Raw genomic sequence first — 144179 nt, forward strand, 5'->3', positions numbered from 1 at the left:
TTTGGCACCTCAGGGCTTCAACCACCAAACAGAAGTGATCTACATGCCATTTGAAAGTGAACCACCAAGTTTTATCCAATTTGGATCATAAAATCCAATTCCCTTTCAAAATTTTGCCAAGAGCCGGAACTGGACTAAATGGCCAAAACTTGACCAAATGGGATCCAAACTCAAATCCAAGCATATGATACTCATGTATACACTATCAGCTACAAGCACAACCAATATGAAGTCATTTTGACACAAAAGACATCATACGCGTATGATGTCTCCAGCATGATTTTGAGCCCATTTTGCATATTTTTTCACCTACCTTGCATCCTTAGGCCCTGAATAGCTCATGTTTCAATTTTCAAGTCATTTGGATAGTTAAAAGCTTCATTTCGGCTTTCAGTACTAAAAAGACGCTAACTTCTGAAATTGGAGTTACAGGATCCATGGATTCCACCAAGTCATCGGCAACGAAGAGAAAAAGACCGACAATCAAAGATGCTATTGCAGAAGCGGAACCATTTGACATTCCAGCAGAAACCCTCAAGCCAACCAAAACTTGGGTGGAGGAAGCAGTATTGGAGAAAGAGGGAATAAAGATCTACCAGGGGACTTTCAGAGATCCTCACGGCCAAGCGGTGGATGTACCGATGATCCCACAGGAATTGGTAGATTATAGCAGGTCAGAAGACATCATCAGGTACCTGGAAAGGGCAGACTTGCACAGTTTCTTCACCTCGAGACCATCAGGTGTGGATACAAGAAGAGTGTACGAGTTGGCAACATCCATTCAGAAGGATGGAAAAGCCACATTGACAGCCATGGATGGAGAAAAGGTAGAAGTACAGATCACTCCATAGCTAATTGCAGACGCATCGAAGCTGCACAACAAAGGGAGCTCGGTCAGGGAAAGAAGGGAGGCCATAGAGGTCTATGGGCCCACGAAACAGAATGCGACCTATGGAGATATGAAGGACCCAAGAGCGGCAACCCTTTGCCGACTGTACAACCAATTTCTTCATGTTTGCAGTAAAAGACCGCAAAAGTATACGACACCACCCCATGCCATTGCGACCACCATCACATGGACATTAAAGAGCAATATGCCAAAAGAGGTGAATTACGCTCAACACATCCACGAGCAAGTAATTGCCATGCACAACGAGAAGCCAAAATACATAGGAGGAGCGGAAATTCTGACAAGAATAGCTTATGAAGCTATTGGAGCTAGAGATCAGTGGCCAAAGGTTCCCTCCCAGAATGAGTGGCTTAGAGAAGCCGACGAGGAGGAAGAACAGCCGAAGTATCCAAGAGGGCATCCACAAGAGCACGTCAGAAACTAGAAGTAGTTTTAGAACCTGAAGAGGATGTGGACGAGCCACTTAAGAAGAAAGTAAAGAAGAAGGTTGCTCCCAAGCAAACCAAAAGTCAGAAAGCGGCAAGAATGGAAAGATTAGTGGAGCAGTTTAGAGCGGAAAGAGCTCTAAAGGGTGACTTTGAAGAAAAGTGGGTGCCAGACCCCACTAAAGTCGGAACTAGCTCAGCCAGGCCACATATTGATCAATACGATCAATATATTAAAGCTTATGAGGAGTCAGAGGCTATTTTGGAGCAGCAACCTGTCGAGCCATACACTGAAGAGGAGGTACAGCATTAAAAGCTGAGCTGAAAAAGGACGACAAGGGGAAAAGGAAAGTAGATGGTCTACTAAGCCTCAAGAGAAAGATGGGCAAGCCGACAAAGGGAAAGCCAAGGAAGCTGAGGACAAACATCCCTCTATGACTGATGTACCAAGCCCGAAGAAGACGGAAAAAATTGTGGAAGAGACCACAGTAGAGGTGGACACAGATGTTTTGGAAAAGCCAGAGGCCGAGACCAAGAAAAGAAGATAGATCCAGTTCAGCAAAAGAGAAATGATTATGAGGATCTGGTAGCGATAGGATACACTGAAGAAGAGGCCCTTGAGGCAGTTTATGGGATCACCCTACAAAAACAAGATGAACGGAGAGGGACGAGGAAAAAACAAAGAGTACAAAAGAAAGTGAAGAGAAACTGGACGAACCGAAAACTAGAAGAGCCAAAGCCATGGAGGTGGTGGCAGAAAGAGCTTTAGAGTTGACAGATGATGATGAAAAAGACATGCACATGGTGCATGAACTGCTCAGCAAGATAAAAGAAAGGTCCAAGCAAAGGAAGTAGAGATTGAGACAGCCAAACAAAGGGAAGCGAGTTGCAGAGAAATTAGAGAATGCTATGACTGAATCTGAAAGTCATAAAGCATCACTCTATGACGCGGAAAACGAGAGAGACGGCTTGATACTCCAGCTAGCCGAGGCTTCAAGAGAAGTAACAAGTGCACAGGAAGCAAGGAGCGGATAGAGGATGAGTTGGAGGCGGCCAAGGATGAGCTCATTGAGCTAAGGGGAAGAGTCGAGCTCCAAGAAAGAACAATCACTAGACTCAGGACTACCCCTAGAGCTAGCAGAGCAGGAACGAACAAGAGGGAGCTATATCCATACCAGCTTTGAAGACCAGGTCCGAAGCTTACAAAGAGAGCTAAGATTAGAGCAAGTGCAAAGGTTGCACATTGCGGAGGGATCATTGGCCGCAGAGGAGAGGCTCACATTAGAAAATCAAACACTACGGACAGAGAATGAGGCCCTCCGCAAACAGCTCCAAGATCTACAAGAGCAACAAAGAAGAGAGACAGAGACACCACAAGAAGAATCAGGTGGAGCAGCCATAGAGCTACCAGAAACTGGAGAGGCAACCACAATTGAAGATCCAGCCCAGCTCAAGAGGTGGCCTCGACTTCAAGAATCTCTGAAGAAGAAGAACAAAGCTCCATGACCAAATAGAAAAAGTCAGCAGAGGAGAGTGCCAAGGCGGAAATGGAATGGGAGAGGAGACTCCTAATCTCCATTAGACTTCAGGGACTAGACACAAAATTGCTCCATGAATAGTGGATGCAACCCAGCCTGCCTTTCCCTTTGATGAAATTTGAAGTGCTAAAGACGAAAAAGAGACTAGAAGGAGAGCAGTATGTCACTCTTTACAAAGGCGACATCACAAAGGAGGAACAATCAAAGAAGATAGTAGATTCACAACCTAGATGGAGGAAAGGTTGGCTGAACAAATGCCCAGCCTACCTCATCTACTTGGTGGAGGCACCAAAGGAGATCCGGGAGGATGCAACCTTCTGCCTCGGGCCAAGAGTCAGAAACTGGAAAGAGCATGGCAGGATTGCAGAAAAGAAGCCAAATTGGCTTAATTATCCCAGGATGCCAGGACCAAAGGCAGGAGAGAGAATAGGTAAAGCCTACATGGTGAAAACCCTAACGGGCACCATCAAGCTCTTTACTGGCTCTCCTGACCTTTCCTGTCAGATGCTCAAGAAAATCTGCAGGACTCTCTTAGCTTGCATTGAAGTGTTCGCGCCAGATAAATCCACGACCTCGAGTCTACTATCGACGGCCGACACGGTGTTTGATATGATGTACGATCTTTCATTGCAGCCTTCTCCAAAAGTGTTACACATCCTATACCAAAGGATTATGTTTTTGCCTAGCTTCCACATGCAAACATTCGAAGAAGCTTTCTACATCGGTTTTTTCACCCACGAAAGCAAAATATTCGGCCCAACCTTGACCATCGGCAACCTACGATACAAATCACATTTGCAGATGCTCAAGACGACAGGCCTTTATTGACAAAGCATAAAAGTCATGTCAGGGACGACATGAACGCGGGGGGGGGGGGGGAGTGTTGAGCCAGCAGAGGATCACACCCACATTTTTGCTCACACTCATCATTTTGTAACCATTGATTGTAATAAATGTCTTTCCGACATTAATTTTGATTTGAGCCATTCATTAAGTAACGGGACTCAATTGAGTTTCCAGCTTGTAATCCCGAAGTAATTTCACTTGCTGATGTAATTAGTTAGAGATGTTCTCACCTCCAAGGCTGAGGTATATAAGCCAAAGTTTTTGTAACCTAAAGGAGGAGATTATTAATCAAAGTGAGTTTTTTGAGCGTCGTGACTGTGTCTGAGAGAGAGAGAGAGAGAGAGAGAGAGAGAGAGAGAGAGAGAGTCTTATCTACTTGCTACGCGAGCTACGGAGCCGCCATTGGAGAAGCGACACCGCCATTGTGTTAGCAACGACGAGAGCTACGCACAGATACCAAGAGTGCGCGCTATCGGCTTCTATGTGTGGTAAGTTCCTACGAGCTTCGGTGTGAGTTTTCTTCCAACTCGTGTGTCGGAATTGAGCGTGCAGCATATCTATAGAACCACAACGAGTAGAGCTACACATTAGTACCATCGGGGTCAAGTTTCGGTCACCTGTATTTTTGGCCTGTCTTCATACGCGTTTACCGCACGGAGTGGTTATAGGTTGAGTTTGCAGTTCAAGTCTTTAGGGTGTTGTTCTTACCTAGTGTATAGACTTCCCCTTGAGTTTGAGATCGATTCAATGATTCTAGATCTTGTTTCGTATAGCATTCGTTCGTAGTACGGATTTCAGTCACTTGCGTATTTTAGAACTTAGATTTGATTTCCTTAGTAGTGATTGTCATTAGAAGGTTGAGTAGGTGATTTGACACCCACCTAGTTGTTTCCATGCGCCTGCGGGTCAAGCTCCGTCCTCGTCTGACAAATTCTGTTGTTGGTTGAGTTCTCGCTATTTAGCTTCCGCTAGCGGCGTAACCTCCTTAACACACGCCATGGACCTCGTTTGTTAGTAAAGCACCGCTACATGGTAGCTCAATGCCTGCAATAGTACCTACAAGTGCGAACCAATCGTATGCACCTATGGGTCCACGTACTCATGTAGTCCCTACCCCTCCCATTGTTTCAACAACCTATGCTCCACAACCACAACACCCAAGTTCTTATTTCCATGGGACTATACTGTCTAGCATTAGCATGTCACATCCGACGTCTGCTATGCCTAGGGCCACCCATATGAACTATGGACCACCACATGGCACAACATCGTACCCAACGTGGAACCCAAGGGCTTCCTATGCGCCAAGCCCAATGCCAATACCTACTCCACATGTAGTCTCTGGAGCACCTTCCACTCACGATGCCTGCTCATTTAGGTGACTTGGCAACATTTGCTCAAGCTATTGGTCGATCTATTGCTGAGAATATGCATAACACGCCTGATAGAGAGCCTAGAAGTAAGGCAGTACAAATAGCCAAGCTCACACAAAAATTTAGTGGAGACGGGGATGTGAAAAAGCATATCGAAGTGTTTGAACAAATATGCGATTCTCTAGGAGAACACAATGACCTACATAAGAGCAATGCTTTAAGCCTAACCTTAAGTGGAAAGGCTGGGGATTGGTATAGAACCCTAAGGGTGGAAGAAAAAACGATTTACCCTACTCTTAGGAGATTGTTCTTAAAAGAATACATACGAGAGGGAGTGATTTGGGGTGTAGCCTCTCAGCTCCAGAAAGCCCAACGAGAGGAAGGAGAGTCGGTGAGAGACTTTAGAAGTCGCTTGAAGCATTTGAACTCTCGTTGTAATCCAAATGAGCGCTTCAACAATAACCAATTGCTTGATAGATTCATTAGGGGATTACGAAATGAGGATATCTACAATGGCCTAGTCATTAGAGGTATCACCACTTGGGAAGCAATCACCACCAATGCGATCCAATTGGAGGATAATCTAATGATTCAAGGAGAAAGAGTGTCTGTTGAGACTAAAGCTATTAGCTCACAAGCATTAGGGCATCAGCCAATGACCCTAAAGCCTATTGCTAAGGAGCCAAAGATATCTAAGATGACTTTAGCAGATCTCACCAAGGCTATTCAAGAGATTCTTAGAGACAATCATGCTCCGCAGAACAATCATATGTATCCAAGAAGGGAGCAGCAATGGTGCTCAGTATGCTATGGACCGCATAGTACCAGTGAATGCCCTACTTTTAGAGTAAACTTCAAGCTAAGGATTGCATAGTATTTAAGCGCGCGATGGCCAATAGACCAACCTTAGCATGGACAGACACACCTCGAGTGCATGCATTGATGCCGGCCCCACGTCTTGAACAAACAGCACAACACATGGTCCCTAGGGCCCAAAATGTTGTTCAAACAACACCCTTACCACCTCCAGTGCTAGGACCGCAACCACCACATCCGAGAATCACTTCTGTGAATCAAGTGGGTTGTGAGTCATCTATTTCTTGTTTGGAAGGCTATGAGGAAGATATAGATCCTAATATCGCCTATGGGATGGATGTGCTTGAAGAAAGTCCACAATACTACATGGAGGACTATTGGAGACAAGTCAAACCTGTATATCAAGTAGCTGCTCTTGCGGCAAGAGGCCAAAATATCAACTACACTGCTAAGAGACCACCTCTTCAATGCTATGAGTGTGGAGGCCCACATCGTGTAGCCGAGTGTCCTATTAGGCTACAAAAGAACGCCACACTAATGCAAACCAATCAAGCGAGTACGTCTACAATGCCGATACTCATGTGTAATCGATGTGGCATAGATCATTTGATTGCCAATGTCCAAATAATCCAAATGCACCGAAGATCACGCCATTAAACTTGATTGAAGTTACCAAGGAGCCATCACCAAGTACACCCGTGGTACCAGTAAACGTACTCACACGATCGACGCTCCAAAAACAAAATTATATTCTTGAGGAAAGAGACATGGCATCAATTGCCCAATCTCAGAAAAAGAAGAAATCACGAAGAAAGAGATCGCAAAAAGCATCGAACTTAGACCCCAGTTCAAAGACCAACATAGGGACTGGTGACGACCCCGTATATATGAACAACGCTGAAGAAGATTCTGATTCAGGTGAAACCATGGAGACCAAAACGACCACTAACATAGAAACCAACAAGGAAGATCTTCATGAGCCACAATGGCCAGGATCCAAAAAGAAGATAGGAACTTACCCAAACCCTACAGAGGAGATTGAGCGAGTCAAGCAATTAAGGAGTTTGGTAGAAGATACCCAAAGGGATCTAGAACCAGCACCTAGGAAGATCCAGATTACAGACACCGTATTCCCTACGCAACAACCACCTCACCAAGTCCATAGACCCTTGGACATACCTAGTGTCATCCAAGAAGAAAGTGACTTAAAGTCATGGGAAAGTGGGCATACTCACTTCTTGATGGAAAGAATGTTTACAGAGGGACTACTTGATCCTATCGAAGAAATGGAGATCCCATCTTCCCCACGTCAAGGGACTCAAGGCCAAAAGGTGCTGTTAAACATTTCCAAATTGATGGATTTCATGTCTTCAGAAGTTAGAACCACCATCATGTCCAAACTATATAAAGACCCTGAGCTAGTCTCAGCTCTTCGAGCCTTCTTCAATGGAGAACTGAAGTTTGGGCTACCACAATTTGCACAGATGGATGGAGCTGCGGAGATGCCAATAGAGGAGGAACACATAGATCCACAACCCAACCTAGATGAGAACCTTGTTATAGAAATACCTGTTAACAAGTTGGGACAATACTTTGAGGGTGATGAATCCAATGCGACCATACCAATCACTACTAAGGGATTAAATGTGAAGGGAATCCTTGATGGTGGCGCTGGGGTTAGCATTGTGACTAAAAATTGCTGGGAAACTATGGGAAGACCTCACCTTGCGACCACAACCACAGTAGTGAAGATGGCCAATGGATCTATTGTTAAACCTATTGGGATGTTAGAAGATCTCAAGATCAAGGTCTTTGGACATAAAATAAGGATTACCTTTATTGTTATGGATTTCTCCAAACACACTATGGCATCGGAGATGATCTTAGGACGTCCTTTCATGAGGGAAGCAAAAATGGTGCATGACTGGTCTAAAAACCATGTCTACTTGCATTTCCAAGATTCTGTCATTCGAGTGGATCTTGTGACGGGTCGATCACATCCTCTAGGAAATAGGTTTATAATTGATCATAGATCTGACACCACAGTTCACTCGGCCCCATTGCAGTATTGTTACACGTGTAACGCAGACACTGATGTTGGGGAAGATTCTCCTTATATGGATGTACTACCTGGGATGACTGAGTCGGACAATGTGGATTGGGTCCACCTAGCAGCAACCATAGACACTTGGGGAAATAGGGGGACGACTTGGGTAACACCTGAGGGGGATGAAATACCACCACTTGTACCCTTAAACATGCTAGAAGCAATGCATATAGCTTCTGATGATCTACAAGATGAAAGTTTGACTAGCATTGAAACCAGTAGCGCCTCACAAGACTATAGCCCACACGATTTGGGGTCAGAATCATCAATTGACTTTGACTCTGAGGAAGAAGAATCTGAGTTAAATCTTAGTGCAAATGTGGGGACAAACCATTTAGGGCCCAGTGGTAATCTAGATGATAATCTATCCAAGGGAGCAGAAGACACAAGTAGTGATTCATCTAGTGAGTCTTCACTAGAAATCGACCGTAATCGAGAATTAAACAAGAAGAGTAAGAGATGTAAGAGGCGACGATATCGAGCAAATGTGCGTGCTAGAATAAATGAAAAGAAATCTACCACAGAATGGCTTAATTATATAGGGGCATGTGATGCTCATCGAAAGTTGGTAGATAACTGGGGTGAATACCTTCAAAGCGTTATGTGGTGTAGTCCACAACCCAATTACATCGCACAACTAGAGGCTACAGATAAGCCAAAGTTGAGCCGTACCGTAAGGAGACGATAAAATCGAGAGTTAGCTCAACAACAAAAGGAATCAAAAGTTAAATCACATTCCACAGAACAACAGGACCCCACAGACTTACACCCTGCACCTAAACATTTCAAATCCTATACCACAGAGGAACGTAAGGTTGTGTATACAAAGGCTCAAAGAAAACCTATCGATGGGAGCAATGGAGTCTATGATGGTCCAACGATAGTTAAGAAAATAGATTTAGCAGACCCATGAGAAGAGTCTAAACCTGTTTTCATTGCCCAAGATCTGATCGAGACTGAGGAGTGTGTACTTAAAGAACTTCTCAAGGAATTCAGGGATATATTTGCCTGGACTTATCATGATATGAAAGATGTTCCAGCTTCAGTGGTTCAACACACAATCCCTCTGAATAGCATGGCTAAATCAGTCCAGCAACGACCCTACCCAATGAATCCTAAATATGCAAAAATCGTTCAAGAAGAGATTGAAAAGCTTGTGGAATGCGGATTCATATACCCTATTGAGCACTCAGAATGGGTGTCACCAATAGTGATTGTGCCAAAAAAGAATGGGAAACTCAGAGTGTGCGCGGATCTCAAGAAGGTCAATGCCGCCACTAGGAGGGACCATTACCCCTTGCCATATTCGGAACATGTGCTTGAAAGAGTTGCAGGGAAGGAAGCTTATAGCTTTTTAGATGGGTACTCTGGCTACAATCAAATCACAATTGTGTTGGAGGACCAAGTTAAAACAACCTTTATAACCGAATTTGGAGTGTTCGCATTTCGTGTTATGGCTTTTGGCTTAACCAATGCCCCGGCTACCTTTCAAAGATTAATAAACACTGCTTTTAGAGAATATTTGAGGGAGTTTTGTGAAGCTTTCTTAGATGAACTTTGTGTTTATTCCTCTTGGAAAGAACATCTATCATGCTTACGAAAAGTGTTTGAGAAGTGTAGATTGTATCGCATCTCCTTAAACCCTTTCAAATGCCAATTTTGGGTTAAACATGGAGTCATTTTAGGGCATATAGTGTCCAAAAATGGGATTTCCACAGATGAGAGAAAAATTAAAGCCATTGCAGAATTGCCATCACCTACAAACTATAAAGGAGTTCAAAGGTTCATGGGCCATGTTGGTTATTACAGACGGTTTATTTTAAACTTTGCCGAGATAGCTCATCCTTTGTACAAGTTTCTTATTGAGTTCCAATGGACTGCGAGTGTGACCATGCTTTTGAGTCATTGAAAAAGACCTTGACTAGCACTCATATTCTACGAGTGCCCAATTGGAATGTAATTTTTCATGTGCATATTGATGCATCGAACTTTGCTATTGGGTGTGTTTTAGATCAACCAGGAGAACATAAACTGGACTACCCCATTAGCTTTGCAAGTCGTCAGTTGAATGATGCCGAAAGAAACTACACCACTACAGAGCGAGAAGGTTTAGGTATGATTTATGCAGTGAAGAAATTTCGCTACTACCTTCTGGCCAACAAGTTTGTGTTCTATGTTGATCATCAAGCCTTGTTGTATCTAGTAAATAAACCTTGTTCCACGGGAAGAATTACACGATGGTTGTTAATTCTCCTTGAGTTTGATTTTACCATTGTGGTGAGACCTGGTAAAAGACATGTCATGGCTGATCATTTGTCTCGCATACCCAATGGTGAAGCCCCTATTGGAGTCGATGATGAATTGCTTGATACTTCTCTATTCCTAGTCAAAACCATACCTGAATGGAGTGAGAAGATTGTGAACTTTCTAGTTAATGGTTTTCCACCCAAAGATCTTCATAAAGGCATAGCTCGAAAACTGTTAAAAGAATGTGAACCTTACTCTCTCATTGCGGGAACTCTCTACAGGCTAGGGAAGGATGATATTCTTAGACGTTGTGCCCGTGAGGATGAGTATTTATACATACTACAAGAAGCCCTCATGGGTATAGCCGGAGGACATTTCTCAGGGGAACTAACAGCTAGAAAGGTGTTGCAATCAAGCTATTGGTGGCCAACCTTATTTAAGGATGCATCACTTTTTGCAAAAGGATGTGATGAATGCCAACTTTACAAGATCACACAACAAAAGGATAGGATGCCCTTACATCCTGTTAAAGTGACTCAACCATTTGAAAAATGGGGTTTAGACTTTGTAGGCCCAATTAGTCCGACAGCTCGTAGCACTCAATCTCGATATATTATCGTTGCCACTGACTATGTGACAAAGTGGACGGAAGCCAGGGCGACACGTAAGGCCGATGCAAGGTCAACTGCCAAGTTTCTCTTTGAGAACATTATTACAAGATATTGTTGTCCCTTTGAGATTGTGAGTGACAATGGTACTCATTTTATAAATGGAGTAATCAAAGAACTCACTACTAACTTCATGATAGCTCACCATAAGTCCACACCTTATTATCCGCAAGCAAATGGCCAAGTTGAGAGCACCAATAAAACCTTAATCTCTATCTTGACCAAAACGGTGGAAGCTCATCGCACAGATTGGGATTTAAAGTTAACTTCAGCTTTATGGGCTTATCATACTGCGTATAAAGTTGCCATTAATTGCACACCATTCAAGATGGTGTATGGCCAAGAAGCGGTTATGCCATGGGAGTTTGTTGTTCCTAGTCTTCGAGTAGCTTCTCAAGAAGGTTGGGATGGTAACCCCTTAGTTGAGCGATTATATATCCTTGAAAGGCTAGATGAAGAGAGGCAATTAGCTGTGCAAAATGCACTTGTGGAGAAATATAGGAGGAAGAAATGGTTTGACCGCCATCTAAAGAACAAAGATATCAATGTTGGTGATAAAGTCCTTATGTATGGAGTGCGTAACGAAAAGAAAAAGTTGAAATATGCGGGAAAAGGACCATATAGAGTATGTGAGATCACCCCACAAGGAACCATTCATGTGGAGACTCTTGATGGAGTTGAAACCATTGGATTCCTCAATGGGAGCAAATTTAAAAGATACTATGATCCTTTAATCCAAGAGGAGTTGCGTGCCATCCATACAAAAAAGGCAGCCGATGCACAAATAGAATTGAAGAAGATACAAGCTCAAGCTGAGGCTAAGGAGCGACAACAACGTATAAGACGAAAATGAGAGGCTAACCTTGGAGTCACACATGCATTCCACGTTGAAATCGACGAGGATTGGTTGGACTCTGACACACCTCTACGATACCCTATTGAGTTAAATAGTGCCTATGGAAAAGTGCTATATAATGCCTTATTGGACACGGGTGCTAAATATAATCTACTATCATATGGGGTGTGGTGTCAGTTAGGGAAGCCACCTCTATCTGAGAGTGTTATCCAAGTCAAGGGTGTCAACAAGAAAAAAACTACGGTTTTTGGAATCTGGCACACTTCTGTCAGTTATGAAAATGGGGTTGTAGCTCAAGACTTTTTGGTCATGCCTAGTGGAACTATGGAGGGTAATATAAACCTATGACGCACATGGATGATAGCCACCAAATGCACTATTGATTGGGGGATTGGGGGTGTCACAACGCAAAAACCAACTCTTATCCGTACCACTCAAGCCATAGTCCCTGAGATATTGCCTAAGGAAATAAAACCCAAGAAATTGCATGTCCAGGAGGTTGAACCATACGTCCCCATAGCCCAACTCTCTCGAGCTTCAACTGATGTAGTTGAAAGAAAGCTTGAGACACACAAGAACCATCCTAATATAACAAAGTAAACATACAAGTGGGTCCCTAAAGCTTCTTTGGTAACCATGGCTGATGCTAAAAAACGGAAGCCTCGTAAGAAACGCCCCCCTCACTCCAAGAAATGTAAAGAAACATTGCGTTGGATTCCTAAACGACTATTGGAAGCCCATGGATACTATGAAGGAAATGATCAAATCTGGGTGCCCAAACGTAAATTGTACTCTTACCTGTCACCTGGCTCATGTAAACCCAATCCTATGGCTCCAAAACAAATTGAAAATCGTGGAAAGGAAAAAATCACGGAATGTTACACACCCGCTCTAGAGCTGGTTTGGGTACCAAAGAAATGACGATTTGTTCCACCTAGCTCAGGAACAGGGAAATCAAATGAAGCTTCTTGCTCTTCATGTAGTTCCTATACGCAAATAGAAGCTTCGACACAACCTCCACCCACCATTGTACATATCCATACAAGCAAGAAAGAGTTTGCACCTCCCGTTGTACGTTCACCACCTACAACAATGTTGCAAATAAAATCATGGGAGAGTACCTTACCACCCTTGCAACTAGATGAAACACATAGGGCGATCGAAAACTATTGGTTAAAGCCTTCACCCATAACAACTTGGAACAATTGGTTTCAAAAGGTGACGACATCATTCCAAAAGGTATGATCTACCCAAGGAAGGGGGGAGTGTTTGCTGACATCCATCATTCACTTGCTTCCCTCTCAACCTTCCTCCCTGACCTCTCAATCTCCAATCCTAGGGAATGTATATATAAAGCCTTATACTAGTTCTAGCAAACAAACAAAAAAAGATTTTTATTTTATTTTTTTAAAGTAAAAGAGCAAGAGCGACTAGCAACGAGAGAGCACCCTATCAGATCCTACACATAAGTCTAAATTCACCATGTCACATCAAGCAACACACAAAAACAACTCATGTTTTTAAGACCTAACCAAATCTATCTGTATTCTCAGAGATAGCTAGTTCACCAGAGGCATGCGCTTCTATTTTTGATGAAAGGTACCCTTTTTCTTTTTCTCAAGTGTTTTACATTTGCTACCCTGTACTTTCTTGCGAATGGGATTTGGTAGAGAGACTTGCGCGTGAGCAAAATTTTGAGGAGTTAGAATGGTTGATACGTCTATGGATAACTAGTGATCCCTACCCAGTAGCGAATGTTTCTCCGGTGGCACATGCTTATTCTTTTGCACAGGATGAGTATCCACGCATCGCGAGGTTCTTGATTAACACACTTGCGCAAGAGGATGATGAGGAAGAAATAATAGAGACCGAGGAAGAATATGGCCTCACGGAAAATGATTTCATTTATCTAGATGATGAGGATAGAGGCCTAGCCTTAGGGTGGCCACCCGGTTTATATAATATCCTCTTTCCTTGATTCTAAAAGGGATGACAGATAGGTAGGTTAGGGGTCTAGATTGTGTTTTGAGTTTGTTTTCTAGGAGTTTTAATTTTTTCACACAGACATGTCTCCTAGAGATATAGTGCTTGTTTTTTGGATGTGTTACGTAGGACTTATATGGATCTCCATCCACATGGCTGAGGACATCTGCTTCGACGAAATGAGCAACTCCATACCTCCAGGTGTACTACTTTCCATGATTCATGTTGGTGGATATGTATAATTGCTAATAATGATTTTTCATGGTTTGTTTGAGTGCAATAGTTATGTTTGTTATCTGCCATTATTGATGTATAAATTTGTCTTTGCTTAAGTTGATGGAACTAGAGTTTAATCTTATGGATGAGCCTTGAGATTAGGAGACCGTGACTTTAGGTTAACTCATTTACTTGACCACTAGGCCTAGCTGATAAAATTATCTGAGTAGTTGAGACCTTAATAATGTTTAAGGCATAGAGAAGCTTGCTCACTTAAACAACAAAAACACTAGTGAGAATACAAAGGAAATGGAAGCAAAAAACATAAGTGCCACAAATGAAAAATCTAATGCTAGAAGAGAAATCCTGGCTTGATTTGGTACTTCACTCACATGTATTGTTTATGGTACTAGAGCCCTAGAGGTTCCCAGCGTGGGCGCTTTTCTTTGAGAAGCAAAAAGCCCCGAACATACAAAATAAGCACACACGTCAAATGATGGTGAACCAAAGTAAAAAAGAGAAAAAGAAAAAAATGAATGACATTTAAAAGACTTCCATCAAGCTTACAGGTTAACATTTCAAGCTTTTGTTTGCAATTGTGAGAGCTAGTTGGCTAATCAAAGCTGAAAAGCACAATTAGGGAATCTTGCATTTAGATAATCTTCTTAGCTTAGCTAGTACTAGAGTAGTTGTTTTAACCTTAGTCATAGCTAACTAATTGATAGACTCACCCATAAGCCCAAAACTCTTGATTAATTAATTTACTCAAAGTGCGATTTATTTGTCCTTAACGGCAGTCTAACATTTCATAAATCTTGCATTTACTCATTTCCACATGTAATTTACATTCCCCTCATGATTTATGGCCATATAATTCCGCTTGCTGAAACACTGACTTTGCCTTGCAGATTCAAATCCATATGCTCTACAACATGGACATAACAAGCTTCAACTCAATAGCTTCCGAGGACGGAATCTACATCAGGAAGGGGGGCATGTTAACACTAGAATGGTAACCTAACAGGACATAAAAGTGTCCTTTCAGGGTTTTGGAAAAAATTTCCAAAACCATAGTAGATCCACTCATTTTGAAAAATCCTTTCATGAGCTTATAGTTCAATAACTACTACATATGGAAAAAATGAGAAACTTGTAATTTTTATCATCCCTTGGTCACTACAAGCCTCCAAAGTTGATGGACCAGTGCATTTTGCCTAAAACAGCAATTTCTTACGGTTGATTGCATATAAATAAGAGTGGAGATTTTTGTAGGACATGAGATAAAATGCCCCGTTAACTTCAATGGGTTGGTGACCAAAACATATGGTTGCTTTTACCTCACTAGTTTTTTTTTGGGCAAAAAAAATAGGTACAAAAAAGTTGCATTTTTGCCATTCTGCAGACCTATCATCAAAGTTTCTATAGTCACGCTCAATACAGATACTATATACATGTTTTCTTAGTTCTCTTTGGGCCTCTAGATTCAAAATGAGCCATGGATCATGTCAAAAGGATACTGGATCTCTTACAATTGGAACCTTGGGGGCAATGATAAAGTGCTAAATACAGCAAACATGAAAAAACTGGGTTTAGCATTATGACCTCTAGAAACCCATAGAAACTACTCAATATCTAGCCAAGTTTGTAGTCTATGATTAGATATGGTCACTACCTACAAAATACACACAATTGGCCTAAGAAACTAGCAATATCGAGAAAGTTATACTTGCTACTCTAAAATGTATCGTATTCTTCAGCAATCAAAAAACTCAACCATCATCATATACTATGCTATATAGCAAATTAGGTCCCCCAAAACTCAAGGAAGATTAGCTTTATATTATACATTACACTTACACAATCAAAATTGAATTTGGATATCAGGAAAGCCACCAAAAAAATCATAAAAGTACTAATTTTGGCCAAAAAACAGGAGTATGCAATTCTTGTAAATTGGTCATAACTTTCAATTTTAACACTTAGCTCTCCCTACAAGCATCAAAACATGTTGAGAACTATGAAGGTCTAACCTCTAGCCATCTAAACCTCACAAACATGAAGTTTAGAGTGGTATAGTTGCCAAAAATTGAAAAAAAACCAAAAACAGGACACGTTTTTTCACACAGTTTAGGTTCAAAAATGTTGTGCAAGAGTAAGGTTAATGGTGAGATCCATACCCAAAAAAAAATGCTAAGTTTTTTTCAGCTCATAAGGCAACTTTGTGGATATATAGCACCTAGAAATTCATTTTCATACTCTTCAAATAATTCAAGCAAAATGGTCACTTAACAGGACACAAAAGTGTCCAAGGACATAAAAGTGTCATGTTACCATTCTAGTGTTAACCCTCACGGCTCACGGACACCCTATTACCTATGATGGACGTTGTAACCTACGGCGGACATTGTATTATTTATTTGGTAGAGTCAGGTACCGAGCTTGTCGGTCCAATAGGAAAAGGGTAAGAGTGATCGCCAATGAGAGGCGCACTCTAGCTGGAACATTCAAGGGATTAGTTGGCCAAGCATGGGCGCCCAAGTGTGAATGGGGTGAGTTCATATAAAAGTCAACTAAACCTAAAATTCACTCATTCTCTCATTTGTGCAATAGAAGAGTGCTCTTGCTCCATCTCCATCTCCATCTTCTTCTTCTTCACCTCCTTGTGTGTGTGTGTGTGTGTGTGTGTGTGTGTGTGTGTGTGTGTGTGTGTGTGTGTGTGTGTGAGAGAGAGAGAGAGAGAGAGTGTGTGTGTGGGCGATCGAGCATTACGAAGGCACGACGGCGGCAGCGAAGCGGTTGAGCGCGGCGAAGCGGCGGCTCCTTCTTCTTCGCGGCGAGGAATCCTCCACGAAGCAAGCGTAGAGCGGTGAGTGACACACCATCGCCTTCTTTGAGCTTACTAGTTTATGCTTGTTGTGTGCTTGGAGCCATTTGTGGCTGGCACACGGTGTATCGGCAAGTTCCTTGCATTGACACGTGCGACATACGCGCACACTCAGAAGTGGCGAGCTCTTTCAGAAGTGGAGGGGGAGAGGAGAGCTGCATCAACACAAGGCCATGGTGAGCTGCAGCATCACTTGCTCTACCTGCTTGTGCTCGTGTCTTCTGCCAAAACTTTCTCATGAATTTCATAGTTGTGATTGCTTGAACATATCTTTATCTTGCCATTCATTCTCTTCAACTTATATTGGGTTTGTGATTTTACTTAATTTACAGCTGAAACTTTACCAAACTTTTATTAAGATTATTCTTGTTGTTTAGTGGCATTATGGCTTCTTTTTCTTCAAATAGTGTTTTTCTTAACATTGAAAAGATTGATGGAAACAACTTTTCTTATTGGAAGAAACAAATCATGAATGTCTTGGTTGAAAACTACCAGGTTAAGCCCATAAAGTTTCAACGTATCAAACCCGAGGACATGGATGTGGAAGAATAGGAAGAGTAGATGACTTAGCTAATTCTACCATTCAGTTATCATTGTCTAAGGCTGTATACTACAATGTGGAAGATGACTTAGCTAATTCTACCATTCAGTTATCATTGTCTAAGGCTGTATACTACAATGTGGAAGATGTTGAAGGAGGTGCTTATGCATTGTGGCAGCGTTTGTGCAATCTTTATGATCAAACTAGTGTTGCATCACAAGTCTATTGGCTAAAGAAGCTTGTTGATTGTCACATGAAAGAAGAAGGAAGTTTAGTGTCAGATCACTTAAACCAGTTCAATGTAATTTTTAGCTAGTTGATTGCACATAAGGTCCCACTTGATGATAGCCTAAACACTATGTTTCTGTTGACCACTTTACCAGAAAGACAGATGTCATAGCAAAAGAGATTCGACCTTGTCCATCATTCACAAAAAAAATGACCTTGTCCAAGTATAGATCTTATGGAGAAGCAGAACAATACTGCAAGTTATGCATCTCGTACCTGCTTGGCTTGATGACTGTTCTCCTTGATCATTCACATACATTGGTGCAAGAAAAGTTGGTCCGAGCTAAAAGTGGTGCTAAGCAGTGCAAAGGGTGCCTACAAGTGTGGGGCCAAGTGTTAAGGCTAGTATGTAAGGCCTAGGCAGACAAGGGCTGGTAAAAATGCATGTATCATGTGGTTTTTTGGGCCAAAAAGACTCCAAGAAAGGCCAATTGGGAAGGCAAGCCCGAGTGTTTGAAGTGTTTTTCTAATGCTCGGGAATGTAATGTTCAAAGTGCTCTAGAAGCCGATCCAAATGGCTCCTCAAATGGAGTCCCGGTGTAAAAGATACTTTTCGTACGGCAATTAGTAATAGTCTTACACAGTGAATGAAATTACCATGGAGAAGGTTGCTTGTGCTTTATTAAATGACGAGATGGACAGGAAGAACAATGATAGTAGGAAATGTTCTACTTCTCTAAATGTTCGTGGTAGATCACAGTCAAGAAAGGAATCTATAAAAAGAGGAAGAAGATCAAGAAGCAAATTTTATTCTCGTCATGACATAAAGTGTTACCATTGCAATAAGCATGGTCATATACTAAAAGTATTGTTTTAGATGGAAGAGAGAGCAAAGGAAAGCTAAAGGTAAGCAAGTTCAAGACAAGGGTGAACAGAAAGCTTCATCTATGAAGATTGCTAGAAGCAAACACAATGGAATCACATGGAAATGTGTTGTTCTTATCATCTCTTGACTATGATGTTTTAGTTGCAAGTTCAACTACTTCCTTTCAAAATTGGATCATCAATTCTAGTGTATCATTTCATGTTACTATATGTTGAGAATGGTTTTCTACTTATGAACCTTCAAGGAAGGGTGTAGTCCATTTTAGAAACAATTATGCATGTGACATAGTGCACTGGTGATTTGCAATTGTGGTTTGCTAATGGGTAACTTCACTTTGAAGAATGTGAGACACATTCCAAAGTTGGCAAAAAAATTGATTAGCACTGGGAAACTTGATGATGAGGGTTATCATACCTCTTTTGAAGATTCTTCCGTGAAGTTATCAAAGGGTTCTATGATTGTCGCAAAGGGTTCCAAATATGGAACTATTTACACTCTACATGTTGCTAGTGTTAAAAACAATGTTATATGTATAGCCAAACATCCAAATACCTCTTTGTGGCATTGCCGGCTGGGTCATATGAGTGAAAAGGGAATGAAAGCATGGTCTCATTTGCGTTATTTACCAGGTCTTGATCATTTTACCTTTAAGGTGTGTGAGCACGATTTGTATGGCAAACAAACACAAAGTCCTCACAACGCAAGTGGCTATAGAAGAAGTGAGCGCTTAGAGTTGATCCATAGTGACATTTGTGATCCTATGCCTAGTGTCTCATTAGGGGTTTCTACTTATTTTGCCACATTCAGATGACTATTCTCGCAAAGTTTGGGTTTATCCTCTTACACACAAGGATCAAGTGCTTGATGCATTCAAAAAGTTTGGGTTTATCCTCTTAAACACAAGGATCAAGTGCTTGATGCATTCAAAAAGTTTGTCAAGTTTGTCTCATTAGTTGAGAGAACCAATGGAAAAAAGGTCAAGTGTTTATACATTGAAAATGGTAGGGAGTATGTTTCAAATTCTTTTCAAGACTTTTCTAATTCAAAGGGAATCAAACATGATTTGAATGCTCCTTACAATCTACCCAAAGGATTTTGGGCGAAATCAGTTGCTACATCAATTCATCTCATCAATAGCTCACCTAATCGTGTGCTAGACAAGCAATTTCCAGAGATGCTTTGGTCTAAAAAAGTTTAGTCTTATGAACATCTTTGAGTTTTTGGTTGTGAAGCATTTTTTTATGTTCCTCAGAATAAGCATAACAAGCTTGGCCCCAAGTCAAGGAAATTGTTGGGAGTAGAGGAGGAGAATGGTTGCTTCCAATTCCAATTTTTCTTGCACACTTATTGTCAACCTCTCACCACCTCTCCCAATTCCCAACTACACACACACCTAGATTATGACACCACGCGTGCGCACATGCACACACAAGCATAGAGTTGATATTGAAAGATTGCAAGGGGAAGGTGATGTAGACAAGATTAGAGAGTACACAGCATAGCATAACACAACATAAGAGAGAGAGATAGAGGAATCTTGCAAATCAATGGCCTAAAGATTGTTGCCGTGGAGTTTGGTAATATTTGATATTGCTTGTTGGTGCCAAAAATTGGAGGGCCCTCTTTTACACTTAGTTCTACTTTAGTTTATGAGTGGAGCACTTCACTTATTGCATGACCCTCTTAGGATGAGTTCTCACTATCCTATTTATAAAGCATCCATAGTGGCTTATTGATAAAAGATCTAAAACACTGTGCAAATGTAAAATGGTCGAAAAATTTATTTATTGCCGATGCCTTCTCCTCAACTCCCAGAATTCCAATCTACAAATCATAACCTCATCGTTAGTTAAAATAGAAAGACCGCACAGTAATTAACCATTCCGCTCCAACTTTCCCAATTGTAGTTAACCACATACAACAGGAGGGTGCTCAGTCTCGTAACATCCCTCCCTTGAGGGATAGCAAATGTCCTCAACCACTCAATAGAGAATCAACTATGGACCGTGAGTGTGAAATGTGTGAAGAAGTGGCTCTGCTATACTGTGATGAGTCTATGATCCCCAACCCCCCTAAGAACAAGGTAAAGTGATGACCTTCCAGGCCACTTTGGCCCAGGCTATCTGAGTATCGTGCCCTGACCAAAGAAAATTATTGTTCAACCTCTCTATCTGGTTGATATAGGAGCTTGAAAATATCCAACAACATATAATGTACCACATAGTAGCCAACAACACCTGGTTGGCCACTACAACTCTGCCTGCCAAAGAAAGTCATGACGAGCTCCAATGTTACAACTTCGTCCCGATAGATAGGAGGAGGGGAGCAATATATTGCTCAAGAGACAAATCCAAGCCAACCTGATAGCCTAAGTATCGAACTGCAGTCCCTGGGGGTATCCATCTGAAACCCTCACCTAGCAGCCAATCAGGCATAGGAGCACTGCCAAACAAGAAAGCCAATGTCTTCCTCCATTTGATCAGTGTGCCTGATGCACAAAAAAAGGTCTCAAGAGCTTGCTCACACCTGTGTAGGTTGGCCTCTTGGCCCTCCAAGTACAAAGCTAAGTCATCTGCATACTCAGCATCTAGTAGCTCATCGCCCCGAATAGGGAACGTTAAGCCATGTAAACCAACCTACTATGAAACCAAAAAATCTGCTCATCACCTCAGCATAGAACAGAAAGAGGAAGGGGGCAAGAGGGAAGCCCTATCTGATCGAACGTGTGAGCATGAAACGTTCTCCTCTACCTCGTGCCAGAAGCACATGACTGTATTATGCATGTCTGTAAAGAGCTGACACCTCTAATCCAGGCATCTGAGAAGCCCATCCTACAAAGAGTGCCCTCCAAAAATTCGCAGCGTTTGATCATGCTTTCCATGATTGTGTAGTGGTCGAGTTATCTCCCACTTTGTTGTCATTTTGACATGGTATATGGTAGAGATTGTACTTGATGATTTACTTTGTTTACAGCGGAGATTCTATCAAATTTCTCTTAGGTTTTCTCGCCATAGTTTCTTGACATTGACTTATGTTTGCAAATATGTGTGACAATTTAGAGTCTACAGCAATGACTCTTGAGAGACAGCAGTCTCGTTCTTGCCGATACTTGTGATGTTGGCATTGTAGTCACACAGGGCACATTAGGCGCCATTGTTTCAGACATATGAGACAACAACGGAGATGTATGCATGATGCAAATATGGCTTTGACACATGCTAGAGAGACACTTATAATGGCAGTCTATGCCAGTGACGATGATGTCATGCTTTCCTTGAGTGTACCTCTTGCAAATATGTCTATGGATAACACACTTTCTCCACAATAATTACTAGATAGCGATGCTGCTTTCCACATCACACCATGTCATGAAGTGGTTCAACACATTTTGTAGTGGGAGACTTGATTGTGTGAAACTTTTGATGGTTCAACATGTGACATAGAGGGTGCAGGAGATTTTTTTTTTGTCTTTGCCCAGTGGTACATGATACATGCTATATCATGTGCGTTATGTTCCTCAACTGAGACACAACTTGATCTCAATGAGACAATTGTGAAAATTCCCCAAACTCTTCCAAGATGGACTTGAACCTACTACCCTAGTGGTAAGAGTAATATCTCAACTTGGACTTAGCACCCCAATGGCAAGAGCATCAAGGAAACCCTAGGTATGGTGGAAGGTCCAAAACCTTGGCTTGTGCATATGAGGCGGCTGCATCCAAGGGTAGGGCTTGTGGGAGGCATAGGGGAGATAGTGATATGTGTGCCCGTCTCGGTAGCCAAATGGAGTTAGACTATGGTCATAGGGGAAAGGGATTCTCTCAAGGAGGGAGACCTTGCTTCTCGCAGCTCTGCTTTGGTTGTCTCACCTCGTTGGCAGTACCTCTTTTTTTGGATCTAGGGCCTAGCGACCCCCCCTCTCTTCACTCCTGAAAAGGAGCTTGCTTGCCCAACATGTTGGTTCATACATGTATGCTTGTGTTGGTGGTTTGGACTTTGTCCTGACTGATGCAGTGTAGCACAGTGTGTGTCTGGTTGGCTGCAATCATGTGTTGGGGTGTTGTTGCCAAAGGAGGCATGTGGCTCAGTGGTCACAACGTCGAGATTTACTGTGGGAACCTTGGGCACCACCCTGGAGTCAGATCGAGTTTTGGTTGGTGGGATGGTGGGCTATTTGTCATCTCTCTGCTCCTTTTGTGGTCCTTCTCTAGTACGGTGTGGCAGTATTTGAAGACTCTTATTGGGCATGTGACCAGCTTGTGGTAGCGGCAGCAATATGGTGGCTTCCGTGAGTCTCTTCTAGTGATGGGGACTAGGGCCCCGCCCTCTTGACTCTTATGCGGTATGCTTTTGTGTTTTCTATGGTTGTAGATATCTTGTGTTCAGGGTTGGTCTCCCCTCTTATGACCTAATTGGGATGTTTTGAAAGAAAAAAAGTTAATGTATTGGTTCTAAGTCATCTTGAGGGTGTCCTTTTTTGGGAGTGGTAGACCTTGCAGGATCAGTGGTGGCAACCTTGAGGTGATGGTGATGGTTATGTTTATTGGAACTGGTATGCATCCATGGCTTATGCTGAGCACGTATTATCTTTTTTAGTTTTATCTAATACAATCACCCACATATTGTGGGTTTGGCCAAAAAATAAAAAGAGTAATATCTCAACTTGAATTATTCACCTCTATCGTGTACCTACAACAGCAAAAGAACTATTTCAAAGTTAACAAGGTGAAGAATCACGGTGGCTTGCAAAAAGTTAATTGAAGTTGATTGAATGTGGAATGAAAAAATTAAAGGTGTTAATAGGTCATCATAATGTATGTTGATGAGTGATCTGACCAGTACATGAAGTTTGTCCTTGTTTCATAGGTGGAGATTGTGGAGCTAGCCCAAATGTGGTTGAGAGATGATCCGTGGATAGTTGTAACATCTCTTATTAATTGGTTGATTCTCCATTTGTTTAGTGTGGAGGACAGACAATTGTATGAAGTATTTTGAGCATTTATTTCAACATTGAAGTCACCCAAAATAACGATTGGAATTGTTGTCTCACAACTTTTGAGAATTAGAGATAATGTATTGATCAAATTTAGTAGGGGTGTTGCGAGCGAATTGTAAAGGGAAGCGACCTCAATGATTATGGTAATTTGCTTTTTGATAGGTTTAGAACATACAAATAATTTACTTGTCATCATTTGTTTGAATCAGTTGTTGCATAGCACAAAGTGATCATAACTATTTTTAAAATTTGTCAATGAAATAAATTTATTTGTCATTATTAGTTTTAATCCGTTGTTGCATAGCACAAATTAATCATAACTCTTTGTAAAATTTTTCAATGAAAGGAGTGATTGGGGGGGGGGGGGGGGGGGGGGGGGGGGGGGGGGGGGGGGGGGGGGGGGTGTTAGTGCCTTGATTCTTGTCTTACGAACTATAAGTGACCACAGTGAGCTTCCTCAATAGAATAGTTTTATCTTCTATACTGTATATGATGTGGCTTAAATTTTCAAGGCCAAAGAAGGCACCCACGTGTCGCTTTCCCCTTTTCTCAATAAGAAGCACCTTTCTTCTCCCAAGAGAATTGTATGCAAGCTGCACATTCAATGCCATCCGACGACCTCGACGATTTGCATAAGAGGAGACTTCACAAAATTGGAGAGACCGTATCTGCGTGCACGTGCTTTGCAAGAGCTGCCAATTGCGTGTGTGTGTGTGTGTGTATGTGTGTGTGCGCACCCACGTGCACACACACACATTTGCAATGATAGTACTATTGCACTTGTGCATGCACACACACACACACACACACCCCAATGGTTTAATTCTTGTGCAATCCTAAAAAATGATCTTGCACAATTGCAACTGTGTGTGTGAGAGAAAGATTCGAGAGAGAGGAGCAATTGACCACTGGTGGCATGAGAGAGAGAGAGAGAGAGAGAGAGAGAGAGATAATGTTGCACTAAATGATTTCATCATTGACTAAATGATTCGACCATCTTTCAAGTGATTGAGTTTATGTGCCTGAGAGAGGGAGCTACTAAGTGACTGCGTGTGTGAGAGAGTGAGAAATCCAAGCCCTTGAGCTATCGACTGGGTGTCTCACAAAAACTTGGAAAACTTACGTTCTATAAATTCTAGAGGAAATTTTACTATATATGAAGGTTTCCACATTAAATTTCTCTAAAAGTTGTAGGTGTTCTCATCTTCAAATCATAATTTGGAGGTTGATCTCAAAAAATTGTAGGTGGGATCACACTAAATCTAAAGTGTTCTTTTAGCACTCAGATACATAATACATTTCCCAAAAAAGTTGTAAGACCTATACATGAGATGTTTTAAAGGTAAATCTTTACTATATTTGAAGGATGTACAATAAATTTCCCTAACATTTGTAGGTGTTCTAACCTTCAAATCTAGAAGTTAGAGGTAAATCTCAAAATTTGTAGATGTCATTTCACTAAACCTAGCCCTTTTCCAAGCATTGGGATACACAATATCTATGTGACAACTACTGAAAGCTTTAAGCTTTTCTATTGGGTGACCTTCTTTATCGCAATAAAACATTTCCTCTCCAAATTTCTCTTTCTCTCTCTCTCTCTCTCTCTCTCTCTCTCTCTCTCTCTCTCTCTCTCTCTCTCCCCCCCCCCCCCCCTCAACCACTTTTGACCATGAGCTACCTCTACACCTTTGCACAATAGCCTTGGGTGCCACTAGGACTGCTGCACCTACATTCTATCACGCTGCCATGCTCTCTGAATTGATTATATTTGAAGTTTTTGATGCTAGATTTCTCTAAAATTTGTAGGTTTTTTCACCTTCAAATCTAAAATTTAGTAAGTTAAATCTCAAAAATTAGATCTTAATGAAGTTTAAAACTCGAATTGCTCTTACTATGTTTGAAGGTTTTTACACTAAATTCATAGAGATAAGTTGACTAAGCTTTCACACCTTTGCGCACTCGGATACAGACTTGCATGACAGCAAAAAAAAATTTGTGAGGGTTGACAAGCATGACACCCACACACAAACAAAAGGGACACATGGTGCACATGCATGATTCACACACACAAAAAAGTTGATCAAACAAGCATGGATAATAATGGCTACCTCATTTATGGATGACAAAACAATGGCTTCACCACCAAGGTCAAGGGTTCTACTATGTTAACTGATGGGTCATGCCATATAATCCTATTTTGTCAACACTAATTAAAGCACATATCAATGTTGAGATATGCTATACAATTTCACCAGCTAAATATGTCTACAAGTACATCTACAGGGGGCATGATATGGCAACTATAAGATTCCATACATCAATATAGGATGCTGAAAGGGAGAAAGTTGATGAGATAAACATGTACACAGATGATCGCTACGTATCAGGCTTGCTGGAGAATTTTCAATTTCTCTTTGCACAATGACACATCAGTTGTCCAAAGATTGATCGTGCATGTTTCAATCGGTCAAATAGTGACATTTTGAGATATGACAACCTTAATGATGTCTTGCAAGGAGAGGGTGCAAAGAAGACCGCTTTGATAGTGTGGTTCACATGCAACTTGGAGAATCTTGATGCAAACAATGCTTTGTACATTGATTTTACTCAAACATGGGTATGGAATTTTGGTTCCAAAAAATGGACGAAGAGACGTCTCGGGGACCCTATTGGGAAGATGTGTTTTGAGTAGTCTTTTGCAAGTAAACGATATTCTGTCCGTTCGCTTTTGACCATTTGTAAAGGATGTAAATCATTTGAGGATCTACGTATTGTAAATGGTGTATTGTTCCCAACATTCAAGGTAGCATGCATTCCAAGAGGTATTTTGGAGGATGATGAGGAATAGTTTGGCTGCATCAAGGAAGCTCACAGTACACATACATGCTTGCAGTTGAGACATTTTTATGTGACCATTCTATTGTTTTCTAAACCCTCCTCCCCTCATCTCTTATGGGAAAGATTTTGACTTTTTTGGTCTGAGGACTATCAACACAAGTTGGAGTCAAGATATGAGTCCTTGGATGGATCTACATAGGCTGGTGAAGGACATGCGTTGAGATATTTGCATAATATTCTTGGAACATTTGAGCGAAGTTAAACTCAATATCCAAGAATTCCAATGGTTAATGAGCGCTTTATGACACATGATGAAAACAACTTGCTTTTCCAAGAACAATGCTTTGATATAACACTAGAGCTATTTGTGTCACATGCAAAGGATTGCTTTTGAGACAGTTTTGTATGGATTGATTATTGATGATGGGGCTACTTTTTCCCTAGATGGACTTGCAAGGACTCGAAAAACATATTTGTACAATTGTTTGTTGTCACGCGTACGTGGAGAAGGAGGAATTGCATTGGCCACATCATATTTTGGGATTTCATCATTGCTACTATGGAATGGATGCACGGGACATTCCAGGTTCAAGATACCCTTGGAGCTCGATAGTTGCAGCACATGCAATATCCCCGTTCACAGTTAGCTTGCCAAATTGCTTAGACTATGCAAGTTGATTGTGTGGGATGAGGCTCCTACGATGCATCGATACTCCTTTGAGGCTTTGAATGGGTCTTTGCAAGATATCATGTGCTCAAGAAAGCAATTCGATGGAAAAGTGTTACTCATTGGGGGAGATTTTAGACAAACCTTACCAGTGGTGTTCAAGGGGAGCACATGCCGACATTGTTGATGCTATACTTTGTTGATCACACTTATGGAATCATGGGAAGATTCTTAAATTGACACACAACATGCATGTGGGACATGGTGATGTTGCAAATTTTGCCTGCAGAGAATGACTTATGGATGTAGGAAATGGGACTTTGACAAGTGGTGATGAATAGAAAATAGCAATCCCACATCACATGGTGCTTTTTTGCATCTTCGTTAGATGTACTGATAGGTTGTACTTATTCAAAAATATTGTCATGAAATTTATGAAAGTGTACATTTTGTTATTAAGCGTTCACAAGAATTATACGCTAAGCATGCTAATAATCCGCAAAGCACGTGAATTTAAAGAAGGAGATTATGTTATGCATTGAATTGAAAAGAGAAGAATTAAAAGTGTTGATACAAATGTTTTTGTCAAGCTTGCTCTTTGTTTATATGGTCCATTCAAAATATTTGATGTGATCAATGATGTTTTATTTCTTTAGAATTACTTTCACATTGGCACATTCACAATGCATTTCACATTAGTTTATTACGACCCTTGCAAGGACCCCTACCTACAAATCATATTTATGAGGAACCACCCACACTTGTAGATCAAGAAGAGCTATTCATCCCTGACCAAATGGTTGATCATGAAACCACCACCATGTATTGGCATGGTCTATAATCGTTATCTTTTGACTTTTAAAGGCCACCCTAGAGAAGATGCTAAATGGATGCCTGATTATTTTTTTTGCAATTTTCTAGATTGGGAAGTTTGTCAGAGGACTGCTTCCAAGGGAGGAGCCATGGAAGGAGTTTTTGCTTCAGAGGCTTAGAGCTAGAGTGCCTCAGGCTGGAGGCCCTTGGAGACCTTCCACTAAATGGATTTTCATAGAGATGCACAGAGTTGGCCTGAGCAGGAGACTAGAGGACCATTTTTCTGTGAGCCTGCTTTGCTCTTTGGAGCAGCTGCCAAGAGGCCTGGAGCAGCACCAGTCTACTTACATGGAGGAGCGCCTGAGACAGCCCCTTGTTTGAAACCCCGTGGTCAACACGTAGACATGCCACTTAGTTGGTAGTAGCCCTCATATTTCTTGGGGTCCCATGGCACAGGGTCCAACACGCACTTTAGTTGACTAGTTACAGTTCGTAGGTTTGTCATAGGAGATTGAAAGCATCCAGCTAATAGGGCATGAGAGGGGTGTAGAGCATGTGTAAGGACATTACAGAGGCTATACCAGCTGAGTGGCTTACACCTCTTGAGTCAGCATCACCCAGATGTATGGGAGCCTTCACGTGATTGGAGGTTCTCATCGCAGTTCGAGCTTGCTCAAAGACTATACCCTCCATGTTTTTAGAGCTACAGGGCAAGGGTTGATTACATAGAGTCTTAGTAGAGGCCCCACATGTTCCAAAGTGTTGTTTTCAAAGGATTCAAGTGGTGGGCATCTATGGGAGGACTTGTGTCATAGATCCTGACCCAGTAGCTCTTGAGACGGGCCACTGGAGGCTGTGGGCTTGGAAGAGTTGTTCACTAGCACGAGTGCAATGGGATCCTGGAGAGTGGTTCTGGAGGGACCCTTTTTCCTTAGTCAATCATCTTGGTGTCCCTTTCTTTCAGTACATTGTTCGATTGGCACGTCACATACTGGCATCACGGAGAGAGGCTCGTCCTACTGCAGCAGCTCATTGGCAGGAGGAGGGTCTCACAATTGAGTTCTTGTTAGCTTTTTGGGCGAGTTTGTGGGACGCCAGATAGCCACGGTGAGTCACGTTGTTCTAGTGGATGGTTCCACATAGAGCTGTAGCACTGGGGAGTTGGGTTGTACATAGTGGCCTCTCGGAAGCATGTGCAGCTTGTGATCATCCTTTGGAGAGTCAGCATTACTGTCTTTGGGACTTCCCTATGGCACAACAGGTTTGGCTTCGGGTCCTTCGACTGATGCTAGCTCTTTCCAAGGCATGGCAGTACACTTGGGGGGCATCTGCTTGGTCCACTCTCATGGGCCCTGCGTTACAGTTTGAGCTATCCTCCACCAGCAGGATGATAGTGATACGGGGGGGTTGACCTACACTCGAGCCTGCTACATAGCTCACTCCATAAGAGTGGTGCAATGAGAGAGAGGTGTGTTGGGAGCTCATCTGTAGCCTAAATGACACTCTGGTTCATCTGGCAGGCCCGCTGCTTTTGCATCTTTGAGGCTCTCCTTGTGCCACCAGCAGAGACTGTTTGAGATTTTGGCTAGAGCTGATCCATACTCTCAGGGGATAGTTTGAGAGACTCCAAGGTAGTTCGGACCGCATGCGAGAGAGTAGAGTCGTGTTCCTTCAACTCTGGTGCCCTGGGCCTTTCGTCACCATGGTCTAGGGTGGGCTCAAATGGCACTACCTGTGCAGCTTTTCCCTCCTCCAATCTCCTGATTTAGCCTCATCGTACATATTCTCTTTTTTCATTGGGAGAGTCTCCCCTTATGATTGTTGTAGCCCTCTCTAGTAGAGGTGGTTGTAGCCTTATGTGCAGTTTCATTAACTAATAGAAGGATCTCTTTCTCGGAAAAAAAACATGATCAAACGCATCAAAATCGATGCTCACATATGGATAGAATAACTCCACAATCTACAAATTGCAAGCATATAATCTGGGACAAACTGCTCAACCGAGTGTAAAGCGCATAACCATACACTCAAGTAGAGAGCAAACTAGATCAAAACGAATCCCACAAGAGAAACTACCTACAAAAGTCTGCAAAAAATTTGTGAAACCAATGGCTGGCAAAGTCTGTATCCACACTAGCATACGCAATCCTTACTCTTGCTAGAGCGGGTACAAGAACACCAAATTGTGTCCAAAATGACAAAACCTGTCAAATTGAGAGTCCAACTCAACCACTAAAGTCTCCAAAAGAGGACTCTAAACCATAAACCTTAACACTACTCAATGCCAATGAGTAGAAATGCAAAAATGGCTCCACAATCTTACATACAATGGCAATCCACACTCAACGTTGTTAGCGTGCAAACAACAAGGAAAATGAGTGCCTCTATAGCCTTGCACGAGTCACACCGTCAGAAAGAAGAACTATTGCACCACCGAAACCACTTGTGATAAGCACTTGTAAAAATTTATTAAGAACCCTTCTTGCATGAAGCACACTTGGAATTAGGAGAAACCAAGGACATAAAGACGTACCTCCTCTTGAGTAGATGTTTGTAGAGCATCCATAGGCTAAAAACTGATAAAAGATGAGAGAGTTATGGTCACTCAAATTTGGGGGTGTACTCTCTCCTACTAAAAAATGAGCTCTCTGGAAAGTTTGCAGGTGTTGCCGCTATCAAAATGGGGCCTCTTTTGGTAGTGCCAAAAATGAAATGTCGTTGTTGTGAAGCATAGTTGAGATAAGTAGATCCACTATGGATATTTTGTCTTAGATGTCCACAGACAAAAGCAAGATCACATGTTTAACATGAATAAATGCTAGTGATCCTATTGCTTAGTGGATATGGGTCAGTACTAAGCAAATAGGGGCCTTGGAAAATTTTTGAGGGTTCCTATTTTCTTGGTTCCTATTTTCCAAGGTTCCTATTTTCTTGGTTCTGACCCCAATTGTGTGATCTATAATGACCTTAAAGCATACCACATAGCAAGGTTGATGACTGCATCCATTGCGTGTATGTTGGCAAGATCATGTATGCACATGAACTCTTATCAATCAAGATTGAAAATACAGTCTTCCTCTGATCTACCTGGTAAGTGAATCTTTGCAAGAACTGGTGCTGAATTTTCCAACAGTTGCAGTTCTTCATCGTTTATTAGTATTGGTTTCCTCTAAAAGAGGCCAGTCTTTTGGCATATGCTATGGCTCTGCCTTGGTTGGCTCTAGCTCTTCCTTGGATGGCTTAGGCTCTACATGATTGGCTCAAGCTCCTGGGGGGGAGTTGTACCTGGCTCGGGGACTCCCCTAGGATCAAAAATTGCATGCCCATCCGTCTAGACTGAGGAGTGACTCTGTCTCCTAACCCATGATCGGGTATCCCTGTTGTGAGAAACCGATGAAGTCTCATTCTATCGCGCAAGAGGATGGAGAGGGGGGAGAATAAGAATATCCATGGTTCAATTGTCCTGGATAGGCACTAGCTAAAGCATCACACGTAGTAATCGCAGCCTTTGAAGGGTATCAAAATCCCGAGGCATAATTGTAAAGTGATGAGCATGGGCAGTTAGCATGTAGCCAGGGTGAAGAACTCAATGAGGTAGTCTTTTGCAATGTCTTGCTAGCAAAGAAGAGCAATGCTAGCCCATTGCATGCCCACTCTCAAATGCTCACATACCTCCCTCGCTACTCACTGAAATGGAAGCCACAGAATGGCCATCTACATGTGTCATTCAGTCCTTCCCAGGTCTTGTAGGATGCATCTATGCCCCTTGTATCGATGCCTTCTTGCTTGAGCATGCAAGTAATCACTTGTCGCTCTTCTAGGCCTGGGCATTTCACAATCCATCTCTAAAAAAAACATAAAAACCACACCACACTCTATGAGAAAACGTCCTTATCACAAAAGGGAGCTCCAAGTCACAAGCACAAAAACTGCAAGCATGATGGTCAGTACCAAGCAAAGAAGAGCTCCAAACACAATTCTTCCCTTCTACACTTGGTATTGACTTAAAAAATCAACACCGCACAAAAGCATACCTTTGCAATGTGTGTAGTTCAGCACAAGAGAGGCAGAAGAGGATGCGGAAAGAGGGTTGGGAGCACAAGCATTGCAAGCAAGAGTAGTTGCATTCAAAGGCTCAGGGCGTAAAAAGACACTGAACTTTGGAGCATGCACCTCATAATGAGCCACATTTCTAATTTGATGGTGGTTGATCATACTTACTGCATGAGAATGTGAGTCCGTTTATTGCGTTTTACATTGGTTGTCCTTGCTAGTACAACCCATGTGCCTTTTTTGAGTTACTCTTTGGTGTGGTCACTTGGACTCAGAAGGGAGAGAGAAATATCAAAAATCAATTGCCCTTGCAGTCACCATCTCCATCTCCAAATAGCAAAAACAGCGCGCTCGCCCTTGACTTTGCCATCTGGCGAGCTTGCTCTCAACTACCTCCAAAGCTTTGTGCTTGTTACGTGCCACATCATCATCCACCTTGATGCCATTGGATATTGCCATGACAAGTTCTCTCTCTCTCTCTCTCTCTCTCTCTCTCTCTCTCTCTCTCTCTCTCTCTCTCTCTCTCTCTCTCTCTCTCTCTCTCTCTCTCTCTCTCTCTCTCGCCATGGATTTGTCTCTGTGTTTCACCTCTGCGCGCATTGAAGCCTCTACGTCATGATGCTAGGGCACAAGGGGAACAACACTACAAGGGAAAGTTTTCATTAGGGTTAGGAGGTTTGAGGTTTGAGTAGTAGGGTAATGTTGTGGTCACGTGATGGATACTTATTAGTAAGATGTTATTGAGGCTACTACGCCAAAATTCGCATAGTTACAAATGGCCTTGCATAGTTGCATATAACAGTAAGTTGTGAGGTTCAAGGCATAGTTGGGAGGTTGAATGAATAACTAAGCCTTGCATGACCATGCAAGGGGTTACTTATTCATTTAATGTTATGTTTGGGTATAGCTAGCTTAGTTATCTATTACTGATAACTAAGCCTCATGTGACCATAGCATAAGGGAAAACTTGTAACAAATGTTTGGTGGCCATGGGTCTGAACAAGGCAAATAGGGACCTTGGGGGAATTCTCCAAGCTCCAAATTTGCTTGGTTGTGACCCTTTGTGCTACAAATACATGGGTACAATGTGACTTGTAATAACCTGAACACATGGGTCGCAACCAAGCAAACAAGGGCCTTAAGGGATTCTCTAGGCCCCCTATTCACCTGGTTCTGACCCACATTGCATGACATGTAATGACCTCAACACATGGGTCAGAACCAGGGGAATATGGACCTTGGGGGATGCTCCATGGTCCTTATTTGCTTGGTTCTGACACCCATTTCCATTCAATATATATGGAAGATTAGTTTGGTTTGCTATTTCTTTCAGACATGAGGAGCATAGTCCCTGAGTTGAATGATGAAGGGGAGAAAACATGTGAAGAAAAACTATGCATGTTCTTATATAGCACCCATGCTCATCATTGTGCACTAGAGCTATCAAGAATGATTAATGACAATTTTCTATCGAGTGGATCATTGATTGCTTAATTAAGTATCTAGAAATGCATTTGCAATAGTATGAAGCAATCATTTGTGACAACTCCCTGACAATTGATGGCATGTAATATGTGCACCCAAGCAATCTTGCCCCTAAGAAGCATGCAACAAGGCGACTAAATTGCTATCTAGAAAGGTGTCCCTCCACTGCACTGCTTATCCAAGATAGATTCTCAAGGAACTCTAAAAAGTGTCGCTTAGTGGAATTCAACCACGTGTTTGTCTGTTACTTGCACTTGTTGATGGATGGTGCATGGGAGGCTTCTCAGTCATTCATCAAATTTTGGTAGTTGCCCATTGGGGCACAAGAGGACGACGTAGAGGATGTGGAGGTACAATTTGACTTAAAAGCAGAGTCAGTAGAGGTATTAAAGGAAACATTTGATACAAGCTTAAATCTTGTTTCTCTTGCAAATGCAGCATTAGGAAGCAAGCAAGATAGCCCAAATGAGGAAGGATTTGTGCCACTGATTAGCGCTCGCAGCTTTGATATGGCAAGCGACATTCACTACATTTTGCTCACGGATATTATGCATGAGTTGAATATATGGGAGGAGTATTTCTTGTCTGCAATCACTAATTTTTGTGAGGTAGGCATGGGATCTGTGGAGGATGGAGTGGACCAACAACTCCTCGTTGACACAACTATCCACGACACACAGTTCACTCCAGGGCGACAATTGCTCAAAGATATGTTGAATGAACCAAAGTCCACAGAAGCCAATTTGCCAATAGAGGAACAGTTTCAATTGACCACAAGACAACTTGGCTTAGAAAACATAGGCATCCCCGTGCCGCCTATAGCCTAGATAGCAAATAGGTAGGCATCCCTGTGCCGCCTATAGCCTAGATAGCAAATAGGTTCTTTATTCACTTGTGGGGAAGGTCCATGTTGAAAATGGATGAGAATCAAATGATAATTATTTTTAGGCTTTCTGATGTTTTTGGAGATGGTAGTTATGAAATATTGAGATCCATTTTCTTGTTGATAGGTGCTTGTATATGATGATAGATTCCTTAGAAGAGTTGGAGGCACAAGGCAAGGCCTTATCAGTGGAGTACAAGGCAAGTATGTGGCATTGTCTCACTACATCAGGCGTTTCAACCACAAAACAGTCTGTAGAAACAATTCAAGGACTTGACTCTATTGTACTCACCTCACTTATGATCCATGAATGTTTTAATATTGTTTTGCAGATCATAATTTACCACAAGGGATACTATGAGGACAATACAAAGTTCCCACTGTTTGCAATGAAAGTAATTAGGATTGTGTGGTGGGTATCCCTTGCCATTGAATGTAGAAAGGATAATTTTGATAGAGAAACAGTTTGCACTACACGTCTTTGGAATTGGGTATGGGTGCCAAGCACTCAAAGCCCCGTATTTCCTATCCTACACAACTAAGGCTCTGGCAGCACGAGTTAAAGACCACAATAGCTTCGATCCATATAGCAAAAGGTTGTTTTTTAGGAAAGGAAGACGCTTGATGCCTGCAAGGATACTCCTATCAATAGAGGAAAGAGTTTGTCTAAGGGGGTTTCACATCGAAGAGTTACAAAGAGAAGAAGAGGGATGTGTGTCAAAAGGATAAATGTGACGGGCTCACACCCATCTTCTTCCACTCCGGACTCGTGATTGTCACCATCTTGCATGGTGCTCCCCCACATTTGAGTTTCCCCAAGCTCTTTGTATTTTTTCTTTGTGGATGTGTTGTAAAGAACGTGTAATTTCTTAGCTCTTAAGAAGTTTTTTTTGCCTTGCTCTATGGATGAGTCGTCTATAAGTCCATTGTTGTAGCTCAAATAGGCTATTGGCTCTATCCTTGCCATGCCCACCCCACCCTACCAGGTATGCCTTATTCCAATCCACAGCAAGGCTGCTTGAAATGATGTGGGCTTACTTTCATCCCAAAATGCTGCTCTACATAGTGCAAGAATTTATCAAGTGATTTCCACACATTTGCCTTGTGATTTTGGATTTCCCCACCACCAGCATTGTCTTTGAGCACCTCTGTGTAGCTATTTCCATTTGTTGAGAAAATTTCTCCTCTCCTCTCTATCAAAGTCTTTGAGGTTGAACCCAAAAAACCTTCTTCAACCAAAGGCTAGCTAGAAACATGTGTGTGTGCATTTAAGAATGATTATCTAACAATAGTTTAATTTCACAAACTATTGAACCATACAATGGGACTAGAGACCAATTAACTTGTAAATAACCGAACCTTATGTATACATTAGATAACAAGTAGATAAAGTTAAGACTACAATTGACATTTAGACCTGACACTGACATATAGTGTATTACATGTTATTATCAAAAAATCATATACAAGGGTTATCTATTACTAATAAAAATAACCAAACGGTGGATGATCTTCTATTATTGTTGCAATTGTCATGTAACCCCAAGGAAAAATTCTCTTACATGTCACCATCCAAGAAAAACAAGCCTGTGAGAACTGGCATTACTTGGGAAGACAGGTGTCAACGACTCCCTCCCCTTGTTATTGGTGTCAAAAATTACAACAACAACATAACGTAGACCAAATATTAAGTTTAAAGAATGAGCCATTTATTACAATAATATTTACATCATTTAATTCCAAAAAAAAGCGGACAACGTCTCCTTTGTAATTTGAATCCAATGATCAGCAAATCATCCACATAAAGAACAACAATGAGAAGTACATTGCCTTCACGCTTGACATACAATGTGCTTTCTGTTGGACTGTTAGACGAAAGCCCTGTTTGACTAAATGAGTGTCAGCTTTCTCATACCAAGCACGAGGAGATTGCTTCAACCCATACAAAGCCTTCTTACATCTACACACTTTGTCCTCTTGTCCTTTCTTGAGAAAACTGCGAGGTTGCATATAAACTTCCTCAAATATGTCAACATTCAAGAAAGAAGTAACAATATCTAATTGATGTACATCCCAACCAAAATGAGCTGCCAATGCACATAGAAAATGAACAGTAGTCATACAACAAGTGGGAGCAAAAGTTTCTTCATAATCTATGCCATTTTGTTGCGCATACCCTTTTGCAACAAGTCGAGCCTTATGGCGATCAACCTCACCATCCTGCTTGCGTTTCAACTTGTAAACCCACTTTGTACCAATGGCCTTTTTGCCAGGAGGCAAATCACATAAAGTCCATGTGTCATTTTCTATAAGTGTATCATCTAATTGCATGGCAGCCATCCACTTTTCTGAATTCTGTGCTTCATCAAAAGACAGAGGTTCCTCAACATCATATAGGCTAGACACAACCAAAGCATAACAATCTGATGCATAAGATGCATGGCAAGAACCTGAACAAGTACGACTAGACAAAGGTGCATCCAATTTACTGTCACGCAAAGTATGCACCAACCATTTTGGCATACCTCTAGCGTGCTCATTTTCAGCCCTTTCCTCATTAAGTACATCATGTACATCTGCATCAGTAATAGGCTGATCTGTACCATTGTCATAAACCCCCATAGGCTGTACATTTGCCTCATTGGAATTTACAATCATATTTCCATCACTGAAAAGAGGCAACAAAGTGTCATAAATGTCCTTTGAGCTTACGTTACTGTCTCTAGTACATGACAGCAAGGGCTGAACAGAATCTTCCACAAACACAACATCCCGTGAAACCAGAATACGCTTTGTTTGTGGATGATACAACCTGTAACCTTTGCTTTCAGCACTATAACCAACAAAAATACGTTTGAAATCCTTATCATCCAATTTTATGCGTTATGTTTGTGGCACCAAAGCATATGCCAAACAGCCAAAAACACAATGTGCTCAATAGAAGGCTTTCTATCATGCCATGCTTCATATGGAGTAATAGGCTGCAAAGATTTTGTAGGACACCTGTTTAGTACATAAGTGGCACACATGATGGCCTCAAGCCAAAAAGAATGCGGCAAAGCTTGGATTTTGACCATACATCGTGCCTATCCGCCATAAGTGACTTGTTTTTCCTCTCAGCAACACTTTTTTGTTGAGGTGTATAAGACACTATAAATTGGTGTTTTATCCCACGACTAGCCAAAAATGTATTAAATTCATGAAACATATACTCCCCCCCTTGATCGGAACGGAGGGTCTCCATAGTACATTTTGAAACATTTTCAGTCATAGCCAGAAAGATTGTGCCTAAACCGGATCATGAGACATATACTCCCCCCTTGATCGGAACGGAGGGTCTCCATAGTACATTTTGAGACATTTTCAGTCATAGCCAGAAAGATTGTGCCTAAACCGGATAACAGGCATTGTTGGCACAAGTGACTGAATTCCCATGAGGGACAGACTCGAGAGAGGTGAACAATTCACGATGTGAAGTAATGTGCTTTGTAGCACCACTATCGAAATACCATACATGTGAATCTATAGCAACTGACATGCATGCATCATGGACAGCAGGATTGTAAGTGCACTGCACTAAAAGCCCATTCTTCATCAACAGCATCATCACAGTCTCCTTTCACAGAAGACTCAACAATGGCTGCATTTGTAGTGGAACCAGCATTTGCAGTGCAACCACCCTCTTTCTTCTTAGCCTCTTTGGTCTTCAACTTAGGACACTGCTTGATCAAGTGATCATTAGCTTTACAATATTGGCAACGCATCTTCTTTTTGCCCTTGTCACCAGAATTTCCAAATGAATTTTTGCCAGCAGAAGCATTAGGAACATGTGATTTTCCACTAGCAAAAGAACATAAGAAGTGGCTGCATTGCTGTTACCACCCTTTCCTTGAGCAGCAATAAAAGCATGTTCAACTGGACGTTGTTGTTACCATATACATGTGGTAGTGATGTGTGTGAATAGGTTTTTTCCCCCGAGCATTGTATATACGTCCATCACTCTAGGGCTACCTATCTTTCCATTGCATACTAAGTAACACACTCTCTATTGTGTACCTTCAGCTTCCTTTGGCTTCTCCAAGCTGTGTGCATTTCTCTGTAACCCTAATTCCAACAATAGGTATCAGAGCAGGTTGCGTCCTCCCGGGCTTAGTCGCCAATTGCTCCAGCACACGCCTGCTCACTTTCTCCGATTTCAGTGAGCTTTGGCAAGCTTCGCAGGTCGACAAATATTTCGGGTGAGCTCCTAGAGCTCACTCTGCTCAGATTTTTGATTCGAGCTCATTTCGGCCTCCGATTCCACTACAGGCAGTATTGCACAGGCTATTTCGTCATTTTGTGCAAAATTTTTGTCAGTGCCGTTGTCTGCATAACAGGTGCCTCATAGTCTTCTACGGTTTGTGCTATATAGCACGTGTTGTTCCCGTTCCATTTCTCCTATTTTCGGGCAGTTTTCACATTAGGTGCATCATTTACCATGGCTGACAATAACACAGATGTGTTCAAGATGTTTGCTGTTGAGGACAGGTTGGATGGGGAAAACTACCCTATGTGGGCTTATATGATGCAACATGTTCTTGTGTCAAAGGGCGTCTGGAACATTGTGCAGGGCATTGATGTACGTCCTGGTTCTGAGGATATGGGCGATGTTGAGGATGTTGCAGGTCTTGCTGCAAGGATTGCTGCTATTAGAGTTGTTTTGCCTACGGCAGAACAAGCTCATTGGGAGGTAAAGGATGCGCAAGCTCATGCATTGATTGTGTTGTCCGTGAAGCGTACCATTGTTCCTCACATTCATTTAGCAAAATTTGCAAAACAGGCTTGGGATATTCTAGCAGGTCTTTATGCAAGCCGCAATGAGGCTAATATTGCTTTGCTGCGTAAAGAGTTGGAGTCGAAGATTATGCATGAGGACGATGATATGGACACTTTTCTTGTTGGTGTCAAGGATATCAATGAGCAACTTATTTCTGTAGGTGTAATCATTTCAGACAGTTCCCTTGTGCAGACTGTTCTTCATGCCTTACCAGATTCTTACCAGACTTTTGCTAGTACTTGGAGACTTATGACCCAAGGAAATCCTGAAGTTGTCAAGTTTGATGCATTATGCACATTGCTGTTGCAAGAGTCACTTTCCAAAAAAAACAGGACTAGGTAGCGTGCAGTTGAACAGGCTTTTTTTGCTTCTCAAAGAAAGGGTGGTAACAGCAATGCAGCCACTTCTTACGGTTCTGCTGCGAGTGGCAAAAAGAAGATGAGTTGCCATTATTGTAAAGCTAATGATCACTTGATCAAGTCATGTCCTAAGTTGAAGGCCAAAGAGGCTAAGAAGAAAGAGGGTGGTTCCACTGCAAACGCTGGTTCCACTACAAATGCAGCCATTGTTGAGTCTTCTGTGAAAGGAGACTGTGATGCTGATGTTGATACAAAATGGGCTTTTAGCGCAGAGTGCACTTACAATCCTGTTGTCCATGATGCATGCTTGTCAGTTGCTGCAGATTCACATGTGTGGTATTTCGACAGTGGTGCTACAAAGCACATTACCTCACATCTTGAATTGTTTACCTCTCTCGAGTCTGTCCCTCATGGGAATTCAGTCACTTGTGCCAACAATGCCTCTTATCCGGTTCAAGGAGTTTCTCTTGTCTGTATCCGTCGTTGCTAGACTTGGACTTGTAGTCAAATTTGTGGATGACAGATGTACAGTTCATGATCTCAGCTTTGGTGATGAAATTGTTGCATCTGGCCTTTTGTGCCGTGGGCTATATAAGCTCACTTTATATGACGAGTGTGGAAAAAAATTTGCAAATATTGTTGCAGATTCAAGGGCTATTTCAGATGCAAAACTTTGGCATGCACGTTTTGGTCATCTGAACTTTGCCAGTTTGCTGCGTTTGTAGAAAGCTGATATGGTTGCTTCTTTGCTGCCTCTTGAAGCACCTGTCAAACATGTTTGTGAAGATTGTATTTTGGGTAAGATAGAAGGTTATAAGTTTCCAAAGGATGGTTCAGTTTGGGCCACATGCAGGTTGTAGCTTGTGCATAGTTATGTTTGTGGGCCCATGCAAACTCCGTCCTTGGGCAATTACCTTTACTTGGTGACTTTCATTGATGATTACTCCAGGCATGCATGCGTATTTCCGCTTAAAGCAAAGTCCGAAGTTTTTATGTGCTTCAAACAATTTCTGGCTATGGCTGAAAATGTCTCGAAATGTACTATGGGCACCATCCGTTCAGATCGAGGGGGGGAGTATATGTCTCATGAATTTAATGCATTTCTGGCTAGTCGTAGGATAAAACACCAATGTATAGTGCCTTATACACCTCACCAAAATGGTGTTGCTGAGAGGAAAAACAGGTCACTGACGGAAATCGCACGATGTATGGTCAAAAGTCAAGCTTTGCCGCATTCTTTTTGGCTTAAGGCCATCATGTGTGCCACTTATGTACTTAGGGGGTGTCCTACGAAAGCTTTGCAGTCTATTACTCCGTATGAAGCATGGCATGATAGAAAACCTTCTATGAGCACATGCGTGTTTTTGGCTATTTGGCATATGCTTTGGTGCCACAAACACACGGCAGAAAATTGGATGATAAGGTTTTCAAATGTATTTTTGCTGGTTATAGTACTGAAAGCAAAGGTTACAGGTTATATCATGCGCAAACAAAGCGTATTCTGGTTTCACGGGATGTAGTGTTTGTGGAAGATTCTGTTCAACCCTTCCTGTCATGTACTAGACACAGTAATGTAAGCTCACATGACATTTATGACACTTTGTTGCCTCTTTTCAGTGGTGGAAATACGAATGTAATCTCCAATGAGCCAAATGTCCAACCTATGGGGGTTTCTGAAAATGTTATTGATCAGCCTATTACTGATGCAGATGTACATGATGTACTTGATGAGGAAAGGGCTGAAAATAAGCAGGCTAGAGGTATGCCAAAATGGCTGGTGCACACTTTGCGTGACAGTAAACTGGATGCACCTTTGTCTAGTCATACTCATTCAGACTCTCGCCATGCATCTTATGCATCAGATTGTTATGCTTTGGCTGTGTCTAGCTTACAGGTATCGACTTGTTGCAAAGGGTTATGCACAGCAAAAAGGCATAGATTATGAAGAGACTTTTGCTCCCACTTGCCGTATGACTACTGTGCGTTTTCTATGTGCATTGGTAGCTCATTTTGGTTGGGATGTACATCAATCAGAAATTGTTACTGCTTTCTTGAATGGTGACATATTTGAGGAAGTTTATGTAACGCAGCCTCGCGGTTTTGTCATAAAAGGACAAGAGGACAAAGTGTGCAGATGTAAGAAGGCTTTGTATGGGTTGAAGCAATCTCCTCGTGCTTGGTATGAGAAATCTAACACTCATTTGGTTAAATGAGGCTTTCGTAACATTCCAACAGAAAGCACATTGTATGTAAAGCGTGAGGGTGATGTACTTCTCACTGTGGTTCTTTATGTCGATGATTTGCTCATCACTGGACCAAATGAGAGACATATTGCTGAATTTAAGGCTGATTTGAATGCTACTTTCAAGATGAAAGATTTGGGGCTATTGCATCATTACTTGGGTATACAATTTAAGCAGTGTGATGGTGGTATTGCCTTGTGTCAAAGAAGTTACATAGAGACATTGCTATGTAAGTCTGGACTTGAGGATTGCAAACCTATTGCCACTCCTATGGAAACAGGTTTGAAGTTGAGTCTACATGATGCTGGCGATCCTGCTGATGTCACTCTTTACCAAAGTACTTGTGGCTGCCTCATTTATGTATGCAACACAAGGCCAGATATTCAGTTTGCAGTCTCACAGGTCAGCAGATTTATGCATAGCCCAGGGTCTAAGCATTGGCAGGCTGTCAAGAGGATTTTCCGCTACCTTAGTGGCACTTTACATCTTGGCTTGTTTTATCCCAAGGGAGGATCATTGCCGCCAGACTTACATGCTTTTTCGGACTCATATTGGGCTACTTGTTTTGACACGCGAGTGTCCACAAGTGGCTTTTGTTTCATGCTTGGCAGTTCATGTACATCATGGTTGAGAAAGAAGCAACCTATTGTGTCCACTTCGAGTTGTGAGGCTGAGTACAGGGCAGTCTTCACAGCTACGAATCAGTGTGTATGGCTCAGACGCCTTATGGTTGATTTGGGTGTTGGACAGGACACTGCCAAAACTATGTACACTGACAGTCAGAACGCATTGGCAGTTTCCAGGAACCCATTTTTTCATGCTCGCATAAAGCAGATTGAGGTGCATTACCACTATGTCAGGGAGAGGCTCCCAGCACGAGAGATCAGCTTGGCTTATGTGCCAACACAGGACAACCTTGCAGATCTTTTCACAAACGCATTGTCTCGTGAGAAGCTTGAAGCTTCCGCAAAGCTTTGGGCTTACTCCCCTTTGTGGACTGATCATGTCCTCAGGGCATGGCACTTCCCTTTACTCATGTCCCAGCTCTCGTTCACCGCATCACTCTAGGGGGGATTTGTTACCATATACATATGGTAGTGATGTGTGTGAACACACTAGGTCCGCCGGTTATGGCACAATCTTTCCAACTCCCTGAACCGGATAAGAGGCATTGTTGGCACAAGTGACTGAATTCCTATGAGGGACAGACTCAAGAGAGGTGAACAATTCACGATGTGAGGTAATGTGCTTTGTAGCACCACTATCGAAATACCACACATGTGAATCTGCAGCAACTGACATGCATGCATCATGGACAGCAGGATTGTAAGTGCACTGCACTAAAAGCCCATTCTTCATCAACATCTTCATCACAGTCTCCTTTCACAGAAGACTCAACAATGGCTGCATTTGTAGTGGAACCAGCATTTGCAGTGCAACCACCCTCTTTCTTCTTAGCCTCTTTGGTCTTCAACTTAGGACACTGCTTGATCAAGTGATCATTAGCATTACAATATTGGCAACGCATCTTCTTTTTACCCTTGTCACCAGAATTTCCAAATGAATTGTTGCCAACAGAAGCATTAGGAACATGTGATTTTCCACTAGCAGAAGAACATAAGAAGTGGTTGCATTGCTGTTACCACCCTTTCTAGGGCTACCTATCTTTCCATTGCATACTAAGTAACACACTCTCTATTGTGTGCCTTCAGCTTCCTTTGGCTTCTCCAAGCTGTGTGCGTTTCTCTGTAACCCTAATTCCAACAATAGGTATCAGAGCAGGTTGCGTCCTCCCGGGCTTAGTCGCCAGTTGCTCCAGCACACGCCTGCTCACTTTCTTCGATTTCACTGAGCTTTGGCAAGATTCGCAGGTCGACAAATATTTCGGGTGAGCTCCTAGAGCTCAGTCTCCTCAGATTTTTTATCCATGCTCATTTCGGCCTCCGTTTCCACTACAGGCAGTACTCCACAGGCTATTTCGTCATTTTGTGCAGAATTTTTGTCAGTGCCGTTGTCTGCATAACAGGTGCCTCATAGTCTTCTACGGTTTGTGCTGTATAGCACGTGTTGTTCCCGCTCTGTTTCTCCTATTTTCGGGAAGTTTTCACATCAGGTGCAGCATTTGCCATGGCTGACAATAACACAGATGTGTTCAAGATGTTTGTTGTTGAGGACAGGTTGGATGCGGACAACTACCCTATGTGGGCTTATATGATGCAACATGTTATTGTGTCAAAGGGCGTCTCGAACATTGTGTAGGGCATTGATGTACGTCCTGGTTCTGAGGATGTGGGCAATGTTGAGGATGTTGCAGGTCTTGCTGCAAGGATTGCTACTATTAGAGTTGTTTTGCCTACGGCAGAACAAGATCGTTGGGATGTAAAGGATGCGCAAGCTCATGCATTGATTGCGTTGTCCGTGAAGCGCACCATTGTTCCTCACATTCGTTCAGCGAAATCTGCAAAAAAGGCTTGGGATATTCTAGCAGGTCTTTATGCAAGCTGCAATGAGGCTAATATTGCTTTGCTGCGTAAAGAGCTGGAGTCGAAGATTATGTATGAGGAAGATGATATGGACACTTTTCTTGCTTGTGTCAAGGATATCAATGAGCAACTTATTTTTGTAGGTGAAGTCATTTCAGACAGTTCCCTTGTGCAGACTATTCTTATGCCTTACCAGATTCTTACCAGACTTTTTCTAGTACTTGGAGACTTATGACCCAAGGAAATCCTGAAGTTTTCAAGTTTGATGCATTATGCACATTGTTGTTGCAAGAGTCACTTTTCCAAAAAAACAGGACTAGGTAGCGTGCAGTTGAACAGGCTTTTTTTGCTTCTCAAAGAAAGGGTGGTAACAGCAATGCAGCCACTTCTTACGGTTCTGCTGCGAGTGGCAAAAAGAAGATGCATTGCCATTATTGTAAAGCTAATGATCACTTGATCAAGTCGTGTCCTAAGTTGAAGGCCAAAGAGGCTAAGAAGAAAGAGGGTGGTTCCACTGCAAACGCTGGTTCCACTACAAATGCAGCCATTGTTGAGTCTTCTGTGAAAGGAGACTGTGATGCTAATGTTGATGCAGAATAGGCTTTTAGCGCAGAGTGCACTTACAATCCTGTTGTCCATGATGCATGCTTGTCAGTTGCTGCAGATTCACATGTGTGGTATTTCGACAGTGGTGCTACAAGGCACATCACCTCACATCATGAATTATTTACCTCTCTCGAGTCTGTCCCTCATGGGAATTCAGTCACTTGTGCCAACAATGCCTCTTATCCGTTTCAGGGAGTTTCTCTTGACTGTATCCGTACTTGCTAGACTTGGACTTGTAGTCAAATTTGTGGATGACAGATGTACAGTTCATGATCTCAGTTTTGGTGATGAAATTGTTGCATCTGGCCTTTTGTGCCGTGGGCTATATAAGCTCACTTTATATGACGAGTGTGGACAAAATTTTGCAAATGCTGTTGCAGATTCAAGGGCTATTTTAGATGCAAAACTTTGGCATGCACGTATTGGTCATCTGAATTTTGCCAGTTTGCTGCGTTTGTAGAAAGCTGATATGGTTGCTTCTTTGCCGCCTCTTGAAGCACCTGTCAAACATGTTCGTGAAGATTGTATTTTGGGTAAGATGCAACGTTCTAAGTTTCCAAAGGATGGTTCAGTTTGGGCCACATGCAGGTTGTAGCTTGTGCATAGTGATGTTTGTGGGCCCATGCAAACTCCGTCCTTTGGCAATTACCTTTACTTGGTGACTTTCATTGATGATTACTCCAGGCATGCCTGCTTATTTCCACTTAAAGCGAAGTCCGAAGTTTTTATGTGCTTCACACAATTTCTGGCTATGGCTGAAAATGTCTCGAAATGTACTATGGGCACCCTCAGTTCAGATCGAGGGGGGGAGTATATGTCTCATGAATTTAATGCATTTCTGGCTAGTCGTGGGATAAAACACCAATGTACACTGCCTTATACACCTCAGCAAAATAGTGTTGCTGAGAGGAAAAACAGGTCATTGACGAAAATGGCACGATGTATGGTCAAAAGTCAAGCTTTGCCGCATTCTTTTTGGCTTGAGGCCATCATGTGTGCCACTTATGTACTTAACAGGTGTCCTACGAAATCTTTGCAGTCTATAACTCCATATGAAGCATGGCATGATAGAAAACCTTCTATTGAGCACATGCGTGTTTTTGGTTGTTTGGCATATGCTTTGGTGCCACAAACACAGGGCAGAAAATTGGATGATAAGGTTGTCAAATGTATTTTTTCTGGTTATAGTACTGAAAGCAAAGGTTACAGGTTATATCATCCCCAAACAAAGCGTAATCTGGTTTCACGGGATGTAGTGTTTGTGGAAGATTATGTTCAGCCCTTCCTGTTCTGTACTAGAGACAGTAATGTAGCCTCATAGGACATTTATGACACTTTGTTGCCTCTTTTCAGTGGTGGAAATACGAATGTAATCTCCAATGAGGCAAATGTACAACCTATGGGGGTTTCTGAAAATGTTACAGATCGACCTATTACTGATGCAAATGTACATGATGTACTTGATGAGGAAAGGGCTGAAAATAAGTAGGCTAGAGGTATGCCAAAATGGCTGGTGCACACTTTGCGTGACAGTAAATTGGATGCACCTTTGTCTAGTCATACTCATTCAGGCTCTCGCCATGCATCTTATGCATCAGATTGTTATGCTTTGGCTGTGTCTAGCTTACATGATGTTGAGGATCCTCTGTCTTTTGATGAAGCACAGAATTCCAAAAATTGAATAACTGCCATGCAATCAGAATATGATGCACTTATAGAAAATGACACATGGACTTTATGTGATTTGCCTCCTGGCAAAAAGGCCATTGGTACGAAGTGGGTTTACAAGTTGAAACGCAAGCCGGATGGTGAGATTGATCGCCATAAGGCTCGACTTGTTGCAAAGGGTTATGCACAACGAAAAGGCATAGATTATGAAGACTTTTGCTCTCACTTGCCGTATGACTACTGTGCATTTTCTATGTGCATTGGCAGCTCATTTTGGTTGGGATGTACATCAATCAGACATTGTTATTGCTTTCTTGAATCAGACATTGTTATTGGTTTCTTGAATGGTGACATATTTGAGGAAGTTTATGTAACACAGCCTCGCGGTTTTGTCATAAAAGGACAAGAGGAAAAAGTGTGCAGATGTAAGAAGGCTTTGTATGGGTTGAAGCAATCTCATCGTGCTTGGTATGAGAAATCTAACACTCATTTGGTTAAACGAGGCTTTCGTAACAGTCCAACAGAAAGCACATTGTATGTAAAGTGTGAGGGTGATGTACTTCTCATTGTGGTTCTTTATGTCGATGATTTGCTGATCACTGGACCAAATGAGAGACATATTGCTGAATTTAAGGCTGATTTGAATGCTACTTTCAAGATGAAAGATTTGGGGTTGTTGCATCATTACTTGGGTTTACAGTTTAAGCAGTGTGATGGTGGTATTGCCTTGTGTCAAAGAAGTTACATAGAGACATTGCTATGTAAATTTGGACTTGAGGATTGCAAACCTATTGCCACTCCCATGGAAACAGGTTTGAAGTTGAGTCTACATGATGCTGGCGATCTTGTTGATGTCACTCTTTACCAAACTACTTGTGGCTGCCTCATTTATGTATGCAACACGAGGCCAGATATTCAGTTTGCAGTCTCATAGGTCACCAGATTTATGCATAGCCCAGGGTCTAAGCATTGGCAGGCTGTCAAGAGGATTTTTCGCTACCTTAGTGGCACTTTACATCTTGGCTTGTTTTATCCCAAGGGGGGATCATTGCCGCCAGACTTACATGCTTTTTCGGACTCATATTGGGCTGCTTGTTTTGACACGCGAGTGTCCACAAGTGGTTTTTGTTTCATGCTTGCCAGTTCATGTACATCATGGTTGAGCAAGAAGCAACCTACTGTGGCCACTTCGAGTTGTGAGGCTGAGTACAGGGCAGTCTTCACAGCTACGGTTGAGTGTGTATGGCTCAGACGCCTTATGGCTAATTTGGGTGTTGGACAAGACACTGCCAACACTATGTACACTGACAGTCAGAACGCATTGGCAATTGCCAGGAACCCAGTTTTTCATGCTCGCACAAAGCACATTGAGGTGCATTACCACTATGTCAGGGAGAGGCTCCCAGCACGAGAGATCAGCTTGGCTTATGTGCCAACACAGGACAACCTTGCAGATCTTTTCACAAAGGCATTGTCTCGTGAGAAGCTTGAAGCTTTCTGCAAAGCTTTGGGCTTACTCCCCTTTGTGGACTGATCATGTCCTCAGGGCATGGCACTTCCCTTTACTCATGTGCCAGCTCTCGTTCACCGCATCACTCCGGGGGGATTTGTTACCATATACATATGGTAGTGATGTGTGTAAACACACTAGGACCGCCGGGGCATTTTTTCCCTCTTTAGGAGGTTTATTCCCCCGAGCATTATATATACACCCATCACTCTAGGGCTACCTATCTTTCCATTGCATACTAAGTAACACACTCTCTATTGTGTGCCTTGAGCTTCCTTCGGCTTCTCCAAGTTGTGTGCGTTTCTCTTCAACCCTAATTCCAACAGCTGTCTAGTCCTATTTTTTCTGGAAAGTGAATCTTACAACAGTAATGTGCATAATGCATCAAACTTGACAACTTCAGGATTTCCTTGGGTCATAAGTCTCCAAGTACTAGCAAAACTCTGGTAAGAATCTGGTAAGGCTTTAAGAACAGTCTACACATGGTAACTGTCTGAAATGACTTCACCTATAGAAATAAGTTGCTCATTGATATCCTTGACACCAGCAAGTAAAATGTCCATATCATCTTCCTCATCCATAATCTTCAACTCCAGCTCTTTACGCAACAATGAAATTTTTGCCTCATTGCGGCTTGCATAAAGACCAGCCAAGATATCCCAAGCCTGTTTTGCATATTTCGTTGAACGAATGTGAGGAGTAATGGTGCGCTTCACAGACAATGCAATCAACACATGAGCCTACGCATCCTGTACATCCCAATGTGCTTGTCTGTTTTGTAGGCAAAAAAACTCTAACAGCAACAATCCTTGCAGCAAGACCTGCAACATTCTCAACATCGCCTACATCCTCAGAACCAGGACGTACATCAATGCCCTACACAATATTCCAGACGCCCTTTGACACAAGAACATGTTGCATCATATAAGCCCACATAGGGTAATTGTCCCCATCCAGTCTGTCCTCGGCAGCAGCAAACATCTTGAACACATCTGTGTTGTTGTCAGTCATTGCGAATGACTGCACCTGATGTGAAAAGTACCCGAAAAGGAGAAACGAAGTGGGAACAACATGTGCTAAGTAGCACAAATGGTAGAGGACTTTAAGGGACATGTTCTGCAAAGAATGACACTGATAAAAATTTTGCACTAAATGACGAAATAGCCTGTGCAGTACTACCTGTAGTGGGAATGGAGGCCGAAATGAGCCCAAATCAAAAATCTAAGCAGACTAAGCTCTACAAGCTTATTCAAAAAAAAATTCGACTTGTGAACGCTCGCCAAAGCTCACTGAAATCGAAGAAAGTGAGTAGGCGTGAGCTGGAGCTGCTCGCGACTAAGCCCAGCAGGACGCAACCTACTTTGATACCAATTGTTGGAATTAGGACTGCAAGGAAACGCAAAGCTTGGAGAAGACGAAGGAAGCTCAAGGCACACAACAGAGAGTGTATTACTTAGTGTGCAATGGAAAGATAGATATTCCATGAATTAATGGGCGTATTTACAATGCACGGGGGGGAAAACCTCCTAAAGAGGGAAAAAATGCCCCGGCGGTCCTAAGTGTGTTCACACACATCACTACCACATGTATATGGTAATAAATAGGTTGATTATTTCACACACAAAAAAAGAGTACAAAGAGCTGCTTTTATACAAGCTTGTCACATGGGCCTTGCCTTCTTCACATGCTTGTCATACACACAAGCTTCTTGCCAACACACCTCTTGTCTTCATAAAATGCACATACATATTCCACACGATTTCTAGATTAGGGGGTTCTTCTACGGATGTTAGGTGCGACAAAATCCACAACCCCAACAAAGATTGGGAGGCTTGATATTTACCTATTCAATCTCTTTCCTTTTCTGAGCTGGATGATTTCACATTCAAGATATCTTGCATGATAATCTATAACTAAGGTAGTGTAGGATAACAGATGTCGAATACACATGCTTGGATTGGCTTTCTAGCAATAAATCGAGGAAGAGTAGAATGACTAACTTCAATACTAAAAATGTACTAGCAGTAGTGGTGTAGGTTGCATAGTTAACCATGGATTTTTGCTAATAAAGGTTTCCTAGTTACCCTTCAAATCAATCCTTTATGCATTTTTGGTGGTAAGGGACACCAAGATTGTATGCACTAATATTCAATGTCACATCAACTATTATGCATTTGTGGTAGTATGGGATGCCAAGATTTTATGAACTGGCTGAACTTGACATCATCAACGGTTGTTTATGCATTTTGGTGGTATGGGACGTCAAGATTGTGTGAGCTATCTGAATGCAACATGATTTTTTCTAGGGTTTACTTGTTTGCTGAAGTTTTGGTGGTATGAATGCCAAATTTTTTAATTCGGTGGTGCTTCTTTTGGCTTTTCCTAAAGATTTTACGAAGTCCATATGGTATGTCAGCGTAGTACGCTTGACATGTACTTCTAGTTCTATGCTTGATATTATTAGAAGCTCTATTGGAAGGCATTTTTTAGGTGTCCTTTCCCTTACTAGTACCTCTACGAGATGATACGGTGTGACTCGTGAGAGTACTTGGTATATGTTCATTACATCATGATACCAAGTATAGAGTGTGCAATTTGAATGAACTTTGATCATATGTAGGGTCATAGTATTGGCGAATCGAGTTTGAAGGACTATGGGGCCACTTTGGGAAAGATCCTTCAAGTATGTAAATATAGGTTTGGATACAACGCATGACGTTTTGAGGAAAAAAATCTCCAATATATTGAGATTTCCTTTTATAGCTAATCGAAGAATCTACTAAGGAATATCTAGGCATGGCGGAGCAATGTGTAGCATCCATGAGAGTGTGGAGTTATTAGGCACAACTATCTAAATGATTGTTGGAGGGATGGACAAACTATGAATGGCTATACATACCCTTACAACATTGTCCTAGGAATAGATGATGCTTTAGTGCATGTACCTTACGACATTTCCCTAATAAAAGATGATGTTGATTTACTCATACTCCTTTTTCTTATATCTGGATGTTCTTTATTCATAATTATCAAATTTTGCTAAATCTTGGGCTTAAGTGTTGCAATGTACTTAGTATTGATGATGAGGATCCTCATGTTGTTCCTCTCGACTCATAATTCAAAATGGGTGCTAAATGTCTTTGTACTTACGAATTAAACCAGATTGATTATTTAAAGAACATTTCAAAACAAATGATTATTTAAAGATTATTTTCTAGACATTTCAAGACAAAAAATCTGCAAAAGAGAAGGGAGGGCAGAATAAAGCATAATATTGAAGGAGTGATCCTTAGAAGTTAGAAGGTTGAGGATTTGGAAGTGGAACTGAAAGGTCAAAATGATGTACATAAAGAGGACTACGTGATTACACTGTGTATTAGATCTCTCTCCCCCCCCCCCCCCCCCCCCCCCCCCAAAAAAAGAAACACACACACACACACACAAAAAAAAAACCATTCCACAAATGAATTTCTTTTTAGTAGAGCCATTAGGAGACAGATTTGATATTGGATTGTTAATTGATTATCAAATCTATTTAATGCATGTCTAAATGGCCAATTAATTAACACAATCTTAGGGGAAAAAGGCCTTTGTACCTAAGAACTGCATATCATTAATGACTGTGGGACCGGAGGAGTGGTGACCTCTAGACTCTGTTCTTTCGTTCTGATACTCTAAATTGCAATGCAAACAATTTTGACATTGATAACAAGCACAAGTTGGTGTAGATGCCTATCTTGCCAAGCAATGATCAAATGTTCTAATATGCTTTCATTTGTTGATGTTGACAATATGTAGCCTATGCATTTCAGTTTGCATTATTCTTTGCTTTAACCCTGCATACTCATTTTGGAATTGTGGTACTTAGTATCAATTATCCCTTATACTGGATGATTGATAACAATTTACTCTTTGCAAACAAAGATTCTCTCTCTCTCTCTCTCTCTCTTCTCTCTCTCTCTCTCTCTCTCTCTCTCTCTCTCTCTCTCTCAACGCCCGATGCCAGGCATCCTCGGGCATTGATGATGAGGATGATGATTTTAGTCCTTTTAGCTTACTCTTTCGCTTTCCGTCATTTTATTTTTGTACCCAGACATTGGAGTAGACCCACAAGGATTGTATCAGTTTGGTCTCATAGGTCATTTTGGCCTTTTGAAGATGTTTAATATAACATTTCATTTCTCTCTCCACACACACACATGCACACGCACGCGTGCATGCACACATGGAATTAGCACAATTGTACAACAAAAGATATATTTCACATAATTAAATGGTGACTTCTTGCTTAATGGTAGACCAATCCTGAGCTATAACATATGACACGAGTTAAGATACCACATTCAATACTAAAGATGTGATTAACTCTACGAGTAGCAACTAGCACAGATTCTCTACATTATGATGTAACATGCTAACAGAAAATTGCGTGCAACCCTTTTTACACACCATCCTGATAAAAAAACTAAGCTTCTCAAGAAACCATTGTTAATGATACAACCCACAGAAACTTCACAATCCCATCAACACATGCAATGACAAAGGTGGAGCCCTCTCTTAAACCCTCGTTCCCCAAACAATCTGGAAGAAAGACCCAAGGACATAAATACAGATTACAAGATAAATCAATCTAATGGATACAAGTCAAACCAATTATAACTCTTTGTGCTAAGGGGTGTGTTTTTCCTGGAGGGCTGTTACGACTGTGTAAAAAACGGAAGTTCAATGGAAGCAAGGGCAAGGGTGTAAAACAACTTTCGATCTAACCAGAAAAGTGGACACTCAGATTTGTGCTTACAAATTTGGAACCACCAACCTGTTGCTCATCAGTGACTCTCTGCTTTTTCAAGAGAGCCCACATTCCCCATAATTCAAGCCTCCTTTAATTCCGTCTTCTGTCAATGTTTGCCATCGTCAAAATCAGCATTTTTTTATGCCTTGAATGTCTTCAAGAAATCATCTGCTCTTCTTAGTTCCAATTTCCTTCTCGCTTTGTCCCACTTGTGCTCAGATGCAAGTATCTCAACCACTCGTGGGACTGCTTTGGCTGCGGCCTTCGTGTCGAGAAATGCCAGTCGAGAGCGTCTAGCAATGAAATCAACTGCAGTCTCACAATATTCATTCCTTGCACAATATGCTACTTCGGCCTCAAGGTACGGATATCCATGGGCTAATCGTTTCCCCAACCCCTCATCCTGCACAAAAGAACAACAATGTGAAGGGTCAAGCCAGGCATCTGATTGGTGGCAACTGCTTCACAACCCATTCCAACTCCCAATACATTGCAGAATGTTTCGTGTTTAAATACAAGACAGATCAAGCAAGTCAATTTACAGCACTTTTAGGGGGGAGGGGGGGGGGGGGGGGGGGGGGGGGGGGGGGAATGTATCTAGAGTGCATAGTGACATAAAAACCCGTTTCAGTTCTCTGAAACCCCGAAACGGCCAAAACGTTTCGGCGAAACATGCGAAACGAGTTGATTTTTTCTTTTTCGTCCCCTTTTGAGGAGTTAACCTCAAACCACCCGTTTGGGGATTTTTTAAGCTATGCACAAAAGCCGCCTCAAAAAATCGATAGATTTTTTGACCCTCACGCACATCGAATAATGTCTCTCTCTCTCTCTCTCTCTCTCTCTCTCTCTCTCTCTCTCTCTCTCTCTCTCTGTGTGTGTGTGTGTGTGTGTGTGTGTGTGTGTGTGTGTGAACCTTACACATCAGCATGGCCCCCTCGTCTTTACCTCCACGTTGTTGCAGCTGGCTGCCGACTTACCTTGTTCACTCGTGACTCAAGTTTCACATCTAGATTTTGGTATTTCATGTCTTTACATATGAATTTGTATGTATATTCAATGTATAATTATACGAACATACATATAAAACGAAACCTGTGTTTCACTTTCTTTGAGCTCCGAAACGAAACGTTTCAGAAACCTCAAAACCCCGAAACGTTTCATGTCACATTCTAGAGTGACACAAGGGCTCATGCCCTTCATTACTACAAAATAACTTCAAGAACTTTTAAGTAACATGCAGAGTTACAAGTAAAGCTCCACTGGTTATGGGCATAACTGTCACAAGGACCTGGCAATTGTTAACTATGTCACGAGGATGTGGCAACTGCTAACCTTAGTTGTTGGTTTCTTTCCAATGATTTTTGTTTTATTTTTGAGACCCTCTTTTTGAAGTTGCAAATGGTCAGACATGTTATGGCCAATGTGAACGGTAGTTACACCCGCAGACGGGAAGTTGGTCGGCACTGGAATTCGTATAGTAAGAGGATGTCTAGGCTCGATTCAAGATAATGTAGGTTCCCCCCTCCCGTCGCACTTAGCAAGTTGGTGGATACTAGAAAGTGAACTCAATAAAGGCATAAAGCCAAGGTGAGGTCACTAAAAGAAAAGTACCCGACAGCTGGGCCACATTACATTTTTGGATGCGGTCCCAGTAGGGATAGATGGTCAGAAGACCAGTGGGAGTCCAACGGAAGCATCCCCTAAATTTAGGAAACTGCTATTTTGGGCCATGAAATCTGTTCACGTCATTACCTCCGGAATGACAAGGGGAACATTTTAGAACTCTGCTACAAAGTCAACTGGGCAACCAGACAGGAGATTTTTAAGCAGCAAGCACGAAAGGGAAATGGCATGTATATGTGCCAAGTGGCACTCTCTGGTGGACTTTCCTCATGCAAGAGAAGGTAGCGCTCGATTTCTACTAGAGAGGGCTTCATTTTGCAGCCTGCCACCACAGGTTAAGAGCTATTGACTACAAGCTTTCCCTCTCATGTACAGTGTGGTGCAAGAAGCCATGTCCTGCACACCTCACACTGCTCTCTCTCTTCCCTACATGCAGTAATGTAATGCCCCACAAGAGGGCTCTTCATTTGACTCATGTACAGTTGTGTGGTTATACGCATTTTTGCTGAGGCAAGAACCTCTTTGAGCAGGAACAGGAGTAGCTAACTGCTGCTCGAAAAATAGGCACCAGTGAGGGTGATAACCTCACCGTACAGGTGCGTTTTCAGTGCTGGTTATGTGCTAAATTTTGATTGTTTTTCAGCCATATGGACGCCAAAACCATTGGGAACACTGCCCCACTAATAGAGGATAGTTCGAGGACTGTTTAGGGCTGAAAACAGGGCAAAAACCAGTAAATACAGCGAGCTGAATTTACTATTTTTGGACAAAAATCAGAGGGTTTATTACAATGGAAGTGAGTTCCAGCAGGGGAATTGGTTTCGGGCAAGTTTTGGGGTTGTTATGCTGCCGAAATTTTGTCAGAATAGGTGGTATCTAGCTGGATACAAGCAAAGAATCCCCAAGACTCTTCTTTGTAATTACCCTCTTAAAGAATAAAGACATACCGAAAAGGGCGCCAATTTTGGAGCCTACAGGTTGTCGGCGTATGCTCGGAGCATTCTAGCTTCCGAGCCGTGTGTGTGCTTCAATGCTAATTCCCATCGCAGGATACCTTTGTAAAGTGCTCTCTGTGTGCATCTAAAGTAAAGAATTTCGGGTGAAAGCCAAAGCCTACCGCCCCACGGGCCGGTTTCAAGGTTACTTTTTCCTCAAGAAGTGAGCAGGAACGCGGGATTACACTATGGCCGACAAAGGGAAGGGCATTATGGAAGAGGGTTCCTCTTCGAAGGACAAATAGGAAATTTCTATGGTGTTCGAGATTGGCGAGAGCTCACGGCCACGCCTGTCTGTACCTCCTGTTGATGTGAATGTCCCTCCAGTACAGGGCTTTATGACTAGGCAACTCCAGGACGATGCATTCAGGACTCAGTCTGTTGCCGCGGTTAATGTGTTTTTGCAATTGGTGCAGAACCCAAGGTTTATGGAGTTCTTACAAGCGCCACCAGTGCCACAGCAAAATAGGCAACCAACACCGCGAACAGAGCTTGTTGAGGCTCAAGCCCAAGTACTCCATGCGTCTCAGCAAGATAGGGAACACTCACATGTTGCGGAGTCAGGGGCTCCTAAACAGGTTTAACCCTTCCTTGAACAGGTGGTTAGGACGCCTATTCCATAGACTATGCCAGTTCAGCCCGCCACCTTTTAGTGCCCGCATGCTGTCTTGAATGGACAGGGAACTGGTTACCAGGCAATGCATCCAGTTTTTCCATGTAAGGTGCAGCGGAAGTGAATGTTTAACTTTGCTCAAGATGAGTGCTCCGAACTGTGCTCAAGGGTTCCTCTAACTACAGAAGGGAGAGCCTTCCGTTCCTTTAGTGAGAGAGTGCAAATGATCACAAACAAAGTGGCAAACACTGTGAAGGAAGGTGCTGAGAGTGAGAGATAGAGAGAGAAGAATACGACACCAAAAAAGTTGTCAAACCCTCTTCCAAAGGCCCCAATCTCTATGGCGAGAGCAATCTACTATTGATTGCACAAATCACGATGGACTTGCCGACGATGTCGACGACAATGAGCACGACGATGAGGAGACGGGCTGAAATCTAAAAACGCTGAGGGCTGAAATCTGCAAATCTTGTATCTGCTGAATTCTGACTCTATGTCGGTGACGACGGGTGATGACGACGATGCGACGACGACGCGCTGCAAAAGCAGATGCTGAAATCTGCGAATAGCGGGCTGAATCTGTAAACTCTTGCCGATCTGACCGTGTGGCGAGGATCTGCTGCGCGAAGGTGAGATCTGCAAGGTTTGGGGGCTGCGGTATGGAATCTATCTACTGAAAACTCTGATGTAGAGGGTACTTCTGTCACCGGTAATCTGCAAAACGCTAGGTGCTTTGCTATCCCAAAAACGCTAGGGCTGGTCTGATGTTTAAGGAAAAAAATGCTATGAATCATGCTGTGTCCTACTATCGCCAGGCTGATCTGCAATTGCAAACATTGGGCTGATCTGCAATGCTGAAAAACGCTGGTCCTTGTTGGCTGAAAACGCTAGGTTGCCTGCCAGGGGGTCTTGCTGAGAAGGTGCTCTATTGGACGCATGGTCCTTGCTGTCTCTTCGGCCAGAAACTGCTAGCGCTAGGTTTTCTTATATATTGGCTTGGCTAAATTGCCCTACCCAATTTCCCAACAAAGTCACTTATTAATAATAAGTGAAAAATGGCTAAAATTGAGAAAATAGGTCTATGCACTGTAAAAATGTCCCTGATGGACTTTGATGGTAATCTGATGATCATGTTGTGTGCAACCAGAGGATATGCATCTACTCTAAGTGTCTGGACATGCACGGTCTGCGAATAGACTCACAAAAGTGTCAGAACACTTCCTAAGCTAACTGAATTGAAACCTAGACATGAAGTAGCTTGTCCACATACACATAGGGTTAGATGTGCACATGACATCCCCTCCTTTTCAAAGTGAGGTACTGGTACCGAACTGTATGGTTTCGAGGGAGATCGCCAACAACGTCTGGAATCTTGGAAAGGACTCTTCGCCAGCCCACTCTGATGCATGGGTCATGCGATACTTGAACTTCATAAAAGTCTGCATTGCTTGCTTCTTTGGGCCGCGCCAAAAGCGACATAAAGTCATATGTGGCTCCTTCAATGCTTCAACTTCGTCGATAGTCATGCGTCTACCTTCTTCAAGAATCTCCGAGGATGAAAATTCCTAAAACCACTTCCAACACAAAAACATGAACATACCCATTCCATGTAAAGTGACTGGAAAAATTCTAGTCTTGTTTAAAGACTGTGCATGCAATGTAGATGAACATATAGACGAAGTGTCAAACCGTTCATCAAACACACGCAAACAATGGGGCCGAATCTTGACTTTCTGATAAATCAATCAACTATGGCAAATCACAATGGAAATGCCGATGCTTGATGCTCAATCCTTCTTGTGCTCGTCTTGAGATTGTGTCATGCCAAGGAAGAGACATGGAATGTGAATTCCTTGAATGCAAACATTCCATCTTTTCATGAGTAATCCGCATACATCCGTGCTCATTCACGAGTGAATCGTGTTTATCGTATCATATGGCATGCCTATGAAAAGGGATCACATAAGGACGGTGACTAAAATACAGGAAACCATCACGAATGAAACACTCAAACAATGCGTACTGACTAATCATGCGCATACACAATACTTCCTGTGGAGGTTCTTGGATCTTGACTTGAGAGCCAAGATCGGCTCTTCGTGATTGATCGAATTTGCAATGAGGTTAGCTTCACTAGAAAAAGCATCAACTAAACGAACAATCACATCTGTATCCTACAAATCATCATCATTGTGAATAATCACATCTTTATCATGCAAATCATGTGTGTCGTGCTTTGGAGAAGACAAGACTGAGAGAGTCTCCTTCTCCTGATTCTTTTCAATCTTCGCCTGCACATTAGAAATGAGAGATGAAGAATGAACAACTTGCTCCCCACGAATGACAATGGGAGAGACACTTTTGGCATTGAAAGTGAAAGTATTGGTTGCCCAATCAATGAGAGGGTTATGCTCACGAAACCATCGAATGCCTAAAAGCATATCACATCCTGAAAGAGGATTTCGACAAGAGAGTCACTAATCACATCATGCATATTGCATGGGTAAGAGGATTTCGACAAGAGAGTCACTAATCACATCATGCATATTGCATGGGTCAAACAATATGACAAAACGCTGACCCTTCACATGACCATAACACTTAATGAGAGACTCATCAATGGGAGAATCATGAGAAACTTGGGTCACACTCGTGTTCTCATTGATTGCATTTGACAGAGAATGTGGGTTCGGTGGGTTCTTTAGATTCATTAGAGTCAAGCTTAGGTATGTTCTTTTTATGTGACCCTTGATATGACAATGATAGCATCGACCTTCCTTAAAATAAATGCTTTGTTCTTCTGACGTGATGTATCCTCCTAAAATTCCTTGTTCTGCCTTTTCATCTGGAGTGAGCTTAGGTTTAGCAATTGTGTTTGCTTTACCCTTAGGTTCATTAGGAGAGTTCTTTTCTGAAAGACTAGAGGAAGATTGGCTAGAAGAGTTACCATTCTTACCGTTCTGAGGGTTCTGAGAAGTCTGAGAGGTACTTTTTCTCCTTAGGCTTTCCCTTCTTGTGTTTCATCTCTTGGGAGAGAGCATTTGCTACCGCCTTGTTGAGATCTACGGGATCGAAGATTTCGACATCAAACTTGATATATTCATCAAGCCCAAAAAGGAAGGCCTCTTTGTGCTCATCATCCGATTTGCATAATTGGGTGCCGAGCTGCAAAACACGGTTAGAAAAAGACATGACTGGCATGCCATTCTACTTGAGATTGCGTCAATCTTCTTTCAACCGCGCTAGGTACTTAGGAGGCATAAACCGCACCTTGAGCTTGTCTTGGAAGTCGGCCCAATTGAATGAAAGGGGCATGTCTCTGTTGGCTTCCTCTAGGTGCGCGGCCAACTGAGCCTTTTGCCATGTGTGGTACTAAGTAATGGCATCACTAGCAAGGTACATGGCTCCTGTTAAAACCTTGCTATTCCCTGTCTTCTTAGTTGTCGCAAAATAAGCATTAAATTGATGCAACAAGAATGAATAACACTAGCATCCATCTTACCGTTATACTTACTGAACGTGATCTTCTCTGTGTGACGGGGTTGTTGGAGTTCGAATCTCGGCTTGCGCCACTTTGATGAACCACCAACATCTTTGGCCGGCTCGGATTTCGAGGTGAGTAGCTGTAGCACCAACTCTTGCATGCGCTGGTCTCTCTGCGCCTCACGCTCAAGCTCAGTAGCTGTCCTTTCTTCAGCCGCCAAGCGCACTTGCTCACACTCACGCTCCAAGGCTGCCCTTTGCTCTTCGGCTGCCAAGCACGCTTGCTTGCGCTCACGCTCCAAGTCAGCCATTCTTTCTGCTTTTCTTTCTTCATGCTCGCGATCCAAGATAGCCTCTCTTTCTGCTTTTCTTTCTTCGCGCTCGCGCTCCAAGGCAGCTCGTTGTGCTTCTGTTGTAACATCATGTCCATCATCGTCTTGACCAAAGCCTCCATAGGATTTGGTGCAATCCTTGGCATAGATGGGGAAGGGGGAGGGTCAGAAAAACCTCCTGGTGGGAAAAATCCTTCGTCGCCACTTCCATGCGAAGTATCCATTCCGCTTCGGGTAATGACCATACACTAAAGTCTTGCGTTCTTAAGTTCACGAGGAACTTGGGTTCTTGTGGTTCTTGGGTTCTTGAGTTCTTGAGGTTCTTCTTCACCTGCAATTTGTGTTAGAGAAGGATCTTCTCTTACCCGAGCTCCTCTTTCCCGCGGGCGCACCCCTTAGCGGCCTTGCACTCACACCAAGGTTTCTTTTTTCCACCTCACGTCGATTGGCTGGCCGCTAAGTGCACGATCCGCTCTCAATGAGTGAAAAGAGAAACAAGGGGAGACTGGACAAGCCCTTCTTTCTTGGGTTTCCTGTCACTCTTCAAAAACACGATTAGGAATCGACACGCCAAGTAGACTTGGGTTACGTGCGATCGCAACAAGCAAAAAAAATTATGTGGTTCTTTCCTTGAGTGATACAGAACACTGCCAAAGCTTTGATACCAATGTAAGGTGAAGCGGAAGTGAATGTTGAACTTTGCTCAAGATGAGCGTTCCGAATTGTGCTCAAGGGTTCCTTTAACTACGGAAAGGGAGAGCCTTCCATTCCTTTAGTGAGAGAGTGAAAATGATCACAAACAAAGTGGCAAACACTATGAATGAAGGTGCTGAGACTGAGAGACCAGAAAAGTTGTCAAACCCTCCTCCAAAGGCCCCACTCTCTATGGCGAGAGCGGTCTACTATTGATTGCACAAATCTCTACAATGCGATGGACTCGACGACGATGAGGACGACGACGAGACGGGCTGAAATCTGAAAACCCCAAGGGTTGAAATCTGCAAATCTTGTATCTACTGAATTCTGACTCTATGTCGGGGATGACGACGATGCGATGACGACGCGCTGAAAACGCAGATGCTGAAATCTGTGAATAGCACGCTGAATCTGCAAACTCTTGCCGATCTGACCGTGCGACGAGGATCAGCTGCGAGAAGATGAGATCTGCGAAGTTTGGGGGCTGCGGTACGGAATCTATGTGCTGAAAACTGAAAACGCTGATGTAGAGGGTACTTCTGTCACCGGGAATCTGCAAAATGCTAGGTGCTCTGCTGTCCCAAAACGCTAGGGCTGGTCTGATGTCTGATGCAAAAACGCTATGAATTTTGTTGTGCCCTACTATCACCAGGCTGATCTGCAATGCTGAAAAGCGCTAGTCCTTGTTGGCTGAAAACGCTAGGTTGCTTGCCGGGGGGTCTTGCTGAGAAGGTGCACTGTCAGACGCCTGGTCCCTCCTGCCTCTTCTGCCAGAAACTCCTAGCGCTAGGTTTTCTTATATATTGGCTTGGCTAAATTGCCCTACCCAGTTTCCCAACAAAGTCACTTATGAATAATAAGTGAAAAATGGCTAAAATAGGGAAAATAGGTCTATGCACTGTAAAAATGCCCCTAATGGGTTCTAATGGTAATCTGATGATCACGTTGTGTGCAACCAGAGGATATGCATCTACTCTAAGTGTCTGGACATGTATGGTCTGCGAACAGACTCACAAAAGTGCCAGAACACTTCCTAAGCTAATTGAACTGAACCCTAGACATGAAGTAGCTTGTCCACGTACACATAGGGTTAGATTGCACGTGACATCCCATGACCCACGGTACATCCTGGGTATTTCGGGGGTGAATCTGTGTTCCAGAGTATAGCTGGTTATGTGCCGGGAAGTCAACCGTACATGCCAGGAATAGTGTTTGGGGGTATGCAAGGCATGATGCCAAACCCCATGTATGGTAGCATTAGCATGCAGCAAGGTTTTCAGAGCAACCAGGCCAGTTTGGGGTGCCACAGGCTCATTTTGACATGGCTGGTTTTTCTGGACAACATCCACATATGGAACCTCTGACGCAAAATGTTAATGGCCAAGATGTGTCGATGATGCCTACTACAGTGTCCATGTTGCAAACTATTCCTTATGACAGTTTGGGGGCACTGGAAAAGCCGAAAGCTTACAAAGAAGGTGGTGCAACTGTAAAGTTTAGCACTTTCAGCGGCTTCGAGGATAAAGCAAAGGCTCTCACTTTCCTCCAGCACTTTGATACAGCTTATGCAAGAGGGAATTTTACAGAGGCCTCTAAGGTCAAGAAAGATGCCACTTTCTTGAAGGACAATGCGTTTACATGGTGGACGACATTGTTAATGCAAGGACATGCACCCGCCACATGGATCTACTTCAAGCGAATGTTTGCATCTACTTGGTTCTCAAATGAAATTGAAGCAGACGTCGTGACAGATTGGCACCAGCTTACTTCGGCTACATGCAAGAGCTTGCTGGAGTACAATCGGAGGTTTTGTAAGGCGTTACTCTCAGTGACCTCCTACAGATTTGTGTCATTGACAGAGCATATCGAGAAGTATTGTTATGGGCTACCTAACGGGCTTCGGGACTACTGTACCAAGAACAAAATGGCTACCCTCACCCAGCTCATGGAAGTTGCTAACACTCATCTTGCCTTGTTGAAAGGAGAGGACAGTGGGTTTCCCAGCAACGAGAAAGGAGGGCAGCAAAAGAAAAACTCAGCAAAGAAGCCCTTTGTGAAAACGGCTCCTGAAGCATCACAAGGGTCAGAAAAGGCCACCAAAGGCAAGGATTCAGCCGGGACTTCTGGAGCGCAAACGAAAAAACAGAAAAAGAAGCCTTTTGTGTGTAAGTCGCTCGAGGAAAAGAAGTCATAATGGCTGAAAACAAATGCTTTATAAGCGAGCAGCTTAGTCACTTTGCTACCAATTGTCCACAAAGGAAAAGACAAGCTGACTCAGATGATAAAGAAGACCAGAAAGGCAAGAAGCCTATACCCACGGCATGTTTGGTGCTAGATATGGTGGGTGACAGGCCTAGTACAGGCCCAGTACAGATGCCACTGAGTTATGCAGAGCATGGGTAAAGTTAGAGATCAGAAGGCACTCATCTTCTTTGATCCAAGTGCCAAAGCAAACTTTATCTCACCAGAGTTAGCTATGAAGCTGGGCATCAGAGCTGAAGAGATGGGGTACACAGCAGAGACAGGGTTGGCATGTCCTGGCTACTCAGAGTGTGTTACTCCTATTATTGGAAAGCTGCGTCTGCATATTCAGTCATATGTAGACACAAAAGAATTTTATATCATGCCATTGGAAAGGTGCGATGCGCTACTTGGAATTCCGTGGATGTTTAGAGTACATATGTTCCGAACTGTGCTCAAGGTTCCTTTTGTTCTTATGGAAGGTAGAGCCTTCCGTTCTTAATGAGAGAATGCTATGATCACAAGCAAAGTGAATGGACGCTGTGCGTGCAAGTGTATGAGACTGAGAGATAGAGAGAGAAGAGAGATACGACACCAGAGACGTTGTAAAACCCTCCTCCAAAGGCCCCACTCGTCGGCGAGAGTGGTCTACTTTTGATTGCACAAAGTGGTACAATGCATATGCAATGGACTGATGCAACTTGGGACTATGCGGACGATGACGACGGTGATGACGAAGTCGACCTAAGGGCTGAAATCTGCAATCTTTCTACTGCTGTCCAAAATCGCTATGGGCTGAAATCTGCTAATCTTCTATCTGCTGAATTCTGACTCTATGTCGATGACGACGATGCGACAACAACGACACGTTGAAAAAGCAGATGCTGAAATCTGCGTTTTCCGGGCTGAAACTATAAACCTGGCAGAAACTGACCGTGCGGCGAGGACCTACTGCGGGAAGGTGAGATCTGCGAGGTTCGGGACTTGCTCTGCGATGTCTAAAGGCTGAAAACTGAAAACGCTGGTCTTGTGGCTGATTCTATCGCGATGATCTGCAAAAATGCTGAGGTTGATCTGCAAACCAAAAACGCTAGGGCTGAAAATCTGTTGCTGTCGCCGGTTGTTCTGCAAATGCAAAACGCTAGGCTGATCTGTTGTGTCTTGACGACGCCGGGGCTGATCTGCTGTGCACAAATCGCCAAGGCTGATCTGATGCAAAAACGCTAGGTCTTCTGTGGAGAAAACGCCAGAGTAGTCGTGGGGGTTGGTCTTGCTGAGAAGTTGCCTGTTGAGCAAGGTGCTCCTGCTGCCTCTTCTGCCAAATAGTGCTAGCTCTAGTTTGCTTATATACAAACTTAGCAAAATTGCCCTACCTACTTTTGTTGGAAAGTCACTTAAATTAATAAGTGAAAATGCCAAAAAAAGGTAAAATAGGCTAAATGCACTGGAAAATTTCCCTGACTGATTCTGATGGATTCTGATGGGAATGCTTATGATCATGATGTGTGCAACCAGAGGATATGCATCTACATTGCATACACAGTCTTTAGAAAAGACAATGTGATGACATCCCCTCCTTTTCAAAGTGAGGTACTGGTACCGAACTGTATGGCGTCGAGGGAGATCGCCAATAGCATCCGGAATCCTGGAAGGAACTCTTCGCCGGCCCACTCTGATGTGTGGGTCGTGCGGTACTTGAACTTCATAAAGGTCTGCAACGCTTGCTTCTTTGGGCCGCGCTGAAAGCGACACAAAGTCATCTTCAAAGCTTCAACTTCGTCAAGAGTCATGCTTCTTTCTTCTTCAAGAATCTCCATGGCTGAAAATTCCTGAAACCATCTTCAACACAAAACCAAGAACATACCTATTCCATGTAAAGTGAGTGGAAAAAATCTTGTCTTTTCTAAAGACTGTGTATGCAATGTAGACAAACCGTTCATCAAACACATGCAAACAATGAGATCGAATCTTTCTCGTTTGATCTAGAGCAATCAACTGTGGCAATTCACAACGGAAAAGCCTATGCTTGGTGCTCATATTGTCATGTGCTCTTTCTACAACTGTGTCGTGCCAAGGAAGAGACATGGAATGTGACTTCCTTGAATGCATACTTTTCAGCTTTTCATGAACAATCCGCATACATCCGTGCTCATTCATGAGTGAAACGTGCTCAACGTACAATATGTCATGCCTAGGAAAAGGGATCACATAAAGACGCTGACTAAAATACAGGAAACGATCACGAATGAAACACTCGTACAATGCGTGCGTACTAATCATGCGAACACATAATACTTCCTGTGAGGGTTCTTTGGACCTAGGCTCGAGAGCCAAGATTGGTTCTTCCTTAATGATCGAATCGTCCTGTGGGGGTTCTTTGGACCTCGACTCGAAAGCCAATATCAGTTCTTCGTGATTAATCGAATCTACAACGAGGTTAGCTTCGCTAGAAAAAGCATCCACTAACACATCATCCTTGTGAACAATCACATCATCTTCATGCAACTCATCATGCTTGTGAGAAATCAAATCTTGATCATGCAAATCATCATGCTTGTCATTGTCATCCAAATTATCATACAAATCATTGGCATCCAAATCATCATGCTTATTATTGTCATTCAAATCATCATCATGCTTCACACAATCATGCAAATCCTATGTGTCATGCTTTGGAGAAGAAGAGACTGAGAGAGTCTTCTTTCCCCAAATCTCTTGCATCTGTGCCTGAACTTGAGACAAGAGTCGCCAGAACTCTTTGTTGTGTCGGTCCCTCTGTTCTTTGAGGGCTTTGTTCTCACGATCAAATTCTGCTTGTCTTGCTTTGTTCTCTCGATCAAATTCTGCTTCTCTTGCTTTGGCTTCCAAGCGTGCTTGCTCATTCTCACGCGTTATGGCTGCCATTCTTTCTTGGTACTTTACGCTCGATGGCTACGATTCTTTCTTCGCTTTCAACTTCCTGTCCATCATCCTCTTGTCGAAAGCCTCCATAGGAGTTAGTGCAATCCTTATCGTAGATGGGGAAGGGGGAGGGTCGGAAAAACCTCCTGGTGGGGAAAATTCTTCTTCGCCTCTCTCATGCTCATCACCTCTAAGCGAAGTATCCATTCCGCTTCGAGTGATGACCATTCTGAAGTCGTGGGTTCTTGTGGGTTCTTTTGGTCTTGGGTTCTTAAGTTCAGGAGGAACTTGGGTTCTTGAAGGTCTTGGTTCTTGGGGTTCTTGAGTTCTTGAGAGTCTTGAGGTTCTTGAGGTTTTCTTTCACTTGCAAACCGCGTTTGAGAAGGATCTTCTCTTCACCCGAGTTCTACTCCTTTCCGCGGGCGCACCCCTTGGCGGCCTTGCGCTCACACCAAGGTTGCTTTTTCCCACCTCACGTCGATTGGCCGGCCGCTAAGTGCACGGTCCGCCCTCAATGAGTGAAAAGAGACACAAGGGGAGGCTGCACAAGCCCTTCTTTCTTGGGATTCCCGTCACTCTTCAAAAACACGATTAGGAATCGACACGCCCAAGTACACTTGGGTTCGTGCGACCTCAACAAGCAAAAAAAAAATCTTGTGATTCTTGTGGTTCTTTCCTTGAGTGATACAGAACACTGTCAAAGCTCTGATACCAATGTTAGGTGCAACGTAATGATTGTTTGTGCTTTGCTCAAGATGAGTGCTCCGAACTGTGCTCAAGGTTCCTTTTGTTCTTATGGAAGGTAGAGCCTTCCGTTCTTAATGAGAGAATGCTATGATCACAAACAAAGTGAATGGACGTTGTGCGTGCAAGTGTATGAGACTGAGAGGTAGAGAGAGAAGAGAGATACGACACCAGAGACGTTGTAAAACCCTCCTCCGAAGGCCCCACTCTCGTCGGCAAGAGTAGTCTACTTTTGATTGCACAAAGTGGTACAATGCGTATGCAATGGACTGATGCAGCTTGGGACTATGCCGACGATGACGACGGTGATGACGAAGTCGACCTAAGGGCTGAAATCTGCAATCTTTCTACTGCTGTCCAAAATCGCTATGGGCTGAAATCTGCTAATCTTCTATTTGCTGAATTCTGACTCTATGTCGGTGACGATGTCGATGACGACGATGCGACGACGACGCGCTGAAAACGCAGATGCTGAAATCTGCGTTTTCCGGGCTGAAACTATAAACCTGGCGGAAACTGACCGTGCGGCCAGGAACTGCTGCGGGAAGGTGAGATCTGCGAGGTTCTGGACTTGATCTGCGATGTCTAAAGGCTGAAAACTGAAAACGCTGGTCTTGTGGCTGATTCTGTCGCGATGATTTGCAAAAACGCTGAGGTTGATCTGCAAACCAAAAACGCTAGGGCTGAAAATCTGTTGCGGTCGCCGGTTGTTCTGCAAATGCAAAACGCTACGCTGATCTATTGTATCTTGACCAGAGTAACAGGGAACGGGCGGAACGGGCCCCTCCCGTTCTCGGAACGCGTTCCCTAGGGGGTCGGACACTCACAACGGAAACGGGCAGTTTTTGGAACGTTGACCGGAACGGCAGCCGGAACGGACCCTGGAACGGGCGAAACGCCAACGCACCGGACAGCCTGGCGGAACGGTATTTTTTAAAAAACTGTCCGTTGGTAAAAAAAACAGACGTTTGGGGTGTTTTGAAATTTGAACGCCATGGGTTTTGGGGGAAGATCTTCCCTATATAATAAGCTAAGGCTCAAGGCAATGAAGCAAGCCAAGGCTCAAGGCATTGGGCAAGGTTGAAGGCACTCTAGTCTCTCTCTCTCCCAAGGCACTCTCTCGAGTCTCTCCCTCCCTTGGGCCTCAAGGCTTTAAGCCTCAAGGCTCAAGCTTGACGCAACCTCTCCATCTCTGCATCTCTCCCTCAAGCTCCACCTCTCCATCTCTCCCATTCATCACCTCTCTCCTCTCCCTTGGGCCTCAAGGCTTTAAGCCTCAAGGGCCAAGGCTCAAGCTTGAGATTCAAGAATCAAGACTCCACCTCTCCATCACTCTCTACCGCGCCATCATCCTCTCTCTCTCTCTCTCTCTCTCTCTCTCTCTCTCTCTCTCTCTCTCTCTCAGGATTCCCTCGATGCACCCTCCCTACCAGTCACACGGACGGAGATCACTAGACTCATTCGGCAGGATCTTATACAGTTGGAAACCAGAAGGACATGGGTAGAGCCGATGCAAGAGTTGGGCACCAAGATGGCTTTCTACAAAGAGCACCTTCTCCAACTTTCGGGAGATGGGTTTGTGACTCGTCCAAGCTACATGGACACTCATTTGTCTCATGGTTTGCGATGTGCTATTGGTTAGATTCGCACATCCTCACACCAGCTGGAGACTGAGACGGGTAGATTCAGAGGGATACCGCCGGAGTCTAGGATATGTCAACTATGCGGTAGAGAGCCAGAGACAGAGCTACACTACATATGCCACTGCACTGTGTATTATGAGATACGAGGCCGCTTCCATTGCTTATTCAGGGAGGGTTTTGGACCCCTAGATAGAGTCATGAGGTATCAGGATCAGAGATGCCTTGGCCTATATCTACTTGAGCTACACCGACATAGAGATAGTCTGTTGAGGAGACATGAAGTACGACAGTCGCAGAGACAGATCACAGACTTCTTTGGATCGAGGGAGCCAAGAGACCAACCACCAGCACAGGGTTGTACCTGCATTCATACGAGAGGCACCCTCATTGACAAGGCGACTGAGCTCGGGAGATCGCGACGACCACGACCGAGACACAGGAGCACACTACATCGACGGAGACTCCAGCAGAGGATCAGAGGCATTCTAGCACGACACCCAGATTGTCATTGAGGGCCTATTCTACATTTTCAGATTTCACATTTCACACTTCATTTTCAGTTTTCATTTTTACTTTCAGTACTTTTTGTACTTGTACTTCAGATATTGTATTAGACTCACCACTTTGTATCTGATGGTCTCATAGGTCATTTTGGCCTTTTGAAGACGTTAATATATCATTTCATTTCATCTCTCTCTCTCTCTCTCTCTCTCTCTCTCTCTCTCTCTCTCTCTCTCTCTCTCTCTCTCAAGATTCCTTCCTCTATCGAGTCTCATCACTTATGGCGCAAGCTTCCGCATCAAGTGAACGTGATCCCTTGGGTGCCAAGAAGAAGAAGGACGAAGCATCATGGTGGGATGAAGTGCATTCCCGAGTGTTGGGAAAGTCCCGTGGTGCACGCGCATGGAAGTGCAAACTATGCGGCTTCGAACGGCAATCCGGTACAACCAAAGTCCGTGCTCATCTCCTTAAGCTTGAGGGACAACAAGTAGCAATATGCAAGGCCGTCAACGAGCAACAGTTGAAGGAATTTGAAGCCAAGGATGCCGCCATGAAAGCCAACAAAGAAGAGAAAGAATCGGCAAGGCCTAAGCGTTCCGCAATCGACCCCAACAACTTGGTTTTTCCCTCTTCTACACCTTCTTCATCGGTTGGTGGTGATAGCAATGCGACAACGACGGAGACGGCGGTTACATCTTTTCGCTCGGCATTTTCAATGCCTAATACTACTCCAGTCTCCACCCCCAAATCTCAACAACGCACCCTACATACCACTTGGGATCCAAAAAGGAAGGAGGATGTGGATGCAAGTGTTGCCCGCTTTTTCTATCACGATCACATCCCCTTCATAAAGGCTCGGTAAGACTTACTATCAATTTCAATACAATCAAATAGTAAATTCTCAATTAAATAGTAAATACTAATACCTCTTGTGTGCAATGTCTAGGTCGGAGTACTTCAAGACCATGTGCACGAGGATTGGAGAGTATGGGGCACGCTACGTGCCACCCTCTTCCGAGGCCCTCCGCACTACTCTACTCGATAGAGAGAAAGCCGTAGTGGAGATGGCAACCCTCAACATGAAGAGGCAATGAACGAAGTATGGCGTGACCCTCATTGCGGATGGATGGAGCGACACTAGGAGGAGGTCCATCCATGGCATTGTTGCCTATTCCAAAGGGAAGATGTATTTTACCCACTCCCATGACGCCACGGAGACAGGAAAATCAGCAGATGTCCTTGCGGGTGAGTGGGCCTCCGCCGTAGAGACCATTGGATCGGACCTTGTGATAGGTTTGGTCACCGATGGGGAGGCATCAAACAGGGCAACCGCAGCTATTTTGGAAGGCACTTATCCTCACATCACGGTGTCTTTTTGCATGGCACATTGCCTTAACAACCTCTTGAAGGATTTCGGCAAACTACCTTGGATAGAGTCTTTCATTGCATCCACGTCCAAGGTGGTTGCTTTCATCAACAACCACAACATACTTCGAGCCAAGTTCTTGGAGCGGTCGGGGAGCAAAGTGCTTCTAAAGTATTGTGAGACCCACTTCGCCTACAACTATCTAATGGTGAGCCGCTTTGTAGAGTGTCAAAGTGCAATGCGGCAGCTCTTCATCAATACAGAGTTTGCTCAGACTACCCATGCAAGTAAAGTCGCAGGGATCATTTGTACAGGGAAGGTGGAGGATCCCGAGTTCTGGGAGTCCCTAAAGAGTATTGACAAAATGGTGAAACCAGTGATCCACTTGCTTAGAGTGATGGATGGTATGCAGCCTTGCATTGGCAAGGTCTATGAAGCAATGGATCGCATGGTCGAGGCCCTTGAAGAGTATGAGCAGGACCCAGATAGGCTCGAAGAAATCAAAGAGCTTTGCAGTAGCAGGTGGAATGCCTATAGTTCACCTCTTCATGGTGCAGCTTTTGTGTTGGACCCAGAGTTCCAGGGTGCAAGGCAGAGCATGATTCGGAGGTAAATACACATTGGAACACCATCTTGAAGAAGCTTCACCCTGAACGGGACATGCAACGCAAAATAAAGGATCAGCTCGCATTTTACAGGGATATGCGAGGATCATTTGAGACAGCCGATGCCCAAATTGATCGCACCAAGATTTCCTCCGTCTTGTGGTGGCAAGAAAATGGTTCAGATAGTCCCGATCTTCAGCGACTTGCCGTCCGCATTCTCAGCCAAGCGGTTAGCTCCTCTTGCTTGGAGCAATTGTGGAGTGTATATAGCCACATTGCATCTAGAAAGAGGAACCGACTTTGAGTGGAGAAAGCAAATGACCTTGTTTTTGTCAGTGCAAACTTAAGAATGCTTTGCAAGTCAGCATCCAAAGTGACAGATCCCTTTCTACAGTGGGAGATGGAGGCAGAGGCAGAGGTGCTTGGAGAGGAAGGAGGATCTACGCATGAGGATGAGCCTATGCAGGAGGATTGGGATGATATTCACGACGTCTAGGACTCCACTACAAATTCGGAGGGGGAATGCTCTTCTGCCCCTACCTAGAGGTGAACTTGAGGCATGAGTCATGACTCATTGCTCATTGGTTTTTGATATTTGTTTCCTTTGTGGCCGCCGGCTTTGCCCCCTTTTTGTATTGCACTACCATATGAGTGATTGAGTCTTGACATGTCACCTATTGACTCTTACAGTTGTTATTTAGCACTCTTAGCCTCTACATGTCTTTTTGTAGCGCCTTGGCTGGCCTTGTAAGCCATCTTTATAATCTATGATTTATCATCTTTTTCCTCCAAGCTTTTGTGTAGAGCATGGACTCTAGATTCTATTCTTCAACTCTGAGTTAATGTTCTTTCTATGAAGGATCAAGATTCAAGATGCTTTTGGGAAGGATGATCCCAATTCATGTATTGTGTATTGCGCAATCGTGTGTAAGCCTTGGCGCTTAAGACTGAAGAATCATTGCAGAGCATGCCTGAATAGGATTCTACTTGGACTAATGGGTGTGTATGGCTCTCTACTAACATATAGGTCAAATCCAACCTAATTTAAGCATATTTTAAACTTACCGTTCCGGGCCCCGTTCCCGTTCCGCCTTTTTTTTTTTTGGGGGGGGGGGGCGTTCCGGAGGCCCCCATTCCTGTTCTGGGTAACTTTGGTCTTGACGACGCCGCGGCTGATCTGTTGCTCTTCTATGGAGAAAACACCAGAGTAGTCGCGGGGGTTGGTCTTGCTGAGAAGTTGCCTGTTGAGCAAGGTGCTCCTGCTGCCTCTTCTACCAAATAGTGATAGCTCTAGTTTGCTTATATACAAACTTAGCAAAATTTCCCTACCTACTTTTGTTGAAAAGTCACTTAAATTAATAAGTGAAAAATGCCAAAAATAGGTAAAATAGGCTAAATGCAATGGAAAATTCCCCTGACTGATTCCGATGGATTCTGATGGGAATGCTTATGATCATGTTGTGTGCAACCAAAGAATATGCATCTACACTAAGTGACTGGGCATGCACGGTCTACGAATAGACTCACAAAAGTACCAGATCACTTCTAATCTAGATTGACTGGACTGATTGAACCCTTGTCGTGTTGTAGCTTGTCCACGGACACATAGGGTTGGATGTGTCACGTGACACAGAGGCTCTGACACCCATCATCGGAAAGTTTTGCGCCTACATATCCAATCCTATGTAGATGCTGAAGAATTTTACATCATGCCACTGGATGGATGTGAGGTGTTGCTAGGCATTCCTTGGTTGTTTCGTGTACACGGAATCATGGATGCCTACAACAAAAAGATCACTGTACAAAGCAGGGGAAAGACTCACATTCTGGATGTAAAGCTTAAAGGGGAGTCTATTCCCACTATATCAGCTTCTGCTATTACTTCTGTAATGAAAAAGCATCTTTCTGCGTACTTGGTTTTTGCACGTGAAGTGTCAGATTGTGATGAATCAAATTTATTTGTGTTAGATAAAGAAAGGTCAATGTTTTTACAACAGTATAGTGATTGTTTTTCCGATTCATTACCGCCAGAGAGACCCGAGGACCATGCGATAGATTTGGTGCCAGGCAGTAGCCCACCAAATAGGCCTCCGTACAGGGTTAGTGCGGCTCAGTAGAAAGAGATAATGAGCCAAGTGCAGGAGCTGTTAGAAAAGGGGATGATTCAGCCCAGTTCATCTCCATTCTGTTCTCCAGTGTTGTCGGTGCAAAAAAAGGATGGCTCATGGCGTATGTGCATCGACTACCGTGCACTAAACAAGAATACCATCAAGAATAGGTTCCCTAAGTACAGGAGCTGTTAGAAAAGGGGATGATTCAGCCCAGTTCATCTCCATTCTGTTTTCCAGTGCTGTTGGTGCAAAAAAAGGATGGCTCATGGCGTATGTGCATCGACTACCGTGCACTGAACAAGAATACCATCAAGAATAGGTTCCCTATACCTAGAATTGATGATATTCTGGACAAATTAGAAGGAGAAGGTATGTTTAGCAGGATAGATCTAAAGAGTGGTACCATCAGATCCGCATTAGATCAGAGGATGTACACAAGACTCCTTTTAGAACGACGTTTGGTCTTTACAAATTTTTAGTGATGCCTTTTGGTCTCACAAATGCTCCTGCTACGTTCAATAGGATGATGGACAGAATTTTCCGTCCACACCAGCAGTTTGTTGGTACATTCTTTGACGACATGATAGTCTACTCAAAGAATGAAGAGGAGCATAGGCATCACTTCGCCATTGTGTTCAAAGAGCTATGCTCATCAATGCAAAGAAAAGTGAATTTTTTCTGGAAGAGATTCACTTTCTGGTACACATTGTCTCAAAGGATGGTGTCAGAATGGATCCTGCTAAAGTTGAAGCGATCAAGTCATGGCCAGATTTGAAGACGCTGCACGATGTCCGAAGCTTCTTGGGACTATGCTCCTATTACAGAAGGTTTATCCGAAATTTCGTTGAGATTGCTTCACCTTTACATGCTCTTTAGAAGAAGGCAGTCACCTTCAGATGGACACAAAAAAGAGCTTTCAGCTTTTAATCTCTTAAAAGAAAAGATGACTTCAGATCCAGTCATTGTGTTGCCAGATCTTAGGAAGTCATTTGTGGTCCAGTGTGACGCCTGCGGTAGTAGCATTGGTGCAGTGCTAATGCAAGAGGGCAGGGTAGTAGCCTATGAGAGTAGAATCTTGCAAGGGCCAGAAAAGACTATGCAAGTCTATGAAAAAGAACTGCAGGCCGTGATTCATGCGCTCTTAAGTTGGAAACACTACCTGCTAGGTGCAGATTTCGTTGTCCAAACGGATCATCAGACCTTGCGATACTTCTTGACACAGGCAAAGTTATCTGAGAAGCATATGAGATGGGCAAAATTCTTGTCCATGTTCCATTTTCAGATTGTGCATGTGGAAGGCAAGAAGAACGTTGTGGCTAATGCCTTGTCAAGGAAGCCACAAATTTCAGTTGTGTCAATTCCTTATCATCATGAGCTTGATGATATGAGGGAACAATATGCAAATGATGAAGATTTTGCAAGGGTCTTCGAGCAGCTAATGGATGGACAACGTCATGAACACTATCTTCTCAAAGATTGCTTTATGATGATTGATGGCAGATTGTGTGTCACAAAGCCATTGCGACGCAAAGTTACGGAAGAGAGTCATGTCCCACCGTATGCAGGGCATCATGGTATCGATGCTACAGTTAAAGCGGTTGAGACATTCTTCTACTGGCCTACATTGAGAAGAGATGTGGATGCCTTTGTGCGAGAATGCCTAATATGCTAGAAGGTCAAGTTTGCAAGGCAAAAGGCACCAGGGTTATTGCAACCACTGCCTATTCCAGATAAACCATGGGAAAGTATTGCTATGGATTTTATCTTTAATCTTCCGAGAACGCAGACAGGAAATGATGGTATTTGGACCATCATTTGCAGATTCAACAAGCAGGCTCATTTTATTCCTGTCAGGAAGAAGATAAAGCCAGATCAGATGGCACGCTTGTTTATGAGCAATATTTTCAAGTATCATGGCATGCCACAGTCGATTGTTAGCGACCCACGCATGACAAGTTTGTTCCGGTCAAGCTTGTTTGAGAATATGGGCACAACGCTCAAATTCTCTTCGTCAAACAGATGGGCAGTCAGAAGAGGCAAATTCTACTGTCCTAGATCTGCTGAAGTGCTATGTGTCAGAGCATAAAGGAAAATGGGAGCAATATTTGCCATTGGTGGAGTATGCATACAATAATACAGTGCATTCATCAACTGGCAAGGCACCTTTTGAGATAGTTGAAGGTGGCAAGAAAGTTCCTCCCATACTGCATACAAAGGACAAGATATTTGAAGCAGATAAGTATGTTCAGGACATGGATGAAATGTACAAGAAGGTCAAAGTGGCCTTTGAAAAGACTCGGGCAAAGAAAAGAAAGCAGCTGATCGTCACCGTCGTGAAGTGGTATTTTCACTTGGTGATTGGGTGCTTCTGCGCTTTGAAAAGGCAAGGTTAAAGAAGATGAAGGGCAAGGAAAGATCGTTTCCAAAGCTCAGCATGTGTTACTATGGGCCTTTTCAAGTATGCGACATAATCAATGATGTTGCATATAGGCTGAAATTGCCTGAGAGTTGGAAGATTCACAATGCGTTTCATGTGAGTCTTCTCAGACCCTATGTGCGTGATGTGCCAGAAGATATGCCAGCTGAAGATCAACCGGAAGTCGAAGAACTTGACGAGATCTTGGTCCCGGAACAGATTTTGGCACATAAAGAAAGAAAAGTGAAAGGCAAGGTTGCTAGGCGTTACTTGGTGAAGTTCAGAAACTATCCACCAATGGATGCTAAATGGATGGAAGAAGGTGAACTTACAGAGTCACCAACTGTGTTATCACTTTACCTTGAAGCCTTTGATTTGCAACCTACCTTGGACCCTTGAGTTTCAAAGCTACATGGATTGTCAGTGTGACAATGGCTTCTGAAAGAAATGATGTACATGTTATTTAAAGTGAGCTCAAATGAAGTACATGTTACATGAATGTTAGAGCTGTACAGATTGTCAGTTTGGCAATTGCTCTTATGGAATGTCCAAAAGTTTGGTTAGTGCTATAGAAGTGAGTATTTCTTGTCAGTTTGTCAAGGATACAGTAACTGCTTCTATTAAAGAGTACATGTGTAACTGCATTCTTAAACTGTCGGTTTGGGTATGCTCGAAAGTGTTACTGGATCCAACGTGTACTAAAAGACAGTGGCAAAATGCGTAGCTACCATTTTGTCATTGGAAAGTTATTGACTCAAAGCAATGGCAGAGTGCGAAGCCACCCCTATGTCATTGGGACAGGGTTCACACGCAGGCAATCCATGTGTCAACGAGGTGTTGAATACACCAGGGTTGACAATGAGCATGTATGTGTCGTACATGTGTCGACAGGTGTGCGCACACCCAAGTGTTGACTGTGAGCATGTACGACATAGATGCAAACGAGGACGTTTGAGATTTCAAGAGGGGGGTATGTCACCAGCATGTGACTACTATCTATCCTTTTTATTGATTTCTTTCTTATTATTTATTTATTCACACTTTTTGGAAGCACCCCTCTAGAAATCTAACTGACCTGCATTGCATAGCTAGTGTGGAACTGTTCGGAGGGAGTCCATGCCTGAGGGCAAGAGAGTACTAAGGTTGGACAAGGACTATGGTTAGGGGTCATTGACTAGTCAAAGTGAAATCCTTTGCTACATAGGCTATATTTCCGTTCTTGGTGTGGCTGCAGTGTACAAAGAGGGTCAAATGACCTAAACGATACAATGGCAACATCTCCTAAATTTAGGGAACTGCTACTTTGGACCTGAAAATGTGTTCGCGTCATTAGCTTTGGAATGACAAGAGGAACATTTTATTGCTCTGCTGCAAACGATGCACCAGTTGAGATATTTTTAGCCGGGAATGCCCATAGTCGGAAAGTGTGGCATGTGGCACTCCGTGAGCATTCTGCTACTCCTCGCCAAAGAGGGGGCGCCTAAAATGAGAGAGGACACTCATTTGCAGCTTTGTCACAGGTTGAGAGCTATGGAGTGCTTCCTTTCCCTCTTATGTGAAGTGCGGTGCCAGGAGTGATGCCCTGCACGCTACACACTGCTCTCTCTCCCCTCTATGAGCAGTATGTTATGCCCCTCTAGTGGGCTTTTCATTTGACCAATGTACAGTTATGTGGGTTCATGCACGATTGCCGAGGCAAGAGCCTCTTGCACAGGTACTGGATTAGCTAGCGGCTAATCCCCCGCAGGTACAGGTGAATTCGGAGAGGTTTCACGTGCGAAATCTCGTCCGATTCAAAGGGCAAGTAGCCCTACAGATGCAGGAGCTCGAGGACTTGCTACGGATGCGACCGGCACTCGAAATGGAGCCCGAAACAGTAAATTACAGCCTGCTGTGTATTTTTGCAGGTTTAGGGTTTCGGCCCTAAACGGACCCTAATACCCCCAAGAGGTTCGGGGACGCGAGGGGACCGCTATACAAGTGATCTGGCGCATTTTCTGGGCAGAAAACAGAGAATTCAGCGTGCTGCAGATTCTTGCCATGTTTTGCAAAGTGTCCGTATGCGTCGGGAAAGTCATCTAATGCGTGGGGATACTGACTGTGAAGGGTCCTAGTACAGTTATGCTGCCGAAATCAGGCCAGAACAGATGAAATTCAGCCCAGACTCTGCGGGGCAGCTTGTAGGGAACCACAGCTTTTATTCCCTCTTTTAAAGAATAAAGAAATACCGAAAGGGACGCCTATTTAGGGGCCAATCTGGTGTCGGTCTTCTCATACAGGTGCAATCTAGCAACCTGTATCCCGTTCCCCTTTGTTGTGTCTTGAAAGTACAGGTAAAGTGGGCGACAAATTAAATGGGTGAAAGCAAATAAAGTTTAAGTCTAAGGTATACCACCCTTTTTGGATTTAACAGGCCGGTTTCACTCTTCTTTGTGATTACCCTCTTAAAGAATAAAGAAATACCGAAAGGGGCGCCAATTTTGGGGCCTACAGGTTGTCGGCGTCTGCTCGGAGCATTCTAGCTTCCGAGCCGTGTGTTTGCTTAAGTGCTAATTCCGGTCGCAGAGGATACCTTTGTAAAGTGCTATGTGTGTGTGTCTAAAGAAAAGAATTTCGGGTGAAAGCCAAAGCCTACCACCGCACGGGCCGGTTTCAATAACCGTGGTTATGGTGTAGGGAAAGGACGCCTGGTGTGTAATCAAGGCAAGTGACCAGCGGATGCTGGAAGACATGGGGAAGCATTGGAAAAAACACCAGGCGTCCTTTCCTGGCCGTCAAGAGTCGGGGGGGGGGGGGGGGGGGGGGGTACCAACAAATGATTCTGGCTGCTGACTTGGTGGCTCTTACTGCACAGGTTGTGACAGCGACGTCTCCATGCTGAGGTGGCCAAGACATTGAGTTGTGTGTGCTGAGGTGGCAGCGATTCTAAGCGCTGACTTGGCCTGTTCACATTGGATGATGGCTGTGTTACTTCCAATCGCTGGCTTGGTGAGCATCCAGCGGCCACAAGCCTGTTTTCCACCCAGGAATGTCCAGTAGATGGACAGCTCAGAGTGCTGCGTTAGTTCCAATTGCTGGCTTGGTGAGCATCCAGTGGCCACAAGCCTTTTTTCCGCCCAGGGATGTCCAGTAGATGGACAGCTCACAGTGCATGCCCCGATCCAGGACCTTGACGGATATTGCAGCAGCTTGTACCCCTACTTTCTACATTTAGGTGGAAATACCCTTAAATAGTTGTTGCACATAAATCTTTTTTTGGTGGATGAATGATCCTAATGCCATTGCATGGTTTGCAACAGTGTTGCATATTGTTGGTGCTTCTGCACTAGGACGCTGCAAAGATCGACTTGCAGCAGCCCATTGTTCTACAGCCAAGAGTAACTTCCACCTGGGAATTTGATACAGAGCAAAGGCCCTCTGGAAGAGGTATTATGTATTCTGGTTTTGAGATCAAAGTTCCAAGATTGTTCGACTCAATTTACCGCAACACGCACACATCCTTAACACCTCTGTTCCCCAACCAAAAGAAGAGGAAAAAAGATGGAAGAAACGGTTTTTTGTGGCTGTCTTGAGTCCATCCTTTCAGCCTATCACACCTTACCAACAAAACGAAATGCCAATGGGACCTAATATCTCCAAACTGATATAAATGTCCGTGTGAGGAAAACTTGTAGCTAATTCTGCAACTCTGTGATGTACTCAAAGCGATGCTGTTGGACCTAAAATGGTAAGCTTGAGCACAAGCATGTTTTGGCATTGCCAATAACCTCCTATTAGTTCACATTGCCTTAGTACAGCAATCATTCCTTCCATAACAAGAATGTACGCATGTAGCAAAGACTCCAAAGAAAATATTAACAAGAGTACAAAATTCTTTGCAACTCTTACTTGGGCTATTATAGCAACTCGCTGAGCTAGGCTGCCATAAGAGTGCGACAAATGTTGTGCCACTGATGTGTCCATTGCTCCTGGAAACACCTTACCACTTCGAGTTTTCTTCATGCGGACAAATTGCTGTGCTAACAAGGTAAAGAAAGCAGGATCCCAATTTGACCCTCCACATAAGGCTAGATCCTTGGTTATACATCCATTTGTTGGGGTCAGAGACCCAACCTTGATGGCTAAATTGACTGCATCCTCTGCCATGCTTCTATAAGTTGTCCACTTGCCACCTGCAATAGTGACCAGCCCTTCAGGCCCTTCACATAGAATGTGCTCTCTAGAGATGTTTGCTGTATTTGTCAAGGATGGATCGGACGCAAGTGGACGAATGCCACTCCAAGCAGAGTGTACATCTGTTCGCCGCACCTGCAGCAACAAATGAATGCTCAATTCGTAAAATATACCTTATCCAAGGCTGGTAAGAAGAAAAGTTTGTGATAAGCCCCTGGCTCTTTTTTAGATTTAAACATCAGAGGGACTTCAATATGTGACTATACTAGGGATCCTGAAAATGAAGTAGTGAGCCCAATTTATAGCATTCCGATACACACTTACCGAGTTTTGATTTATATAGTACACACATCGTACATAGGCTCAACCTTCTGTGTATGCAAACAGGCGCATGCAGGCACAAGACTATGCAAATAAACATGATAATAAAACAGCAGAATAGCAAAACATGGAGCAGTCCTAAGAAACTTCTTCTTCTTCTTACCTTTACACACAAATAATCACTTATGGCATCCAGGATAAACTGGATCTCATCCTCGTGAGGCTCAGGAAGCATTGTAATAGTAGTGCTGGAATCAGTTGTGCCAGCTAATGTCCTCCCAAGCCACGGAAGCATAAAAACTACTCTCTCATCTTTTGTCTTGGGCACAATCAACCCCATTCCATTCGGAGAGTAATAATCAGGAAGTATAACATGTACCCCACTGCTCGGAGTGATCAGAGTATTTGAACTTTCGCCAGCCATTTGTCGAATTGCATCACAAAAAGGGCCAGCAGCATTCACAATCACCTTTGCATGTACATCAAATTCTTGTCCTGCACAGACGAATCAAGTTAAAGATATAATTGGAAAACCATGACCTAACGAATCTAACATTTCAAAACTGTGCTAAAGACCAGAAAGTCTTGAGCAAGTTTGCCACCCCTAGGTCACTCAAATGATGAGAGAGAAGCTTCAAGAGCTTGGTCCTGTTACACCCAGCTACACTATCAATCGGCCACTCTTGTTAGGCTTTGTGAGAGAACTTCAAGACCTTGGTCCTGATACACCTAGCTACAATATCAATCGGCCACTCTTGTTGGCTTGTTCCACACAAAGAAAAGGAAAGTCAACAGAAGAATCTATAGCCTCATAATTCATCCCCTCTGGCTGGCACCAAAAAAATACAGATTCTGATCCGAGCTAGTGCAGCACGTGCCTTTGTATTGCCAAGGTGCCTTGTGAAAGATAATCAAAGTGCTCCCCCTGGCGGCTCATGGAAAAACCAACCAAGCCTGCAGGCACTGCCAAGGCAGAAATCTCAATTTGCATATCCTGCGGACTAGGGTCGTCAAATGCCCTATTTGACGGTAGATAAAACACTAATTGAGTAGCCTCCGTCGGAGATCCGTCATCACCGAACAGTGGAATATCATGATTGTATGGCCACAATGGCCCTGCATATGCCCATTTTGCCCATTTATTAGCTTTCTAGCTGATGTGGCATATTTTTAGATGAGGTGGCACACTTATTAGCCTTTTAAGCCACTGTTCATTATTTTGATGGAGTGGCAACTTATTAGAGCCAACCATCCCCAAACTCGGATGTCCCTTGTTTTAGGGCTCTAGGTCACTTATTTCAGGTATATAAGTGACCCTCTATGTTATGTCCCACTTACAAGAGAGGGGATCTTGTATAAAGACACCGTCGGCCAGTGTCCAAGCGGACATACTATGAACCCGGCCAGTGTGGCCGGCCACTTCTATAAAGGGGGGGCCAAGGCCTCATTTGCAACTTTCGACCCCCACTCGCAAAGTGCCAGTGGTTAGTCCATGAGGCTAGGCGTGCGCGACGTCACCTTGAAGAGGTGAGGCCAGGTGCTATGGGATGCCCGGCCTTACATGTGCACGCCTACGTCCTCGGACACTGCCCCAACACGGGGGTGCTGCCGAATGGTGGCTATGGTCGGTTTGTTCGTCCCACAAAGCGGGGGGGGGGGGGGGGGGGGGGGAAGAGAGAGAGAGAGAGAGAGAGAGAGAGAGAGAGAGAGAGAGAGAGAGAGAGTTACCTCTCTCCACTTGCTTTGTGTTTGCTTCCTTTGTTCCCCACCATCAAATGCATCGGAAGAGAGAGAACGTTGCATTGTTGCATCGTGAGAAGAGAGATAAACTCCACGTGGGATTCCAAAGGGAGAGACAACGCTGCCAACGTGGAGGATTAGCATTTCGCTGGAAGGCTGTGCACAATGCAGACTCCTCTCTTTCCACGCCTCACTTGCTGCTCAATTCGTTTGGCAAATACGATACGCTCGTTCTAATCTTCTTTTGCGTTGAGTTTTTTATCAACCTTCTTTGTTTTAATGTGGCCAAGGATTTTTTAAAACCAAGGTATGAAACTTGAGTTTATTAAAACTCACCTACAAAGTATCACAAAATGATGACGTGGCATGTCCGCCCTAGAAACTGACAAGACTTAACGAATAAGTTGTTTCCAACTTATAGGGTCCCGTCCAATGGGGCCCTAGAGGACACAAGACTCATTAAAAAAATAAATCGCGCAAAAATGTTGACGTGGCAGGTTGTCTGTACAGTCCCGTGAATCATGCTGACAGCTGACGTCGCATCCGTACGGATTTTCGCAAATTACAGAAGCAACTCCAGTGCTAGCTTTTGGGATCTGATGCTTTTGAATCATGTAGCTTTTCATGAGATTGCTTTTGCAAGGCCATGGGCCTATAAATTTGTATCTAGGGTCTCTCTTTCCCTCATATTAGCTTGGGAGCACTGAGCAGAGAGGACCCTCGGACTTTGTACTTTGCTCAAGCATTAATATAAAAATAAATACCAAAAGGGGCGCTAGACTTTGAGGCCAATACTTTTGGTCACAGAACTACGCCGGGCCATGTTGTCTCCCTCTTAAATTGTGATAAGATTCTATTAAGTGGTTTTAAGTATTTTCTTGTGTGTCATGCCAAATTCCCGACTTGGGGTGTCCATGTTTGTTACAATGGTATCAGAGCTCAATGGATTTTCCTTCTACGGAGAATCCGATCCCTTCTGCCGCGACACACATGGATTTAGTCGACGAATCCCGGAAGGAGCGGTTACACCTGACGAACCAGGTTCGGGTGAAAGCACGAAAGATTCGAATGGACGACGCCCACCTTCCATCGACTAGAGAGAAGAATATGGGCCATACCCACCGATGGAATACCCACCGATGGAATATGAACAAACGGAGATGCAGCGTCAACAACAAGTTGATGCTTGTGCTCAGCAGATGCTCCAATATTCTAAAGATCCAAAATATGCAACATTTTTGACCAAGCACCCAATTGATGCAGTGCATTCCCGGTGGCGTATAGCCATCGACTCACCTCTAAAGCCCGCTTTGAAGAAAACATCTGCCCCGCGAGTGTACACCAAAGATGAACTTGATGACGTAGTAGAAAGAAGAGTCAACCGACTCTTGAAGAACAAGAAGCATTCAAAGAGACGCAGTCGAGAAGCAGACTACCCCGGCTACTTGGGTCACAAGTCTACTTTTGCAAATGCACGAAAGACAAAGAAGCACGTACGTTTTGAGGGTGTTGTCAGTTCATCCTCATCCTGATAGTTCCGACAACTCTTCATCCTCTGATTCTAGTGAGGAGGACAAAAAGAGCAGAAAACGAAAAGATTCAAAGGCACGGCAAGAACAAGAAGAATGCTAAAAAGAGCAGATCCCACCGAAGATCTCGAAAATCTTCAGACCATTCTGAGGGGGACTCATCCTCTTCTAAGAGTTCGGACTCCGATAAGTAGATGTTTTACTCTAAGAGGAAGCACTTCTACAGAGCTAACCAATACGATTTTTCGAGGACGAGAGCAAGAAGACCAAAGATTTCAAGGAGGGTGGATAAGCACTAAAGTTTGATATTTTTCAGGCTTCCGAGACACTCATAAGGCTCTCGCCTTTATTCAACAGTTCGACATAGCTTATTTTGGAGAGCACTCCAAGGTCAGGAGGCAGCATCCTATTTGAAAGGAAATGCACAAACATGGTGGTCCACTCTTCGGCTACAAAAGGAAGCACCAAGAAAGTGGCTGCAGTTCAAGCAGCTTTTCACTTCCTCTTGGCTCACTCGGGAGTATGAACGTGCTTGGAATCTTCTTCGGATGACCAAGGAAGACACTTTGGATATCTACTGCAAGAGATTTTGGGATACTTTTCTACTGGCCTCTTCTTTTAAAAAGATAAGCTTTAAGCAACAGATCGCCAGTGATTTTGTTGTAGTCTACCTAAAGAGATACAAGATTACTGCTTATTGCAGAAGTCTGAGTCCATACAACAACGGATGGACAGGCTAAGCAAGGGTTTGCTATGCATTCGAGTGCTCTTACGTATCCAACTGATGAACTTTTGACAACAAGGACCGGACAAAATTAGAATGACGATAACAGAAGAAGAGGGAAGTTTCGAAAAAAGAAAGACACAAGTCCTCGTTTGACAGAGGAACAGCGACCTGAGTATCTCAAAATGGGGAAGTGTTTTGAATGTGGAGAACATGGACATGTGTCCGCACGGTGCCCGCACAAGGCACCCAGAGGACAACCATAAGAAAAGTCAGAGAGCTCTAGAGTAGTCGAAGAGCGCGGAAGAAAAGGAAAGAAGAAGGAAGGACTGGTACAAGGCTCTGTGGGAATTGGCCCTGATCAGATGGATGAGAGTACTGAACTTTGCCTAGCATGGGGCAAATTGCGAGACCAAGAAGCCCTAATCTTCTCTTATGGAGGAGCCAAGGCCAGCTTTATTTCACCAAAATTGGCAGGTCGAGGAAATGTAACCACAGGCCGAGACTCTTCTAGCGGCGCCCGGACGGGATGTTGCCATTACACCTGTCATTGGCAAAGTTTGTTTGCATTGTCAGAGGTATTTAGGGCACGACGACTTTTACATCATGCCTTTGGAAGGATGTGACCTCCTTCGAGGAATCCCTTGGCTCCACAGAAACAGCGCCGTGGTCGATTATAGGGCAAGGAAAGCCATCTTGAAGAATGAGAAGGGAAGAGGTATTGTACTCCATGTAAAATTGAAGAGAGAGTCCGTCCCACTTGTATCGGCTTCGGCCGTTTCCAAATTAATGAAATCCAGTCTTTTCGTTTACTGGATCTTCTTGAACGAACTGAATTGATGAACAAAGGTCAAATATGTCTGATCTAGAAAAGGAACGACAAGAATTTCTACATGCACAAGATGAGTGTTTCTTTGAAGGCCTACCAAGCGAGTTACCTCCTTCACGTCTTGAAGATCACACGATTGATTTGATTCTCGGTAGTACACCACCGAACCGGCCACCTTCCCGAGTTAGTTGAGCCCAAAATGAAGAAACAATGAACCAAGTAAAAGAACTTCTTGAGAAGAGCCTCATCCAACCTAGTACTTCACCATTTTGTTCGCCCATGTTGCTGGTTTTAAAGAAAGATGGATCTTGGAGAATGTGCACTGACTATAGAGCTCTCAATAAAATCACAATCAAGAACAGGTTCCCTATTTCGAGGATCGATAATATACTCGACAGACTTCAAGGTTCTACTTGTTTTAGCCAAATTGATCTGAAGAGTGGTTATCATCATATCCGAATTGCTTTCAGAGACGTCTACAAGACGGCTTTTAGGATGACCTTTGGCTTGTACGAATATTTGGTGATGTTGTTACAGACTTGGACACCCCAAGTCGGAAATCTGGCACGACACACGAGAGAATCACTTAAAATACTTCACAACTTTATCACACTTTAAAATTAGAGTGACACGGCCCGGCGTAGTTATGTGCCCAAAGGTATTGGCCCCAAATCTAGCGCTTCTTTCGGTATTTATTTTTATATTAATGCTTGAGCAAAGTTACAACTCCCAAGGGACCTCTGCTCTCAAACTCTGCATCTAGATGCTCTGCAAAGTGAGGCCCCAAGGGCTCTATTTATTCTTGCAAGGGATGCCCCAAAAGCAATTAGTTCAAAAGCAATCAATCCCAAAAGCATCTAGTCCGAAAATTGCCTCCAAAAGCGTAGCACAAATTGGGGAAATCCGTACAGCCTGCCACGTGGCATGTCAACGCAAAACGTAGGAGGTTCATATTGCTGCCACGTCAGCATGTCAACGCAATCAGCGGGGATCCGTATGGTTGTCCACGTCATCAGCTCCTTGCCCCATGCAGTCATGCCACGTCATCAGTTTGTGACATACCCCCCTCTTGAAAGAATTGTAATCGCCATCCATTACGCCTGCAAAATCAGACATGAGCCATAGACCAATTCAATAGACACTAACTCTAACTTACCAACACACTAGTCGACACAAATCCAGCACTTGTATAAAGACAACAGTCACATCACGTTCATATCATAACACATAGAATCCATTCTGATCTAGGAGCATGATTCCTAGCAATGTATTTAGCAACCGCATCTAGATCCACACCGGACCTCACTGATGTCAGATTAACTAATCCTTATTGCGATCATGTCCATAGATTTCTCAAGACCGAAATGATGGAGTCATTTCGTCAATCATTCCATCATTCAATCCTGCACTCAATGACATGTGTGAGTAATCATATCCAGAAATTCCAGTTCATCAATCAGACACTTAGTTCATACTGGACAGAGTGTTTAAAGCATTCGGTTCTAGTCATCTTATCGCTATGTAGCAATCTCATCCCACAGTCATCTTTGGGAATTTCTATTTCAAAGATCTATTTAGAAAGTCATAAAGCAGGATACTATCAACACATTAGTATCCCTTTCAGTGTCCTTTCCAGTATTTGGTTCATCTTCTAGTCAACAGCTAGGACAAGTTGTTCTTACTTCTAGGGTTTAGGAAGCCTAGGTAGTATTCTAGCACCTTTGTGAGCCTATGTGCAGGCCGTGCATGTCCAGGCACTTAGAGTAGCTGCATACCCTCTGACTGCACAACCCAAGATCATTAGTATCATGATACAGTACCAAGCATCAGCATTTTTTAGAGCATTGAACCCTTTTTCCCCAAAGTACACATTTTTCACTTATTTATTAATAAGTGAATTTTGTTGGAAAAGTAGGTAGGGCAAATTGTTAAGGAATTATAAAAGAAACCCAGTGGGCACTCAGTAGAAGCAGAAAATAGAAGACAAGCTCAATGCACAAGTGCAGAGTGCAACCAGACAACTTGCCCAACGTTTTCTCAGCAGATCAGCCTAACGTTTGCAGATTCAACAAGTTCTGTCAGCGTTTTCAGTTTTCAGCCTTAGCCTCGCGAGAACCCGCACCCTCTGGTTGCAGATCCTCGCCAAATTCCCCATCTAGTACCACATCAGCCTAGCGTTTTCAGAATTCAGCAGATCAGCCTGGCATTTTCAGAATTCAGCCAGATCAACCGGCGTTCTTGCATTTCAGCCCTAGTCCGGCGAAACTGTTGTAGATCCATGCCGCAGTGTCACCACAGGAGCAAATCCCCAACAGAGCATCGTTGACGTCGTTGTTGACACCATCATCATCCTCGATATCGTCATCATCATCGTCATCGTAGTCCCTATCTTGACGACGACACCTTTGTCACCATCATCGCGGATCCCTATCTCAACACCTTCATCGCCATCATCGCAGATCCCGGACTTGACAACGACACCATCGTCATCAGCGTCATAGTCTCCATCATCGTCGTCGACATTGTCATCATCAAGTTCACAGCATCTAGATCATTGTACTAGATTTGTGCAATCTATAGCATAAACCTCTCTCGGGGGTTTTGAGAACCGCGTGGTGTCGTCTCTCTCTCTCTCTCTCTCTCTCTCTCTCTCTCTCTCTCTCTCTCTCTCTCTCTCTCTCTGATTCATTCTCAGCACTCTCATTCACAGTAGCATTCACTTTGTTTGTGATCATTGCACTTGCACTCTCTCTCTCTCTAAGAGGAGCGGAAGGCTCTCCCTTCCTCAAGTAAAAGGAACCCTTGAGCACAGTTTGGAGCACTCATCCTAAGCACTATGAACATTCACTTCCGCTACACCTTACATTGGTATCAGAGCTTTTGACAGTGTGTTGTATCACTCGAGGAAAGAACCACAAAAAAAAAAAATTTGCTTGTTGCAGTCACACATAACCCAAGTCCACTTGGGCGTGTCGATTCCTAATCGTGTTTTTGAAGAGTGGCAAGTAACCCAAGAAAGAAGGGCTTGTCCAGCCTTCCCTTGTTCCTCTTTTCACTCATTGAGAGCAGACCGTGCACTTAGCAGCTGGCCAATCAAGCACGCTTGGCGGCCGAAGGACGAAAGGTGACTATGGAGCTTGAGCGCGAACAAGCGCGCAAAGCTCAACGAATAGCGGCCGAAGAAAAGCGAGCAGCTATGGAGTTGGAGTGTGAGGCGCAAAGAGACCAACGCATGCAAGAGATGGTCCTACAGATACTCACCTCGAAGTCCGAGCCAATCAAGGACGTTGGCACTTCATCAGGTAGCATATAGTCCATGCAGTCTCTCGATGACTGCTGCAATTTACAGTAGCTTCTACAGTACAGACTGCTTAATCTTGCTTTCCTTGTTTCGGAGGACGATTACGGTGCAGATTGCTACATCTGGCCTTCCTGGAGTTTTACACAGCTTAGACACCTAGCCACACTGGGTTACAGGTTCATGCATTGACAGGCTTCCGTGCATACTGATGATGGTTCCTCCAATTTCTCCAGACGGTTTGACTACAGACACCACAAATCCTATTGGGCAAGACACTTGCAAGTCAATTGGCACTTCTTTTATGACAAGGAGTTGTTTTCACAATCAGTTCGGGACCTTCACGCAGTATCTTCACCCTGTATCAGCGGAGTACAACAGTTCGCTACACTGCTTGTGACGGCACTTTACCATGAAGATCTCTCGGCGGTCGTGCCACCCCAGACTGCTGCTACACTCCCAGAGTATTGTCCTTCAGTGGGACATGGAAGCAAACATCTTATCATTTGCCTCACACCATGCGGTTTGTTCAGCATCAGGTGCTGAGAGGGGGTGTTAGATTTACACCACTCTACTATGTCACTTAGGTCTAGGGCATACATGTATGGCTAATATGTCTCCCGACTTGCCATCCACTGCACTATCCAGTCACCCACCTTGTTCGGGCACCCTCTATAATCCTATTTTTCTTGTTGGGTCGTGGGGGCTTTTCCTTGCATTGCCCTACCTCCCGCTTGGGTACCTATATATGGGGCCAAGGGGAGGACCCACTTCCACATAGTCTTGACATACGGTTGTATTGGTCTCTTGTTCTAGTAGTCATGGGTGGTTGATCACCCCCTCTTCCCTACTCAAGCATTTTGGTTTGTGCTCTCTCTCTCTCTCTCTCTCTCTCTCTCTCTCTCTCTCTCTCTCTCTCTCTCTCTCTCTCTCTCTCTCTCTCTCTCTCTCTCTCTCTCTACCACTACCGGCATTCTCATCGACTGAGCACTGGAGCTATGGAGATCTAGACGACCACGATTGAGGAGAGGGGCTACACAGCATCGACGGAGACTACAGCAGAGGATTCGATCCATACTCTCTCGATATCCAGAGTGCAGATGAGGATGGATTATAGTAGTAGTATCTAGTTCTTTTGTACCCAGACATGGTATTAGATTCACCATTTTGCAACAGATTGGTCTCATAGGTCATTTTCGCCTTTTGAAGACGTTAATATAACATTTCATTTCATCATCTCTCTCTCTCTCTCTCTCTCTCTCTCTCTCTCTCTCTCTCTCTCTCTCTCTCTCTCTCTCTCTCTCTCTCTCTCTCTCTCTCTCTCTCTCTTCCACACACGTATACTCTCACAACCACAACATTGACGGAGGCTTCATCAAAGGATCAGGGCTATTCTAGCACGACAGGGGAGACGTCTAGTACTACTATTTACAGAGGCAGACATTGAGGATGCTCTTCAATGACCGATGCAATACTTTCTCAGACAACGCCCGATGTCGGGCATCCCCAGGCATTGATGATGATGATTTTAGTTTTTCACTCTATTTCATTTTATTTTGTACACAGACATTGAATTACATCCACGAAGATTGTATCAGATTGTAACGCGCAGAGACTGAGGGTGCTTGAGGATGGACCGACAAGTTGATGTCGGGGATGACAGCATTTATGAAACCTCGCCTAAATCGAATGCGACATTTAGGCGGGGGTTTCGAGAGAGCACACTATCGCCAAGTTCTGTGAAAGCGGAGAAACTTTCTAGAGTCAAAGATGACTTAATGTATGAGAAGGTACAAATGATGATTAAGACGGAGCTGAGCCTCTTGAGGGGTCATTGAAAAAGAGATATATGCAAATGCGGAAAGTTACAAAAAAGCTATGTATGCAGATATGAGGAAAGAAAAGCGTGACGAGATGTACGCATCATTGAAGGCTGAAATGCAGACAATTGTGAGGGCACAAGTGAATGTAATGAAATGTATGACACAGAAAAGATTAGAGGATGCACTTGCTATGTTTGAATCCTGGAAATCAAAAATGGAAGAACGCATGAATGAAAAGGATGCATTGATCGAAGCACATAAACAAGAGAGTGGGAGGGTTCTCACTCTCAAACTCTGCATCCACATGCTCAGAGAAGTGAGGGCCCTGCCCACTTATTTATAAGTTACAAGGGGCCCAAAAGCAATAATCAAAAGCTTCTCTAAAATAAAGCAATTGAGCCCAAAAGCAGCCAATTCAGCCTACGCAATTTCCAACCAGCGCAAAAGAAAAATTTCCGTACAGTTGAACGCTTTTTGCGCAGCAAATCACGGAGCTTTCGTACGGTACTACCACGTCAGCCTGGGCCGCATTTTTCGGGCTTGTACCTTGCTGCGATTGTGTCCGGGCATGCCACGTCACCAATTTGTGACATACCGCATTGTAACCGCCCTCGATTACGCCTACAAAACAGACAGAGGCCATAAACTGTCTTAGCAGACACTTACTGTTAGTACCGACGCACTAGGAACAACACATCTAGCACATATACCACATCACAGGACATCACTTGGCAAATCACATTCAAAATCATTCCAAATCTCAGACCATGATTAATCGGCAACATATTTAGCAATCGCATCTAGATCCAATCAGGACGTCACAGATGCCCGATTACTAATCCTTATTGCAATCATGTCCGTAGAGATTTATAAGACCGAAATGCTGCAGTCGTTTTCTCTATCAGTTCCCGCACTCAAAGGAGTCAAGTACAAATCAATCAGAATCATTTTCATTATCGAGAAATCCAAATCATAAAGTCATACAACAGAATACTATCAGCTCAACAATATCCCTGAAACCCAAAGGGACATCAGTGACTCTATATCAAATCAAGGTATCGGGGCAATCTGTCGACAAAGGAGTGAGTGACTCCCCTCTTGTGCATACCCACTGCACTAGATTCGCCCATGTTGAAATCGGGGTTCTATCGGAGTAGACTATGCTAAACCGAATGCTTCAAGGTAAAGGTTCACAGTCTGAGGAGTATCTGTCAAGTCCTCCTCCTCCATCCACTTCGCATCCAATGCGGGATAGTTCTTGAATTTAACCAAGAACCATCTTATCGCTTTACCTTTAATCTTTCTATCTTTATGTGCCAGTATCTGTTATGGAACGAGTATCTCCTCATTTTCCTCCACTTCGGATTGCTCATCTGGCTCCCCATCATCGAGCACATCGCCTTTGAAAGGGTTCAAGAGACTCACATGAAAAGCATTGTGAATTCTCCAAGTATCGGGTAGCTTGAGTCTAAAGGAGACATCATTTATCTTTTCTTTTATCTGGAAAGGTCCATAGTATCTCATGCTAAGCTTTGGAAAAAACCGTGCCTTCTCAAAACATAAGAGCACCCAATCGTTCTCCTTTAATTTCAAATCGCGACGATGTCAATATGCTGCTTTTTTGTGTCTTTCCTGAGATTTCTTTAAAGCCTCCCAGACCTTGGCAAAAGCGGTGTCCAGGTCCCTCGTGTACTGGTTGGCTTCATCTTATCTTTCGTGCTTAAGAAGGATGGAACCTTCGGAGCAACTTCAATAATCTCAAATGGAGCCTTCCCCGTGGAAGAGTGAATTGTGTTATTGTAGGCAAACTCCACCAAAGGCAAAAACTTTTCCCATTGAGTCTTCTGATCCGAAATGTAAGACTTTACTCTTCGCCTTCCCCGTCAAAGAGTGAATCGTGTTATTATAGGCAAATTCCACCAAAGGCAAAAAAAAATTCCCATTGAGTCTTCTGATCCAAAATGTAAGACTTCAATAAACCCAATACGACTGAATTTGCAATCTCAGATTGCCAATTTGTCTGCGGGTGGAAAGATGACGAGAACTGCAACTGCGTGCCAATATTCTCCCAAATAGCCTTCCAAAACAAACTCGTGAAACAGGGATCTCTGCCAGAGACAATTGTCTCAAGCATGCCATGTAATCTGAATATCTTGGCAATGAACAGTCTCGCTAAGTGATCCGGCTTGACTGTTTTCTTCACTAGAATGAAATGAGCTTGCTTGCTAAATCTGTCAATAACAGTCGAGATACCATCGTGCCCACTCTATGTCTTTGGGAGATCAAAAATGAAATCCATAGCAACACTTTCCCAGGGGCGGGTGGGAATGGGCAAAGGCTGTAACAATCCCTGTGCTTTATGCCTGTCAAACTTGACCTTCTCGAATGCCAAGCATCTGCATACAAAATCGTCCACGTCCTTCTTGAGTCTCGGCCAGAAGAAGTATCTCTCCACACCTTTCAAGGTGGAATCAATGCCGCAATGACCCGTAAATGGTGGATAGTGGCATTCGGTTAGAACCTTTTCTCTCAACGGCTGTGTAACGCACAACATCGTTTTTTTCATCAAGTAGCCATCCCAAATGGAATATCCCGCTACTACCTCCCCAGTCTGTATTCAACCGAATACATCTGCAAAATCTAAATCTGTGGCGTACTGATCAACCATATCCTCGAAGCTTCTATAATGTATCGCGGAAATAGCCAAGACCAACGGCTTCCGGGACAAAGCATCTGCCACCAAGTTCTTTTGTTCCTGCACATGGACAATCTGGAAGTGAAACTGTGACAAGATGTTCGCCCACCGCATCTGCTTTTCTGATAGCTGCTTCTGTGACAAGAAGCGTAAACTCTGGTGATATCTGTTCTGTCAATTCCAGCCTTGAAAACAATTGGCTCTCATAGGCAATGACATGGCCTTCTTGCATTAAGACCGCACCCAAACTACGACCACAAGCATCACAATATACTTTGAATGACTTCTGCAAATCCGGCAAAGTCAAAACTGGTCCTGTAGTCAATTTCTCTTTCAATGTCTGGAAGGCAGACACCTTTATGGGTCCCCAGGAGAAAGGGACTCCTTTCTGTGTCAAAATATGCAAAGGGGAAGCCACCTCTGCAAACTTTCTAATGAACCGCCGGTAGTAAGAACATAAGCCCAAGAAGCTTCTAACTTCATGGAAATTCTTCAAATCGGGCCCATCACGTATAGTCTCAATCTTGGCCGGGTCCATCTGCACTCCTGATGCTGAGACGATGTGTCCCAAAAAGTGTATCTCTGATAAGAAAAATTCACTCTTCTTTGCATTGATCACCAACTTGTGATCCCGCAATGCCTGAAAGACCTGTAGCAGATGTTCTCTATGTTCTGCCTCATCCTTGGAGAAGACAATAATGTCATCAAAGAAAGTGCCAACAAAAGATCTGTACTCTCTAAAAATCATGTCCATCATTCGGTTAAAGGTCGCTCGAGCATTGGTAAGGCCAAAAGGCATCACCAAAAATTCAAATAAACCAAAGGTCGTCCGAAAAGTTGTCATGTCTTGTAGACATCTCCCGGCACGATTCGGATATGATGATATCCGCTCTTGAAATCGATTCTACTGAAACAAGAGGATCCCTGTAGTCGGTCTAGAATATCATCGACCCTAGGAATCGAAAATCGATTCTTGATGGTGATTTTGTTGAAAGCTCTATAATCAATGCACATTCTCCAAGATCCATCTTTCTTCAAAACCAACAACACCAAAGAGCAGTAAGGTGAAGTACTCCGCTGGATAAGACCCTTTTCCAAGGGGTCTTTCACTTGGTTCATAATCTCTTTACTCTCGGATCAGCTCACACGGTAAGGTGGCCGGTTAGGTGGTGTGCTTCCAGGCATCAGATCAATGGTATGATCCTCAGGACGAGCTGGTAGCAACTCGCCTGGCAGGCCCTCAAAAAAGCAATCGGCATGAGTGTGGAGAAAATCTTGGCGTTCTTTATCAAGTTCGGACATATTTTTCCTATGTTCATCATTCAGCTCTTTCAAAAAGATCGAGTAAACAAACAGACTCGATTTCATTATTTTCGAAACGACCGAAGCCGATACAATAGGGACAGACTCGCCCTTCAGTTTCACATCAAGTACAATGTTTCGGCCCCTTTCAGTAGTCAATATCGCTTTCTTTGCTCGATAATCGACCGCGGCGTTGTTCTTATGGTACCAAGCGACTCCCAGGAGACATCACAACCTTCCAAGGGCATTATGTAGAATTCCTCTTGCCCCAAATACCCCTGACAATGCAACCGAAGTTTGCCAATGACACGTGTAATGGCCACGTCCCTGTCGGATGCCTGCCTCTGTTTGTGGTCCCATCTGTCACCAAGAGGTGTATTTTTCCTATTGCCTTTCGTAAATAAGTACTAGATATTTTTATTTATTTTTATTTTTACTTGTTTTCCCCGGAACCCTTGAAAAGGTGCAAGTGGACATTGCATGGCCAGTGTGAAACGGCTCTGGCCGAATAGGTTTCTCACATCAGGAGTCTGAGTCGGTCAGTCTAGGACTGGTTGGGCCAATTAGCACTGAATTCTGATGAGTATGTAAGCATGTGTGCGCCAAATGAAGTCTGGGCCACTCGGAAAGTCACTTACAACTTTATAAGTCAGTGGGAACTAGGGAATTAACTCAAAGGGGCAAACTGGACACTTGGTAGGAGGAGAACAGCCTGCAGGACACCTCAGCAAGAGGAGGCGCCCATTTGAGGCTGGGGGCTATTTTTTGCTCAATAAGTGACCTACAGTGTGTGTGTGTGCGAGTAGTGGGTGCAGGTCTACAGCTTTAATGGAAAGCTTGCCTTCTCCTCTGTCTCATGTAGCGCGATGATTTGCTCTTGTGCATCTCTCTCTCCCCTTTGGCACATATGGTAATGCCCCACTAGTTGGACTACTCAGATGAACATGTACAGTTCTGGGGGTTTATGCGCGTTTGCCAAGGCAAGAGCCTTCTGAACAGAAACCGGATTAGCTATTGCTAATCCCCCACAGGTACACACAGTTCCATCGCGAAAGATTGCGAGTTCGGAGAGTTTTCTCATGTGAAAACTCGTCCAATTCACAGGGGAACTGTCCTATTGTGTGCGGGAGCCCTTGGGACACGCGTAGGCGTGTTCACTCCGCTAAAAACGATCCGAAACAGCGAATTACAGCCTGCTGTGTTTTTCTGCAGGTTTAGGATTTCGCACCTAAACTGCAAGGGAACCCCGGGGGAGCCTCGTGAGAGCCTTGGGATGCGTGTATAGGCTTTTGGGCACCCGGCAGTGAAAAACAGGGAATTACAGCTCGGCGGAAATCCATGCCTAGAGATATTGGCCCCAAAGACTGACGCCCCTTTCGGTTTTTTTTTGTATTAATTTCTGTTCAAAATACAAGAGAGTGGGAGGGTTCTCACTCTCAGACTCTGCGTCCAAATGCTCTGAGAAGTGAGTGCCCTGCCCACTTATTGATAAGTTACAAGGGATGCCCAAAAGCAGAGCCCCAAAAGCAGCAATCAAAAGCTTCTCTAAAATAAAGCAATTGAGCCCAAAAGCAACCAATTCAGCCCACGCAATTTCCAGCCAGCGCAAAAACAAAATTTTTGTACAACTGGCTGCTTTTTGCACCGCAAATCAGGGAGCTTCCGTACGGTACTGCCACGTCAGCCTACCGCCGCGTTTTTTCGGGCATGCACCTTGTGATTGTGTTCGGGCATGCCACATTACCAGTTTGTGACAAGCACCTTTTCAAAACACAAGAGAAGGTTGATAAAGCTGAAAAGTGGATCGGGGACGCAAAGAAAGGAAAAGATAAGATGTCTGAAACCACAGCGACATCAACTATCATCAATATGACAATTGAAAAGGAGAAAAAGAGAAAGACTAGAGCCCTTCATGTGCGTGTCACACGTCTCAAAGACATTGGAAAAGTAGAAGAAGAAGTGAAAGAGCTCTTGAAGCGCATGGGTATTTCTGAACCCACACATAGGTGCTTTGAGAGTTGGCAAGAAGGGAAGCGATGAAAAAGGAAGGCCCAAGGAAAGAGCACTCATTATACGTTTCCCTACACTAGAACCTTGGAAGGGATTCCTGAAAAAAAGACCAACACTCAAGCAAACTGGGATATTTTTGGGTGATGACCTCACCCTAACATAGGTAGCACGCATGCAAGAAATGATGCTAGAGATCAAGTCGGCAAGGGAGAAAGGGATAATTGCTTTCTACAGGGGAGGGAGAGTAGTGGTGTTGGAAAAACGCACCGCATGACGGTGCGAGACCTATGGGACCAACCTTAAAATGGCAAAACGGAATTGTAACGGATCAAGACGTAGGCGCATTTGAGGATAGCTATAAAGGAAGAGACATTATTTTTTACTCGGAAACGCATCAGACTCCTGGCAGCACAGTACCTAGAGTGACGGGATACCATTGGGAGACTACTTGTACGCAGGAAGTGAGATCAACGCATAGAGGACGGGGGTCAGGAGGTGTGGCAGTTCTATTCAGGGAGAAGCTCCAACCCCTCATTCACATTGTTCAGAGGGATGTGAAGGCCAGATATATGTGGGTCAGAGTGAGAGAGGAGTCAGGGTGGCCACTCTACATTGCAATATGCTATTTTGCCCCCAGCACATGTAACAGACTTGGACACTCCAGTCAAGAATCAATCACGACAGCACCAAATAACCACTTCAAAACAATTCACAGATCACAATAGACTTGCACTGGCCCGGCGGAGTTCCGTGCCTAGAGATATTGGCCCCAAAGACTGGCGCCCCTTTCGATATTTCTTTATGTATTAATCAATGTCAAAGTACAAGAGAGCGGTTAGGGTTTCACTCTCAGACTCTGCGTCTAGATGCTCTGCGGAGTGAACCCAAAACCACTTACTTAAAGTTTTTACAAGGGATGCCAAAAACAGACCCCCAAAAGCTTCAGAATCCGAAAGCAAAAATTCTCTCTCTCTCTCTCTCTCTCTCTCTCTCTCTCTCTCTCTCTCTCTCTCTCTTACAAGAGAGTTTTAGTAAAATAAATCAAATCATCTTCTCTCTCTCACATTGGCAATTTGCGTCGCCAAAAGCTCATTCTTTTTCAGCGCCATAATTTCCGAAAATCCTGCCACATTATCAGCGCTTTATCCGAAAATCTCATCTGCTGCTTTTAGGGTTACGGTTAGGGTTTTTGGCAGATTTTAGGGTTTGTAGGTTTTAGGGTTAGGGTTTGCAGGATTAGGGTTTTCAGGAGCAATCAGGGCTAGGGTTTCCCGCATGCTCTCGAGCAAACACGTCATCACTTTGTGACATACCCCCCTCTTGAAAGCATTGTCATCGCCCTCAATTACGCCTGCAAAACAGACAGAAGCCATAAACCGTCTTAGCAGACGCTGACTGTTAGTACCTACGTACTAGGAACACACATCTAGCACATGTACCAATCGACAGTCACATCACAGGACATCATAGGACATCACATGACATTCAACATTCATTCGGATCTTAGACCATGATTTGTCGGCAACGTAGCTAGCAATCGCATCTAGATGCAATCGGGACCTCATCAATGTCCAATTGACTAACCCCTATTGCAACCATGTCTATTCGAGATCAATTAGACCAAAATGCTACAATCATTTCGTCTATCAGTTTCTGCACTTAAAAGAAGTCAAGAACAAATCAATATCATAATCAAGAATTTCATTTCATAAAGTCATACAGCAGAATACTGTCCGCTTTCAGTATCCCTGAAGCTCAAAGAGACATCAGTGACTCTAGTATCTAAATCAAGGCATCTGTTGACAAAGGAGCGGATGACTCCCCTCTTGTGCATCGCACTGCACCAGATCTCTGGCCAAGCTAAATTCTGGGTTCCGATTGGAGTAGACTATGTTAAACCAAAAGCATCGAGGTAAAGTTTCATAGTATCTGCTAGGTCCCCCTCCTCCATCCACTTCGCATCCAATGCAGGATAGTTCTTGAACTTAACCAAGAACCGCCTTCGGACTTTACCTTTATTCTTCGTATCCTTATGTGCCAAAATCTGTTCAAGAACAAGGATCTCCTTGTTTTCTTCCACTTCGGGTTGCTCATCAGGCTTCCCATCATCAGGCGCATCACCTTTAAAAGGTTTCAAGAGACTCACATGAAATGCATTGTGAATCCTCCAAGTATCAGGCAGTTTCAGTCGGAAGGAGACATCATTTATCTTTTGAGTGATCTGGAAAGGTCCGTAGTATCGCATACTAAGCTTTGGAAAAAGCCTCTCCTTTCCCTTTTTCTTTCTCAGGCGTACCTTCTCAAAACGTAAGGGCACCCAATCATCCTCCTTCAATTTCAAGTCGCGACAATGGCGATCCGCTTCCTTTTTCTGTCGTTCTTGAGACTTCTGCAAAGTCTCGCGAACCTTGGCAAAAGCAGTATTTAAGTCTCGCGTATATTCATCCGCTTCAAAAATATTATCTTTCGTGCTTAGGAAGGGTGGAACCTTCGCAGCACCTTCAACAATCTCAAACGGCGCCTTCCCCGTCGAAGAGTGTATCGTGTTATTGTAGGCAAATTCCACCAAAGGTAGGTACTTTTCCCATTGAGTCCTCTCATCTGAGATATAAGACTTCAATAAATCTAGAACCACTGAATTTGCAATCTCAGATTGCCCATCAGTCTGCGGGTGGAACGATGACGAGAACTGCAACAGCGTGCCAATGTTCTCCCAAATTGCCTTCCAAAACAAACTCGTAAATCTGGGGTCTCTGTCCGTCTTAGGCATGCTATGTAATCTAAAGATCTGGGCCACAAATAGTCTCGCTAAGTGATCCAGCTTGACTGTTTTCTTCACTGAAATGAAATGAGCCTGTTTGCTAAATCTGTCAATAACAGCCCAAATACCATCATGACCGCTCTGTGTTCTCAGGAGATCAAAAATGTAATCTAAAGATCTAGGCCACAAATAGTCTCGCTAAGTGATCCGGCTTGACTGTTTTCTTCACTGAAATGAAATGAGCCTGTTTGCTAAATCTGTCAATAACAGCCCAAATACCATCATGACCGCTCTGTGTTCTCAGGAGATCAAAAATGAAGTCCATTGCAATACTTTCCCAGGAGCGGGTGGGTATGGGTGTAAAGGCTGTAACAATCCCTGTGCTTTATGCCTGTCAAACTTGACCTTCTGGCATACTAAGCAAGTGCGCACAAACTCTTCCACATCCTTTTTGAGTCTCGGCCAAAAGAAGTATCTCTCTACCCCTTTCATGGTGGTAGCAATGCCGCGGTGACCCGTAAAAGGTGGAGAGTGGCATTCAGTCATAACCTTTTCCCTCGACGGCTGTGTAACGCACAACACGGTTTTTCTCATCAAGTAGCCATCCCGAATGGAATATCCCGCTACTGTCTCCCCATCCCGTATCCGTGTGAAAACGTTTGCAAAATCTGTATTTGTGGCATACTGGTCGACCATATCCTCAAAGCTCCTATGATGTATTGCGGAAATAGCCAGAACCAACGGCTTCCGAGACAAAGCATCTACCACCACATTCTTTTGTCCCTGCACATGGACAATCTGGAAGTGAAACTGTGACAAGATGTTCGCGCACTGCATCTGCTTTTCCGAAAGCTGCTTCTGGGACAAGAAGTAGCACAAACTCTGATGGTCTGTAAAGACAGTAAAATCCGCTCCGAGTAGGTAATGCCGCACTGAGTAAGAGCATGGATAACCGCCAAAAGTCTTTCTCATAAATCTGTGTTGTCATCTCCGGCCTTGAGAACAATCAGCTCTCGTAAGCAATAACATGGCCTTCTTACATTGAGACCGCACCCAGACTACGACCACAAGCATCACAATATACTTCAAATGACTTCTGCAAGTCTGGCAAAGTCAAAACTGGTCCAATAGTCAATTTCTCTTTCAATGTCTAAAAGGCAGTCACCTCTGTGGATCCCCACGAGAAAGAGACTCCTTTCTGTGTCAAGATATGCAAAGGGGAAGCAACCTCTGCAAACTTTCGAATGAACCGCCTATAGTACGAACACAGTCCCAAGAAGCTTCTAACTTCATGGACATTCTTCAAATCGGGCCAATCACGTATAATCTCTATCTTGGCTGGATCCATTTGCACTCCTGCTGCTGAGACAATGTGTCCCAAAAAGTGTATCTCTGGTAGGAAAAAATCACTTTTCTTTGCATTAATCACTAACTTTGAACTCGTAATGCCTGAAAGACCTGAAGCAAATGATCTCTATGTTCTGCCTCATTCTTGGAGAAAACAATGATATCGTCAAAGAAAGTGTCAACAAATAGCCTGTACTCTCGAAAAATTTGTGTCCATCATCTTGTTAAATGTCGCAGGAGCATTGGTTAAGCCAAAAGGCATCACCAAAAACTCAAATAACCCAAAAGTCATCCGAAAAGCTGTCTTGTAGACGTCTCCCGACGCGATTCTGACATGATCATATCCACTCTTCATATCAATCCTGCTAAAGCACGAGGATCCCTGTAATATGTGGAGTATATCATCGATCCTAGGAATCGGAAATCTATTCTTGATAATGATTTTGTTGAGAGCTCTATAATCGACGCACATTCTCTAAGATCCGTCTTTCTTCAAAACCAACAACACTGGAGAGCAATACGGTGAAGTACTAGGCTGGGCAAGATCCTTTTCCAAGGGGTCTTTCACTTGGTTCATAATCTCTTCATTCTGTGCTTGGCTCACACGGTAAGGTGGCCGGTTCGGTGATGTGCTTCCAGGTATCAGATCAATGGTATGATCTTCAGGACGAGCAGGTGGTAACTCGCCTGGTAGGCCCTCTAAGAAGCTGTCCTATCCTTACCGCTCAATTCTTTCATAACGATCGAGTGAACAAACAGACTGGATTTCATCAATATAGAAATGGCCAAAGCCGATACAATAGGGACAGACTCGCCCTTCAGTTTAATATCAAGTACAATGGTTCTGCCCTTCTCTGTAGTCAAAGTCGCTTTCCTCGCCCGATAATCGACCACGGCGTTGTTCTTGTGGTACCAAGGAAACAAACAGACTGGATTTCATCAATATGGCCAAAGCAGATACAATAGGGACAGACTCGCCCTTCACTTTAATATCAAGTACAATGGTTCTGCCCTTCTCTGTAGTCAAAGTCGCTTTCCTCGCCTGATAATCGACCACAACGTTGTTCTTGTGGTACCAGGGAATCCCTAAGAGAACATCACAACCCTCCAAAGGCATTATGAAAAAGTCCTCATGCCCCAAATACCCCTGACAATGCAATCGAAGTTTGCCAATGACAGGTGTAATGGCTACGTCCCTACCGGGTGCCGCTAGAACTGCCTCCGTAAGTGGTCCCATCCGATCGAGAGTGATCTCGAGCCGCACCGCCAATTCCGGTGAAATGAAGTTGGCCTTGGCTCCTCCATCAAAGAAGATCAGGGCCTCTTGATCTTTCACTTTGCCCCAAGCTCGGCAAAGTTCTGTACTCTCATCCATTGTGTTGGGATCGATACCCACACAATCTGTAACCGGTCCTGTTTTCATCTTGCCTTTTCTTCCACGTTCCTCAACTACTCTCAAACTCTCAAGCCTGTCATCATCCTCGTCATTCTCTTCTTTCGGTGCCTTTTTAGGGCACTTCGCGGAGATATGTCCATGTTCCCCGCATCCAAAGCACTTCCCCTCCTTGATGAAGTGAGCTCACTCCTAAGGAGTAAGCTTGGGTCGTGCATCCTTCTTCTCTGGGTTGCTCTTTCTCTTTCTACTTTCATTCCCAGAAGTCTGTTCGGCTCATTGTGTCATGGCCTCATTGGTGGGGTAGGTCAAACTACCAGAGTGAATGGCAAAGCCCCGCTTCGCATGACTCATCAACTCCTGAATAGAAGCTGATTTCTGCTCCAAGCAGTGATCTCGGATCTCTGTAGGTAGAGCCAAGGTGAACCGCTCAATCCGTTCTCTAAACGAGATCTTCTTGAATGAAGAGGCAAGTAGAAAAGAGCTCCAAAATCTCACAGTAAGCATTCACTGTATCTTTCTTGGTCATCTGAAGATGGTTCCAAGCAGCTCGTATATCGCGTTCATATTCTTGCGTCAACCAAGAAGAAATAAAAAGCTTCTTAAATTTCAGCCATTTAACTGGCGCTAAAGAAGCGTGCACCACCAAGTTCGAGCATTCCCCTTAAAGTAAGAGGCAGCTCTCCGAATCTTGGAGTGCTCTAAGTAGTGTCCTCCCGCAAAAGCGATGTCAAATTGATGTATAAAAGATAAAGCCTTCGAAGCATCTTGGTATCCTGAAAAAGTATCAAATTTGATCGACTGTCCACCTTCCTTAAACTCTTGGACTTTCTTGCTTTTATCTTCCAGAAAGTCATATTGGTTGGCTTTATAAAAATTCTTTTTGTTCGCATAAAATTTTCCGTCATTGGAGTCTGAACTGTCTGTAGACGAGTCCTCTGTAGAACTCACTCACTGGGCGAGATTTTGACTTCTTTGCCTTTTTCTTGCCCTTTTTGAAGCGTTGTTTCTTGCTTCGCTTTTTCCTTCTTTGCTCGAATCTGAAGAGCTAGAAGAACTGTCAGAAGAAGAAGAAGAAGAAGAACTGGTTACTCCTTCAAAGCGAACACGCTTCTTCTGTTTCTTTGCTTTGTCAAATGTCGACTGACGACCCAAATATCTGGGCCTTTCTTCTGCTTTTTGCCGTGCTTTTTGCAGTGCTTTTGCGCGTCAAAAAGCTGAGCAATCCATGCATCAACCACCTCTTCTAATTCCTTCTCTGAATATTGCTTGTGATCAGACGGTTTCTTGAGAGCATGTTTCGAGGTGGTGTTGTGGTTTTCTGCCACTGTGCATGCACTTCCTGAAAAGAAGTCTCGCTCATATATTTTGCCAACTTCAGGTCCTTTGCAAAACTCAGTATCATCTTTATTTCATCGCCGATCAATTGACGACGCTTCATCTCTCTTTGCTCAACCTGAGTAAGCTGAGGCGGGCCATACTCTCTGCCAGAATCTTCGTTGTGATCCCTGCTCGCATCTCCAGATGTAGAGGGAGTCGACTGATCCTTGCGTGAAGATATAGGTGCCGCGGAAAAAAAAATTGGGGATCGGATTTCCCATAGAAGAGAAATCGGCCGTGCTCTGATACCATTGTAACAGACTTGGACACTCCAAGTCAAGAATCAAACATAACAGCACCAACTAACCACTTCAAAACAATTCACAGATCACAATAGACTAATCAAGGTGGTGTTCTCAACCTCCCTAGAATCTAAAGATGTGTAGAATTGTGTAGAGATCCCACCATGATGTAATGTAATGTTAATCAATGTCAAAGTACAAGAGAGCGGTTAGGGTTTCAGTCTCGGACTCTGCGTCCAGATGCTCTGCAGAGTGAACCCAAAACCACTTACTTAAAGTTTTTACAAGGGATGCCAAAAACAAAGCCCCAAAAGCTTCAGAATCCAAAAGCAAAAATTCTCTCTCTCTTTCTCCCACAAGAGACTTTTAGTAAAATAAAGCAAATCATCTTCTCTCTCTCATTGGCAATTTGCATCACCAAAAGCTGATTTTTTTTCAGCGCCGTAATTTCCGGAAATCCTGCCACATCATCAGCGCTTTATCCGGAAATCTCATATGTTGCTTTTAGGGTTAGGGTTAGGGTTTAGGACAGGTTTTAGGGTTAGGGTTAGGGTTAGGGTTTCTGGCATATTTTAGGGTTCGCAGGTTTTAGGATTAGGATTTGCAGGATTAGGGTTTTCAGCAGCAGTCAGGGCTAGGGTTTCCCGCATGCTCTCAGGCAGACATGTCATCACTTTGTGACAGCGCCTCTCATTATGCATCGCCCAAGAGGGAGTCACCATACATGATATTGGATGAGGACATATGGGAGTTTCTCTAGGGATGGAGATGATATGGGATTGGCCGGGTGTTCCCAGGATGAAGAGCACACTAGATATGGGAATATCTGACAAATTTGGGGATTGCACATGGATTGGCCATCTTGAATGGCCTCCAAAGATTTCTAGCGTCGAGTGGGTTCACTTGTTTTCCTCATAGACATGGGGCCAGCACAATGGATTATGTTTTGGCTCAGCCCAGTTTTATACCCTCTATTCAAGACTTTACAATTGAGCCCATGCCTATTGGGGTAGCAGTAGATCATGCTCTCCTCACGTTTACCGTCTCGTTCCAGTTCAACACAACTCGACTCGCACAAAAACCTACACATACCCGATACACTTTTACTTCACAGACTGATTCTGTCTACATAGATCGTATCTACAGACGCTTATGCACAGAGACTCCAGAGAGACCTTTAGGGGAGCTCACTTACATATTGATAGAGACACTACAAGAGGTAGGAGCAGAGGCATACCCACACACTGAGCCTGGGCAGCGACAACGTTCTAGGAGCACACCCCAAAATAGCTGGTACGATGAGAAGAGTGCAGAGAGACCAGAGCCGACTTCAAAGGGGAGGTACTTCTAGGAGTCGTTACTCAGAGGCAGTCACGGATTGCTTCTCGGCGTTTGGTACAACGGAAGAAGAGGGAGTTTCTAGCTCGGCTACAACAAAATTTATATCAGTTCTTTTTGAGCTAGGATTCAAGCATGGCATGTCGACTCTTCCATGAGCACTCCCCCCACCGGTCATCACTTCTACGGAGGTATGGGGTCAGTATGTATCATCTCTCTACACTGTCTCGGGGCAGCCACCTCTTCTAGATCCGCCAGAGCCATGCCCACACACATGTGCTTTTTTTACGGCCGAGATGGTAAAGAAATCCATTGACAAGATGAAGACTAGGAGAGCATATGATCACGATGGCCTGGTAGCAGAGCATTTTATACATGCCAGAGATTTGCTTGCAGAGCTTCTAGCAGTGATGTTCAACCATGCCATGTGCAAGGGCCTACCTGATGTTGCTAAATTGGCTTTATCTGACAAAAAAATAATTCTAAATGAATTATTGGATTTATAAGTGAGAGGGTTTTCTTGCTTGGACACCAAGAAAAATAATTTTAAATGAATTATTGGTATTTTTAGTGAGAGGGTTTTTCTCGCTGGAGACATCCGAGTACAGAATATTCCTAGTGCGTCATTCAGAGTAATGACGGGAGCACTATGAAAAGGAATATCTATAAGGCCACCACGAACGGGTACTTCTGATGCGTCACATCGAATGGGTGACAAGGATCCGACTATTTGGGAACGGACATCTCTGATGTGTCATAGGATGGGTGACACAGAGCATCGTGAAGGAGATTTGTACCGTAAGTTCAGTGGGAAAGGACTAGGTGATGGGTATTCCTGATGGATCACAAGGTGGGTGATGGGTACATCGGAAAGGGAATATCTATAGTCAGGAGGAAATTTCGAACTGTGTTAGAATTGTGCACAAGGAAGAGCAAGCACTTGAATGAAGATGGGTTCAGAGGAAACTTTGAGGAAATACAATTGCTTTTCGGGAAAGTAGATGCTTTCCCGCGAGGAAGTCTATGTCTGCATTGCATCTGTGCGTGTGGTAGCATCTAGGGGGATGCCTGGAAACTTGAAAGTATTGTGAAAGCATTGTTTTTAACTTATAAGGTTTAAGTAAGTTTTTGGGCAGGTTCAGCCCATTTTTAAAAGGTGACCAGCCGCCCACTTAATAAGTGGGCAGCCTATGATTAAATAAAGCAGCAAAAACCAGCCAGCGTTTTTTCTCTCCCTCTTTCTGGCAAAAGAGTATAAAAAAATTAAAAATTAAAAAGCCGCGATCTCTATGCGGGCAGCCGGCGCTCAGCTATTCCTGCAGTGGCCAGGGAGCTATAAAAGCATCACACGCCCTCTCTCAGAGGAGTTGCCAACGCCTGCAAGAGGAGACTCTGCCGCCAGAAGACGCAGGAGATTGCGAGACTACGAAGATGGAGGTCGCTTTTCCCGCTCAAAGAGCGAGAGGTATCAATTGTGGATTCGCCATACGAATTGTTGTCCCATGTTTGTGTGTGTTTGCAGGTGTACTTCCTCTTCACAAGGGAGTAGGAACAGAGGAAGGCATGAGCCTCTGCAGGAGAAAGCGCCCTAAGGAACTAGAGCCAGATCAGCCCAAGGGTTTCGTACCCGAGTTTGGAACGTAGATCCACGGATCTGAGAGTGGTAGACTCTCGAGTTGGGATCCGGAAGTTGAGATTCCCAAGGAAGGACTTTGCGTCCGAGAAAGCAAAGTTGTTCTGCAGGAAGAGGACTTTGGAAACGGAGTTGGAAAAAGTTGTAGGGATGCCATGTCCTGAGTCTCGAAGGTGAGATCCAGAGGTGAGAACGTTGGTTCTCGAGGATTCAGAATAAGGAACGGAAGTTCCTAGAAATAGGGCTTTGCCCTGAGGATGGAAGCTGAGGCTTCCGAGAACCATCAAGTCTTATTCTAGAACGAATGTGGCAATATGTTCGGTTCAAGTGCTTGTATAGACTTCTCCTCATTAATAAAGATACTATTACGGGCGGGGACCAGCCCATCTACTGGTCCCAGTACTGTGTCGATCTTCTCACTCTTTTTCTTTCTCTATTTCTCTCTATACCCTCTAGCTTCAGTATTAAGTGATAAATTCTGTTTATCCGAGTATATACTATATTGCTATGTGCTCCCCCTTGTAACACCTGATACTTGGAGTTCGTCCACGATTGTACCTATCTTCAAGCCAGGCGACCCTATGTAGTATGGAGCCCGGGAACTATCCCACTATCATGATTGGACACCCATTGGTACAATGTACGCATCCATCCTTGAGCAACAGTTGAGTACATGAGCAGAGAGAGAGGGTGTACGTGCAGTAGGACAGGCGGGTTTCAATGGAGGTTTCTTTACTCTTGATCATATTCTCACACTTAGAGCCATTATTGAGGAGAAAAGATCACGTAGGAGACGGCTCTATTGTTGTTTTGTGGACTTCCGCAAAGCCTTCGATACAGTGCCTAGAGTTAGATTGATGCACAAACTGCAGGAGATGGGGGTACCCAAAGAGTTGATCTGGGGGATCATAGCTCTATACAAGTCAGTAGTGGGGCATGTACGCACTACTATTGGAATAAAATAGGGTTGCCCGCTATCTCCTACACTATTTGACATGTATGTGGATGAGGTTGCTAACTACATTGAGAGGGATGGTGATAGAGGAGCACAGTTGGCAGGGACATGGATCCCATTATTGTTATATGCTGATGATATTGTGTTGATATCCGACTCCCCAGAGGGGATGCAGTGTCATTTAGATGCTTTGTACACATTTGCCCACAATAGTGGATTGTCTGTTAACCTGGGGAAAACCAAGGTTATGGTGTTTAACACCACACCCCAGTGGGTCAGGAGGTCAAGTGGGGAGGTCAGCACCCACTTTTACATATGGCTAGGAGACGGTGGAGTATACAGATGCATACACCTATCTTGGGGTAGTCTTCAGTGGACCGGCATTTTCATTGAGGAGAGAAGCAGAGACTAGATTGACGAGAGCTTATGCAACCTTGGGAGGATTGGAGAAGTTGTGTTCGCAGGTTCAGTTTCAAAAACCTCGAACAAAGCTGTGGGTTTTTGACACTCCAGTGGCTTCAGCTATGCTCTATGGGGTTCAGATTTGGGGGCCCTCAGTGGACCACCAGGGAGATTTGGTAGCACCGATGGATGGAGATGTATGGATAGGCCTCTAGTCTCTATGATCTCTCCGATGATTCGGGCTAAGGCCTCAGTGCCACATGAGATTATACGAGCTGAGCTAGCTGCCCCCCCTCTCGTAGTTGAGGCCCTTACTAGATCAGTTTCCTTCATGCATAATTTATGGGACCTCCCCAAAGACAGATCTGCTCGGCTAGCCCTTGAGTCATCCCGACAGCTAGCACTACAAGGGGACTCAGCATGTTGGTATGGGCAGATGACATCATGGGTTCAGTCACATGGCTTCAGCATGGATAGACTGCCCCCATTCCAGTACTCCTTGGATGCACCCTCCCTTTCTCTCACACGGACAAAGATCACTAGACTTATACGTCAGGATTTAATTCATCTAGATACCAGAAGCACATGGATACAGCAGGTACAAGAGTTGGCACGAAGATGGCTTTCTATAGAGAGCATTTCCTCCAACTAACAGAGGATGGATATGTGATCAGACAGCCCTATATGGACACTCATTTATCCTATGGGATACGATGTGCCATTGGTCAGATGCGCACATCATCGCATCAACTAGAGATTGAGACTGGCAGATTTAGGAGAGTACCAGCAGAAGCTAGGATATGCCAGTTGTGTCGTATAGAGCTAGAGACAGAGTTACATCACATTTGTCATTGTCCGGTATACTATGAGATACGAGGCCGCTTTCACTGTCTATTTAGAGAGGGCTTTGGACCGTTGGCTACGGTCATGAGATATCAGGATCAGAGATGCCTCAGGTTGTTTTTGCTAGAGCTGCGCAGACACAGGGAGTCTCTTGAGGAGACCAGGCAATGGGAGACATTCACAGAGGGAAATCACTAGTGACTTCTTTAGAACAGGGGCTCAACAGCCAGATGAGCATACTTCACAACAGACTTCAAAGCCCACTTCTACCAGAGGCATATTAGTGGACACAGCCACTGAGCTCGGGAGAGCTAGACGCCCATGTCTACGGGGGCGACCACGACATCGACGAAGGCTCCATCAGAGAATCAGGACTATTATGTCCAGTACGACTATTTACAGAGGCGGACATTGACGAAGCTCTTCAACGACCAATGCAATACTACCTCGGACAACGCCTGATGCTGGGCATCCTCGAGCATGGATGATGATTTCAGTATGACGATTTTAGTCTCACTTTACTTCATTTTATTTTTGTACCCAGACATTGGATTAGATCCACAAGGATTGTATCAGTTTGGTTTCATGGGTCATTTTGGCCTTTTGAAGACGTTTAATATAACATTTCATTCCCCTCTCTCTCTCTCTCTCTCTCTCTCTCTCTCTCTCTCTCTCTCTCAGCATAGAGGGCGGGACTCAGGAGGAGTGGCAGTGTTATTCAAGGAGGAGTTGCAGCCATTGATACATATAGCTTGCAGGAATGAGCAAGCTAGGTACATGTGGGTGAGATTGAGAGCAGAGACAGGCATATATCTTTACATTGCTATTTGCTTCTTTCCCCCGAGTATGTCAGTTTATGCACCACCCAGAGGACAATCCCCCTTTTCTATTTTGGATGATGACTTATGGGAGTTCTCTAGAGATGGTGACATCATCATTCTAGGGGATTTCAATGCTAGGACTGCCCATCATCATACAGTATTTTATGATACTTCAGAGGAGATGCTGAGAGAGTTGGATGTTGCAGAGACGAGCCTATCCAGACTATCACAAGATGGAGAACACACTGAGTATGGACGACACTTGATAGACATGGGGATTGCACATGGATTGGCCATTTTAAATGGGCTACAGAGATTTCCCAATACGGGGGGTTTTACATGCTTTCCACACAGACATGGAGCCAGCACAGTGGATTATGTCATGGCACAGCCGAGCCTCATCTCTAGTATCCAAGATCTCACGGTTGGACCCATACCTATTGTTGTGGCAGTGGATCATGCTCTTGTGTCGTTGACCATCTCTTTTCAATTTAGTGTAGCACACACGCTACAGGCAACAGCCCCTACTCGCTACACCTTCACGTGGGAGACGGACTCTGTATACATAGGTGGGATCTACAAGCCTGTGCACAGAGGAGCCAGTGCAACCTCTAGACGAGCTTACTACTATACTAACACAGACACTACATGATGCAGCAGCAGAGGCATACCCACATATCTAGCCTGAGCAAAGACGCCGTTCAAGGAGCATGCCCCAAAACAGTTGGTATGATGAGGAATGCCAGGACACTAGAGCTAGACTTTATAGGGAGGTGCTTTTGGGGGACATCACTCACAGACAGTCACGGATTGACTTCCGACGCCTAGTGCGGTGGAAGAAGAGGGCATTTTTGGCTCGCCTAGAGCAGGATCTATACCAGCTATTCTTGAGTCAAGACTCACGTGAGGCATGGCGGCTCTTTCGTGAGCAATCCCCCCCCTTGCCATCACTTCTACAGAGGCTTGGGGCCAGTACGCATCATCTCTGTACACAGTTCCTGAGCAACCTCCCCGATCCATGCCCACACACATGTGCTTTTTTCACCGCTGAGATGGTGAGGAAGGCCATTGACAGGATGAGGACTCGGAGATCATATGATCATGATGGCTTAGTGGCTGAGCATTTCACGCATGCCAGAGATCTACTAGCAGAGCTTCTAACAGTTATGTTTAACTGTGCCATGTGTGAGGGCTTGCCTGATACTTGGAGCCTATCTACTATTGTACCTATCTTCAAGTCGGGAGACCCTATGGAGCCTGGGAATTATCGCACTATCATGATTGGACACACATCGGCACGGTTGTAAGCATCTATTCTTAAGCAACAGCTGAGTAGATGGGCACAGCGGGAGGGGATACCCGCAACCGGGCAGGCACGGTTCAAAAGGAGTTTTTCTACTCTTAACCATATCTTGACACTCAGAGCCATCATTGAGGAGGGTGTAACCGGCCTGTTCAATCCAAAAAGGGCGGTAGACTTTACTTTAAACCTTGATTTAGCTTTCACCCATTATTACTCGTCTATTATACCTATACTTTCAAGACACAACAAAGGGGAGAGGGATACAGGCTGCTAGATTGCACCTGTATGAGTAGACAGACACCAGATTGGCCCCTAACTTAGGCGCCCCTTTCGGTATTTCTTTATTGTTCAAAAGAGGGAATAAACGCTGTGGTTCCCTACAAGCTGCCCCGCACAAACTCGGCTAAATTTCCACTGTTCCAGCCCAATTTCGGCAGCATAACTGTACTAGAACCCTTCACAGTCAGTATTCCCACGCATTGGCCGACTTTCCCGACGCATACGGGCACTTTGCAAAACCTGGCGAGAATCTGCAGCACGCTGAATTCTCTGTTTTCAGCCCTGAAAATGCGCCAGATCACCTGTACAACGGTCCCCTTGCGTCCCTGAACCTCCTGGGGGTATTAGGGTCCGTTTAGGGCCAAAACCCTAAACCTGCAAAAATACACAGCAGGCTGTAATTCACTGTTTCGGGCTCCGTTTCGCGTGCCGATCGCATCTGTAGCAAGTCCTGGAGCTCCCGCACCTGTAGGGCTACTTGCCCTTTGAATCAGACGAGATTTCTGGCGTGAAACCTCTCCGAATTCACCTGTACCTGCGGGGGATTAGCCGCTAGCTAATCCAGTACCTGTGCAAGAGGCTCTTGCCTCGGCAATCGCGCATGAACCCACACAACTGTACATTGGTCAAATGAAGAGCCCACTAGAGGGGCATAACATACAGCCAAAGGGGAGAGAGAGGGCAGTGCGTAGCATGCAGGGCATCACTCCTGGCACCGCATTGTGCATAAGAGGGAAAGCAAGCACTCCATAGCTCTTAACCTGTGACAAAACTGAAAATGAGGCTCTCTCCTCTTCAAATTCAGCACCACTTCTTGTTGCATGAGGTAAGTGCACCAGAATGTGCCACTTGGCACATTTACAAGCATTTTCCCGTTTCGGGGTTGCCGCCTAAAAATATCCCAACCGGTTGCCCAGTTGACTTCACGGCAGAGTAAGAAAATGTTCCCTTTGTCATTCCGGATGTTCCCTTTGTCATTCCGGAGGTAATGACGCCAACACATTTTCAAGTCCCAAAATAGCAGTTCCCTAAATTTTAGGAGATACTGCCATTGTATCTTTCTAGGTCATCCGACCCTCTTTGTACACTGCGGCCACATCCAGAACTGAAATGTAGCCTCTGTAGCAAAGGATTCCACTTTGGCTAGTCAATGACCCCACTTGGCTAACCATAGTCCTTGTCCAACCTTAGTGCTCTCTTGCCCTCAGGCCTAGACTCCCTCTGGACAGTTCCACACTAGCTATGCAATGCAGGGCAGTTAGATTTCCCGAGGGGTGTTTCCAAAAAGTGAAAGTAAATAGATAATAAGAAAGAAATCAACAAAAAGGATAGATAGTAGTCACACGCTGGTGACAGAGGGTAGATCGCGTGGGAGACGAATCTATTGTAGCTTTGTGGATTTCCGCAAAGCATTTGACATAGTGCCTAGACCTAGATTGATGCGCAGATTACAACAGATGGGAGTACCCACAGAGCTCATTTGGGGGGTCATGGCATTATATAGGTCAATAGTGGGGCATGTACGCACCTCAGAGGGTCTATCCACACCGGTTCACTCCACTATTGGAATGAAGCGGGGCTGCCCGCTCACTCCTACTCTATTTGGTATGTATGTGGATGAGGTTTCTGACTACATTGAGAGAGATGGTGATAGAGGTGCACAGCTAGCAAGGACATGGATTCCACTATTGTTATATATTGATGATATTGTGTTGATCTCCGACTCTCCGGAGGCGATGCAACGTCACTTGGATGCTTTGCATAGGTTTGCCCAGGAAAGTGGTTTGTCCGTCAACCTTGGTAAAACCAAGGTCATGGTATTTAATACCACCCCACAGTGGATCAAGAGGTCAGCGCCCGCATTCACATACGGCCAGGAGACAATGGAGTATACAGATGCTTACACTTACCTTGGAGTGGTTTTTAGTGGGCCAGCATTGAGGCAGCAAAGACTAGATTGACCAGAGCCCATGCAGCATTGGGTAGATTGGAAAGGATGTGTTCACAGGTTCAGTTTTAAGAGCCTCGGACGAAGATCTGGCTCTTTGATACTTTGGTGGCTTTTGCATTGCTTTATGGAGCTGAGATTTGGGGACCTTCATTGGATCATCACGGGAGGACAGGCCGTAGTGATGGATGGGGGGAAATGGAGAAGCCTCTGGTCTCTATGATCTCGCGGCTCATTAGAGCCAAGGCTTCAGTACCACGTGCTATTGTCCGAGCAGAGCTAGCTGCCCCCCCCCCCCCACTAGTGGTTGAGGCGTTCATTAGATCTATCTCCTTCACACCGCATGTGGGAAATTCCCAGAGACAGATATGCCCGCCTTGCACTTGAGTCCTCTCGCCATGCAGGGAGATACAGCATGCTGGTTTGGGGAGATGACATCATGGTTTCAGGCGCACGGGTTCAGCATAGACACATTGCCTCCCTTCCAGTACTCACTCAATGCACCCTCTCTGACTCTTACACAGTCCGAGATCACCAAGGTCATCTGCCAGGACTTGACTCAGCTAGACACCATGAGGACATGGATACAGCCAGCATAGGAGTTGGGCACGAAGATGGCTTCCTATAGAGAGCATCTCCTCCAGCTTACGAAGGATGGTTTTGTGACGAGGCCCAGATACATGGACACCCACTTGTCTCATGGGATACGATGTGCTATTGGCAAGATACGCAAATCTTCACACCAGCTGCGGATCGAGACTGTGAGATACAGCGGAGTACCAACAGAAGCCAGAACATGCCCCCTGTGTGACATAGAGCCTGAGACAGAGTTGCACTACACATGCCACTGCCCCTTCTACTACGAGATACAAGGCCGCTTCCATTGCTTGTTCAGAGAGGGCTTTGGACCATTCTTCAAAGTCATACGGTACGAGGATCAGAGATGCCTGGGTTTGTTTTTGCTCGAGCTGCGCAGACAGAGAGAGAGCTTGATGAGAGGAGAGGCTAGCCAGTCTCAGAGACAGATCACAGACTTCTTTAGAGTTGCCACTGGACACCCGGAGGAGTTACTACCACAGCAGAGCTCGTTGCCTCACACCAGAGGCACACTGATCGACCAAGCGACTTAGCTAGGGAGATCCAGACGCCCACGACTGCGGAGGACTACACAGCATCGACGGAGGCTGCATCAGAGGATTCGGATCACTTTGGCCCGACATGAACGACGCCCGGTCACACTACTGAACCATGGAGGAGATTGATGAGATCCGCCAGCAACCGATGTTGGATCTCTTGTGATCTAGCTATCCCAGCTAGCTGCTTAGTTCACACCTAGCAGTTTAGGATTCCATAGTATTTTATTTTGTCATTTTGTCATCTTGTTACTCTGACTTTGTATCAGATCCACCACGTTGTAACTTTCTGGTCTCATAGGTCACTTTGGCCTTTTGAAGACGTTAATCTCTCTCTCTCTCTCTCTCTCTCTCTCTCTCTCTCTCTCTCTCTCTCTCTCTCTCTCTCTCTCTCTCTGTGTGTGTGTGTGTGTGTGTGTGTGTGTGTGTGTGTCTGATTTTGCTGTTTCTGTTCAAGTGTTGCTATTATTTCTCGCTTGGAGTGTCCAAACCTGTAACACCCCCTCTCTCCACAAGTCACATGCACATGGGCTCTAGTCTGCCATTTGAACATGCTGCTGCTACTTCAGAGCCAACATAAGCCTAGGAAAACATAAGAGGATCTAAGTCTGTATCACACTCGTGCACCTGTTTGTAGGACCTACTTGACCAGACTAATCCATTATGTAGAAAGCCACGTAAACCTCTTTGCATAGATGACTGTACCAGGCATAGTTGGATGTTGTCACACTTGTGGCATTGTGGGCATCCACTGGCGACAAGATGTAGGAGTATGTGTGGAATATTTAGGTCGAGACGTGCAGTTCGTGAGCAAGAGCGTGACGGCTCCTCATCAGCAATAGAGAATGACCCAAAATCAGAGACTTTCATGTAGAAAAAGGGGTCCACAAAGCCTTAATTTACTTTGTCAAAAGCATGAAACTGACACAAGGCTGACCCAGATCATTGGTTTTTCATGAAAGTACATAGCCCAAGAACAAAATAACAAAGCTAGATAAATTTCAAGTCACTTTATTTAGAGCAGCAAAGCCGCTAGTTTTCAAAGTCCTAGACAGTGAAAACATTGTTTTTCTGGAATGTTGCTGACCTAGTAGCACTAAACAACTTCTCATTCATCTAAAGAATTTACTAGAATCACAACTTTTAGTCTACGAAGGTGAATACCTGTAAGTTGATCACGGACACGAGCTCCTTTAACACTTCCAGTCAAGTCATCCTTTTGGATGACCACAACCTCGGCATGGTTGAGCACAACTGCTCCTGCTAAGGCAGCAGTGCAAGCAAGACCAACATTAAACCTGCTGTCATCAAATTGGCCATCATAATATACCACTGTGCCCTTTAGACTCCTCCCATGATCGGTCTGAGAAAGAGTTGGGAAAAGAGACTTCGACTGTTTGGCGGAATAGAACCTTGAAAGATGCAGAAGTTGTCTACCTGCAACCAGGTCATAGAGCTTGAGACCTGCCCAATAATATGGCACTTCCCAAATCTCATAACAAGGTGTCATTATGGCTAATGGGGCACACAGATGAGGTGCATTTCGGAGCATATGGTAACGCTCATCCAATGCATCAAAGACAAGCTTCAGCTGCCCCAAATCTAGCTGCAGAAAAGCCTTTTCTAAATAACGCACCCCTGTTCAAAGAAGAACCACAATTTCAATAGAAAACGCATTGTTTTAGCAAAATGAAAGAAAAAAGGTAGCAAAAAGAGATGATGCAGTACAAGAGTCAAAGTTCCCTAATATCACACCATTCAAGGCAAAGTAATACATCGTGGAAGGTGATAATCAATACAGCACACGAGAAATAACCTAAATTGAAAGTCTCACATATGACAAAGCTGGAAAGATATGTTTGTAAGCTACTCAAGAACAAAGAATGTCCCCAATTGTGAGGAGGACCACTATGAATTTTGAAATACAAATCCAGGCTCCCAAATCCACTAGTAGCAGAATATGAAACTATTACTAAGAACTCAGTTGCAAAACAGCAAAGTGGCAGTTTCGCTGTTTTGCTTGAATGCCTTGCTGATATGCACAGAATCCCAAGGCCTACCACAAACTGTGACATGAAACAAATCCTACTCCAGCTGATTGCACAAAAACAGGAATTATTTTCTGATCCTACATGCCCAAGTTCCAGACTGAGAAAAGCTCACCTCCATGAACTAACTTGGTCGAGCGGGAAGACGTGCCAGAGGAGAAATCGTCTCTCTCAACAAGTCCTACACGCAGACCACGCGTCGCAGCATCAAGTGCGACACCAGAACCTGTAGCTCCCCCACCAATCACAAGTATGTCAAAGGGAGCAGCAGGACTACTGCCAGAAAGTGCTGACCGGTGCTCACTGCGTCCAGGAACCTTGCCGCCAAGTGCCTCAATCTGGTGCTTCCACTTGCTTGCTGCTGACTGGTGCTCCGAGCTGGCCCACACATCAAACTCGGGTGCCACAGTTACACATCCAATTGCTGCCACCGTAGCTACGGCCCCTCCAACCAGCAGCTTCCCTGCCCTCCGAAGCATGTCTTTGATCGCCCTTTCTTGATCAGGAAAAAATCTGCCACATGCCGTGGAGAAACAGACTAATGTTTCCTACAATGAGCAAAATCACTGCTTCGAAAAGAAGAGCCGGAGAAACGCCCGCAGCACGAAGGAAAGAAACCCTAAAAAAGCAGAAGAGGAGTGTGGGAAGGGAGAGGAAGGAGAGTACTCAACCATAAAGGGACACCCGTGCATATGTGCGTATATGTCTGCGTATGTATGTGTGTGTTTCTCGTGCGAAAAAATATGCATGTGTGTGGGGAGGACTTCTATGGGGGACGGCTATGGCGGGCGCGAGAGAGCCTGCACGCGCAAGCAAAGCAAGAGGAAGCTAGCGAACTAAGCGAAGGTGGCGGTGAATGCAGAATCTTCGGGGCCTAAAAGTGGCGTTTTTGACTGAGGCGTTAATAGTTCACAACAAACTTAAAAGCAGTAGGAGCCTAAGAGGCTTATCCCACTAATTAAGCTTAGAGCCGAGTCGCACTCGAGGCTAACAGGAATAGTGGGGAGAGTCAAATACCAAATTCGGTACAGTCCATGTCTAGCTGTGAAGAAATCGAAGCATCCTCATAGCTCTGCTAGCGCGCTGAAATTTGAGGGTGTTAAGCTTCAGATACGGAAGGCCAGCGTTCCCCTCATCTTGCGGGCTTCCTACGCCAATCCTGACATTGCAAAATTTCGGGGATTTCTCCTGGAAAATCTCGCTGCGCTCTGTTTTTCTTTGTGTGAAACAGTGCGACCATCGTACAAGTTTTTGTGGCGCTGCCCCCACTAGTGCTTCGTGCGACCCAGCTCTTACGACAGTGCTGTTGCAATATCTTACTCTATACTAACATTGAACGTGCTAAATGTATGACATGTGGCACTCTAAAAAGAAGGAGTTGCTCCTTAAAAAAAAGAACTTTGAACTGCCATCAATCGTGCACAGAATTGGCGGCCACTCTGTACTTCGAGGGACTAGACTACACACAGCACGAAGAGAGAGAGAGAGAGAGAGAGAGAGAGAGAGAGAGAACATTAAGGTGTCGGATGAGCACCTTGCATCCATGAGCACCTCCAGCTTGTGCACCCTACTGAAGTCGATGTCAAAGCTGAGGTAGCTCGTTGTTGAAGTGTTCATTATCCACCGTCCAAGAGGTTACCCTGACAATATTGTCCATGGAGTTATTGTCATGATTGATGAGCTCAAGAAGCTAGACCCCCATGGGTGATATTAGTCCCTGTGTCATAAAATCTAATGTCTAACCAACCATTTTCTCATATTAAACTGAGTGTGGGAGAATAAACGGGAACAAAGGTTAGAATATAGACATGTGCTTACAAATCTATCTCAACACGGCGCCAATGGTAAAGGGGTCCAAATGAGAGAAGGTTTGTCAAAGAGCAAGGCTAGCTTATGGAGCTTAAATACCTTAGGGTTAGCTTCATTAAAGACCTCCAAAGGTTAGTGTTAAAATTACGTTGACCTTAGGCAAGCTAGGGTTGTCCTCGAGATGGGAACCCGGCCCAAGCTTGAGGTGCTTGTCGTGCTTGCTGACTAAGGTGCTAAGGTGCTCCATGACTAAGGTGCTTGAGGGGGTAAGGTATTCAAAAGTCAATGCATATCCCTACACAAGGGGGAGTGAGCCCTCATTGTAGGGGCTAGAGAGAGAACACATACACCCTCACACAAGGCAAGCTTGGTACAAAGAAAGCAAATAGGACACTTGTCAAGCTCCTCTTCATGTTGCCCTCGTGGTGTGCCTAAAGCCTATTGGTTGGCCTCCCAAGGGGTCCAATGATAATTTAGTTAATTTAATTCAATTAATTTAATTAATTGTCTATGCATTTATCAAGTCCTCTCTCTCAAAAGGGAAAGGGGGACACTTGTCCCAAGGCTGCCCTTTTTGCTTGATATGCACTAAGCCTATGAGTGGCCAAGCTTGGGGGGTATACTTTCCCACACACACACACACACTGATTGTTTGGCCTCCCAAGGGGTCCAATGATAATTTAGTTAATTTAATTCAATTAATTTAATTAATTGTCTATGCATTTATCAAGTCCTCTCTATGAAAAGGGAAAGGGGGACACTTGTCCCAAGGCTGCCCTTTTTGCTTGATATGCACTAAGCCTATGAGTGGCCAAGCTTGGGGGGTATACTCTCCCACACACACACACTGATTGTGTGAAGTGCAAAGTGCAAGAGCTCCATCTCCTTCTCCAAGCTAGTAGAGAAGTTGAGAGCCTACACCAACACTCTTGGCTATGGAATGCAAGTCCAACCAAGAGCCATGCTCCAATGCTTAAGCTTGCCACCTTCTCCATCTTCGTTACTATGCTATTTATGTATGCTAAGCAAGAAGCAATGATGACAAGTGAGGAACTGTTTCTTTCTTCTATGAATTTTTCTTCTTCCTCTTCCCTACCCTCATTCCCCGCTAGCTCTCTCCACCTTTGAAGGTGTTTGAGGCCTTGGGACTAAGGCCGGGATGGCTAATGCTTTCTACAAAGTCTGTTATGCTTGTGATGCATGAAGCTTTCCATCTTCATTCCATCACCTAGGTCACAAGGAACATAAAGATTGTATTGTACCAAGTCTCTCTTGATGGGAGAATCTATAATACAAAAGCCTACTGAAGGGGGGACCGGCTCCACATAAATCCGGTCCTCAATTGTTGTCAAGTTCTCTAATCTCTCTCTCTCTCTCTCTCTCTCTCTCTCTCTCTCTCGCAAAAGTATTGTTCATGCGAAGTTAATTAAGTACTATGATTATGTTGCTATTGTCGATTAAGTTCACCCTCTATGTTCTCAAAGTAGTTTCACAAAAATGCTCTCTTTAATTCTCCTAATTCTGCTATTCTCAAAGTTAATATGCCATTTCTATCACAAGGTAGGTAGAACAACGACGATAATCCTACAAGTGTCAGTGAGTGGCGCCTACCTGCAAGGATTTAAGCAGAGGCATTCGTGTTGAGATTCTCTTTCTAGCATGCCCTCAGGCCCGTCAGTGGTACTGACATGCATCACCTCTTTCCTAAGTTGATTGGGATACGTGTTTTGTAGATATCACTACTTTGAATTAAAGAGCGGAATATTGTGAGCGTCTTCCCTGTTGGAAAAGGTTCTGGGGGGATCGAGGTGTTTTTGGATGTAGTTGATTCATCATTCACATTTAGTTTTTGCAATTTGCCTTGTTGAGGACATGCAAGCCTAGCAATTAAGAGAGAAAGATTGTCATGAGTCACTTGGAAGGCATGTGGCACCATGCAACACTCTAACATGGGCGAGAAAATTGTTGATGAGAGAGGGAGCTTTCAAATATCTATGTCATGCTTGGGAAAGCTTTGATTGATACACATCATGTCAATGCTTTGATTGACAATTGTGCCAACTGGTGTGCTTTTGATAGCACAACACCTCCCCTCCTTGAGGCGCTTCTTGATAGGGATGTTGTCTCTTAGACTGCACTCATTACAAGGTATGTCCCAACATGGGTAGGGCTAACAAGCTTTGTGCTATTTTTTGCAACTCTGAAGTGGGTTTATCTTTGTTCAAGAGGTAAGTCTTGTTACACAAGAGATGGATGTCGATAAACAATTTTATGATGACGAAACATATTTGAAAATAGTCGCTTTCGTAAAAGGACATACTTGGGCAACAATATATTGAAGAATATGTTTGCATGGTACGATGCACTTGCCATAGCACAAATTGTTGCATGCATCCTGTCCAATTTTCCTTCGACCCTACGTTTCTCCCCAATATAGATCGGGCAAATATTTATAGGCTGTTAATTTCATTTTCATCATATGCAAGTTCATTTCTCGATTGCTTTTATCAAATGCAGAATGGAACCTATCTTCTCATGCAATTACCTATGGTTGCATATTAAAAGCATAAGATTTTGTGATGCTCTAGATTTTCTTTATTAGATGCAAGGTGATGATAGGGGCAGCAATGTGGTTTCCTATGACACACCCTATGCAGAATGGAACCTATCTTCTCATGCAATTACCTATGGTTGCATATTAAAAGCATAAGATTTTGTGATGCTCTAGATTTTCTTTATTAGATGCAAGGTGATGATAGAGAGGGGCAGCAATGTGGTTTCCAAATGACACACCCTATGCTCAAAAAAGAGTACATTTGTTAGAATGTTATTTTGTGACCTTTAGAACATTAAAAACTTAAAGCGTAAAGCACCTCTATTTATTGAGCGGGCACATACATGCACTTCAAAAAGGTAGCTATGCGTGCACAACATTCATGTGGGTAGGGTATGAAGATAAGCATTGTGACTCTTTATTGTGTATAAACTGCCTCAGTGTCTAGAAAAAGTGTCAAGATGGAGGTCCAAGGATTTGTTGTTATATGCACTATTGACAAGCTTTTTCCTACTTGGATTTTATTTGATACTCTGGTATAAGTACATTTTTGTGTGTACATATTTCCGTTGTCTAACAAGATTCGGAAATTAGGAACAATCCCCTTACCCGTTTTGTCTGATAAATGACTTTTGTACGTATTTCAATGTGGGAGAGAGATGTAGATTTGAAAGGATGTTTTCACTATGTTCTAGTGCTTCTCCAATTCATCCGGAGGATGGGTTGCACACTTGTTGAGAGGTTAGTTCAATAGTGCTAGATTATTTGTCTTGAATTGAAGTTAAGCCAAATGAATTATAAGAGAGGATATATGTGCTACAAACGGATGTGAGGTGGACCTGCAAAATACCCAAAATAGCTGCAAGCCATACACAAACAAACCTTCATACATGACGAATCGCACAAATCCATAATCAAATTAAACACGAACTGTAAACACGAACTGAGGGAGACAAAGAGCGGGAGAGAGCAAGAGAGCACATGCAGATGCACATCCTAGAGTGAAGTGCTACACTAGCACAACGAGAGAGAAGAGAGGAGAGGAGAGAAGAATAACACAGACACTTAGGTGCAATATCCCCCCCGTGCAAGAGTGAGCATTTCCCTCTTGCACGTATTTATTTATAGATTCTTCAATGCTAAAAAAGAATACACATTGGCCGGTCGGTCATAAATGGCCATAGCTCATAATGAGCAGTTGAATAATCTTCGCCTAGCCTTGGCTTTTGCTATCTGCCAGCTGCAATAAATAAATAATAATCAATTTCCATTACATACCTCTTCGTTAGAAAGCAACTGTCCTCAATTGCAAAGATAGGAATTTGCAAACTGAACTTATAAAAAACAACGGTTAGTATTCTGTGTCAAAAATATCACATATTGAAAGAAAAAATCATAAACTTAAATATCATTGCTTATGCTTGCCGTCATCCACATACTACCTATTCTAGTGTCCCATACCACTAGAATAAGCAGTATATGTCATACCCTGATAAATCAGGATATCATTGGTCACACTCATCATCAATCTCATAAATCTTAAGTCCAATTCCATAAATGATGTCGTGATAAGAAATTATCATATACCAATTCCAATTCCACAATATAAGTCTAAGTTCAAATCACCTTCATTATGTACTTGGGTAACAAAACATACTAAGGACAGTGGTGGCTATCCAGTGTACCACGATTATGTGATCGGTGTTGCCTAGATCGACGGATCTACACCAATAAGATGTGCTACCTAAATTGACGAATCTGCACAAATGCTGCCTAAATTGGCGGATCTGTATTTATTTTTGTTTAAATTAATGAATTTGTAATTTGTCAGTGTGCTACCTAAATCGGCGGATCTGCACTTATGCTACCTAAATCGACAGATCTGCACGGACAACTGGTGTTGCCTAAATCGGCAAATCTACACCAGGATGAGCATTTACACACTGCCTAAATCGATGAATCTATGTTTATGTGACCAATGGACTAGACAACACATAAAAAGAGAAAAATAATATTTGTTTGACACGACTTTGGAGTATAGCAAAGTACTAACACCATATTAGTGAATCTTGGAATTTTTCAATTGCCACTTTCAAAACGAGCTCAAGATTTGACCACATGGCCAAATGTTAGCCATGGCTTGAAATACCTTTTCAAGTACTACCTTGTGGAAGTCTTAGGTCTTAAAAAATAGTTTGAGATTTGTCCATATGGCCAAATCTTCAAGACATTGGTGATTCCCAAATGGCTCTAAAGTCTCAAACTCTCTAATATGGTGTTTACTTATAAATTGTTTTTTATGAATCCAAAATACCTTAGCTCATGTGAGGATCTATATAATGTTAAATGATCTCAATAAAAACTCCATTTAGTGCAAGGTCATAATAGGAGAGATGGTTGGGTTCATAGCTCAAAAGATAACATGAAAAAAAAGCCGGGAGATATTGGATATATGTACCTGGATGATATACTGCATTTGAGAATATATATACCAATGTGTGCATGCGGAGAGAGGTACAAGCAAGAGAGAGCTACAACTATCAAACTTACACAAAAGTATAGTTAACAAATCCAAAATGTGTTAATTTTGTGCTAATAATTGGCCATGAAATAAAAGAATATTCTACCTTTTTAGTTTATATACTTTAGAAGGATAGGATGGTCACTTAGTATCTAGAATTTGATTCAAGATAAGTGTTTGATTGCACACCGTAAAAGACAATGCACATAAACAAAACATGAAAATAGGAGTGATGTAGTTGATGTACGTACCTGGAGAGTATGGTGCATCCGAAAAAGTACGTACCTATGTGCGCATGTAGAGAGAGCTATAATTGAAAGAGTGATAATTTGGATCGGGGGGGGGGTCGCTAGATGGAGAAATAGCTTACTATCAAGGTCATATGTAATCCAACTAAGTTGAGTATGTTTCCCTGTATTGTTCTATTTGAATGGGAGCAGTTGCCATAACGAAGAGTTTTGGTCCGGTCCAGTCTACTCAACCGAATAGGCACCCAACCAAAGTTGTAAAATTAAATTAAAGACATGAGCTATCGAATTGCTGCACTCGACACACGTTTGTCCTTAATGGTGTGCTTATAATAAACTCAAAAAGAAAATAGTCCACTTTTATGGTCTTCAAAACTCTTTGGGAATGATTAGGCACAAAACAAGTTAGGAAATTTTTTTAAAAATTAAAGTTTGAAGACGGTGATCAAATCATGTGGGTGAGTGCAAGCCAGCTAGATAGTTGTATTTCCCTAAAAGTGTGGTAAAGACAATGGTGTTGACCAAATTTACAATAATTAAGAAGTAGAAAAATATGAGTATGTGTTCACGACTTTTAAAAATTTGTGCGAGGGACAAATCTGGAGATGATGTGCAGGCAAGTGGCGTGGGGTCGTAGGGTAGCGGAGTTGTGGAAACTTACGAAGCTGTTGGCTCTGGCCTCGCCGCTAACTGTGCTCTCTCTCTCTCTCTCTCTCTCTCTCTCTCTCTCTCACTCTCTCTCTCTCTCTCTCTCTCATGGGCTCAAGAAGGTGGTGGGTGAGTGTTGTTTAGAAGGTGGTGGCGGTTGCAACACGTGGAGAGGCATGTAGGTGCAATCTCTCTCTCTCTCTCTCTCTCTCTCTCTCTCTCTCTCTCTCTCTCTCTCTCTGAGGGTAGCTTCTCTGTGTGCATTTACGGGGGCGATGGTGAGGTTCATGTATTGGGAGGAGCAGGAAGGGAAGGCCTTGGGTGATGAGCGAGAAGCTCCCTCCCTCTCTCTCTCTCTCTCTATATATATATATATATGTGTGTGTGTGTGTGTGTGTGTGTGTGTGTGTGTGTGTGTGTATGAAGCCACGATAATAAGATAGGCTGAGCAGGAGGGCTATCTTGTAGTTAAGCAGAGATCGGGTGCCTCGGCTTGGGAGAGCAATGAGTTGTTGGGGGTGAGGGCAGACGTTGCTGCAGTAGGAGCAGCCAGTGGTTGGGGCCCGGGTGCATGCGAAAAGGAGGAGGGGGATTAACAGTGGCATCGAGGAGGCAAAGCCAAGCAAGGATGAGGGAGGGGACACTGACAGTGTAAAGCTCTCTCTCTCTCTCTCTCTCTCTCTCTCTCTCTCTCTCTCTCTCTCTCTCTCTCTCTCTCTCTCTCTCTCTCTCTCTCTCTCTCTGCGAGACTAGATGCCTACGTGGAAGGGGGGGGGAGGAATATTCGGAAGCATCCCATTGAGTAACGGGATTTCTTTTAGTATGTACCAGTATGAGAATGAGTAATTTAGCAAGAAAAATTGCATAAATTTGTAAGTAGGTCAGATTTTAATCCCTACAAATGTGTTCATGACTTTTTATAACTTGAATTAATGAAATGAATCCCAGAAGACCATGTAGTATCATCATACACATTGCAGAAAGTGCTTACAGGTCAAGCTTACCATAAAAGTATTTGTAGATATGAGCTGATAAAATTTTGTACTAGCTTGTGCTAATGAAAAGCATTAACCAACTTAAAATATAATGCTAACAAGATTTCTAGAAAGAGCAAAGGATTTGAGAATATTGTGTTGTGTACGTATTGAAAATAAATCATGAAAACTATGCCATACTCTTGTGCCACGAGAGGTGTTGACAATAGGAGAAAATGGTAATTGATAATAAACCAAGAGACAAGTTATGAATCACAGCATAAGAGAGACGATAGAGATGTTGCAATATCCTTTTAAAAAAATTGTGCTACATTAGAGATATACTGAAAAAAGGGCGAAAGGAAGCCTATATAGGCTTATTACAATAAAAATTGGTCTATGGCATAGGGTGGAGAAAAGTAGAGCTAGCGGAGGTCGAGACGAGGTTTCTTGGTGTCAATGATCAACATTTCGTGAGGCTGATTAAAATGGAGTTGAGGTTGTGGACAGAGGTTTGCAGGTCCAAATGTCGAAGGCAAAGCTTTCAAAAACGGTTTTCTAGGCGATCGTAGACTCGACAAAGTTGTGTGAGGTCATCCTGCAAGGACTGGAGGGTGTCAATTACTTTGTTGGGTGAAGACGAAGCCATAGGTGTTGGTGTAAGAGTGAGAAGCCGTGGAAGAGACTATTTGTGAATTGAACCGATGGAGAGGTGGTACAAATGCCTGATGGTACCGGTAGAACTTTTCGGTGTCAAAAGAGCAGTCCGAAATATGTAGAAGCGGAGTGAGAGCTTTGACAATGAAGTGGTATGAACGGTTATATTAAACGTCTTTAAAAAAGCCAAAATTACGTATGAGAGAAAATTGATACAATCCTTGTGTATCTATTCCAATGCTTGGACACAAAAATAAGATGAAGTAGAGTGAAAGACTAAAAGACAAAAACTAAAAGCCTAAAAACTTGATTAAAAGCAGCATCATCATCGTCAATGCCCCAGGATACCCGGCAAAGATCGTTGTGCGAGAGAGTATTGCACCAGTCACTAAAGAGCTTCGTCAATGTCCGTCGAGAGAGAGAGAGAGAGAGAGAGAGAGAGAGAGAGAGAGAGAGAGAGAGAGAGAGAGAGAGAGAGAGAGAGAGAGAGAGAGAGAGAGAGAGATATGTTATCCTCTACATGTGGGTGGCTAGGAGCTCAATGGTTGGGTGGGAGCGAGAGTGAGTAGAGAAAAAAAATGGGGCCCCACATGCAGGATGGTCGTTCACTGTTGGAAGCAGTTCATGAGGGAGTGTGTAAAGGTGGTTTTAACCGCCATGCAAAGGATACCTTTGAGTGTGCATGTGGGTGCGTGTCGTTTGATGCTGATGAACCAGCAACAGTGCATCCTGCCATCCGACACAAAGCAGTCGCATGGGTCTTGTAGTAGCGGCTAAACGGTTGACCCTTGGATTGGGCATGAAAAGCTGCACCCGTTCAAAACTTGGGAGATAGTGACGTTTTCTGATTATGCCTCACCCCCTTTTGGTCAAGTCCAAGTTTAAGACCCATCATCTAGATTTATGAAGCCTCTTGGGGGTGTCGACGCTTAACTCTCTAATTCTCTTCTTCTTCTTTTGCGAGTTTGGACATATATTGAAGGTCGTTTGGATCACGCCTATGACATTAAAGATTATCCATTTCTTCATCATATACGTCTTCCATCCGGATTCGATGTCTAAAACTTAAAAATGATTGTTAATGATAACAGATCGGTGGGTAGTTCTAGCTTAAGGGGGTAGTTCTAGTTCTAGCTTAAGGTAGTTCTTCTCTTTCTTATTCTTCTTCTTCTACTATGGTTCATCTAGTGCTTCTTTCTACATATATATACATAAATCTCTCACATAGTTCTAGCTCAAGGGGGTAGTTCTAGTTCTAGCTTAAGGTAGTTCTTCTCTTTCTTATTCTTCTTCTTCTACTATGGTTCATCTAGTGCTTCTTTGTACATACATATACATAAATGTCTCACATATACTTATATTCCTAGCCATAAATGAGGTACTATGTATGTATCTGACCCAACTGATCATTGCAATCAAGTGCATTGCAATTAGGTTTCTGATTAAACTAATTATTATATTTTAAACTAATTATGCGATCAAATTTTTTCACTAAATAATGATTTCACAAGTTTCAACTAATACAATTATTCTTACGATCCTCATGAAATCAGTATTAATCGTCTACTTGCAATCATAAATAACTTCAAGGTAAGCACAACTCATCTCTAATAGTGAAATCTCCATAGCCATGATCATTGTAAGCTCAAGAGCATAACGTGAACTCTGATACCACTGCTACAAACAGATGCAAGGTGGCCCTGCAAAATACCCAAAATAGCACATAAACAAACAAATATGCATACCTAACAAATTGCACAAATCCATAATTGAGCTAAACAAGAACAGAGGGAGACAGAGAGCGGGAGAGAGCAAGAGAGCACGTGCAGATGCACCTCATAGAGCAGAGTGCTACATCGACCAACGAGAGAGAAGAGAGGAGAGGAGATAAGAATAACACAGATAGTGGATGCAATCTCCCCCCGTGCAAGAGTGAGCATTTCCCTCTTGCACGTATTTATTTATAGATTCTTCAATGCTAAAAAATGAACACACATTGGCCGACTGGGCACAAATGGCCATAGCTTGTAATGAGCACTTGAATAACAAATGTACATAAAATATGATATCTTCGCCTAGCCGTAGCTTTTTCCACCTGTCAATTGTAATAAATAAACAAGAATCAATTTCCATTACAATATGAATCTGTTGTTGGCTTCCAAAAGTATTATTCCTATCTTTGTATCTCAAAGCCTAGTCCACCTAGAGGGGTTGTAGGGGTTCAATATCCTGCAACCTTGTGGTCCCTATGATGATGGCTCTTATAGTTCTTGTGACGCTTCAACATTCCCCCATAACCCTTACAAAAAGCAAGTATTTCACAAAAACTTGTAGCACATATAACTTTCCCAGCAAAGTAAGAAGAATATAGAAACGTTTGCAACCAAGAAAATGCCAGAAAAGCTTGTAGGAGCTTCCTATAAGTGTACATTGCACAGAGTGTCCGATTAAATAGCTAAACTTTGCTTGTGAGCAACAATTTGTGAAGGTTGTAGTGTGACCATGGTGTTGTATTTGCAGCGCAAATCCATGCAACCCCTATAGGAATTCAACAAGACATAGCTCTCACTCTATTGTGAGTATTCTTGTCATCGCTTACTAATTTATGGTTGTCTTGTTTCAATGCTCAAAGAGAGTCCACATCCTTGAATAAGAAGCTTGTATAGAAAAGCATGGGGACAGAGAGAGAGAGAGAGAGAGAGAGAGAGAGAGATTTGTTTTCATCAATGTATCTTACCTTGTTTTTTATTTGGTCCAATGTCTAGTACATTGCGATCGTGATGCGTGTACGTTGTAAAAGAACAATAAGAAGGAAATTTTTTGTCTAAATTGATCATTCTTATAAGTCACTTGCAATACAAATTTCTTAATTAAATGTTGTTCCCATTTAATATTTGGAAAAGGAAAGGAAAGATACAAGTTTCCTTGCACGGGGTACTTTGCATAGTGCTCCCTAATTTTCATGACATGTACAAATGTGCCATTCTCACGGTAGCATGAAGTCTTCATTCCATTTGACTCATTGTGTTTCCTAAAGAATTCATAGGCATTTACATACCCTTCTATTTTGACATTTATATTGGTAAATTGTTGTAACCAATGCACTTTTGTCTGCAAAATTTTGTAATGGAGCTTGTTGACATATTTCTTAGCAAGCTCCAAATGGTATATTCTACGATCAATGCATTCCAAGAGAGTTCACTTTAAACATACTTTTTAATGAAAATATGGCCAACATGGCAACTATTTTCAATCGACAACAATCGCATGGCAACACACCATCTTGTAGAAGGACACTTAACTTCCTTGTTGTGCAATTGGTTTGCATCCTTGACCCCTATTTAATGTCTCTCTATTCATTATATCACTAAGGTATCAACATGGCAACCCCCACATACCCGTATGTTTTTAGAATATATGTCCTTTGCAACGTATTCATGATTGCACAAGCAACGGCCCACTTCTTAGAATGCTCATAAAGCAAAACCTTCTTTCAACCAAGGGGAACATTTCATGAGACCTAGTGAAAATTTGGAGAGTCCCCTTGTAGAGATAATTAAAGTTCAGAAACTTGTAGCTTCAACTAGGTTCGCCTGTTTTGTGGATGCTCAGTATCTCAAATAACAAACCAATAAGTCTTTGTGAGCGCCGTTAGCTCATGCTGCGTTTCTATTATCCAAAACTTACAAAATACTTACAAGAATTGGTTTTTATACCTTAGCCAAGGTTTTTGTGGTCAAAACTAATAATCTAGGAGCTCTAACTAAAGACAGGTTGATACAATCCGGAAGCTTGTAGCCCCAGCTCATCAATTACACTATTTATCTGGAAAGTAGGAGTTGCAGCATTCCCGATTCATCAAAATAATAAGTGTTTTTACAATAAGAGCTTCGAAAAATATTATTCGAGTTATCCAAGTTAGCTTGCTGCTAACATTCTCCCCCTCCTCAATCGTGTCATCTCTTGACACAGCTTCATGGGCTGAAGTAGTCTTCGGGTTGACGGCTGGCGAGGCGGTCTTTAAGCGCGTGGAGTGCTTTCTCATATCTGAGTCTTCTCTCTTTGTCATGAACTTGCAAGAATTGCATGGTGAATCTGTTTTTAAGTTCAATGGCTGAATACCCAGCAAATCTTGATGTAAGGTTACTAATCACTGGCCCAAATATCTTCATTCACCAATTGAAGAAACATGTATAGAATGCTTCCTCAAACGCCAACATATTGCTAGAGGGCAAAAACATGCATAGAGCGTAGAAGCCGTAAAGAACTTCTTCTGAAGGTTGGCCACTTAAGTCGTAACAAAGACCCTTATTGCCTTCGAGGAAAGACATCCATGGCGCTTCTGCTTGCTCTGGCTCGTGAAAAGCTTGAATACATGTGAGCAACATATTCGGTAAATCTTATATAGCATGGCACATGAGAGGTCAGGAAGGCTCTTGAAGAAAGTCATGGCGCCCGTTGGGGTTTTCACCATGTATTCCTTTATTGCCAGTCCGTGCTCTAGAGCTGGTAGACGTGGATAGTTCAGCCATGTAGGCCTCTTCTTTCTCAGTGCTCCGTAGGCCTGCCATGTCCTTACCCTTGGTACATGACAGAATGTTGGGTCTTTCTGTAGTGCTACCATTGCTCTTGTGAACAGAATCAGATATCTTGAATTCTTGTTCAACCAATTCTTTCTCCACTTGGGGTGGATATCCTTTGAGCCTTCTGCCTGCATATCCTTGTATAGTCTTTCTTTTACCTCTAGTAGCTCTACTTTGATCAAAGGGTATGGCAATGATTGTTGATGCCACTGTGCATTGATTTGGTCGGGAGTGAGTTGAGTTACATTGAATGAGTGAAGAATTCTCAACTCCCAATCCATCGTTGCTTTCCATTCTGCATTTTTTTCCTGGGCAATCTGCTCTTTGAGTGCATCTTCCTCAGCTTTAGAAAGTTGGACCATGGGCACTTGCTTAGCTTTAGTGAGTGGTACCTGAAAATCCGCTTCTCATTCTAGCCCTTTTGTCGGATGTGTTTCCATCTCAGCAAATGAGACTGAGGGTATGTCAATAGTTGGTTGCTCAGAGGTACCTGCCTCTTCCTGTCTCTCTGGTTGTCCCTCTCTCAGCAGCAACTGATTGACTCATTTTAATTCAATTACCTCCTTGAGCAGTTGCTCTTCTCTTTGGACCTGCATCAATGAAAGGTCTCGTCTTTGTGATTGCTCTAGTTTCAGCTCTAACTCGAGATCCTTGTTTCTCTAATCCAAAGTCTTATATACTTCATATGTACCTTTGATCGAGGCGACAACAGGATTTTCTCTTATCTGTCTCAAAAAGACTGCCTGATCATTGATCCTTTGCTCAGAGTATTGCATAGAAGCATTTGCTACATCTAGCTGCACTTAGATCTTTTGTACTGACAGAGTAGTAGTTAGGAGTTCATTTGTTACCTTTGTCAGCTGTTGATGTTTGGTCTTGTAAGCATCAAATAACTTGGTTAGAAGCTCTCCCAGCTCCTCCATTTCTTTCTGCTGCTTCTCTTTGGCCAGCTGGTGTTGTTCTGCTTCATCTTTCAACTCTTTGATCTGTCTCTGTAGATGTGAAATTATGTTTATCCTGTCATCCAGCTCTCCTTGTAGAGCATCGATGACTAGCTCAAGATCTCTAGCCTTAGCACTACGGCTAGGTGATGTTGTTCTCATTTTTTTGGTCATCAACTGCATCTGCTTGGCATATTCATTGACCTGCATGATGACTTTGTCGTTTGTTTCACAATCTTCAGGCTCTGTAGGCTGTTAGAAGTTTCAGTCGTTTCAGTGTGTGGCTCTTTGGGTGGTGCTGTGGTGGCTGCTTGTGGTTGCGGCAGGGGTTCTACTTCTCCTTGAGGCGTTGCGGTTGCCTCAGCTGCTTCTGTTGCTTGGGGCTTTGCGGATGCCTCTGTTGTTTTTGGTTGGGTGGTCGTAGAAGGTTCTATCTTAGTTTGTTCTATTGGTTTTGGCTGTTCAAAACTTGTTGTTGCCTGTTCCTACTGTCTAGGCTCTTTTTCCTTGGCTTCCTCGCCCTCATTGGGTTTAATTGTTGGTGAAGGGTGCGGGCTTGGCATTGGGTGGTCTTCTTGCTCCGTATCAGGTGAGGTGGGCTTCGAAGACATCTCCCCTTGGTCGTGATGTGTCTCACTTTGTTCCGTAGCCTTTGCATGTCCCTGTTGCTCTGCTGCATCTTTCCTTGCTTTCCTCTCAGCTTCTTGAGCTTCTTTCAACTTTAGGGGTTCTGCTTCTGCATACATGCGTTCAAGAAAGTTTGTGGGGTCCTCTGCTCCTTTCCTTGCAGGGTTTTTGGTTCTGGGTCCCCTTATCTCTCTTGGAACCCATCTTTCCGGTTCCTCATCTGCAGCTTGGTGGCTCCTTTCATAAGTTTGCTTTTCTCTTTCAAACCTCGCCTTCTTTTGTTGAGGTTCTTCTTGATGTGCGACTACTGCTTTCTTCTTCACTTTTCTCATTGTCTGAGCTCTCACTGCTATGAGCTTCATGGGAGCTTTTGACAGATTCTTCATCTGACTTATATACTCGCTTTGATGAACGTGTGGTTCTGGGAGAAGGTTGTGCGGTAACAATCCATGTGTTATGATATGGGGTTGGCGGCAAATTGTCGGCCATGCCAATAGCATGATATGCTATTCTCATCAGCACTTCAAGCGTGCCCAGATATGTGATTTTACCTTCTTTCTTAGTGCCCTTTAGTGTTGTTAGCACATACTGCGCATGATCAATTGGCTGCCTGGTTGTCGACTTCAACACTTGGGTGAAGGTAGTCGTAACCGCATGATTTTGGGTGGTGTACCGTGGCGATCTCTTTGTTAAGAAATGGAAGTGTTGATGGCATGTTGGTTCTTCCACCTACCGTTGGACGAGGTCGAAAAAAGTTGCGGCAACAGTCTCCTTAGTGAATGTGCCTGCTGTCTTTCTATCTCGGGCCAGCATTGTCATACCTTTAGTAGGCAGCTTCAGTGCCTCGGCCACTATCTCTTTCATGATTACTACTTCTACTTTTTGCCCTTGTTGGTCGATGATTTGGGTTGACCCATATTCTTTGATTGTTGACAATAGCTCATATGCTTTCTCGAAATCTACGCCGCATGGTTCCTGGTCGTAGAAGTCTCTGAGGCCCAGCCTTCTGTTGGCTTCTTTAGTGTCTGGCTTGGCAGCTATATCATATATCTCTTTTGGTAGCATTTGCATCTCTACCTTGTGTCCTTCTTCGCTCTTGAACCTTCCAGTGAAAACCGTGGTGTTGTTTTTTTCAAGCTGTTCTCTTAACAAGTACGTTGCTTTTGCCATCTTTACTGAACTTGGGTCTAGTTCGTAGGGTGGCAACTCTTGCAACTTTTGTTTCTGGAACACACTTTTCTTGGCCTTCTCGTCAGCTTGCATTGCTCTTGTTAGGGGAATACAGTGCCAAAGTTAGAAAATTTTGCAAATTCCGCTCTGAAATGCCCTGAGTCTGAATCGCTGACAAATGATGTCCATTTTGCTTCAAATCAATTTTGGAGCATGCATAGATGCATAAAAACATGTAGAGATCAAAATCATATAGTTCAGGCAAAAATTTGCAACAAAAGTAAATATTCGCGATTATTTATAGCTGCGGATTTTTTTCCAATTTTTTGCATTTTTGACATCATAGGCTTGAAACATATGGTATTTAGGTGCTCTAAGTGAAGTGTGGGCTCATTTGAGTGCATTGGGTGGAAATAGTGCCAGATTTAGGCTTTCAAACTCCGAAACAGTAGATATATTGAGATTTTGAGTTTTTGAGATCCAAACTTGCTCAAACTTGGTCAGTGGACTTGGGACATTATGTCCTTTGGTCCCATAAGGTCAAAGTTGCAAATTTCATGCATTTTGGAAAGAAAGTAAATAATCACGATTATTAACTTTTTCATCAAAATGTACATTTTTTTATGCAACTTGGTTCTATGCATGATGTAGACTCTGTCTATGAGATATGGGGTGATTTGGATTAAAAAAGCGGCAAATAACTCAAAAATTGGATTGGAAAGACTTCTTTGCGTCTTTTGACAATTTCTAAGTTTTTCTTGATCATTTTGGGTCATACTTGAAATGTGGCATGTAATAGATGTGTACAAGTGATAGGTGAAGTGAAAGGATCATTTCCAAGCCAAAAAAACACAAAAGTAAATAATTGCGATTATTTACAGCAATCACTTTTTTTGCAAGACTTGACAATTTTTTGACCTAGACATACTCAATACATCTAAAACAAGTCCTAAATTGAATTTGGTAAAGTTTTGTCATGGCGGCATCACTTCGTGCTTTGTCGGCTCTAAAATGACCGATTTTTGTGACTAGATGGCCTGTGGAGTTGGTTAGTCACTTTTGAAGCTATGGACTTGTCCGCTACATAGTCCTAAAGCTACCCATCCAGTTTTGGCCCATTTGGAGTCAATTTGACTTCATATGTCAAATTTAATGCTTTGTAGCCTTTGAGCTGTTTTCTGTTGTTTGAGAGCTCGCCTTGATTGTTTTCATGAAACCATCCATGTACATTGTGTATAGACCCAGTCTATAAGCTGTCTCTGGAGTCAGAATCCAATTCTGGCATCTGACAAAAACCTAGATTTTCTACTTGGGACCCCCCTCGACCCCTGCCGAATGGTCATCTGGTGATATTAAGTGTTCTATTATATAGGGGCATGCTACGGTTCAAGTCTTGTCCAAATTGGTTGAGCTGACAGGCCGCTATGGTCAATGTTTGGTCGTAGGGCTTCGTGCACTGCTGGGTTTCTAGGGTTTTTTCCTGAGCTTAGACTTGCTACCCGGCCATATAGAATTGATCATTGATAAGCTTAGAACTTACTCCTCATGTCTTGTGTGAGACGGCGTTGTAAAAGGGCGATTGTGGACTCCGAAAATCGCGCACGAAGAAGGTAGAGAGCTCTCTCCGCCAAGAGCAACTAGTAGAAATGAGGTGATTTTCGGCTACCTTGGATATCTATACTTGAACTTTCCAAACTATTTTTCTCCAAATTCCCCTGTTATTCCTACTAGGCCGTGAAATCTATGTTAGACTCAAAAAATTCTTCAACCGGATTTCGGTAGCTCATTCTGCAAGAATTTGCGAAAGTAGGTCGCTTTGGCAGCCTAATTTAGGCTTCCCGCTTACATTTGTCGATTCGATTGAATTTTTTTGTGCAGGTTTGCCTTGTCCTTCTGATCATCAGCGTATCTTCAATTTCTCCATCTGAGCTCATTTGCTATTTATTATTAATTTTTGACATGTTTATTGAAAAAATCAAAGAAAATAACAATATGCACTAAAAAAGCAAAGTGAAAATCCAATAATTAGAAAAATCCACTAAAAAACACAGCTCTATTGTTTTTTGGTGGATTTCTTCATTTTTAAGTCCCAATATAAAGAAAATGATAAAAAATAACAAAAAAAGACAATTTCTGGATGATTTTCTAATAGTATATACACTATTTACACTCATCGGAGAGGTGTTATCAATAACTTTTCCCCTGTTGATGATTTTGTAAGGGCATTATCAGGTAATTTTACAAAAAATCGCACGTTAACATCAAACTTTTTTCTCCCTCTTCAAACATTGCCTTTAATTACTTAGTTCCCTTCCACCCCTCCTAGATGGCGTCCTCCGGGACGACTGTGTGCATGGGTTGAACAATCGTGTCTATGCTCTACCATGCTTTAAAGATCAATGCAATTTAAACCATTATGATGTGCAAGAGTTGGATCTTGAGTAATTAACTCGAGGGTTTCTGATGTCGAGGTTTTCTTTTGGTGTCTCCCTAAGAGCAAGTCTTGTAACTTATGTGCTCTTTGCTTTATTGTACCATCAGGATGCTTTGGCACGCTGATTTTCTAAGCTGTTGATATCAATGATGGTGGTTGTCGAGCTTTTACCCGCCATTGGTATCTTGGTTTTTTATCAATGATATGTTTTGGTCGAGTGTTTTGAGACTTAAGTCTCCACTGCTTCATCGGTTTTACAGTTTGCGGAGAAGATAAGTGTTCCTTTTTCCTCCAAATCCATTTTGTTTTAGGTTCTTTGCTCGGAGATGCTCCTCTTTGTGTTTTGAAAATTGGAACCATCTTTGGTACAATAGATGATGTTTTAGGCACCCAAATTTGACACGGCTTGTCCTTAAGTCGTGCTTTGGGTACCCAGATATGCCTAACTCCTTGCATGCTACTTGTAGATATAAATGAATCGTCTGTAATATCCACAATGTCCCATGAAGGCTTGAACCCCTTTGACTGTTGTCGCTCTAGGCAAATCAGTAATCACATGAATTTTATCCATATCGGTAGCTATGCCATTTTTAGACACTATATGTCCAAGAATTTGTCCTGTCTACCCATAAATGTGCACTTTTAAAGATTTAGGAAATTCCTATAAAGTCTACATTTTTAGAATACCTTTTTGAGGTGTTCAAAATGATCAGCCCGGATTGATGAATGTACCTATAGATCATCCATATATACTTCCAAGAAATTCCGAAGATATTCTTTAAAAGCATGGCTCATCAATCTTTGAAAGGTGGCAGAAGCATCGGTTAACCCAAAAGGCATAACCCGATAGGCAAAAATACCCCATTCAATTGCAAAGGCAGTTTTATGTTGATCTTTGGGGTCAACCAAAAGTTGATTGTATCCCCAAAAGCCATCTAAAAATCTGTAACCTTCTTTTCCTGCAACTCGTTCTAAAACATGCTCAATGATTGGAAGAGGAAAGTTGTCTTTAATGGTAGCTGCATTCACTTTCTTGAGATTGACACATACCCTTAGTTTTCTATTTTTCTAGGGTACTACCACAATTGGAGACACCCAATCTGTGTGTTTAATTTCATAAATGAATTCGGCTTCCTTTAGCTTTTCTATCTTTTCTTTGATCTTTCTGACAAATGTCTCATTATAAGTGTATGGCTTTTGTCTGTTGGGTTTCGCATCATCTCCCATAGATATGGTATGTTGACAGATTTCTGGATCCACATCCTTGAGATCCTTATAAGACCAAGCAAGATATCTCAGTACTCTTTCAGTAAGCTTAACAAAAGCTCTTCTTCTTCTTCAGTCAGGTCGTTTGCAATGTAGGCAGGTCTAGGCTCATCTCCTGGTTCGGCCAGATCTATCTTTTTTGCGTTTTCGAGTCCTTCAAAGGACTCACCCTGTTTTCCTAGTTCCCTGACAGGTTGTTCGACTATGATTTTTCAGTCCTGGAGAGTATATTTCTTGTAATGGAATGGAACACTCATTACATCTTTACCTTCCTCCTCAGTGGTTTCCATTTGAGTTGTATATATCTCCTTTAGAGCTTTCTTCAACTCTTTATACTTCTTTCTTCGTTCAGTTCATGTCATGGTTGAATCCTTGTCCTAGTATTTAGGTTTTTCTTGAATTTCTTTTCTCGTTTTTCTCGATGTTTTTTGGTATTTTCAGTTTTTTATTTAAAGGATATCTACCTGTGATTTTGTCTTTGACACAATTGTGTGCATCTATCTGTATCAAAAACTGTGTTCTACTGGAGACTGAGGGCACAGGTCTAGATTTCAAGTTTCTCGTGTCTCTTTTTTTTCTATACCATTTTTGTCTTCTCGGTTTTTACTTTAACCCTTGTTATTGATGCCACTTGTTTCAAGTACAGATAATTGTTTCCCCAATCCTGGATAAGTTTTACTTGTCATATGAAAGGTCTTCCCAAGATGATTTCGTAATTGAGTTTCTTTCCAAAGTCCACTATTGCAAAAGTGTGTTGATAATCAATCCCACAGGAATTAACTATCACCTTGTTAAGCATTCCTAAGGGTCTTTCGATGGGTCCATTAGTCAATTGCAATTTCATTCAAATTTGTCTAATGGCTGGTTGCCCCCATGATTCCCATACTGCTTTCATGGCTATGGCTATGCCTGCCCCACTAGCCAGTATTGCCATGGTTTCTATATCATTATATCTCACTGGAAGGGTTGTGTTTCCTTCTTCCCCTTAGTAGTATTCTCTGACTTTGTTCATTGGAACAGATAGAATCTCTTTGTTATCCACTTCGTGTTTCAATTTTTCCAAAATTTTCACGATCAGCCCTATTATCCCCACCTTCTCTAGAGTTTTTTGTAGATCACACTACAACAAAAAAGGTGCCTTCGACGCAGATTTCGACGCTATACGTCGAAAAGTGCGTCGAAATACTCGTCCCTCTAAAACCGTCAAAATACGCGTCGATAGAGGTGTCGAAAGGCATTGTTTTTGACGCGTATTTCGACGTCCCTATCAACGCGTATTTCGACGACCATATCAAAAAAAAAAAATCTTGGGCAGAGGATAGGCAGCCTGGCCTGTGCCCAGTGAAAAAGATAGACACAGCCACATCCAGATTGCATGTCCTCTGCCCAAGAAAGCGAGCAACACCAAAATCAACCTTGCTCCCACAGAAATTTAGACAGAGTTCCCTTCGTTTTAACATAAACTAAAAAAAAAACCATATGTATACGCCTCCTACATGATATCCATGTAGGATCTCACATGAGATTTAAGGCAAATGAAAGAAATGAAACAAACTTTGCGCAAACCATAACCAAATTAAAACCATAACCATAACGAACTTCATATATAATGAACTTTGTGCAAAACCATAACCAAACTAAAACCATAACCAAACTAAAACCATAACCATAACCATATTGATCAAAACCATAATGATAACCATAACCATGTCTATACAAGAACAATAACCATAACCATAAACAAAACAATAACCATGTCTATACAAAAAAGAGACATAGAGATGTGTTTGTGTCTCACAAAACATATAGAAATCCACTGATGACTCCGCGTCACAACCTGCACATAAAAGGACAAATCACAAAATTAGTATTGATATTACTTCACATATACTTAATTAATTAAATCAACTCACACATATTAATGTCTCACCTCAATCAATCAGCGAGACTCTAAGGCCTCCCAGTCTACAAGCTCTCCTGCGGCAGCAGCAAGATCATTCAATACTTCATAAATGCCTCTCCAATATCCATCTGTCTCCTTCTGGCGTGTCGGGGCTCGATGCATTGCAAGATTCTGCGTTTATACAAAACCAAAGTAATTAAGAATGCATGATTCATCGCGTTTAAAAAAAAACGCCATAGCTAGGATTGGATTGGAAACTCACAAACTCATAGCGAAAGGTGTCGAAGCCTCCGTTGCCAAGATGAGATGTACCCCTGGTCATCTGTCGTACCTTTGTGGCTTGACCTGCTATCTGAACCGCGTGTCCGATGTCTGCTTGTCCTCCTTGATCTGTTGCCACATCTCGTGTGAGATGCCCGAAGGCTTCGATGAGCCGATCCTGAAAGCCCGACGAGCTAAATCTCAACGATGTTTCACGGTGTCCCGTGCAACGCCCTTGATCCACCTCCTCGAAAGCTCTTCTGAACCCGGAGCAGGCTGATACTTTCTCATGATGGTCTCCACTATATAATTGACTTTGTTGCAATCTTGATCAGGCCAAGGCGTCATAATGCTGGTCAAAAATTGCAGCTCCGCAATCTGGCGAACCCGATGTCTCATCTCAGTCCCGACTCTATCCATGTCAACAGAACCATCTGCCCGTACAGTATAGACCTTGGAGGCACTAGGATTGTGTGTCCCCAAGGTGTGCTAAGAGGTGTGTCGAGAGGTGTGCTTGGGTAGGACGGGGGTCGTGAGCGATGAGGGGTCGAAGCATCTGTGGACCCTCCTCCACAGCAACCACCACCTCCACTTGACGATCGCCGAGATCAGCGAGTGCGCCTGTACTGCAGAGATGATGACGTACCCGCCTCTACCGTACCCCTGGGTGTCGAAGCGGCCATGATGGGAGACCTCACAGACGTCGTACCCATGGGCGTCCCCCCACCCATAGGCATCTCTCCCTCCCATAGGTGTCCGCCCATAAGGGTCGGACCCTCGGGTGTGAAGCCGGGAGGCGTGGTACCCGTGCCTCTGGCTACCCAATACTGAGACACATCTGCCATCTGACTAGGCGTCATCCATGTGATGAAGCCCATAAATGCATCCGCACTCATAGAAGCGGGATCTGGATATTGGTCTACCATACTAAAGTCCTGCACAAAGAAAGTAAAAGAAAGCGTCAGAACACCTTTGTTTAAATTAAGAAAGAGCTTAATTTTAAATCAACGTCTTCACACAAACACTTACAGGACTCGACTAGTGAGGCATCATCGATAAGATCTTGCACCGTATCATCGTCTATCTCTAACTGTAGACATAACTCTGCCCCAACTCGTTTTGACAGATTGTCTTCATCCATTGCATCTTCATCTACAAGTGTCATATCTGCCTCGTCTGCATCATCCCTCATAAATATGTCAGCTTCCTCTGCCATACCTTCGTCCATCTCATCTAATGTCACAGTAGTATCTGTGTCGTCTGGCCGACTTTCCTCCAGGAGCTCTTGCCCTTCAAATACTTGTTTACTTCTTGGAGCAACTTGAACCACAAACCACCATTGTGGCTCTCGAGGGTCCGATACAAAGACCACTTCCTCGCAATGTTCGGGGAGAGCAAGTAATCACCTTGAATCACTTCACATCCAACAAAAACATCTCAAACCGTCTGAAGCTGACTTTCAAGATATCTGACACCAGACCACAGTAATCCAGGTTGCTAGTGCTCTCATTCGTGTCTCTGGCACTGGCCCTACTCTTTTGCATGAAACTAACCATTACCCACTGTCAAATGTGTTTCTTATGTTGTCAATTTTTTGTGTTCTGAAATGCTTTCCATGCAACCACAGTGCCATGTATGTATGATACATCCATTCACATCCAATAGCCAGCTCTTCCTCTTCTGGAGATATGGGTTCTCCAATCTGTCAAGCTGCTCTCACTGTCTTGTCAAACCATGCCATTGTAGGGAATTCAGGTAGAGGAACGAGACAATCTGGCAAGGGTAAGCCTCTAGTCGTTCGGCTTCCCTTGAAATCATGGCGCTCCCTATTGCGTCTCTCTTTCTCTTCTTCGTACCTTTCAAGCCATTTTTGCATCGGCTCTGAATTTAGTATACAGAACTTCATGATCTTTTCTCGCATGGCGTCGTTCATTTTCTTCGGCACCCCTTGCCCCTACGGTTCCTCTCCCACTAATCTTGCATCCTCCTCATCGCTCCATAGTCGAAGCATTTCTGGGTCAGAAACGGATAGAAATTCGGTCGTCAAGACAAGAGACTCTTGCACCAGCCATCCTTCTGCCATGCTCCCCTCTGGACGCGCTTTTTGGCGAACAAAATCCTTAAGTGTTTTCATGAACCACTCTAGAAAGAACATCCAACGGTTGTGGACTGTACCTGCCACTACAACCTCATCTACTACATGGACGAGCAAGTGCATTTGGATAGTTAGGCAGCTCGTGGGTAGATACTTCTCAATCATGCAAACTGTCTCAATGGAGTTAGCCCTTGTGGCTGCAATGGATTCCTCTCGTATCTCCTTGGAAGAGATCCACCGCACTAGCTCTGAAATCTTGTATATGAAGGACCGTACTTCCTCCGTTAAACACCCCTTGATCGCAATTGGAAGAATAAATTGCAAGAAACTTATGCCAGTCTTGCGATTTCAGTCCTGACAGTTGATCGTCATGGGTGAATTTTGTCTTGAGACATCGCATGCATCCTCGTCCTGAACTCTGAAATCACCCTTTTGACTCGTCGTTCCTCGCTTTTTAGCAATACCCATGGCGCTCTTGGAAGCTTTGTTTGGCCCGCTGCATTGGTGAAAGGCCACAACTCTTGCATCTTTCCAACTGACTGCAAATCATCTCGTGAAGCTTGATTGTCTTTCATTCCCATGATTGTCTTCCAGAGGAGCTCTCCCACATTCTTGAATATATGCATTGGATCCAGCAAATGCTTAATTAGTAGATCACCCCAGTACGGCAACGTATGGAGAATGGACAAACATTTCATTCCTGGAACGTGTTGCCCCTCATGTTGCTCCCATCGGCGATGCCACTCTTGTACATGCATAGGACGACATTCAACGCGACCAAGCTGACCTTCGCGCAAGTGATGGCCATCTAGAAGATAACGATGGTGGCCTTGATAAATTGTCTTTCGAAGCGAGGCAAAATAGCGCACATCCAAAGACAACCCGCAAATTGGACATGCATTGTATCCCGAAGTTGTAAGCCCTGCATATATTAAAGCATGATTCAGTACTACACAAAGTGCTTGCGAATAGTGAGAATTTTGTAAATCAAGAACCATTACCAGAAGCTTCACCGTATCCTGGCCAATCATGCATACTCCACATAAGAAGTCTATGGATCCTTGCATGCTGTTGTCCTGCTAGTTCAACCGCATCTGCTATGTCGATCCCATGCCATAACTCCTGGAGCTCGTCAACTAGTGGTGCTAGATAAACATCCATGTTTTTTGCCTTGAACTTACGAGGTACAATCAAGCTTAATATCAAATGACCCTTCTTGATGTCAAGCCACGGCGGGAGGTTGTAATTGACAAGGCACACATGCCAAGTGCTCCATGACGAGCTTCTCAAGCCAAATGGATTGACTCCATCCATTGCCATGCCCAAACACAAATTGCGGGGTTCACTCTTAAAATGTGGCAAGGTATCTTCAATGTGCCTCCAAGCCTTTGAATCAGCGGGCACACTAAATGTTGCGTCAGTGGATCTATTCGTAGAATGCCACCGCATCAACTTTGCAATGGAACCACAACGAAACATGCTTTTTATCCTCAGAATAATAGGGAAATGCCGCAACACTTTAGCTGGCACTGACTCGCCAACCGCATCTTGTTTGTAGCGCATTGCTCCGCACTTAGGACACGACAGACAATCTGCGAATTCATTGCAAAAAAGAATGCAATCATTTGGACATGCATGAATCTTGTTGTAGTCCAAGCCAACTGAGGTCAATAGTCGCCTTGTGTCTGGCATGGAGGGGGGCATTTCATTGCCAGCCGGGACAAGTTGCTCCTGCAACAACCTGTTTAAGCCACATTAAATTAAAAGCTCCCCAAGCACGTCACCGTTGCAATCGGAAAATCTCTTTTGTAAGTTACGTACCTAAACAAAGCAGTGACGCTTGCATCTGACCACCCGTACACTAACTGCAGATTCAAAAACGATAGACAAGTACGAAGCACATATATTTTGGCGCCTTTATAGATTGGTTGACGTGCCAACTTTCTCAACATGTCATCAGGAGATAGGCGCACGGCTTCTGTTGTTGCTTTGTTAGCGTTCTCCTCGCTTGTCTGGAAGAAGGCATCCAACATCTCCTCCATGCCGTCGTCTTCTGTTTGTAAGCCCTCCTTTGCTTCCATCCTTGGCTCTAGATTGGTTGGACCTTCCATGCATAATCCTTTCTCTCTCTCTCTCTCTCTCTCTCTCTCTCTCTCTCTCTCTCTCTCTCTCTCTCTCTCTCTCTCTCTCTCTCTCTCAGATGTAGGTGTTATGTCGCGAAAATCAATGCGTGTTTCGTAGGAGTCGTATCGTAGATTCTGTACGGTTTCTCTAGCAAACTCTCCATACTTGTGCACATGCTCATTACATATCCTACTCTTGCGCAAGATTTAATACTTGCATAGCGTGCACGAGCATGCAATCTTTTCCTCCATGTTAGTTGATGACGTGGCCATCTACAATGATTATGAATGTTGTTTTAATATATATACTCCTCACAATGTAAACTAACTCGCATTCTCTAGCCTTGCCCGATCTCCGCACACCTTGGTCTAGAGGTGTACGGAGATTAGGACCACTGAGTCAAAATCTCGTCTTTATTGGTCAAATCCTATATGGGCAGACACATACGTGCTCTCCCAGGTGTACATGACAATGCATGTAGCGGGCAAAACCCCTTTGCCTCTTTTAGTTCCATAGTTTCTTCTAGAGGGAGAGAGAGAGAGATAGAGAGAGTTTCTGTCCTTTTCACACAATTGGTCAGCCAAGCTAACTCTTTCACGCCCGACTTTCTCTATCTACTACTATCTCTGGATCTCTCTCTCTCTCTCTATTTCCCTATCTCTCTCTATATCCCTCTCTCTCTCTCTCTCTCTTTCTACGTATCCTATCTCTCTTTCTCTTTCTCTCTCTCACTCTCTCTCTCTCTCTCTCTCTCTCTCTCTCTCTCTCTCTCTCTATTTCCCTCCCCCCCCCTCTCTCTCTCTCTCTCTCTCTCTCTCTCTCTCTCTCTCTATTTCTCTATTTCCTCTCTCTCTCTCTCTCTCTCTCTCTCTCTCTCTCTCTCTATCTCTCTCTCTCTCTCTCTCTCTCTCTCTCTCTCTCTCTCTCTCTCTCTCTCTCTCTCTCTCTTTCCTACACACACACACACACGCACACGATGTAGCTTGTGTGTGTGAGAGAGAGAGAGATGGGGGTGGGAGATCAATAATACCTGCGCTACAGGTTTCCAAGGGCAGATCTGTGCGTCCGCTCGCGTAGGCGAAAATGACCGCCTGCACGCGGATTTGATTTTTTTCCCCAAATTTTTGTTGTCGATATACGCGTCAAAATACGTGTGGAAATATGCGTAGAAACAGTTACCTTTCGACAGGCATTGCCACGCACATTTCCACGCCTCTATCGACGCGTATATCGACGAGCAGCATGCCCATCGAAAGACGCATGGAAAGGTACGGGGAGTCGAAATGTGGTGCGTCGAAAGCTGGGTATTATGTTGTAGTGTCATTCCATAAATATGCTCTAATTTTTAACAGTTCTCTTAAAGTAAGAGTGCATTGAATGGGTGTAGACATGATTAAATGGATGTTGTCTACTTCTAGGGTCTGTTCCGCTCTTTTTATCTGAGTGGTTTTACACACTATGGATTCATCTTCATTATCTCCCAAGTAAGAGGGTAGTTAGAGTCAATGGTTTAGACATTACTGAAGCTTCAGAGCCACAATCCCCATACAAGGATTATTGTACATCCGGTGTAACAAGCACTAGTGCTTATTCATCTATGACTCCCTCTGAATGCATGTACTTTACATGCACTGCGTCCGGGATATGGAGGTAGTGATTCATGTAGCCCTGGACTGGCTTTAGTGTCACCCGGTTTTCTTTGCGATGAGGTAGTTTCTAGTTTTTTAACACTACTCTCAAAAGATCTCTCGCGAAGTTCATCTCTTAGAATAGTTTCCTTGGCCCAATATCCAATCCCTTATGGAGTACCCTTGGTATTTGATTCGTTCCACCTCTTCATGACTCATCATAACAAAGTTATTGTAATAACAATCCCTAAATAGGTAGGCTGGCAGATCTGCAACCCTTGTCTTTGATTTTGAAGATATAGATGATCTTCATGGGTGTTAACTGTCCTAATTTGGCGTGAGAAGTCCATAGAAGATCTTTAACGTTTCTATCCTCCCAACAATAGACTCCGATCGTAGGATTATCCGTGCTAAGCCGTTTCAAAGGCTTCAAATCAACTTGGTCGTATCCCTCAAATTC

At 43.5% G+C, this 144179-nt stretch overlaps 1 protein-coding gene across 1 annotated transcript; it reads right to left on the reverse strand.

Moving 5' to 3' along the window:
- Positions 1 to 52398: 52398 nt before the first annotated feature.
- On the reverse strand, positions 52399 to 116155 carry LOC147430055 (glycerol-3-phosphate dehydrogenase SDP6, mitochondrial-like). Its single transcript, XM_086496242.1, has 5 exons — positions 115392 to 116155; positions 114393 to 114866; positions 79664 to 79995; positions 78895 to 79314; positions 52399 to 53139 (listed from the first exon to the last, which is right to left on the reverse strand). The coding sequence occupies exons 1-5, from the start codon at positions 115753 to 115755 to the stop codon at positions 52876 to 52878; spliced, it is 1854 nt and encodes a 617-aa protein (XP_086352368.1). The 5' UTR covers positions 115756 to 116155; the 3' UTR covers positions 52399 to 52875.
- Positions 116156 to 144179: the final 28024 nt, after the last annotated feature.

The sequence above is a fragment of the Adiantum capillus-veneris genome, chromosome 22 (assembly GCF_014529385.1).
Source record: "Adiantum capillus-veneris isolate H3 chromosome 22, ASM1452938v2, whole genome shotgun sequence".
Taxonomy (NCBI): domain Eukaryota; kingdom Viridiplantae; phylum Streptophyta; class Polypodiopsida; order Polypodiales; family Pteridaceae; genus Adiantum; species Adiantum capillus-veneris.

Excerpts from the sequence above, each read along its gene's own strand:
- LOC147430055 (XM_086496242.1), bottom strand. The coding sequence starts at position 115,755 with ATGCTTCGGAGGGCAGGGAAGCTGCTGGTTGGAGGGGCCGTAGCTACG. Across the intron at positions 114,867-115,391 it reads GACCAAGTTAGTTCATGGAG|GGGTGCGTTATTTAGAAAAG; the intron begins GTGAGCTTTTCT and ends TTCTTTGAACAG. Across the intron at positions 79,315-79,663 it reads GTGATTATTTGTGTGTAAAG|GTGCGGCGAACAGATGTACA; the intron begins GTAAGAAGAAGA and ends TTGTTGCTGCAG.